Genomic DNA, 144,179 nt, shown 5'->3' with positions numbered 1-144,179 from the left:
TTAGCAGTATTTGGAGAAACGCAAATTTCCGCTATATTGACCAATCAAATTTGCCGTTCACGCTTTCAACCTTGGAAAATATCGAGGTCCAGACAAAAAATATATAGATCGTGCTCGGAAACGCAAACCAAGAGTTGAAAAGACCCTTCCATGCCCTTTTCTCAAGACAGTGTGGGGTAAGGTGTTTTATGAATTATCTTTAGAAATGGTTTGGAAGGGAATGAGGAATAAATAGAAAGAGCAGTTGAAGAAGAAGGTGAGCAGAGATCATGGATGGACATGGAGAGAAGAAGGTGAGCATAGATCACAGATGGGCATGGAGAGAAGAATCAATAAGACCAAGTGGAACACGAGCAAATTAGCAGAACAGAATATTTAAGGATGTTTGAGACTTCGAGTGTATCAATGAACACAGTAGATCTCAACAATTTAGAAGTGAATAGTTTTAAGTTGATGAGGATGGGAAAGTATAAAGAAAAGGACAGAAAGGAATGAACTAAACAAGATAAACTCAAATGAGGATCAATGAGGATTTAAGGAGCCTTTTAAAGTTTGTGTCCAATTAATAACACAAATGAACTTTATAATGACCCTCCTCCCTAAATTAACCCAAAATTGTTCATTTATAGATCAGAAATGGGGAAGGAAATCGCGTGAGGAAAATAATCTAGTTCACGAGGACAACTGAGTAACCTGAATCAGTTACATCTTGTTCACCCCGTGTGTCCTTCTCTCACACTCATTCTCTCCCTCACCCTCATTCTTTACCAAACCCTCATTTTTTCCACTAACCCTCATTCTTTCCTTAACCCTCATTCTTTCCCTAACCCTCATTCTTTCCCGAACCCTCATTCTTTCCCGAACCACATTCTTTCCCTCATCCTCATTCTTTCCCTCATCCTCATTTCTCAAAGTCTCCCTTTATTTTGTCTCATTTTATTATTTAGTAAATATATTTAAATATTTAAAACACGATTGGGTCAAAAACATCAGGATGTGCTGATAATATGTCGGACACCAATGCAGTCTCACCTTTTTATCAGGTCCTTGGAACCCTGAAAAGGATGAAAACAAGGAATGAGATCAATATATTTGAATGAATGAATGATTGTTTTTATTTATTAAATACTAGAGAGTTCACAGAACATGACACCCCACGCAGTGTTCAATTACGATCTTCAATTTTAATAAAATAATGATTTTAAAGCTCGTCATTAAAAATATCCAGGTGTTAGTGTTACTGAAGCAATCTTGTACATCACCATGTACACTGAAATAAGACGACGTTGAGTCACAGTTTTGGAGATGGAGGCTTCGCATGCACGGGGTAACAAAGAAAGACGTTTTCAATTTGGTAAGGAAAAGATAAATTTGATTTTAATTTTGAAATAGTACGACACTTCCCTTTGGTGAAAACACCTGATAAGGTAAATCTGTAACCCAAACAGTATTCACATGAATAACATTGAATCGTTCAGGAACAAAGAATGTGAAGAGGTTGTTTGACCATAATTCATGCTAACGTTCTCCAGGTGGTTACATACAGGTAACTTTGACTACCTGGATAAATCAAAACATTCACGAATGATCCAGCACATGATGAAAGCCATGATGTCATGGTACCTGGAGGTCACTGTGAGCATCACTTGGATAAAATCCTTGAATGGAATGATAGAAACCCTCAACAGTGACCAGGTAGTCATGCTGTATCACTGCTTTGGAGACCATGACATGAACTCACTCTCATCCCAACCTTCATTGTGACAAAACCTAAATCTCACTTCATGATGACAAACACACCTGGAAATGCATTCACTCACCTTTCTAGTCCATTTCATTCATCATTTTTGAACCATTGCATGGTAAACTGCACCTTTACCATCAATCGTGACATGTAACAAGGTCTCAACTCAAGGATTATATTTGAATAATGACAAACTCTCCCCAAACAGTATATTTTAAACATTAAAACTTTTGTAATACGTTTATGATAAACCACACCTGTAGAAAAGAAATGGCCTCCAGATCATGGAATGCTGCGTCCATTGTGGATTTTCCTTGACGTAGATCCTCCATCTGCTGCTCCAGTTTCTCCCTCTGCTTTCCAAGAAGAGAAAGCTTCTCCATTTTCCTCTTGTTGATTTCACTCTTCATCAGATCCACAGATTCATTCACAAATTGGCACACCAACATTCGCTTCTCCTCCAACCTGTCCTCAGCATTTCCGCTGGAGTTCTGGGAGGAATCATTGTTTGATTATTCAAAAATCAATAAGAAACTTTCAGAGAAAATGTAGAAATTAACAAAAGGTATAATGGATTATGGCTGATAGGATCAGATCACTTGTACCAGGAGTGAGTTTTGAAGGTAAAATGAAGTGGGCACTCTTATCTGAAAATATTTTTGAGTGCAGGAATCCAATAGGAAATTTCAACATCCAATAAGTCCGAATTAACATTTCAGGGTTGCAATTTATTTATTTTCAAAATTGATGCACATGGAGGATAAAAGTGAAACTAGAAAATATAATCCAAAGCAAATGTGTTGATGGATATGCCTCTGTCCATGTTAGATGTAAACCCGCTGTTACGTTTCATCTCAAAGGTTGAATAAACAAGACCGAAAGTCTATCAGTGGCATAGCCAGGCTTATTTGATACTTTAGTTGAAGAGGATAGTATGACCTCGGTGGGGATACCAGTTTCCAAATAATGTAGGTATTTTATTTTTTTTTGCATTGAGACACTGCTTTGTTTATTTTATGTTTCGAGTTACAATGAACCAACCATACATCGCTTTGACCATAATGACGAACTCTTCCTATATAAACATGCGGTTCCAAAGTAACTTGGCAGCGTGTGAAAAGCGACTGAGAAACAGGTGAAGCGGCCGCTTCCATGTTAGATTCGGCGCGCACTCTTCACACATAAACGTGCGACTGAGAAAGACGTGTAGCGGCCACTTCCGTTTTGCCATCAGAGGCACGGATTCGAACCTTTAACAGATTCAAACATTTACGGATTCGAACCTTTAACCGATTCACGACACCATCAGAGGATCGGTCACTGCAAAACCAAGTAGACCTCAGAGGCAGAACCCAGCAGCGAACCGTACAATGCAGGGAGCTCAAGGTGTCTGGAGACATGATGAATTCATATTGAAGCATTGGAACTCCAACATTTGCTAAATTTAAATATGAATTAAAATAAACTAAAAACAAAACTGCAAAATGTTTCAATGATATGTTCGGCCTGAACGAAATTGGAGTCAAAATGTGTGAGGAGTTAGCCACGTACCACCGTAATGACATCAGACGTAATCACTTCACCTTTTCATGTGACCAGATCCTCAGCTCTGATTATACGTTTGAGGGGACGTACATACATACATACGGACGGGCAAACACTGATCTATACGGCTTTGCTCTATGGGCTACGCCATAAAAATTAAAAGTCACAGAACGTAGAGAAAGAGAGGAAGACAGAGAAAGAAAAGGGTAACATTTGATGTTTGTAACTCGACTCGTGGTCTGTAAAATGAGACTTTCACCTGTTGAACCCAAAAATACCATCAGTTTATCTTTTGAATTTCAATCCGTACTTGTGCCAAGTTTGATTAAAACCCCTTCAGTGGTTCTCCAGTTATCGTTGGAGAAAAAAAAGAAAAAAAACATTGATAACTGACGCACACACGGAAGGAAGAAAGGACAGCAGGAAGGACATCATCATACATCCCTTCACAAAACAACGATGACTTATTGGTGATTCCCACCTCTGTTTGCCCTTCCTCTTCCTGAACATGCCGTAGTTGGGATGCAATGGTCTCCATTGACTGTGACACATGAGGATACTTTGCAGCCAAAACACCCTGCACAGAATAAAGAAACAACAGAAGTGAAGAATCATGAACCGGTGGTGGATTAAAAAGGAACATCCTGCACAAAATTATATAAATACTAGCAGAGGGAACCACACCTTGTGTGGAAGGAACTTAGAAGATACAAGATGATTTGTAATACGGGCTAACACGGGGTGGTGCTATACGATACACATTTACATCTAGAGAATTGGGGTCTTCCCCCCCACCCTGAAACCCCTAACCTGTAGGTTTGAAAATGTTTTCTTGCATCTCCATTTGCCAAGAGGATTTGTATGCAATATTATGGGGTTACTACTGGTTGGGCCGATTCTTTTGGTGGACAAACAGACAGAAAATACAACTATATATAGAGATGGAATATACATTTGTGATAAGGAGCACAGTTAATGTGATGGGAATTTCATTAAAATTTTGAAATCATCTCTTCTCTTTAACTCTAGAGCTGTATGAGAAAAAGTCCCAGGATGACATTAATCACAAAAACTGTTTCTCAGCTGTCTTGACGGTAGATGGCTGGGGAGGGTGCCGTGGGGGGCTGACGGTTATTTGCCCATGCCCCATTCTGCAGATGGAATTTGAAAAATACGGTATATTAAAATTATATGAAAGAGAGAAGTTGGATCAGCGACATTACCTCGTGTTCAACAGAAGCAAAACCCCCTTTTCAGCCTCTTACAGGGGACAGATCCGGATGAGGAGCACAATCCCATGAGACCTTACTGTCGCGTTCCCGGGGTGAGCACCCCTGGGGACGGATAGCCAATTGAGCTTTTACTCCAAGGCGTTCAATCTAATGGCGGTGTGAATACGCGCGGGGGATGAGGGCAGCGATGGGTAACGAAGCTCTTACCTTCATGGGTCCCACTGGATGTCTTTGAACCTGTGATAATCAACTCAAACCCGACACGGAATTATAATGCAAAAATACTGGCTTTATTGAAAGAAATGTCGGTAACAAAAGAATGCACGGCAAAACTAAAATTCTAATTCAGGGACCCTCCATACGGACTCGTATACAAACAAGGGGAATGATAAAATAACAAGAGAAAAATGACCACAGTGTGGTCACCAGCTGCGACGTGTGGAATCATGAGGATATCTGTTGCAATATTGCGCGCATGCACATTGTGTATCATGTATGCGCATGCGCTGTTCAAAAAGGTACCCCAACATCAACAACAACAACAACAACAACAACAACATCAACACGGTCCTCTCATGGAGCTGCTCGTCACAGCTAAAAATAATTCATGTTTCTGCCAGCACTCAGCTCTGGTCTCGACGAGCACTTTGGGAGCTTGGTGGTCATTGAAGCTTGAAGGCACCCCATGGAAAGCGCACAAGATGGCGGTGGCACCGCACCCTTAGTAGCCACCGGCGTGAGGCAAGCAGATAACACGACCTCCTTCGGCTCGCTCGCGGCCCCTTCCGCCTCTGAAGAACAACAGCTGCGAAAAACGCCTCCCTTTCACTTGCAAAGCTCCCAAAAGGCACCCAAAAATCTTTCACCGATCTCCTCACAGGCGACCACACAGGTAAAACGTGACCGCCTATGACCAAAGCCAGGACCAAGAGAGGGATAAATGTCTGGGCCCCGTTCTTTTGTTCTCAAGGTTCTGATGTCATCGCATGACATCGCTGCCTGCTCCCATCAGCGAGTCCCTCTCATCACTCGACAATACCAGACCGATCACTGCTCTTCAGGGTGTGGCCTCACGGACCTGCCTGCTTGATGTTGTGATGTGGCCGCTGACAGCGCCAGCGGTATTGTTTAATGTCCTGTTCTGGTTGGCTTTTATTTACTGTTTATATTAAGTGTAGCATATGTTTTAGTGTGTCATAAGGAACAAGGGGAAAAGCACAGAGGCCATTTACATACAGGGAATTTACCATTAATCCCTAACTAATTAACATAACCACACCCCTCATCATGGGAACAAAGATAAACTCTTACATGACATATGGTCTAATGGCTCCCTACTTATGGTACATCGGGTTTCTTCTTCTTCATTGCGACATACGGACCATGGTAATCTATACAATTCTACCTGGCCCTATGGTATTTCATTGCCCTGTGGTATGGCATTGCCAGATAACCCTATAAACATAACATTACTTTCCAGGGCCTACTTACTGGAACCTTTCCAGTGGATACATTTAATACTCCGGATTGGCGGTTTAACCACAGGACAGGCTTATCTGAGATTCTAGCAACAGGCCCTGATGAGGTGTACCAAATTTGGTCCATAATCGTTGAGGTAGTTGTGGAGATGTTTTCGTGAAAATGATGGATTTGGGAGGGGCCCATGGCCCCCTTTCCAGGTGACATTTCCCATAAGGAGCACAACCTATGGTTAAGGGTATGGTCCCGATGCCTCTTGGCAAGTTTGGTCGGGATCTGTCTCATGGTTTCTGAGATGATGATTTTAAAATAAAATACCAATATTTAAGGCAGAACCTTTTTACCTCCTCTAAAGGGGCACTCACACAGATGGTGAGCACAATGGGTGGGACCTTGCTGGCCTGATAAATCGTTACAAATTAGATCCAGAATTGGTCGGGTAGTTTGTGAGGAGATATTTTCGTCAAATGTTGATGGACGTACATATATACACACGGACGGACGACTGGGCACCTGGACACATTCTATGAGCTTATTTCACGGAAATAACCAAAATAGTATAGATATAACACATGCAATAAGTATTTTTTCACTGATTTACTCACCTTCAGTTCAGTATGAGGAATCTCCAAAGCAACAACGTCGTGGTCCCGATGTTGTCCACCTGTGCACGTGACGCACATCAAGCTCCCATCATCCTTACAATAGAGTTGCATTGGCTTTCTGTGCTCAATGCATCTTAGTTCCTCAATCTTCACTCCAGGATCCACCAGTTTGTGCCCTTTCTGTTGATGAGGCTTCAGGTGTTTCTCACAGCAGAGGATCTCACAAGGTACACACCTCTTGGCTGCCTCTCCATAACAAAGCTCACAGTAAATCTCACTGCCCCCCGATTTCATTCCTTCCTTAACATTCACATCACCATGTTCTGTAACTCGGACCTCCAATCCAAACTTTCCCTTTTTCAACTTCACATTTTCTACCAAGTTGGCAATGATCACATTCTTCTTGAGCTTTGGTTTTTGTGGAAAAACCTCACGGCAATTTGGACAAACACAACCTGTCTCTTCTTCCCTGTTTTCCCAGGATTTCTCGATACACACACGACAAAACGAGTGGCCACATGGCAAAGCAACGGGCTCCTTGTAGAGTTCAAAGCACACTGGGCATGTGAGTTCATTCAAAATAACTCCAATATCAGAAGAAGAAGAAGAAGAAGAAGAAGAAGCCATTTCCTTGGGGTGAGAGAAGAGTGTGAAGCAGGGTTGAATTGAAACCTGCAAATGGAGATTGAAAATTAGAAATATTTAAGTAATGGAAGAGCAAGTATATATATATGTAAATAATTAGTGTAGCATGCTGAAATTACAATGCTCTCATTCCAATATGGAATGTGTTGACAAATTTCTTCTGTCACCGCTAATCTTCCCCAGAGAGTCTTATTTATTGAACTGCAATATTTATTGCAAATAATTTGTCAGATGTAATCGATAACTTTGTATTTACTGTGATCCTGTGTGTTGTGTTGAATGGGTGAATCCATCATTTGATGGGATTTTCCTTGCGTATTCACATAAAAAACAATCCCCGAGTCTTAACATTCGGAATAATCATTCAGGGTATTAAATGAAATGACAAACTGGATAAGAAGATTATCAGAAGGTGCACTCAATAATCACAAACAGGTAACACAACAGAGTGCCAGGTGTCTCATGACAATGTACGAGTGTCGACAAATACATAAACAGAGATTATAATGAGATTTCATGAGTGAAACATCTGATCCATCACTCAATGGGAGTTTTCGTAAAACAAAGTTCGAAAGGTTCACCTCGTATCATCACTTCCGGTTCCAGTCTCTAAGCTGTGGATGTGCGACTTTCACCTCTACCAACTTCCTCAAAGATAAGTTTCCCGGTCGTTTTTGTTGTTTGTTTTGGTGTATAACTAGCATAACTAGTATAACTAGTCCCACTCCTCCCTCCGGGTCTGCAAAACAGGTGTTCACCACCATCTCTTATCTTCCCCCATCCGAAACCTTGATCTTTTCTACCCCCGTTAACCTACCTCAAACCCACCTCCTTCAAATTCCGTGTTTTTTTTTCTCCAAAATCCCTTGTAGTGTCCATCTTGTTTATCCCATGTACGTTTACCGGATTCGAACCATTAACCGATTCAAACGTTTACCGGATTCGAACCTTTAACCAATTCAAACGTGTACGGGATTCTAACCTTTAACAGATTCAAACATTTACGGATTCGAACCATTAACCGATTCAAACGTTTACGGATTCGAACCTTTAACAGATTCAAACATTTACGGATTCGAACCTTTAACCGATTCAAACGTTTACCGGATTAGAACCTTTAACCGATTCAAACGTTTACCGGATTAGAACCTTTAACAGATTCAAACCTTCAACAGATTCGAACCGTTCACGGTTAACTGATTCAAACGTTTAACGGATTCAAACCTTTAACCTCGCACCCAGTCCTCCCTCTCTCTTCCACAAATCTCCCGATATCCCTGTTTTCCACTGTTGTTGTACTTCCCTCTCACCCCCTCTCACTCCCTTTATTATATGTTCCATATGTTAGCTCTTACATGAGCCTCGACTTGGTATAAAATAAAATCATCCGTGTCCCACACCCAGCGTCTCCACCATGTTTCGTCCGTGTCCCACACCAGCGTCTCCACCAAGTTTCGTCCGTGTCCCACACCCAACGTCTCCACCATGTTTCGTCCGTGTCCGTCCACAACTCTTTCAGATATCCTGTTCACAAATAGATGAACAGACATGAAAACAAAACCTCCATCGATCTGACGGTGGTGAAACGAATGAACCTGCATCTCTGTCTGCCTCTCACTCCCTAAAACTGACGTCATCCTGCCGAACCACACGGATCTTCCCGATCGCACTCTCCACACTCCTTCATTACCAGAGTGAACCAAACACGATCATTGTACAACCTTTCTCATTAATAACTTGATAACTCCTTAACCCGGGTACGAGTACGGACATGTTACCTCTCCTGCTGATGAAGATTTTGAATCGCGTAAAAACTTCCGCGAACTGAGGTCATAGGTGGTGGAGCCTCGTTCAGTGACGTCATGAACAACGTGATGACGCAGCCTCGTAGAATGAACGTGTGTACGCCCGCACATTCGAGTCTCCCAGCAGGTCACGTGATTATTTTAATAACATAAGCTGGATTTTTCACCTTGTTTTTCACCGTCAGTTTATTTTCTTGTGAATGAATAACCGAATGAGGGAACATTCCGCGGGGGTTTAAACCCTTTCATGTGATGATAACGTTTATTTTAAACCCGTTTTTTTTTTTTTTTTTTTTTTTTTTGTGTTCTGAATCGAGGCTCGTGAAAGAGCTAACGTTTATTTCACAAACAAATCAACCACACAAACAAAATATACAAAAAGAGGGAGCGGAAGACAAGATGGGGAGAGAAGGGGAAGCACACAACCACAACATTTGAGAGCAGGGAGAAGTGTGGGAGGGAGAGGGCTTGGGGGCAGGAGGCGTGAGGCGTGGGAAGGGGGGGGGGGGGGGGGGAGAGGTATAAAACACAAGGGGACCGAAATTAGCGGGGGTAGAAAAGATCAAGGTTTTGGATGGGGGAGGATAAGAGATGGTGGTGAACAGCTGTTTTAAAGACCTGGAGGGTGGAGTGGGATTGAAGAGAGTGGGGGAGTTTGTTCCAGAGGCGGGAGAAAAGGGGAATGAAGGAGTGAAGGTGAGCAGAAAGTCTTGATTTTGGCAGTTTAACCATAAGAGGGTTGCAGGCAGATCTTGTGCGACCTGTAGGAATATTTGGGGGACAGAGCCCAGAGAGGGCTGGGGGGGCAAGGCCAGAGGGGAGTCGGTAGAAGACAGAAAGACCACCAACCTGCCTGCGGTGAGTGAGTGAAAGGCCCTTGGAGTTAGCTTCATCGCAGGAGATTCCAATGATTCTGAACGCTTTGGTTTCAACAGCGTGAAGACGGGCTAGGTGTGAGGCAGGAGCACCAGACCAGAGGGGAGAGCAGTATTCCATAGAGCTGCGGACGAAAGCCTTGTATGTGGTGAGGAGCTCAGGTGTGCCAAGGAAGGACTTCGCACGACGGAGGATGCCCAGTCGGTGACTGGCTTTGGAGGCCAGATTTGAAATGTGGTTTTCCCAGGAAAGATCATGGCAAATAGTGAGACCCAAAAGCTTGAGTGACAGAACTTCTTGGAGAGGATTATTCAGAAAGTGGATGGGGGGGTTTCCAGTCGGTCTTTTCGGAGAGACATCATAAGAGTGTGAGATTTATCAGGATTGAAAGACATGTTCCATTTGTTTGCCCAGTCTGTGATTTTGTCCAGGTCTGCAGAGAGTGAGGAGGCTGCAGACTGCCAATCTGAGGGATGAGGAATGGAGCGACAGAGAGTAGAGTCGTCAGCAAAGAGATAGAGAGGATTTTCAAGAGAGTCAGAGAGATCATTGATGAAGACCAGAAAAAGCACAGGGCCCAGAACACTACCTTGGGGAACTCCAGCCTGAACAGGAAGAGGAGATGAGAGAAACCCATTCAGGGCCACACGTTGACTACGACCAGAGAGGAAGTCCGCGAGCCATGCGTGGAGATTTCCATGGATACCAAAGGAGGAGAGTTTGGTGAGCAGAGCAGGGTGCCAGACCGTATCGAAGGCACGTGAAATGTCAAGGGAGACAGCTCTAATTTCCTGTTTGGCGTTGAGGACCTCCATCCATTGTTGAGAAAGCAGAAGCAGCATGTCCAGAGTAGAGTGACCAGGTCTGAAACCAAATTGATGATCAGAGATCAAGCCATTGGAGAAGAGGAAAGATTTCATATCTGAAGCAATGATGGATTCCATGACTTTGCTGATAATTGGGAGAAGGCTGATTGGTCTGTAGTTGCTGGGATCGGTTTTTGCACCTTTTTTGTGCAAAGCGGTGATGTTGGCTGATTTCCAAGCAGATGGCAGATGACCTTGAGCAAAAGAGAGGGTGAAGAGAACAGAGAGAGGGAGTGAAAGAGCGGAGGAACAGGATTTTGGACCCGTGGGCTGATGCCATCAGGACCAGTTGCAGAATCAGAGTCGAGGGTTGACAGAAACTTTTCCACCTTGTCAGGAGGAAAGGACACAGAGTCCAGGAGCAGCTGGGTACGACTGGGTACGGTGGGTACAGAGAGGGATGGGTTCGGGACACAGGATTTAGAGGCAAACACAGAGTTGAGGCATTCAGCTTTTTCACGTGCGGAGTGAGCCGTTAAGCCGTTTGAGGTGAGGGAGGGGATGGAGGGGGAACAAACACCAGAAACAGATTTGACCAGACGCCACCAGGATTTGGAAGAGGGAGACAGATAAGAGAGTTCGGTCTTGAGAACGGTGAGATATTGTTTTCTGGCTCTCCTGAGGGTGGACACACACTTGTTTCGGGCTTTGTGAAAGGAAATGAGATTTCCTTCCGTTGGATTTGCTTTCCACGAGACGAAAGCAAGTTGTTCAGGGCAACAGCCTCGCCACAAGATTCCGTGTACCATGGACGGGAGGAAGGGTATGACAACTGAAGACGAGATGGGATAAATCTGTGCATGAGAGAGAGCAATTTACCTTGAAAGAATTCCCAGGATGAGTTGATGTCAGAGGCGGTAGAGATGGGAGACCAGTCCAGATGATTGATGGCTGCTTGAAGACCGTGCCAGTTGGCCTGAGTGAAATGCCAGACTCGTCGACGCTGAGGAGGCTCTCTGAGAATGGTCAGAGAGATGTCCACTTTGACAAGCACATGATCAGATGAGCCGATTGGAGCAGAAGAAGAGCAGCAGACATTTTCAGGGAAGTTTGTCATAACCAAATCCAGAAGAGAAGATGCTCCGTTGACTGAGATCTGGGTCGGGAAATTGACAGATTGTGTCAGTCCCAGTGAGTCGCAGAAGTCCTTTGCTGAAGAGCCATGGCTGGTGAGAGAGGTACCCACACCCAGCCAACTGGCATGGTGACAATTGAAATCACCACATATGAGGAAGAGAGAGTTGGGATGGGTAGATAGTAGTTGGTCCATATTATCAGACAGCGAGATGTAGATGGAGTCATCGCTGTTTGGTGGACGGTACAACACACATATGAACAAAAGGTGGGAGCGAAGGGGAAGCCGTAGCCAAAGGTATTCCTGGGGGTGGGGTGGAGAGAGGGCAGTGGAGGGCGAATGAGGAAGAGAGTTTTTTATAAAGATAGCAACCCCACCTCCAGGACGAGGCTCAGGTCGATCATATCGGAGGAGGGAGTAACCTGGGAGAGATACCAAGGCATCAGAGACATCATGAAGGAGGAAAGTTTCTGTTAAGCAGATCACATCTGGTTTGTCAGAAGCAACCTGTATGGAGAGATCAGTCAAGTTTGAGCGGAGGCCCTGGATGTTTGAGGTCCATACCGTTAATGGAGAGGAAGGGGGAACATCGGATACAGAACATGGGTGGGGGGGAGGGGTAGGGTATGATGTGGCAGAGGAGGAAGAGGTAGGGAGAGCTGTTGAAGGTGTGTCAGAGATTTCAGAGATTTCAGAATAGCTTGGAGAAAGGGAAGAATGGGGCGGACAAAAGGTTTGATGAAGATTGGGTGAGTTTGGTTTGATGAAGACGTTATCTCTGATTATCCCGTTCAATAAACAAACTCGTTCTCATCTCGGTATCATTTATCAAAACAAACATCATTCCCGAATTGCGATCCACGGATTTCTCTTATCGATGTTCGAGGAGGAGGAGGAGGAGGAGGAGGAGGTGGAGGAGGAGGGGGAGGACGTGGAGGAGGAGGAGGGGGAGGTGGGGGGAGGAGGAGCGAGGAGGGGGAGGAGGGGCGAGGAGGGGGGAGGAGGGGCGAGGAGGAGGGGAGGAGGAGGGGAGGAGGTGGGAGGAGGAGCGAGGAGGGGCGAGGAGGGGGAGAGGAGGAGCGAGGAGGGGAGGGGGAGGAGGAGCGAGGAGGGGGAGGGGGACGGGGGAGGAGGGGAGGAGGTGGGGAGGGGAGGAGGAGGAGAGGGGGAGGAGAGGAGGAGAGGAGGAGGGGAGGGGGGAGGAGGAGGAGAGGGGAGGGGAGGAGGGGGAGGGGAGGAGGAGGACGTGGGAGGGGAGGAGGAGGACGTGGGAGGGGAAGGAGGAGGACGTGGGGGGAAGAAGAGGAGGAGGAGGAGGAGGAGGGGTAGGAGGAAGACGGAAGACGAGAAGGAGGGGGAAAAAGGAGGCGGAGGATGACGACCGCACTCGGCGCGCAGTGGATGTGGCGCCAAATTACACCCTCAAAAAACCGTTTTCACGCTCCATTTGTTTGTATTGTTTATAAATTATAATACAACGAACTCGTGAGATCAGGAAAAGCAACTTTCAGAAACACATTTTGCAGTTTAAACTCCGTGCTTCGTGTAAATGTGTCAGGTCGATGATTACAAACTCCTTTACATCCGAATTCACTTTTCTCCGAATTCCTATTTCCATCACCTCGCACAGATGTCCGTGAGATAACACCATTTACCCTTTACCCGTTACCCTTTACCCGTTACCCTTTACATTTTACCCGTTACCCGTTACCCTTTACCCGTTACCCTATACCCTTTACCCTTTACCCCTTACCATTTACCCTTTACCCGTTACCCTTTACCCGTTACCCTATACCCTTTACCCTTTACCCCTTACCATTAACCCTTTACCCGTTACCCTTTACCCCTTTACCCTTTACCCTTTACCCGTTACCCTTCACCCTTTACCCTTTGCCCGTTACCCCTTACCCGTTACCCGTTACCCCTTACCCGTTACCCTTTACCCTTTACCCATTACCCTTTATCCTTTACCCTTCACCCGATTCAAAGTTAGGTTTGTACCATTACAAATATGGGGAGTGTTGTGGATATCTTTGTGGAAAGGGTGGATGCGAATGCGAATGTGCAAATAGGGTAAATTATGGACTATGGTAATCCGATAATGGTTCGAATCGTGTCATGGACTGAATCGGGTAAACGTTTGTATCAGTTAAAGGTTCGAATCCGGTAAACGTTTGAATCAGTTAATGGTTCGAATCCGGTAAACATTTTAATTTTTTTAATTGGTTCGAATCCGGTAAACGTTTGAATCGGTCAATGGTTCGAATCCGGTAAACATTTGAATTGGTTAATGGTTCGAATCCGGTAAACATTTGAATTGGTTAATGGTTCGAATCCGGTAAACGTTTGAATCGGTCAATGGTTCGAACCTGGTAAACGTTTGAATCGGTCAATGGTTCGAATCCGGTAAACGTTTGAATCAGTTAATGGTTCGAATCCGGTAAACATTTGAATTGGTTAATGGTTCGAATCCGGTAAACATTTGAATTGGTTAATGGTTCGAATCCGGTAAACGATTGAATTGGTTAATGGTTCGAATCCGGTAAACATTTGAATTGGTTAATGGTTCGAATCCGGTAAACGTTTGAATTGGTTAATGGTTCGAATCCGGTAAACATTTGAATTGGTTAAAGGTTCGAATCTGGTAAACGTTTGAATCGGTTAATGGTTCGAATCCGGTAAACGTTTGAATCAGTTAATGGTTCGAATCCGGTAAACGTTTTAATCGGTTAGTCTATTCGAATCTGAACCTGATTGTATGTTCTTCCACAACAGGTAGGGTGACATCAATGCGCGTACCGTCCCTCGGATTCGCGTTAAACGGGAATCCCGTCTGCCGACCTGAATCGGTGGACGTCAAAGATCCCACGGTTTCCTTTTGAAGAGTAGGCGAACTATCGCCGGCATCCTGAACAAATTACAAATTCCTGACCGAACTTGCACCTAGTTCCTAACCGAATTCCTAACCGAGTGCAGGGGGTGCCCAGCAGAGCCTCCGTTAGGCGCCCGCGGAGCCGGCAGCCACAGGGGGTCACCCACAAAAAGGGGCCATCCACAAAGAGGAGCCACCCACAAAGAGGAGCCACCCACAAAGAGGAGCCACCCACAAAGAGGGGCCACCCACAAAGAGGGGCTTCCCCCAAAGAGACCCTCCCACAAAGAGGGGCCTCCCACAAAGAGGGGCCTCCCACAAAGAGGTGCCTCCCACAAAGAGGAGCCACCCACAAAGAGGAGCCACCCACATGGAGACCCCACCCACAAAGAGGGGCCACCCACAAAGAGGAGCCTTCCACAATGAGGGGCCTCCCACAAAGATGCGCCACCCACAAAGAGACGCCTCCCACAAAGAGGGGCCTCCGAAAAAGCGGGGCCTCCCACAAAGAGAGGCCTCCCACAAAGAGGGGCCTCCCACAAAGAGGTGCCACCCACAAAGAGGGGCCTCCCACAAAGAGGGGCCTCCCACAAAGAGGTGCCACCAACAAAGAGGTGCCACCCACAAAGAGGTGCCAACCACAAAGAGGGGCCTCCCACAAAGAGGAGCCACCCACAAAGAGGAGCCACCCACAAAGAGACCCCACCCACAAAGAGGGGCCACACACAAAGAGACCCCACCCACAAAGAGGGGCCACACACAAAGAGGAGTCACCCACAAAGTTGGGCCTCCCACAAATAGGGGGCTCCCACAGAGAGGCACCACCCACAAAGAGGGGCCACCCACAAAGAGGGGCCACCCACAAAGAGGAGCCTCCCACAAAGAAGTGCCACCCACAAAGAGGAGCCACCCACAAAGAGGGGCTACCCACAAAAAGGAGCCTTCCACAAAGAGGAGCCACCCACAAAGAAGAGCCACCCACAAAGAGACCCCACCCACAAAGAGGAGCCACCCACAAAGTTGGGCTTCCCACAAATAGGGGGCTCCCACAGAGAGGGGCCACCCACAAAGAGGGGCCACCGACAAAGAGGGGCCTCCCACAAAGAAGCACCACCCACAAAAAGGAGCTACCCACAAAGATGGGCTACCCACAAAGAGAAGCCACCCACAAGGAGGGGCACCCACAAAGAGGCGCCACCCACGATGATAATCCACCCACATAAGGAATCCACCCACAAAGAGGATCCTCCCACAAAGAGGCTGTGATGCATGAGGCAGGTGTGCGCATGCGCGATACATGGGACCAGGAAAATGGAGCTGAGGGCAATGCTAACTAGAACGCCACCCAGTAGAGCGCATACTCCCGCCGTGGGTGGCCGCTTCTGAGCCCTATCTTCCAATGGTAAAAAAATCCTTCAAAAAATTCCTGGATCCGGAATAATATCCTGAGCTTCACCAAAAACTAATCAATTCTTCATTATCCCAAGTGCAATCATCCCACCAACTTTCATCCAAATCCGTTCAGAACATTTCCAGATATCTTGTTCACAAATACACGAACACACAAACACACGAACACACATACGCACACACACACACACACACACACACACACACACACACACACACACACACACGGACACGGCTTGACGAATAACTCCCTAGCGGGAGTAAAAAAGCGGATATAAAGTAGAGTGCCTTCATTGGTCTGATTGTTCGTGCTTCCAGACATCACAAGTGGCGACGAGGTGAAGACCGCTCGTGTCTCGATGGCATCTAACGGCATGCTCCATGAATACTCCAATGGGGAGGATTGGGCGGATTTTGTGAAGAGGCTGGACCAGTACTTTGTGGCCAACAACATGGCGGCCGCTGGTGATGCCGTCCGTCGTCGTTCTGTGTTGTTGACTGTGTGTGGGCAGAAGGTCAAGGTGTACGGACTCATCAAAAACCTGCTGTCACCACGGCGACCAACCGACCTTTCCTATGAGGAACTCTATGAGCTTGTAAAGCTGCACTTCAAGCCGAAAGCTGGTCTCATCATATCAAGGTGCAAGTTTTACACACACACTCGATGGGAGGATCAGGACATTCCCGGCTTTGTTGCTGATCTGCGCCGTTTAACAGAGCCATGTCCATTTGGTGCTGTACTTGATGAGATGCTCCGAGATTTCTTTGTGATTGGGGTAAACCACGATGTCATCTTGCGAAAACTTATTGCTCAAGAAGACAACCTTGACCTGGGAAGAGCTGTGAAGATTGCACAGGCGTGTGTGACAACTGCTGAAAACCTGCAGGAGATCTCATCAAAAGGGCATTAAGATTAAATAAATTTAATAAATAAGATTGCTCCATCCTCGTATAAGGCTGTGCCGAGACCAGTTGTGTTTTCAAAACATTGCCTCCTTGGTAGAGAGAGGCCCGAAGAACATGTGTTGACATTGTGGTGTGAATCATGTGGCTCACCAGTGCCGTTTCAAACGGTACACATGCAAAGGATTTGGCAAGATTGGACATCGTCAAAAGAGGTGTCTCCAGTCCAGCAGTGGGGATGGTACTGCCACCGCCCATCATGTGGATGATGGCAAGAATGTCGCTGGTGCTGAGTCATTGCTGCATGATGGGAAGTATGAGTTGCATACGATTTTTGGTGGCTCCACACCAATAACGGTTGATCTTCAACTAAAAGGCAAGCAGGTGTCAATGGAAGTGGACACAGGGTCGAGTTAGTCGATTATGAGCAAGAAAACATTTGACAAGCTGAGGGGCTGTGAGGCCGTGAAGCCTAAATTGACTCAGGTGAGGGCCAAACTTCGGACTTAAACAAAGGAAATTGTTCCGGTGCTTGGCAGCACAGCTGTCAGTGTGTCTTATGATGGTGTACTTTATGAACTGGCCATGTGGGTTGTGCCTGGCAATGGCCCTACATTGTTCGGGCGGAACTGGCTTAAGAGCATAAAGTTGAACTCGCATGTGATCAAAGAGCTGTGTACAGTGGAGGCTCCTGGTTGTGCTCAAGTGCTGGATAAATTTCCATCTCTTTTTGAGCCAGGAATTGGTTCCTTCATGGGGATGAAAGTTAAAATTCATCTGAATCCGGAAGTGCAGCCCATCTATTGTAAAGGTCGGTCTGTTCCCTACTTGATGAGAGAAAAGACCGAGTGTGAACTTGAGAGACTCCAGAATGAGGGGGTCATCTCTGCTGTTGAGTTAAATGAATGGGAAAGTCCAATTGTTCCTGTGTTGAAAAGTGGTGGAGCAGTGAGGATCTGCGGGGACGACATGGTGACCATAAATCGCCACTCCATACAGGATCAGTATCCACTGTCCAAAAGGGATGACCTGTTTTTGATATTAGCTAGTGGGAAGTCATTCACCAAGTTGGATCTAACACCTGCCAACATGACACAAGAGCTGGATGAGGAGTCAAGGAAACTCACGTGCATCACCACTCACAAAGGGCTGTTCATCTACAATTGCTGTCCTTTTGGAATCCGTTCAGTAGTAGCCATCTTTCAAAGAAACATAGAAAGTCTATTGAAATCTGTGCCAAAAACTGCCATGTTCCAGGACGACATCCTGATCACGGGCTGCAACACTACAGAACACCTCAGTAACCTGGAGGAAGTTCTGTGTCATTTGGACAAAGTAGGGCTCAGACTGAAATGTGAGAAATGCATGTTTATGTCGCCCGAAGTGGTGTTCCAAGGCAGAAGAGTCACTGCCACTGTAATCATGCCATGTGATTCCAAAGTTGAAGCAATCAAGAATGCGCCCATATCAGAAAATGTGTCACAATTACGTTCCTTCTTGGGTTTGCTAAACCATTTTGGCAGTTTGTTGCCACAGGTGAGCACAGGAACCCTTGCATCAGCTACTTCGGAAAGGAAAAATTTGGGTTTGGGGCAAATCTCAGGATGATCCCTTCAAGGAAGCTAAAGGTCTATTGTGTTCTGACAAGTTGCTTGTTCTTTATGATCCATGTAAGTGTCTTGCATTGTCGTGTGATGCCAGTGCCTCTGGGGTTGGCTGTGTATTGCAACAAGCCAATGAGTCGGGCAAGTTACAGCCTGTTGCCTTCCCTTCCAGAACCTTGACGAAAGCCGAACAAGCCTATGGTATGATTGATAAAGAGGCTTTAGGCTGTGTGTTTGGGGTAACGAATATGCATCAGTGTCTATTTGGTCGTAAGTTTGAGCTTGAAACTGACCACAAACCGCTCACTTTCTTGTTTTCAGAGAACAAAGGCATCAACACCAATGCGTCATCACGTGTTTAGCGGTGGGCCTTGATGTTGTCTGCTTATAATTATACTATTCGTTACAGGCCTGGCACTGGGAATTGTGCTGATGCACTGAGTCGACTGCCGGTGCCTGTTGCTGATCACAACAAGACTCCTCAACCCGCTGACCTTGTATTGGCTATGAATGCATTTGAGAGTGACAGCTCTCCGGTCACTGCTGCTCAAGTTAGGTTGTGGTCTAACAGAGATCCTGTGTTGTCTGTAGTCAAGCGTTGCATTATGACTGGCGATTGATCCGGCATACCAGACTCGGGGTACAAACCATATTCACGTCGTAGAGATGAGCTACCTGTCCAATCAGATTGCCTAGTTTGGGGCAGACCTGTCATCATGCCAAAACAGGGGAGAGAGAGGTTGGTCTCTGAACTACATAGTACCCATCCTTGTATTATGATGAAAGCTATTGAAAGGTTTCATGTTGGGTGGTCTGGTATTGATTCTGAACTTGAATCTTGTGTTCGTCGTTGTGATACCTGTACACAGCTCAGTAAGTCGTCAGCGAAATCGCCGCTGAGCCTGTGGTTGTGGCCTTCCAAACCTTGTCCAGGATTCATGTTGACTTTGCAGGTCCGTTCTTAGAGAAAATGTTCCTTGTTGTCATTGATGCATTTTCCAAGTGGATTGAATGCTCTATCATGTCTACCAGCACTTCTGCTGCTACCATTGAAAATTTACGTGTCAAGTTCACTACTCACGGTCTACCAGATGTGTTGGTAAGCGATAATGGTTCGTGTTTCACATGCCAGGAATGTCAGGAATTCATGAGGTAGAATGGCATCAGACATGTCCGTTCTGCTCCGTTCAAACCCGCTTCTAATGGCCAGGCAGGGCGTGCTGTACAGATCATTAAGGAAAGATTAAGGCATTTTACTCAAGGTTCACTTCAAACGCGTTTGTGACGCATGTTGCTAGGGTATAGATCACGACCACATACCATAACTGGAGTGCCCCCAGCAGCATTACTTATGAAGTGAGACCTCAAAACTGCACTCTCTCTTGTTTATCCTGACGTCGGTGAAACTGTTGCTAGCAAGCATCAGTTAGAAGTTATATCATGACCGCATGGCTGTGTTGCGAGACTTTGCAGTAAAGGATCCAGTTTATGTGTTCAACAATGGCCATGGAGCGAAATGGCTGCCAGGTGTAGATCTTAACAGGGAAGGCACCCGTGTTTTTTGTGTCGAGCTGAAGGATGGGCGTCTGGTTAGGAAACATATGGACCAAATCAAGCGGCGTTATATTGAGTTGGAGGATAATGCAAATCCTGCGGTTCATCCAGTTATTGTTCTGTTGTTCGAAAGAGCAACTGTTGTTCCCGAGCGTGCAACTGAAGCTGTCACAGTGATGCGTCGCCGCCCGACGTTCCTGTACCTGTGCCTGCCGACATTCCAGTACATTTGTCCATGTCACATAGATCTGTGCCTGCAACAACTCCTTTGCGTAGGTCGTCCCGCACATCTAGACATCCAGACCGGTTGGATTTGTAATTTAGGGGGGGGAGATATTGTGATGTATGTGAGTCCGGTGTGCGCATGCGCGACATCGGGGACCAGTAACGTGGAGCTGAATGCAATGCTAATAGAGCGGATATAGAGTTGATTGCCTTCATTGTTCTGATTGTTCGCGCTTCCAGACATCACAACGTTGCAAGTCATTTGCATATCAGAACATGAGTTTATAAAATGTTTATTTTTTGTCTACAAGCTTGTGATTGTTTCATCTGTTGATCCTGTAGTGCTGGGCCTATTAGAAAATTTGACTTCAACTGATTTAAAAAACGTTTTTAAAAATGGCCAATGATGATTATGAAGTGGTAAATAATGACTTCATTGTGCACGTCTCGATATGAAGTGGATTCACAAATCTAAATATAACTGGATCATTGGTTTGCTGAAAACGCTGAAGTCATCCACTGCCATGTTGGTAGTCACCACAACATGAAAAAGCCAGATAAAAATGAAAACTCACGCTTTATTTAAAAACATGCTCTTGGTCGTCACCACAACATGAAAAGCCCGATAAAAATTAAAACTCACACTTTATTGAAAAACATACTCTTGGTAGTCACCACAACATGAAAACCCTATAAAAATTAAAACTCATACTTTATTTTAAAACATGCTCTTGGTAGTCACCACAACATGAAAAGCCCGATAAAAATTAAAACTCACACTTTATTTTAAAACATGCTCTTGGTAGTCACCACAACATGAAAAGCCCGATAAAAATTAAAACTCATACTTTATTTTAAAACATGCTCTTGGTAGTCACCACAACATGAAAACCCTATAAAAATTAAAACTCATACTTTATTTTAAAACATGCTCTTGGTAGTCACCACAACATGAAAAGCCCGATAAAAATTAAAACTCACACTTTATTGAAAAACATACTCTTGGTAGTCACCGCAACATGAAAACCCTATAAAAATTAAAACTCGTACTTTATTTTAAAACATGCTCTTGGTAGTCACCACAACATGAAAAAGCCAGATAAAAATGAAAACTCACACTTTAAAAAAAAAACATGCACTTGGTCGTCACCACACCATGAAAAGCCTTATAAATATTAAAACTCAAACTTTATCTAAAAACTAGCTCTTTGTAGTCATCACACCATGAAAACCCTATCAAAATTAAAACTCACACTTTATTTAAAAACATGCTTGCGGTAGTCACCACACCATAAAAAGCCCTATAAAAATAAAAACTCACACTTTATTTAAAAACATGCTCAAGGTCGTCACCACAACATGAAAAGCCCAAGATAAATAAAAACTCACACTTTATTTTAAAACCTGCTGTTCTGTGATTTTTTTCCACGTTGCTAATTTATGCAAGATGGGGAGAGATGGGGAAGGACACAAACACAACATTTGAGAGCAGGGACATCGGGAATGTGTGAGAGGGAGAGGACTTGGGGGGGACGGCGTGGGAAGGGGTGGGGGGGGGGGGGCGGGAGAAGTATATACACAAGGACACCAAGCACTTTCAGGAAGGAAGTTGTTATTTCAAAAAAAGGGGAATTGGGGTGAAATTAGCAGGGGTAGAAAAGATTAAGGTTTTGGATGGGGGAAGACAATAAATGGTGGTGAACAGCACTTTTAAAGACCTGGAGGGAGGAGTGGGATTGAAGAGAGTGAGTGAGTTTGTTCCAGAGGCGGGAGAAAAGAGTTGGATTGAGTTGGAGTGAGAATTGGAAGGAGTGAAGGTGAGCAGAGAGTCTTGATTTTGGCAGTTTAACAATAAGAGGGTTGCAGGCAGACCTTGTGCGACCTGCAGGAATATTTGGGGGACAGAGCCCAGAGAGAGCTGGAGGACCAAGGCCGGAGAGGAGTCGGTAGAAGAGAGAAAGACCACCAACCTGCCTGCGGTGAGTAACTGAAAGGCCCTTGGAGGTAACTTCATCGTGGGAGATTCCAATGATTCTGAAGGCTTTGGTTTCAACAGCGTGAAGGCGAATTAGGTGTGAGGCAGGTTCACCAGCCCAGAGGGGAGAGCAGTATTCCATTGAGCTGCGGATGAAAGCCTTGTATGTGGTGAGGAGCTCAGGTGTCCCAATGAAGGACTTCACACGATGGAGGATGCCCAGTCGGCGACTGGCTTTGGAGGCCAGATTTGAAATGTGGTTTTCCCAGGAAAGATCATGGCAGATAGTGAGACCCAAAAGCTTGAGTGCCAGAACGTCTTGGCGAGGATTATTCAGAAAGTGGATGGGAGGGTTGTCCAGTCGGTCTTTTCGGAGAGACATCGTAAGAGTGTGAGATTTGTCAGGATTGAAAGACATGTTCCTCTTGTTTGCCCTGTCTTTGATTTTGTCCAGGTCTACAGAGAGTGAGGAGGCTGAAGACTGCCGATCTGAGGGATGAGGAATGGAGCGGCAGAGAGTGGAGTCATCAGCAAAGAGATCGAGAGGATTTTGAAGAGAGTCGGGGAAATCAATGATGATGACCAGAAAAAGCACAGGGCCCAGAACACTGCCTTGAGGAACTCCAGCCTGAACAGGAAGAGGAGATGAGAGAAACCCATTCAGGGCCACACGTTGACTACGACTAGAGAGGATGTGCGCCAGCCATGCGTGGAGATTTCCATGGATACAAAAGGAGGAGGGTTTGGTGAGCAGAGCTGGGTGTCAGACCGTATCGAAGGCACGTGATATGTCAAGGGAGACAGCCCTAATGACCAGTTTGGCATTCAGGACCTCCATCCATTGTTTAGACAGCAGAAGCAGCATGTCCAAAGTAGAGTGACCTGGTCTGAAACCAATTTGATGATCAGAGATCAAGCCATTGGAGAAGAGGAAAGATTTCATATCCAAAGCAATGATGGATTCCTTGACTTTGCTGATATAATTGGTAGAAGGCTGCTGGTCTGTAGTTGCGAGGATCTGTTTTTGCACCTTTTTTGTGTAAAGCGGTGATGTTGGCTGATTTCCCAGCAGATGGCAGATGGCAGATGACCTTGAGCAAAAAAGAGGGTGAAGAGAACAGAGAGAGGAAGGGAAAGAGCGGAAGAAAAGGATTTTAGGACCCGTGGGCTGATGCCGTCGGGTCCAGTTGCAGAATGAGAGTCGAAGGTTGACAGAAACTTTTCCACCTTGTCAGGAGGAAAGGACACAGAGTCCAGGAGCAGCTGGGCATGACTGGGTACGGTGGGTATAGAGAGGGATGGGTTTGGGACACAAGATTTAGAGGCAAACACAGAGTTGAGGCATTCAGCTTTTTCACATGTGGAGTCAGCTGTGTAGCCGTTTGAGGGGTTAATGGAGGGGATGGAGGAGGAACAAACACCAGAAACAGATTTGACCAGACGCCACCAGAATTTGGAAGAGGGAGACAGATAAGAGAGTTCGTTCTTCAGAACGGAGAGATATTGTTTCCTGTCTCTCCTGAGGGTGGACACACACTTGTTTCGGGCTTTGTGAAAGGAAATGAGATATCCTTCCGTTGGATTTGCTTTCCAGGAGACAAAGGCAAGTTGTTCCTGGGCAACAGCCTCACCACAATATTCCGTGTAGCATGGACGGGAGGAAGAGTATGACAACTGAAGACGAGATGGGATAAATCCGTGCATGAAAGAGAGCAATTTACTTTGGAAGAATTCCCAGGATGAGTTGATGTCAGAGGCGGTGGAGATGGGAGACCAGTCCAGATGATTGATGGCTTCTTGAAGACCGTGCCAGTTGGCCTGAGTGAAATGCCAGACTTGTCGACGCTGAGGGGGCTCCCTGAGAATGGTCAGAGAGATGTCCACTTTAACAAGCACATGATCATATGAGCCGATTGGAGCAGAAGAAGAGCAGCAGACATTTTCAGGGAAGTTAGTCATAACCAAGTCCAGAAGATAAGATGCTCCGTTGACTGAGATCCGGGTCGGGAAATTGACAGATTGTGTCAGTCCCATTGAGTCGCAGAAGTCCTTTGCTGAGGAGCCATGGCTGGTGAGAGAAGGACCCACACCCAACCAACTGGCATGGTGACAATTGAAATCACCACATATGAAGAAGAGAGAGTTGGGATGAGTAGATAGAAGTTGGTCCATATTATCAGATAGTGAGATGTAGATGGAGTCATCACTGTTTGGTGGACGGTACAACACACATATGAACAAGAGTTGGGTGCCAAGGGGAAGCCATAGCCAGAGGTATTCCTGGGGGTGTGGTGGAGAGAGGGCAGTGCAGGGCAAGTGCAGGGCGAGTGCAGGTTGTAAAAAGTTGACCTCAAGGTGACCATTGACCTAAAAAATCAACAGGCTTCTCAGTTGTGACTGCCTCTACAACTTGGTAACGTTTCATGACGATCAGGTTGGAATTGTAACTTGTGGGCAATTCAAAAACAGAAACAAGAAATCTGTCGTGCATGGAACGATACTTGGGAAATCCCTGAAATAAGTTGTTGGCCTTTGGCTAATGTTGACCTTTTGGCCTATGTTGACATAAAAAATAGGTGGCTGAATTCATTCTCCTGGTATGCAAATCTTCTTTAAATTTCAAGTGAATCAGATAAAAATTGAGGATTTTTAGAAATCTGCTAGTATTGTTGACCTTTGGCCTATTCTGACCTTTTGACCTCAAAATCAATGTGTTTGTTTTTCCTCAGGCCCAACTCTATGATTTGGTGAGGTTTTGTAAAGATCAGTGGTTTGTGCCCAGGATTTGTGCCCAAGGCCCCAAAAAATGTTAATCCACCTCTGCCTGACTGACCACACACTGACTGACTGACTCACTCACATATACACTCACTCACTGTGAATCACTCACTCACCCACTGACTGTGACAACTCACTCACACAACAACTCATACACACTGACTCACTGACTGACTTCATCACATACTCTCTGACTGTCTCACTTACAGTCACGTGAAAAAGTAAGTACACCCCATGTAAAGTTTTGACTTTTTCAACATATTTCAACACACAGCTATTTGATCTTCATTTCCACAATATTGATAGATAAAGGTGATATAATATAACAACTATCATGAAACATTTACATTTTGTAGTCCATTGTATAATTTAAATAAACATCGATGCAAATTTCGCATGTGGAAAAAGTAAGTACACCCCTACATTTATCACTTCATCAAATACCTAAAATTAGAATCAGGTGCACCAGCTCAGGTGCAAATGATGAGAACATCGTCAGAGAGGATCTTGGAGGAACCTGTCTTATTTAAACCTCAGACATTTAGTTTGGTTTGCTCTTTGTTGTTGAAGTGTGCGGCATCACCATGCCTCGATCAAAAGAGCTCTCTGATGCCTTCAGAAACAAGGTTATAGATGCCTACGAGTCGGGGAAGGGATTTAAAAAGATCTCCAAACAATTTGAAATCAATCATTCGACTGTCCGGAAGATCATCTACAAGTTGAGAAGATTCCAAACAACTGCCAACTTGTTCAGGCCAGGCCGACCCAGCAAGTTCAGCCCGAGATCAGACTGCAAGATGCTGAAAGAAGTCTCGAAGAACCCCAGAATGTCATCAGGTAGCTCTTGCCACTGTTGATGTCAAAGTGCACGAGTCTACCATCAGAAAGAAGCTGCACAAATTTGATCTACATGGGAGGTGTGCCAGGAGGAAACCTTTAGTGTCCAGAAAGAACATCAGGGCAAGACTAAAGTTTGCAAATGAACACCTCGGCAAAGACCAGCACTTCTGGAACATTGTGCTCTGGACAGGTGAGTCAAAGGTAGAGCTATTTGGCCACAGTACCAGAAGACATGTTTGGCGAAAACCAAAGATAGCATTTGACCACAAGAACCTGATACCAACTGTAAAGCATGGTGGTGGAAATATTATGGTTTGGGGCAGCTTTGCTGCATCAGGGCCTGGGCAGCTCATCATCAAATAATCCACTCTGAATTCTTCATTGTACCAGAGGGTGCTTGAGGATAATGTGAGGCCATCTGTCGGAAAGTTAAAGCTCAACCGAAAGTGGACCTTGCAACAGGACAATGCCCCTAAACATACCAGTAAATCCACCAAGGAATGGCTGAAAAGAAAGAAATGGAGGGTTCTGGAATGGCCAAGTCAAAGCCCGGATCTAAATCCCATCAAGATGTTGTGGGAGGATTTGAAACGAGCTGTGCATGCAAGAAACCCCTCAAACATCGCACAGCTGAAAGAATTCTGCATGGAGGAGTGGGCAAAAATTTCTCCCAGTCGATGTCAGAGACTGGTAGACAGTTATAAGAAACGCCGACTTGAGGTTGTTTCTGCCAAAGGGGGCAATACCACCTATTAGAGCCAAGGGTGTACGTATTTACTTTTTCCACATGCGAAATTTGCATTTATGTTTATTTAAATTATAATGGACAGCAAAATGTAAATGTTTCATGATAGTTGTTATATTATATTAAAGCGCGGCGTTACGCGCGCTGCTTGCGAGCAAGGAGGAAGCGGACACGCGGCAACTTATAAGCGTCTTTATTTCAGGAGCTCACTGTAACACTAGCCCGCTCCGGGCTGCGCGTCCCGTGTATATCCTCAGGCCACGCCTACCCCTTGGGCGTGTCCGCCGCCCACTTGGTGCGCGGAATGATGTCACCATGCCAGTGGGCTTTCGTGTCCACCACACGCGCCCCCCCAGAATTCCCGCGCACCTGGAGGGCCAGTTTGCGGGGCAAACGGATGACCCGGCCGAAGCGCCCCTGGCGATCGGTGGTGCCCGGGGTGCAGAGATGCCAGGTGGGATGCCCCCGGGATGGGTGCAGGACCAGGGGGCGGCGTGGCGGTGGGGCTGGGCGGTGCCGGGGGTCCGCCCGCAGGGGGGCAGCCCCGACGCGGAGGTCGGGCCACTGGCGGTGGGTGGTCCACGTCGAGGTGGGCCGGCTTGAGGCGGTCTACAGAAACGCGGTCAGGAGTACCACCGATGTCCAGGGTGAAGTGCTTCGCCCCGGTCTCCAGCACGTGGAAAGGCCCGTCGTACGGGGGCCGCAGTGGTGTCCGGTGGGCATCGTGGCGGACGAAGACGTACTCCGCCGTGCGAAGCTCCGGGGCGACGTGCGTCGGTGGGTGCCCGTGGCATGCCGTTGGCACCGGGGCGAACCTCTGGGCGGTCTCTTGCAGAGTGGAGCGCTGCTGTGCCGCGGACCATGGTGCCGTGAAGTCGGGGAGGGACTCGCCCGGCACCCGCAGCGGTTGCCCGAAGATCAACTCCGCCGAGGATGCGCACAGGTCCTCCTTGGGTGCCGTCCGGAGGCCCAGCAGGACCCAGGGGAGCCTGTCGACCCAGCCGCCGTCGCGGAGGGTGGCCCGGAGCGCGGCCTACAATGAGCGGTGAAATAGCTCACACAGGCCGTTAGCCTGGGGGTGGTAGAACATGGTTCGGTGCAGCCAGACCCCGAGCCCCTGCGCGACCGCCCCCCAGAGCTCCGAGGTGAACTGGGGGCCGCGGTCGGATGAGATGTCTGAGGGGGCGCCGAACCGGGCGACCCAGCTGGCGATGAAAGCCTGCGCGACGTCCGCTGCCGTCGTCGACGCCAAGGGCACGGCCTCCGGCCACCGGGTGGTGCGGTCCACCATGGTGAGGACGTGGGTGAAACCCCGCGAAGGGCGCAGAGGTCCCACCAGGTCCACGTGGACGTGGTCAAACTGGCGTTCCGGCACCGTGAACGGGGCCAACGGGGCCAACGGGGCCTGGGTGTGCCGGTGCACCTTGGCACGCTGGCACGCGAGGCATGTCCTGGCCCAGCCGCGGACGGCCTTCCGGAGGCCATGCCAGACGAACTTGTCGGCGATCAACCTTTGGGAGGCCCTCGCGCCCGGGTGGGACAGGCCGTGGATGGTGTCAAACACCTGGCGCTGCCAGCCCGCGGGCACGATGGGGCGAGGCTGCCCGAGGGAGACGTCACACAAGTTTGTCATAACCAAGTCCAGAAGATAAGATGCTCCGTTGACTGAGATCCGGGTCGGGAAATTGACAGATTGTGTCAGTCCCATTGAGTCGCAGAAGTCCTTTGCTGAGGAGCCATGGCTGGTGAGAGAAGGACCCACACCCAACCAACTGGCATGGTGACAATTGAAATCACCACATATGAGGAAGAGAGAGTTGGGATGAGTAGATAGAAGTTGGTCCATATTATCAGATAGTGAGATGTAGATGGAGTCATCACTGTTTGGTGGACGGTACAACACACATATGAACAAGAGTTGGGTGCCAAGGGGAAGCCATAGCCAGAGGTATTCCTGGGGGTGAGGTGGAGAGAGGGCAGTGCAGGGCGAGTGCAGGGCGAGTGCAGGTTGTAAAAAGTTGACCTCAAGGTGACCATTGACCTAAAAAATCAACAGGCTTCTCAGTTGTGACTGCCTCTACAACTTGGTAACGTTTCATGACGATCAGGTTGGAATTGTAACTTGTGGGCAATTCAAAAACAGAAACAAGAAATCTGTCGTGCATGGAACGATACTTGGGAAATCCCTGAAATAAGTTGTTGGCCTTTGGCTAATGTTGACCTTTTGGCCTATATTGACATAAAAAATAGGTGGCTGAATTCATTCTCCTGGTATGCAAATCTTCTTTAAATTTCAAGTGAATCAGATAAAAATTGAGGATTTTTAGAAATCTGCTAATATTGTTGACCTTTGGCCTATCCTGACCTTTTGACCTCAAAATCAATGTGTTTGTTTTTCCTCAGGCCCAACTCTATGATTTGGTGAGGTTTTGTAAAGATCAGTGGTTTGTGCCCAGGATTTGTGCCCAAGGCCCCAAAAAATGTTAATCCACCTCTGCCTGACTGACCACACATATACACTCACTCACTGTGAATCACTCACTCACCCACTGACTGTGACAACTCACTCACACAACAACTCATACTCACTGACTCACTGACTGACTTCATCACATACTCTCTGACTGTCTCACTTACAGTCACGTGAAAAAGTAAGTACACCCCATGTAAAGTTTTGACTTTTTCAACATATTTCAACATACAGCTATTTGATCTTCATTTCCACAATATTGATAGATAAAGGTGATATAATATAACAACTATCATGAAACATTTACATTTTGTAGTCCATTGTATAATTTAAATAAACATAGATGCAAAATTTCGCATGTGGAAAAAGTAAGTACACCCCTACATTTATCACTTCATCAAATACCTAAAATTAGAATCAGGTGCACCAGCTCAGGTGCAAATGATGAGAACATCGTCAGAGAGGATCTTGGAGGAACCTGTCTTATTTAAACCTCAGACATTTAGTTTGGTTTGCTCTTTGTTGTTGAAGTGTGCGGCATCACCATGCCTAGATCAAAAGAGCTCTCTGATGCCTTCAGAAACAAGGTTATAGATGCCTACGAGTCTGGGAAGGGATTTAAAAAGATCTCCAAACAATTTGAAATCAATCATTCGACTGTCCGGAAGATCATCTACAAGTTGAGAAGATTCCAAACAACTGCCAACTTGTTCAGGCCAGGCCGACCCAGCAAGTTCAGCCCGAGATCAGACTGCAAGATGCTGAAAGAAGTCTCGAAGAACCCCAGAATGTCATCAGGTAGCTCTTGCCACTGTTGATGTCAAACTGCACGAGTCTACCATCAGAAAGAAGCTGCACAAATTTGATCTACATGGGAGGTGTGCCAGGAGGAAACCTTTGCTGTCCAGAAAGAACATCAGGGCAAGACTAAAGTTTGCAAATGAACACCTCGGCAAAGACCAGCACTTCTGGAACAATGTGCTCTGGACAGGTGAGTCAAAGGTAGAGCTATTTGGCCACAGTACCAGAAGACATGTTTGGCGAAAACCAAAGATAGCATTTGACCACGAGAACCTGATACCAACTGTAAAGCATGGTGGTGGAAATATTATGGTTTGGGGCAGCTTTGCTTCATCAGGGCCTGGGCAGCTCATCATCATATAATCCACTCTGAATTCTTCATTGTACCAGAGGGTGCTTGATGATAATGTGAGGCCATCTGTCGGAAAGTTAAAGCTCAACCGAAAGTGGACCTTGCAACAGGACAATGACCCTAAACATACCAGTAAATCCACCAAGGAATGGCTGAAAAGAAAGAAATGGAGGGTTCTGGAATGGCCAAGTCAAAGCCCGGATCTAAATCCCATCGAGATGTTGTGGGAGGATTTGAAACGAGCTGTGCATGCAAGAAACCCCTCAAACATCGCACAGCTGAAAGAATTCTGCATGGAGGAGTGGGCAAAAATTTCTCCCAGTCGATGTCAGAGATTGGTAGACAGTTATAAGAAACGCCGACTTAAGGTTGTTTCTGCCAAAGGGGGCAATACCACCTATTAGAGCCAAGGGTGTACGTATTTACTTTTTCCACATGCGAAATTTGCATTTATGTTTATTTAAATTATAATGGACTGCAAAATGTAAATGTTTCATGATAGTTGTTGTTTGTTTTTTTTTTTTTTTTTTTTTTTTTTTTTTGTATACAAGGTCGAGGCTCGTGAAAGAGCGAACATTAATCACACAGAAAGACAAACCGACACATAAAACATATAACATAGGGAGCGGTAGACAAGATGGGGAGAGAGGGGGAAGGACACAAACACAACATTTGAGAGCAGGGACCGAGAGACATGGAGACATCGAGAGATCTGAGAGAGGGCGAGGGCTTTGGGGGGGGGGGGGGCGTGGGATGGGGGCGGTGGGAGAGGTATAAAACATATGGACACTGCCAGGACTTCCAGGAAAGAAGTTGGAATTTCAAACAAGGTGGATCTGGGGTGAATTAGCGGGGGTAGAAAAGATCAAGGTTTTGGATGGGGGAAGATAAGAGATGGTGGTGAACAGCTGTTTTAAAGACCTGGAGGGAGGAGTGGGATTGAAGGGAGTGAGGGAGTTTGTTCCAGAGGCGGGAGAAAAGAGGAATGAAAGAGTGAAGGTGAGCAGAGAGCCGAGATTTCGGCAGTTTAACCATCAGAGGGTTGCTGGCAGATCTTGTGCGACCTGTAGGAATATTTGGGGGACAGAGCACAGAGAGAGCTGGGGGTGCAAGGCCGGAGAGGAGTCGGTAGAAGACAGAAAGACCACCTACCTGCCTGCGGTGAGTGAGTGAAAGGCCCTCAGAGATAGCTTCATCGCGGGAGATTCCAATAATTCTGAAAGCTTTGGTTTCAACAGCGTGAAGCCGAGCTAGGTGTGAGGCAGGAGCACCGGCCCATAGGGGAGAACAGTATTCCATTGAGCTGCGGATGAAAGCCTTGTATGTGGTGAGGAGCTCAGGTGTGCCGAGGAAGGACTTCGCACGACGGAGGATGCCCAGTCGGCGACTGGCTTTGGAGGCCAGCTTGGAAATGTGGTTTTCCCAAGAAAGATCATGGCAGATAGTGAGACCCAAAATCTTGAGCGACAGAACTTCTTGGAGAGGATTGTTGAGAAAGTAGATGGGAGGGTTGTCCAGTCGATCTTTTCGGAGAGACATAGTAAGAGTGTGAGATTTGTCAGGATTGAAAGACATGTTCCACTTGTTTGACCAGTCTGTGATTTTGTCCAGGTCTTCAGAGAGTGAGGAGGCAGCAGACTGCCGATCTGAGGGAAGAGGAATGGAGCGGCAGAGAGTGGAGTCATCAGCAAAGAGATAGAGAGGATTTTCGAGAGAGTCAGAGAGATCATTGATGAAGACCAGAAAAAGCACGGGGCCCAGAACACTGCCTTGGGGAACTCCAGCCTGAACAGGAAGAGGAGATGAGAGAAACCCATTCAGGGCCACACGTTGACGACGACTAGAGAGGAAGTCCGCCAGCCATGCGTGGAGATTTCCATGGATACCAAAGGAGGAGAGTTTGGTGAGCAGAGCGGGGTGCCAGACCGTGTCGAAGGCACGTGATATGTCGAGGGAGACAGCTCTAATTTCCTGTTTGGCATTGAGGACCTCCATCCATTGTTGAGACAGCAGAAGCAGCATGTCCAGAGTAGAGTGACCTGGTCTGAAACCAAATTGATGATCAGAGATCAAGCCATTGGAGAAGAGGAAAGATTTCATATCCGAAGCAATGATGGATTCCATGACTTTGCTGATAATTGGGAGAAGGCTGATTGGTCTGTAGTTGCTAGGATCTGTTTTTGCACCTTTTTTGTGCAAAGCGGTGATGTTGGCTGATTTCCAAGCAGATGGCAGTTGACCTTGAGCAAAAGAGAGGGTGAAGAGAACAGAGAGAGGGTGAGATAGAGCAGCAGAGCAGGATTTTAGGACCCGTGGGCTGATGCCGTCGGGTCCACTTGCAGAATCAGAGTCGAGGGTTGACAGAAACTTTTCCACCTTGTCAGGAGGAAAGGACACGGAGTCCAGGAGCAGCAGGGTACGACTGGGTATGGTGGGTACAGAGAGGGATGGGTTTGGGACACAAGATTTAGAGGCAAACACAGAGTTGAGGCATTCAGCTTTTTCACGTGCGGAGTCAGCTGTGTAGCCGTTTGAGGTAAGGGAGGGGATGGAGGGGGAACAAACACCAGAAACGGATTTGACCAGACGCCACCAGGATTTGGAAGAGGGAGACAGATAAGAGAGTTCGGTCTTGAGAACGGAGAGATATTGTTTCCTGGCTCTCCTGAGGGTGGACACACACTTGTTTCGGGCTTTGTGAAAGGAAATGAGATTTCCTTCCGTTGGATTTGCTTTCCAGGAGACGAAGGCAAGTTGTTTCTGGGCAACAGCCTCACCACAAGATTCCGTGTACCATGGACGGGAGGAAGGGTATGACAACTGAAGACGAGATGGGATAAATCTGTGCATGAGAGAGAGCAATTTACTTTGGAAGAATTCCCAGGATGAGTTGATGTCAGAGGTGGTAGAGATGGGAGACCAGTCCAGATGATTGATGGCTGCTTGAAGACCGTGCCAGTTGGCCTGAGTGAAATGCCAGACTCGTCGACGCTGAGCAGGCTCCCTGAGGATGGTCAGAGAGATGTCCACTTTAACAAGGACATGATCAGATGATCCGATCGGAGCAGAAGAAGAGCAGCAGACATTTTCAGGGAAGTTAGTCATAACCAAGTCCAGAAGAGAAGATGTTCCGTTGACTGAGATCCGGGTCGGGAAATTGACAGATTGTGTCAGTCCCAGTGAGTCGCAGAAGTCCTTTGCTGAGGAGCCATGGCTGGTGAGAGAGGTACCCACACCCAGCCAACTGGCATGATGACAGTTGAAATCACCACATATGAGGAAGAGAGAGTTGGGATGAGTAGATAGAAGTTGGTCCATATCATCAGACAGCGAGATGTAGATGGAGTCATCACTGTTTGGTGGACGGTACAACACACATATGAACAAGAGGTGGGAGCGAAGGGGAAGCCGTAGCCAGAGGTATTCCTGGGGGTGAGGTGGAGAGAGTGCAGTGCAGGGCGAGTGAGGAAGAGAGTTTTTGATAAAGATAGCAACCCCGCCTCCAGGACGAGGCTCAGGTCTATCATACCGGAGGAGGGAGTAGCCCGGGAGAGATACTATGGAATCAGAGACATCATAAAGGAGGAAAGTTTCTGTTAAGCAGATCACGTCTGGTTTGACAGAAGCAACCTGTATGGAGAGATCAGTTAAGTTTGAACGAAGGCCCCGGATGTTTGAGGTCCATACCGTTAATGAAGAGGAAGGGGGAGCATCAGATACAGAACAGGGGGGAGGAGGGGTAGGGTAAGATGTGGAAGAGGTGGAAGAGGTAGGGAGAGCTGTTGAAGGTGTGTCAGAGATTTCAGAATAGCTCGGAGAAAGGGAAGGATGGGGCGGACAAAAGGTTTGATGGTGATTGGGTGAGCCACAATGAGGTGTTATTTGAGGAGGGGGAAGAGCGAGGCAGAAGGTTGGGGGAGATGGAGGTGAGAGTTTGAAGGGGGAAGAAGCGGGGAGGACGCTTTGAGGAGGGGGAGTGAGAGGGGGCAAATTGAGAAGCAATGAGGGTGGGGAGATTTGAAGGGGAGGGGTGAGGGGGAAGTTTGGGAGGGAAGGGGCAAGGGGAGGGATTTGAAAGGGATGGGATATGGGGGAGATTTGGAGGGGAGGGGTGAGGCAGGAGTCTAGGAGGGGAGGGGCGAAGGGGCGTCTTGGCGGGGAGGGGTGAGGGGGTCGTTTAGGAGGGAGGGGGCAAGGGGGGAGATTTGAAAGGGATGGGTGATGGGGAAGATTTGGAGGGGAGGGGTGATGGGGAAGATTTGGAGGGGAGGGGTTATGGGGAAGATTTGGAGGGGAGGGGTGAGATTGGATTTTTGAAAGTGTACGATTTATGGGAAACGAACATTTATTGCAAAATGAGTTGCTTGTGACCTTCGAGTTAAAAATACGTTTAAGGACGCTGGATGGAGGATGGAGTGCAGGAGAGTTTAGGGAATGTAGAAAAAAGGCACTATAGGAGATGGATATTTTTTTTGGGATGAATTGATTTGGTGAGCAAGTCGAAAGCAGCCTTTTAAAGAAGAAGAAGAAAAAGGTGTTATAAAATATGACGGAATACATAACTTGAGGGGAAAGTGTAAACATTGAAGGTTAATGAGTGAAAACTATCTGGGGAAATGGGGGAGAAACACGTGGTCGAAGAACGAACGAACGAATAAGAATGAATAAACGAATGATAACAGAGAAGGAAAATGTTTTTTTTTTTTTTTTTTTTTTGTTTTTTTTTTTTTTTTTTTTTTTTTTTTTTTTTTTTTCTTTTTTTTTTTTGAGTTGAGATTTACACAAGGAAGTAGGCTATGGGTGAAAAGTCTGGGAATACAGAGAACGAAAGTTATTGGATCACAAAAGACGGACCGCTGAGAGAAAAACAAAGCCTCAAGGTTGTACAGTGCACACTGTACAAGGCCTCAAGACACGACACGGCAAACAGACGATCAATTTATGAAAGATAAACACCGAGAAACAACCAAAGTTGCACACAATAACTTCACACACCGAAAGATAAATACAGTTTCGACAAAATACAATTGTGAACAGACTTAACTTCGAAAAACGTGGAGACCGTGTGGAGCTTCGAAAATCCCTGCCGCCGTCTCCAAGATCTCGCGAGATCTCCCAATATTATATTAAATTATATTAAATTATATTTAATATTATATTAAAGCGTGGCGTTACGCGCGCTGCTTGCGAGCAAGGAGGAAGCGGACATGCGGCAACTTATAAGCGTCTTTATTTCAGGAGCTCACTGTAACACTAGCCAGCTCCGGGCTGCGCGTCCCGTGTATATCCTCAGGCCACGCCTACCCCTTGGGCGTGTCCGCCGCCCACTTGGTGCGCGGAATGATGTCACCATGCCAGTGGGCTTTCGTGTCCACCACACGCGCCCCCCCAGAATTCCCGCGCACCTGGAGGGCCAGTTTGCGGGGCAAACGGATGACCCGACCGAAGCGCCCCCTGGCGATCGGCGGCGCCCGGGGTGCAGAGATGCCAGGTGGGATGCCCCTGGCTGCCCCCGGGATGGGTGCAGGACCAGGGGGCGGCGTGGCGGCGGGGCTGGGCGGTGCCGGGGGTCCGCCCGCAGGGGGGCAGCCCCGACGCGGAGGTCGGGCCACTGGCGGTGGGTGGTCCACGTCGAGGTGGGCCAGCTTGAGGCGGTCTAGAGAAACACGGTCAGGAGTACCACCGATGTCCAGGGTGAAGTGCTTCGCCCCGGTCTCCAGCACGTGGAAAGGCCCGTCGTACGGGGGCCGCAGTGGTGTCCGGTGGGCATCGTGGCGGATGAAGACGGACTCCGCCGTGCGAAGCTCCGGGGCGACGTGCATCGGTGGGTGCCCGTGGCATGCGGTTGGCACCGGGGCGAACCTCTGGGCGGTCTCTTGCAGAGCGGAGCGCTGCTGTGCCGCGGACCATGGTGCCGTGGAGTCACGGAGGGACTCGCCCGGCACCCGCAGCGGTTGCCCGAAGACCAACTCCGCTGCGGATGCGCACAGGTCCTCCTTGGGTGCCGTCCGGAGGCCCAGCAGGACCCAGGGGAGCCTGTCGACCCAGCCGCCGTCGCGGAGGGTGGCCCGGAGCGCGGCCTACAATGAGCGGTGAAATAGCTCACACAGGCCATTAGCCTGGGGGTGGTAGAACATGGTTCGGTGCAGCCGGACCTCGAGCCCCTGCGCGACCGCCCCCCAGAGCTCCGAGGTGAACTGGGGACCGCGGTCGGATGAGATGTCTGAGGGGGCGCCGAACCGGGCGACCCAGCTGGCGATGAAAGCCTGCGCGACGTCCGCTGCCATCGTCGACGCCAAGGGCACGGCCTCCGGCCACCGGGTGGTGCGGTCCACCATGGTGAGGACGTGGGTGAAACCCCGCGAGGAGGGCAGAGGTCCCACCAGGTCCACGTGGACATGGTCAAACTGGCGTTCCGGCACCGTGAACAGGGCCAACGGGGCCAACGGGGCCTGGGTGTGCCGGTGCACCTTGGCGCGCTGGCACGCGAGGCACGTCCTGGCCCAGCCGCGGACGGCCTTCCGGAGGCCATGCCAGACGAACTTGTCGGCGATCAACCTTTGGGAGGCCCTCGCGCCCGGGTGGGACAGGCCGTGGATGGTGTCAAACACCTGGCGCTGCCAGCCCGCGGGCACGATGGGGCGAGGCTGCCCGAGGGAGACGTCACACAAGAGGGCCGCACCCACGCCGTCAAACGGCACCTCGGCGACGCGGAAGCCTGTGACAGCGGTCCGCGAGGCCTGGACGTCGGGGTCAGCGGCCTGGTCCGCTGCCATCCAGGCATCGTCGATGCCGAGGTGGACTGTGTGGGCGACGGCCCGGGAAAGGCAATCCACCACCGGGTTGTCCTTCCCCGCGACGTGCCGGATGTCCGACGTGTACTCGGACATGGCCGAGAGGTGACGCTGCTGCCGGGCCGACCATGGCTCGGTGACCTTGCCCATCGCGAAGATCAGCGGCTTGTGGTCGACGAAGGCCGTGAACGCACGGCCCTCGAGCAGATGGCGGAAGTGCCTGATTGCCAAGTGAAGCCCGAGCAACTCGCGGTCGAAGGTACTGTAACGGCGTTCGGGCGGGCGAAGCTGACGGCTAAAGAAGGCCAGCGGTTGCCAAGCTCCACGCATCCATTGCTCGTGCACCGCGCCCACCGCATAGTCCGAGGCGTCGGTGGTGAGGGCGATCGGTGCATCGGGCGCCGGGTGCGCGAGCATGGTGGCGTTAGCCAAGAGGAGCTTCGCACCCATGAACGCCGTGTCCATCTTCTCTGTCCAGGTAACGTCGCCTTTGCCCGGCTTACCTCGGAGAGCTTCGTGCAGGGGGCGCAGGAGCTGGGTGATACGGGGCAGGAACCGATGGTAAAAGTTCACCATGCCCAGGAACTCCTGCAGCCCTCTGATCGTGCGGGGGCGCGGAAACCCAGCACTGCCTCCACCTTGGCCGGCAGGGGGACGGCTCCGTGCCTGGTGACACGGTGCCCCAGAAAATCGATTACGGCGACGCTGAACCGGCACTTTGCGGGGTTCACAATCAGGCCATGCTGGCCCAGGCGTTCGAAGAGCATGCGGAGGTGGCATCGGTGCTCTTCGCGGGACGCGCTGGCGACGAGGATATCGTCCAGGTAGACGTAGACAAAATCCAAGTCGCGCAGGACGCTGTCCATCAGTCGCTGGAATGCCTGAGCCGCATTCTTCAGACCGAAGGGCATCCGCAGGAACTCGAAGAGTCCGAATGGCGTGATGACCGCCGTCTTCGGGACGTCCTCCAGCCTGACGGGGACCTGATGGTAGCCGTGTATGAGGTCCACCTTCGAGAAGAAGGACATGCCCGCCAAACGGGTGGAAAAGTCCTGAATGTGGGGGACGGGGTAGCATCATTGAGACGGCGATAGTCCCCGCACGGTCGCCATCCCTCGCCGGGCTTCGGCACGATGTGCAGCGACGATGCCCAAGCACTCTCCGAGCGCCGAACGATGCCGAGTCGCTCCAGGGTAGCGAAAGCCGCTTTTGCCACCGCCAGCTTCGTCGGCTCGAGGCGGCATGCCCGGGCATAGACCGGTGGCCCGATGGTGGGGATGTGATGGGCCACCCCATGCTTGACGGCCCCCGCCGAGAAGGTGGGCCGCGTGAGGGCCGGGAAGCCGGCGAGGAGCCGGGTGAATTCGTCCGCTGCCGGAAGCGTACAGACCAATGTGGCCGGAACCGAACCGTTCGGCAAGCCGCTTGGCAAGCCGCTCGGCGAGCCGCTCGTTGAGCTGCTCGACGAGCTGGGCAGCGCACAAGCGAGCGAGGTGAACGTCTCGGCCTGGACAAGACGTCTGCGCTTTACGTCGACCAGGAGCCCATTAGCGCACAGGAAGTCCGCGCCAAGCAGTGCCATGGGCATGTCGGCGGTGACGAATGTCCATCGGAAAACCTGCCCCCCGAACCGCAGAGAGAGGCAGCGTTTTCCGTACGTACAGATGGGCATCCCGTTCGCGGCAAGCAGCGCGGGGCCCCCGCCCGCGGCGTGCTTGTCTGACATACCGGCGGGAACGACACTCACCTGCGCTCCCGTGTCGCACAGGTAACGGCGCCCGGATAAGGTGTCGGTTATGAACAGCAGGCTGCTCGAACGGCCGGCGCTCATCGCCACTATTGAGCGCCGGCCCGGGCGTTTCCTGACCTGTTGAAGGAGCATGGCGGATGACACTGCCGAGCCTCATGGCCAAACTTGGCGTGGAACCAGCACCAGGTGGTGGAGCTGGAGGAGTGCGGCTGGCTCCGCCAGGCCGGTGGAGTCGGTGGGTTTCCCCGCGGTGGCGGTTTTCGCCGCGGCGGTGGGCCGGGCGTGGCGGCGGTCACGAGGTGCGTATCAGCATGCTGCGTATGCTGTGTAAGCTGATGCTGTGGATCAGCATCATCAGCAGGATTAGCATCATCAGCAGCATCAGCCTCGAGGTCCGTGACAGCCGCACCGACACTCGCCCGCGTGTCCGAAGCCGCGAAGTACCTGTCCGCCTCGGCTGCCAATGCTCGAGATTTCGTTAGCACGGTCACACTCTTACTATGTCTCTCCGAAAAGATCGACTGGACAACCCTCCCATCTACTTTCTCAACAATCCTCTCCAAGAAGTTCTGTCGCTCAAGCTTTTGGGTCTCACCATCTGCCATGATCTTTCTTGGGAAAACCATATTTTCAAGCTGGCCTCCAAAGCCAGTCGCCGACTGGGCATCCTCCGTCGTGCGAAGTCCTTCCTAGGCACACCTGAGCTCCTCACCACATACAAGGCTTTCATCCGCAGCTCAATGGAATACTGTTCTCCCCTATGGGCTGGTGCTCCTGCCTCACACCTGGCTCGGCTTCACGCTGTTGAATCCAAAGCTTTCAGAATCATTGGAATCTCCCGCGATGAAGCTATCTCTGAGGGCCTTTCACTCACTCACCGCAGGCAGGTAGGTGGTCTTTCTGTCTTCTACCGACTCCTCTCCGGCCTTGCTCCCCCAGCTCTCTCTGTGCTCTGTCCCCCAAATATTCCTACAGGTCGCACAAGATCTGCCAGCCACCCTCTGATGGTTAAACTGCCGAAATCTCGGCTCTCTGCTCACCTTCACTCTTTCATTCCTCTTTTCTCCCGCCTCTGGAACAAACTCCCACACTCACTTCAATCACACTCCTCCCTCCAGGTCTTCAAAACAGCTGTTCACCACCATCTCTTATCTTCCCCCATCCAAAACCTTGATCTTTTCTACCCCCACTAATTCACCCCAGATCCACCTTGTTTGAAATTCCAACTTCTTTCCTGGAAGTCTTGGCAGTGTCCATATGTTTTATACCTCTCCCACCCCCCCCCTTCCCATGCCTCCCCCCAAAGCCCTCTCCCTCCCACAGTTCTCTCGATGTCTCCATGTCTCTCGGTCCCTGCTCTCAAATGTTGTGTTTGTGTCCTTCCCCCTCTCTCCCCATCTTGTCTACCGCTCCCGATGTTATTTGTTTTGTGTGTCTGTTTGTCTTTCTGTGTGATTAATGTTCGCTCTTTCACGAGCCTCGATCTTGTATCCAAAAAAAAAAAAAAAAACAAAAAAAAAAAACCCGTCCCGGCCAACGCGAGGCGAACCTGCGCTGGAAGTTGGCGATGGAAAAGCGCCCGGGATAGAGAACAGGGAGCTTCGTCGCCCAACAATGACAGCATATGGTCCATTCGGACCGACGGGCGCGTGTTGCCGAGCTCGGGGAGATCCAGGAGGCGGTCGGCCCGTGCGTCGTCCGTGAGGCCGAACGTGGCTAGGCCTGGGCCAAACCAGACCGAACCAGACTTCGGCCTGGGCCTCCCAAAATTCGGGAAGCTTAATCGACATTGCGTCGTTGGCCATGGCAATGGCGTCATGTGTGGAAGGATCGCTCCGGCAGATCCAACATCGAGGGCCACCAGTAAAGCGCAGCGTTACGCACACTGCTTGCGAGCAAGGAGGAAGCGGACACGCGGCAACTTATAAGCGTCTTTATTTCAGGAGCTCACTGTAACACTAGCCCGCTCCGGGCTGCGCGCCCCATGTATATCCTCAGGCCACGCCTACCCCTCGGGCGTGGCCGCCGCCCACTTGGTGCGCGGAATGATGTCACCACGCCAGTGGGCTTTCGTGTCCGCCACAATATCACCTTTATCTATTAATATTGTTGAAATGAAGATCAAATAGCTGTACGTTGAAATATGTTGAAAGAGTCAAAACTTTACATGGAGTGTACTTACTTTTTCTTGTGACTGTACACCCACTCACTCACTCACATGCACACTCATTGACTCACACTGACTCACTCAACTCAATGACTGACTCAAACAATGCACTCACTGTCTGCCTCACTGACTCGCTCACTGACTCACAGTCACTGACTTCTCAATGACTGACTCACTGATTCACTCTGAATGTCTCTTACACCCACTCACTCACTGACTCACTCCATTCACACTGACTGACACACACACGCACGCATGCACGCACGCACGTACGCACACACACACACACACACACACACACACACACACACACACACACACACACACACACACACACACATACACTTACTGACGGATGGACAGTGGACACAGCTCGATCGATAAGTTTACTGGACTAAGGTCCAGGTGAGCTAAAAACGAGCTTGTTACCTGGTAAAAAGGAAGACAAGTTTTAGGAATCCTTTTTAACATCACACGAATGTCGGTACACGTGGTCATCATGGGGAGTGATACATTTATTTTATATCAATAAATTATAAAAAAACGGGGAATATCAATTAAATATTTTAATTATAAAAGGAGAAAATATCAATTCATTATCTCATAATTTCTACCTCAAATTCAGTGTTACGTCACATAATGTCGGATATGATTTTACATTGAACATTTCACAGGGAAGCACAAGATTATTAGATTCGATGAAACTTGTGTTGTAATGCAAATATACAATGTATTATACAAATGTACAATGTACAATGCAAGTATGCACGTCACGGTCGTTGTTACGGATGTTAACTTGTTACATTACGCATACACCGCCTGGTGGGTGATTATGGCATGCATGGTAATACGGTGGGGGATGTACTTCCGGCGTCACTTCCGGGCCGGGCTTGCCGTGGACAATGGCTTGCTTGAACTAACATCGGCTCCGTGTCCGTGGCCTTTTCCGTGCATCGGCGCCTTTTCCACAAGCGGCTGAAACAGTGATCGGGTCGGAACTTCTGAGGAAAAGGTTTGTTCGGAGTTTCTCATTTTATTATATTAATACTGAGAAAGATATTCTGTAAAACGATCATTTGATGTGATTCTTCATAATATTAATGGAGAGATAGGACGAACATTATGATTATACATAGCACGATATGACAAAGAGATGTGGATGGATTATGACGAAACGAGGGGATGAGATGGGTAGCGGAGAAGAAGAAGAAGCTGATTAGTATTAGGTTGAGGTCCGAATTCAGATCCGGTCTATCAGTGGATACAAAACGTTACCTGTTTATCCTGTTGGAGGTTTGTGCGATACCGAGTGTCGTTATACTTCGTTACCTGTGAAACTAATCCTGTTGTTGGCTTCATCTTTAATGTGGCTGCTTTAAGATGTTAGGGTCACGCCGTTAAAATAACACCAGGTAGGTTGAGTCAGCTCGTCCTCCTTTTGAAGTCGGCAAAATGAGCACCAGGCTCCCGGAAACAGGGGGCACTGCATCAGCGGCGCGCCAAACTGGAAGTGGGTTGTTTTTGAGGCAACATGTCTTCGGTCACGTGACAAATCATCAATTTTCAACATTCACTTAATGTGTATTTATATTTATATTCTTGGGCAAAATGCCAGGGGTATAGAAAAGGCCCCTCTATATGGTACGTGCCATGTGACAAACCATAGAAAAGGCCCCTCTATATGGTACGTGCCATGTGACAAACCATAGAAAAGAAGGGACATTCAAAAAAAAATTCGTGTACATGCTGGACTACCCTCGTGTTATTAGGAGGAACCAAGTAATGCTCTCGTCTAGAGTCTAGGCTAGGTTACGAAGTTCACATAAAGGGGAGCCCTACATCTGGCAAATAAAATACATTCATGTATCACGTCACTTCTTCAAGCAGCTGCATGAATCAAATTGGCATTTTCCCCAAGAATGAATGCGAGCAGAACGGACAGCCCGACAAGCCCTCACCACATTGGACTAAATACAAAATAAAAAACAAACCTCTTTTTCTTAAAATACACAGTTTTGTCAAAAAAGGGTGACTTTTTATTAGAAAGGGGATTCTGGTGTGTGTGTGTGTGTGTGTGTGTGTGTGTGTGTGTGTGTGTGTGTGTGTGTGTGTGTGTGTGTGTGTGTGTGTGTGTGTGTGTGTGTGTATGTTTGTGTGTGTATCTATGTTTGTGTGTGTATCTATGTTTGTGTGTGTATATATCCATGTGTGCGTGTATGTATCTATGTTTGTGTGTGTGTGTGTGTGTGTGTGTGTGTGTGTGTGTGTGTGTGTGTGTGTGTGTGTGTGTGTGTGTGTGTGTGTGTGTGTGTGTGTTTAAATTGGCGTATTATTTATTTATCATTGAAAAAGGAACATATTTCATTTATCACTCATTTTGGGAACTCAAATGGTGAGTGTCGTTCAAATTTGATGTGATGGTCGATAACATCTGGTGATGATGTCACGGCCGACACATTTTTGCAGGGCTTTGGTACCTCAAAATTTGGCCCAACACAACTGTGTACATTACTCATAATGATGCTGAAAATCAGGTTGAAGAATTAATACGTTTTAAATACGAACAAATTGCATTTTGTTTATCGTTCAAGACTTCATTCAAGATGATATAAAAGATTTGAAAAATAAAGAAGAAAAAAATTATTCAACACAGATGGGACTGAAACCCACAATCCCCATCTTGAAAGTCTGATGCCTCATCCATTAGACCAATAAAGGGGTGCCAATTTGATTCATACAGCTGCATGAAGAAGTAAATCTATTTTATTTGTCAGATTTGATAATCTGCCGCTTCCGGTCTTGCTGGCGAGGTTTCGTTTATTCGCAGCTGTCTATGCTCTCCATCGAAATTGAAGTTAAGTAATTGTTCCCATTTGTATTTTCGTTATAACTGTATTTATTTTATGGTGTTGTACGTATCGTGTGTCCCGAGGAAGATTTTCGGTGCAAATCTTTCATACCTGTATAGAAAATCGTGTTAATTCGTGTCGTGTCTTTTGAGGCCTTGTACAGTGTCCAACCTTGAGGCTTTGTTTTCCTCTCAGTGGTCCGTCGTTTGTGCTCTAATAACTTTCGTTCTCTGCTTTTCTCAGTCTTTTCACCCCATAGCCTACTTCCTTGTTTCAAATCTCAACTCCGCCAAAAAAAAAAAAACCCCAAAAAATTTCCTTCTCTGTTCTTATTCGTTGTTCTCATTCCTTTATTTGTTCTTATTCGTTCGTTCGTTCTTCGACCATGTGTTTCTCCCCCATTTCCCCAGATAGTTTTCACTGTTAAACTTTAAAATGCTTACACTTTCCCCTCAAGTTCTGTATTCCGTCGTATATTATCACACCTTTTTCTGCTTCTTCTTCAAAAGATTGCTTTCGACGTGCTCACCAAATCTATTCATCCCCCCAAAAAATTCCATCTCTTTCAGTGCCTCTTTTCTACATTCCCTAAACTCTCCTGCACTCCATCCTCCCTCCAGCGTCAAACGTATTTTTGACTCAAAGGTTACAAGAAACTCATTTTGCAATAAATGTTCGTTTCCCATTAATCGTATGCTTTCTAAAATCCAATCTCACCCCTCCCCTCCAAATCTTCCCCATAACCCCTCCCATCCAAATCTTCCCCATCACCCCTCCCCTCCAAATCTTTCCCCTTGCCACTCCCCTCCAAATCTCCCCCATATCCCATCCCTTTCAAATCCCTCCCCTTGTCCCTTCCCTCCTAAACTCCCCCCTCGCCCCTCCCCTTCAAATCTCCCCATCCTCATTTCTTCTCAATTTCCCCCCTCTCACTCCTCCTCAAAGCGTCCTCCCCGCTTCTTCCCCCTTCCAACTCTCACCTCCATCTCCCCCAACCTTCTGCCTCGCTCTTCCCCCTCCTCAAATAACACCTCATTGTGCCTCACCCAATCACCATCAAACCTTTTGTCCGCCCCATCCTTCCCTTTCTCCGAGCTATTCTGAAATCTGACACACTTTCAACAGCTCTCCCTACCTCTTCCACCTCTTCCACATCATACCCTACCCCTCCTCCCCCCTGTTCTGTATCCGATGCTCCCCCTTCCTCTTCATTAACGGCATGGACCTCAAACATTCGGGGCCTTCGTTCAAACTCAACTGATCTCTCCATACAGGTTGCTTCTGACAAACCAGACGTGATCTGCTCAACAGAAACTTACCTCCTTCATGATGTCTCTGATTCTTTAGTATCTCTCCCGGGTTACTCCCTCCTCTGGTATGATAGACATGAGCCTCGTCCTGGAGGTGGGGTTGCCATCTTTATCAAAAACTCTCTTCCTCACTCACCCTGCACTGCACTCTCTCCACCTCACCCCCAGGAATACCTCTGGCTACGGCTTCCCTTTCGCTCCCACCTCTTGTTCACATGTGTGTTGTACCGTCCACCAAACAGTGATGACTCCATCTACATCTCGCTGTCTGATAATATGGACCAACTTCTGTCGACTCATCCCAACTCTCTCTTCCTCATATGTGGTGATTTCAATTGTCACCATGCCAGTTGGCTGGGTGTGGGTACCTCTCTCACCAGCCATGGCTCCTCAGCAAAGGACTTCTGCGACTCACTGGGACCGACACAATCTGTCAATTTCCCGACCCGGATCTCAGTCAACGGAGCATCTTCTCTTCTGGACTTGGTTATGACTAAGTTCCCTGAAAATGTCTGCTGCTCTTCTTCTGCTCCAATCGGCTCATCTGATCATGTGCTTGTTAAAGTGGACATCTCTCTGACCATTCTCGGGGAGCCTGCTCAGCGTCGACGAGTCTGGCATTTCACTCAGGCCAACTGGCACGGTCTTCAAGCAGCCATCAATCATCTGGACTGGTCTCCCATCTCTACCACCTCTGACATCAACTCATCCAGGGAATTCTTCCAAAGTAAATTGCTCTCTCTCATGCACAGATTTATCCCATCTCATCTTCAGTTGTCATACCCTTCCTCCAGTCCATGGTACACGGAATCTTGTGGTGAGGCTGTTGCCCAGAAACAACTTGCCTTCGTCTCCTGGAAAGCAAATCCAATGGAAGGAAATCTCATTTCCTTTCACAAAGCCCGAAACAAGTGTGTGTCCACCCTCAGGAGAGCCAGGAAACAATATCTCTCCATTCTCAAGACCGAACTCTCTTATCTGTCTCCCCCTTCCAAATCCTGGTGGCGTCAGGTCAAATCTGTTTCTGGTGTTTGTTCCCCTTCCACCCCCTCCCTTACCTCAAATGGCTACACAGCTGACTCCGCACTTGAAAAAGCTGAGTGCCTCAACTCTGTGTTTGCCTCCAAATCTTGTGTCCCAAACCCATCCCTCTCTGTACCCACCGTACCCAGTCGTACCCAGCTGCTCCTGGACTCAGTGTGCTTTCCTCCTGACAAGGTGGAAAAGTTTCTTTCAACCCTCGACTCTGATTCTGCAACTCGACCTGACGGCATCAGCCCACGGGTCCTAAAATCATGTTCTTCCGCTCTTTCACTCCCTCTCTCTGTTCTCTTCACCCTCTCTTTTGCTCAAGGTCAACTGCCATCTGCTTGAAAATCAGCCAACATCACCACTTTGCACAAAAAAGGTGCAAAAACAGATCCTAGCAACTACAGACCAATCAGCCTTCTCCCAATTATCAGCAAAGTCATGGAATCCATCATTGCTTCGGATATGAAATCTTTCCTCTTCTCCAATGGCTTGATCTCTGATCATCAATTTGGTTTCAGACCACGTCACTCTACTCTGGACATGCTGATTCTGCTGTCTCAACAATGGATGGAGGTCCTCAATGCCAAACAGGAAATTAGAGCTGTCTCCCTCGACATATCATGTGCCTTCGATACACTCTGGCACCCCGCTCTGCTCACCAAACTCTCCTCCTATGGTATCCATGGAAATCTCCATGCATGGCTTGCGGACTTCCTCTCTGGTCGTAGTCAACGTGTGGCCCTGAATGGATTTCTCTCATCTCCCCTTCCTGTCCTGGCTGGAGTTCCCCAAGGTAGTGTTCTGGGCCCTGTGCTATTTCTGGTCTTCATCAATGATCTCTCCGACTCTCTGGAAAATCCTCTCTATCCCTTTGCTGATGACTCCACTGTCTGCCGCTCCATTCCTCATCCCTCAGATCAGCAGTCTGCAGCCTCCTCACTCTCTGCAGACCTGGACAAAATCACAGACTGGTCAAACAAGTGGAACATGTCTTTCAATCCTGACAAATCTCACACTCTTACTATGTCTCTCCGAAAAGACCGACTGGAAAACCCTCCCATCTACTTTCTCAACAATCCTCTCCAAGAAGTTCTGTCGCTCAAGCTTTTGGGTCTCTCTATCTGCCATGATCTCTCTTGGGAAAACCACATTTCCAAGCTGGCCTCCAAAGACAGTCGCCGGCTGGGCATCCTCTGCCGTGCGAAGTCCATCCTTGGCACACCTGAGATTCCTCACCACATACAAGGCTTTCATCTGCAGCTCAATGGAATACTGTTACCCCATCTGGTCCTGTGCTCCTGCCTCACAGCTAGCTTGGCTTCACACTGTTGAAACCAAAGCTTTCAGAATCATTGGAATCTCCTGCGATTAACCCAACTCTGATGGCCTTTCACTCACTCACCGCAGGCAGGTTGGTGGTCTTTCTGTCTTCTACCGACTCCTCTCCAGCCTTGCTCCCCCAGCTCTCTCTGTGCTCTGTGCCCCTAATATTCACCACAGGTCACACAAGATCTGCCAGCAACCCTCTTATGGTTAAACTGCCAAAATCTAGGCTCTCTGCTCACCTTCACTCTTTCATTCCCCTTTTCTCCTGCCTCTGGAACAAACTCCCCCACTCCCTTCAATCCTACTCCTCCCTCCAGAACAGCTGTTCACCACCAACTCTTATCTTCCCCCATCCAAAACCTTGATCATTTCTACCCCCGCTAATTCACCCCAAATACACTTATTTAAAATTCCAACTTCTTTCCTGGAAGTCCTTGCAGTGTTCATGTTTTATACTTCTCCTACCTCCCCCCAAGCCCTCTCCCTCCTACATTTCTCTCGATGTCCCTGCACTCAAATGTTCTGTTTGTGTCCTTCCCCCTCTCTCCCCATCTCGTCTACCGCTCCCCTTATTTCGTGTTGAAATGTGTCGGTATCACTTTTTGTGTGATTAATGTTAGCTCTTTCACGAGCCTCGATCTTGTGTACAAAAAAAACTTTAAAAATAAGGTGGATATTTGTTTATGAAGCCCCTCCCAGACTGGGTGTAGCCACTCCCATGGACAGACGTTTCACAGACAGACAGAATATTATGTAACTGGCGGGGTCACCCGTGGGAATCCCACGGGCATGGATGTGTGTGACATTTCGACATATTGAGTTAGATGCCTTTGCAGCTTGAGCTGTATCCAAAATAAATAATTGTGCAAATTGTGCTTGTTCATGTACATGTGATGGATGTAATGGACCACAGCGATGGTAAATTTGACCGTGGATTTTGAAACAGTACGTTCCATTTCCTGGAGGAGATGAGATCTGAGCACCCATTGATGCAAAAACTAATGCCGAATTGTAATTCCGGATATTGTCTCGGAAGTTGCGACATTTTCCATCGTCACCCTGATAAGGTTGTTGCAGTCGAGCAGGTACGGCAAATAGTGGAGGCAATTAAACTTTTCCCTTGGAACAACACAGTGTAAATCCATCCCCTTGTCCTGTTGATTCATTTGTGAAATGGTGTGCAGAACAGTACACACATGGTGACGTCATTGGACCGCAATTATGCTCTTGAACAATATTATCGGATACTTCGGCCGGATTCATTATGGCTGTGGTTGTATATGTTTGCTGAGCACTCCAACGTCTTTGTTGCTCAGCATGCCGTGCGAGTCTGTGTTGACGTTCATCGACGGTCTCGTTCTCACATCTCATCGTTGTTGCAGCAGCATCCTGTGCGAGTCTGTGTCCATGTTCCTCGACTGTCTGAATCTCCCTCCTCATCGTTGTTGCAGCAGCATCCTGTGCGAGTCTGTGTTCACGTTCCTCGACTGTCTCGTTCTCCCTCCTCATCGTTGTTGCAGCAGCATCCTGTGCGAGTCTGTGTTCATGTTCATCGACTGTCACGTTCTCCCTCCTCATCGTTGTTGCAGCAGCATCCTGTGCGAGTCTGTGTTCATGTTCCTCGACTGTCTCGTTCTCCCTCCTCATCATTGTTACAGCAGCATCCTGTGCGAGTCTGTGTTCACGTTCCTCAACTGTCTCGTTCTCCTGTCTCATTCGTTTTCTTGCTGCAACCTGTTCAAGTCTGCATTGACGTTCGACGACGGACTCGTTCGCCCTTCTCATTCGTTTTCTTCCTGCATCCTATTCAAGTCTGCGTTCTTCATCGACTGCGTCATTCATTTTGGAAATGGAAGTTTCCACGCAACGCATGAATTGTCACGATCGACGATCGTCAAGAGGAAGTGTCTCGTCATCATCAAATGACAAATAAATTACATTGTGAAAATTAAAGATTTCAAATAAACATATTTAAAGTTTATGCGCAAATAACTAATAAATAAAAAAACGAAGAAATATCTCTCGGTAATTTCCTGAACCATATTTTACTTCCGGCTGATAATGTTGAATGAAATAAAAACGAAGAAATATATGTCGTTTTGTGACGACTGTCATCAAAAGTAAAAGTAATATATCTTAACGGAAAAGAAAAAGCGAATTTTAAATATATCTCGACTGTTATTTTAGGCGGTGTATTTTCGTTTATCATCATGGCACGATTTTAAAAAATATATCTCTGCATTTTCCTCTCCAATACCTCCTCACACTTTACACACACACACCGGCCCATGTTTACACACACACACACACACACACACACACACACACACACACACACACACACACACACACACACACACACACATATATGCACATTATACACATATATACATCTCCACACACACACACACACACACACACACACACACACACACACACACACACACACACACACACACGTCCCATTGTCCCGCATGTATATATCCCACATCCCACATGTATATACATGTTTAAAGTGTACGTGCCCTTCCCACCTCCCCCGCCCGGCAACGCTGGGTACTTCTGCTGGTAACTAATAAAATAAAAACGAAGAAATATCTCTCGGTAATTTCATGAAACTCGGTGGAATTGGATGAAATTCGCTCGGTGAATTCACTCGGTTTATTCGGTTCGGCTCGGTTCACTCGGTTTAAAGAAAAAGCGATAATGTCGACATGTTGCCATCTGTGTCATGTTGGGCGGTGTATGATACATATTGGGCGGTTGTTGGCGGTTGGGCGGTGATATGGTGTATTTTAAAAAATATATCTCTGCATTTTCCCGCGTTGCTGACACCGAGTCTAAAACCATCAATAAAAATGAAATCAGATGGTGAGTTAGATTGGAGATAAAGGCGTGAGAGAGACTCAAGAAGGCCTTGAAGTTACAGGCGTTTGAGATTTCATTTCGTTCTATAAACGGAAACTTTCATCGGATTTTCTTCCCGTTTTTTTTCAACCGAGTCTAAAACCATGTTAGCGACTGCGAAAAATGAAATGATATATCGAATTAGAATTGAAATAAACCTGTGTGAGAGATAAAGACAGCACGGGCTTAACTAAACAGGCCTCAAAGCTATTCGAGAAGGAGGAGTGGGTGGAGCTACTCTGCAAACCGAGTAAGCCACACCCCCGGACAGACGTCCAAAAGACAGACAGACAGACAGACAGAATCACCTACGCCTATTATAATATAGATTCAATTTAATTTGAAGGTTTAAAGGTGTAAATGCAAAATTATTCCAGTATTTACCACCATTTTATCCAGCGGCTATTGCACCACCTTATCATTCTAACATGTTACAAGAAGGGGAATTATTCGGAAAAACGCCAGGGGTATAGAAAAGGCCCCTTTATATGGTATGTCCCATGTGGTAAACTATAGAAAAGAAGGGACATTCCAAAAAATTTGATATACATACTGGACAACCATTGTGTTCTTAGGAGGAACCAAGTATTGCTCCAGAAAAGTTCATATGAAGGGGTACCCTACATCTTTTTTTTTTCTTTCTTTTTGTATACAGAGTCGAGGCTCGTGAAAGAGCTAACATTTATCAAAGAAACAAATCAAACAAACAAGCAAACAAAGTATATAAAAAGGGGAGTGGTCAACAAGATAGGGAGAGAAGGGGAGGAAGCACACAAACACAACATTTGAGAGCAGGGACATCGGGAGATGTGTGGGAGGGAGAGGGCCTGGGGGGAGGCAGGATAGGTATAAAACGCAAGGACACCAAGGACTTCCAGGAAAGAAGACAAAAGTCACCTCAAAAAAGTGGATTTGGGGTGAAATTAGCGGGGGAAGAAAAGATCAAGGTTTTGGATTGGGGAAGATAAGAGATGGTGATGAACAGCCATTTTAAAGACCTGGAGGGAGGAGTGGGATTGAAGAGAGTGAGGGAGTTTGTTCTAGAGGCGGGAGAAAAGAGGAATGAAGGAGTGAAGGTGAGCAGAGAGTCTTGATTTTGGCAGTTTAACCATAAGAGGGTTGCAGGCAGATCTTGTGCGACCTGTAGGAATATTTGGGGGACAGAGCCCAGAGAGAGCTGGGGGAGCAAGGCCGGAGAGGAGTTGGTAGAAGATGGAAAGACCACAAACCTGCCTGCGGTGAGTAAGTGAAAGGCCCTCGGAGATAGCGTCATCGTGGGAGATTCCAATGATTCTGAACGCTTTGGTTTCAACAGCGTGAAGACAAGCTAGGTGTGAGGCAGGAGCACCAGCCCAGAGGGGAGAGCAGTATTCCATTGAGCTGCGGATGAAAGCCTTGTATGTGGTGAGGAGCTCAGGTGTGCCAAGGAAGGACTTCGCACGATGGAGGATGCCCAGTCGGCGAATGGCTTTGGAGGCCAGCTTGGAAATGTGGTTTTCCCAGGAAAGATCATGGCAGATAGTGAGACCCAAAAGCTTGAGTGACAGAACTTCTTGGAGAGGATTATTCAGAAAGTAGATGGGAGGGTTGTCCAGTCGGTCTTTTCGGAGAGACATCGTAAGAGTGTGAGATTTGTCAGGATTGAAAGACATGTTCCACTTGTTTGCCCAGTCTGTGATTTTGTCCAGGTCTGCAGAGAGTGAGGAGGCTGCAGACTGCCGATCTGAGGGATGAGGAATGGAGCGGCAGAGAGTGGAGTCATCAGCAAAGAGATAGAGAGGATTTTCAAGAGAGTTAGAGAGATCATTGATGAAGACCAGAAAAAGCACAGGGCCCAGAACACTGCCTTGGGGAACTCCAGCCTGCACAGGAAGAGGAGATGAGAGAAACCCATTCAGGGCCACACGTTGACTACGACTAGAGAGGAAGTCCGCCAGCCATGCATGGAGATTTCCATGGATATCAAAGGAGGAGAGTTCCAATGCAGACACCATGTTCCACTGCAGACACCATGTTCCACGAGAGGTCGTTGCTTCTGAAGACGTCGTCCACAAGCTTCTTCACGTCAACTGCCTCCGTCGTTGTTGTGAGAGGCTTACAGAACAGAAAGTCTTCCTTGATCTCGTCTCATTTGACATAACGCACAAATAAGATGAGCTGGCTCAAATTCGAAACGTCCGTGGTCTCGTCGAGTTGAAGGCTGAATTTTGTCGGGCTCCCAGCTAAACCTGCAACTACCTGGGCGAGGATTGCGTCGCTCATGTCGTCGATTCTGCATTTGATGGTGTCATTTGAGAGTGGAACGAGAGACGACTTGTTTTCAGCAGCTTTTCCCAGCATGATGTTGGCCATCTTCAACGCGGCCGGTTTGATGAGTGTCTTGCCAACGGTGTGCGGTTTGTCCTGCTTTGCGATCAGGTACGCAAATTCATACGATGCGGTGAGGATCGGTTTGTCAATTGGAACGAAGCCGAGAGTGGGCAAGGTAGCACTTGTGTCGAATCGGACTCTCCAATTTGAATTCATCCAGCATTGCGTCTTTGTACTGCCCCTCGCCATGCAGTTTTTTGAAGTGTTCCCATAGTTTTGCTGGTGCGACGTTGGAGTTGCTCAACTTGACATTGCAAAGCATGCATTGAGGATGCTGACTTCCGTCCCATTCCATCAAACACGTGAACCTGTACCGCACGTAATCCTCCGACCACTTCCTTTTTTTGCTCGACATACTGCCAAAAAAAAAAGAAGTAACAAACTGATCTTAATGAAGTTTGGGCAAATACTTATATGACAAAAATTATAAAAGGAACATGCTTAAATATAATCAGTACCCCTCTGAAAACTGAGAAATTTTAACAAAGAAAACATAACTTATCTATCTATAATTCCAGTAATCTCTGTCTGTCTGTACGTTTGTTTGTCTGTGACCGCTGTTTCTCGACAACCACGGGTCCGATATACTTTTAACTTGCCAGGTATATTGCTGGGGACCCGAGGATGTGCCTTTTCAAGGTTTCATATTAATCGGACAATTACTTACCGAGCTATGTCCAAAAAACGATTCAACCAATCAGAGAGCAGCGAACGATCGCGTGTGCCGAACGTGGCGGGCACACTCTGCCTCGGATGGCACATTTGAGAGCGTATTCATTTATTTCACGTTTGCAAACTATGTTGGCGTTAAACTATGTTTTACAACTAATAAAAACGAATTTGCGATTCATTCGCTTTCCTGCGCGTTTGTGCACGCGATGGCGATTTCTTTACCAAACTCCGGAAGCCGTTCGCTTTGGACCAAACCATTGCATGTAAATAGAGGGGGGGGATTGTCACCACTCGCAAGCCGTTCGCTTTGGACCAAACCATTTCATGTAAATAGAGGGGGGGGATATAATTTTAGATATAGATATAGTACGGGCATGCCCTAGTAGTTACAATGACGGGATTTATTATCTACTCAGCTCTGTCACCTCAAATCCCATTATAATATTACATAGAAAACTGTGAATTGTTAGTTTTGAATTGGACCAAAGGAGTTATATCACCTCCACCTAATTTTCTGAGTAATTCAATCATATTTTATAATGACCATCCACTTTTGACTTTAATATAACTCGGAACCCACCCTGCATATCCACAAACATTTCCAAATTACTTTTCAATTAATCAGTAACTCCAAAATAAGGCATGACCAATGACGCACGGCACACGGCAAGCTAATCAAGGCTATTCACTGGAATTTCCGAACACCTGCAATGTCCAAAATCCTGCAAGTAAGTAAGCAAGTAAGCACCATCAACAGAATAATTAGCAAGTTGCTCATTGATTCAACTTACTACAGTCAGAGTACAACAACAACAACAACATGCATTTTAAGGCCATTTTCCCTGCAAGAGCGAGGGTTAGCCTTGCGGTCCCCATGACAATCTTCTCCATTTTGCCCTATTTTCTGCATCTCTCCTTGTTAACCCCCTTGCCCGCATTTCTTCTTCCACCATCTTTAGCCAAGTCTTTCTCGGTCTTCCCCGTCCTCTACTTCCTTCTACATTTACTTCCATCACTCTTCTCAACCAGTCACTTTCATCCTTCCTCAACACATGACCAAACCATCTCAACCTGTTCCTCTTCACAGCATCAATCACAGGCTCTATTCCCATCATCCTTCACAATTCATCATTTGTCTTCCTCTCTCTCAACGATACTCTGCACATCCATCGAACCATTCGCATTTCCACCCTTTCCAGCCTTCGTTGCTGCTCTATGTTCATTACCCATGTCTCGCTCCCATAAATCACAACACTTCTCACACGTGCAGCATACACCTTTCTCTTCAGCTTCAGCGACACTCTCCTCCTCATCGGCACGCCACTCAGTTCCCGAAACGTCTTCCATGCACATCTCACTCGAGCAACCGTTGCCGAGTCTGATCCCCCTCTCCATTCAGCACGTCTCCGAGGTAGCAAAATGTTTTCACACCTTCCAGCTTCACGCCGTCTCCATGATCCAACTCAACATTTCCTCCATCTGCAGCTCCCTCTGTGCACACCTTACATTTGAATGTAGCTGCCACACTGGTAAATGACCCTCTCAGACCACTACATTTTTGATGTTTATGACAATCTTCTCCACTCAGCGCACATTGTACATTGAATGGAGTTCACTCCGACACCCTTCCTGCACACAGCACACGGCCACTTCCCAGTTCTTTCCACCTCACCACATGCTTTACCACTTGCCATCACCTTCGTCTTTCCGATATTCACCTTCAGACCTTTTGTCTCCATACATTCCTTCCACTTGTTCATCTTTTCCTTCAGTCCATCCATACTTTCCGCAATCAACACCAGATCATCTACATACAACAACTCCCACGGTAAACCCTCCTTTACGTTCTGAGCCAGCACCTCCATCACAGCTACAAATAGTAGTGGACTTAGTACCGACCCCTGATGCACTCCCACCTTCACCTCAAACTCACCACTGTTCCCGTCCTTCGTCCTTACAGCTGTGCGCGCTCTTTTGTACATTGCCATCACTACTCTGATCAACCATTCCTCCACTCCTAACTTCCTCAATGCCCATGTCAATACTTTGCGTGGAACCCTGTCGAATGCTTTCTCCAGATCAACAAACCCAAAAAACAACTTCTTCCTCTTATCCATGTACTTCTCCTGCAACTGCCTCACAATGAAAAGCGCATCTGTCATTCCTCTTCCTGGCATAAATCCAAACTGCATTTCGTCGATCTTCACTTTCTTCCTTATCCTCCTCTCCAACACCCTTTCCAATACCTTCATTCCATGCTCCAATAACTTTATCGCTCAGTATGAGCCACACTCCAGAGGCACCTTTCCCCTTGTATAGAGGGACGAGGGTACTCAGTTCCCAAATCCACTGGAATGCGGCCTTCTTTCACCACCAGATTACAGATCTTTGTCATTCTATTCACACCCCAACTTCCTGCTGCCTTCAACATATCTCCCACAACTCCCGTCGGCCCTCCCGCTTTTCCACTCTTCATTGCTTTTATCGCTTCCTCAACTTCCTTCTCAGTTATCTTCTCTGCCGGTCCTAAACCTGGGTTACTCTCTATGTTGTCATCCCATTCATTCTCTGTATTCAACAGCATTTCCATATATCTTTTCCATCTTCCTTTAATTCCATCTGGGTCGACAACGATTTGTCCCACTTCATCTTTCAAGCAACTCACCCCCATCACATACACCTCTCTTTCGCTATGTGCTTTGCAATCCTGAATACTGCTTTCTGACCCTCTTCCGAATCCAAGCGTTCTCCGAACATTTTCCTACATGCCTCCTGCGCCTTTGCTACCTCTTTCTTTGCAGCCTTCCTGGCTGCCTTATAACTTTCATGCTCTGCTGTTTCTGCTCCCGTACCCTTCGCCTTCTGCCACTCCTTGTACTTCTTCCTCTTCTCGTCAATCCTCTTTCCAACTTCAACATCCCACCACCATGTTTCCGAGTGCCTCGGTGGTCCTTTTGTCCATCCACATACCTCACCAACGGCTCCCAACAGACTAGCTTTCATTGACATCCAACCACTTTCAAGCTCAACCACATCATCCTCTACCCTACTCAGCCTCTCTTTTAATGCCTCCCTTGCTGTCACCTCTTTCAACCTCCACACCTTCATTCTCGGTTGGTACTTCACCCGCCGAGCTCTCCTCGCACCTTTCACCCTTATGTCGCAGACAACCAATTGGTGCTGTGAAACAGCCTCCTCCCCCGGGATCACCTTTGTGTCCCGGAGGTGCCCCCTATCTCGCCTACGCACCATCAGGTAGTCAACGGTTGTCGTTGACCCACCTGACGTGTATGTAACAAGCTTATTATCCTCTTTCTGGAACTGAGTATTACAAATCAACAAACCAGCTCCATCAGCAAACTCCAAAATCCTTTCACCTTCTCCATTTCTCACACCATATCCGTAACCCCCATGAACTCCCTCAAAACCATCCACACTCCTTCCCACATGTCCATTTAGGTCTCCTCCCACCACAACAACTTCCTCATCTTTCACGTTTTCCATCAGCTTCTCTATCGCACACCAGAACTTGTCCTTCTCTTCATCGCTTCGACCAACCAGCGGAGCATATCCCGAGATGACGTTCACCAAGAGCTTTCCAATCATCATTTTCACCATCATCAACCTATCACTCACTCTAGTCACAGTCACCACACTGTCTACAAACTCTTCAGAAAACAGGACACCAACACCATTCACGCCCTCCGGGCACCCTTGCCACACAAACTTGTATTTCTGTCCCTGCCTCTACCCTTCACTATTCTGACACCACTTCCCTTCCATGTCGTCTCTTGCACACAACATATGTCCACTCTTCTTCTGACCAATATTTCCACCACTTCTCCTGATCTCCCTGTCATTGTCCCTACATTCCATGTCCCAAACCTCAGAAACCGATCTCCACTTCGGGCTGCACCCTGCCCATGTGTACTTGTAATTGTCATGGTTCTCTTTTTGAGGCAATGTTTTTATGGCCGGATGCCCTTCCTGACCCCAAAACCCTCTTCGTCGTCTCTTACGACATGCAGGGATACGGTGTACCTATTCTGACCAGGGTACACACTGGGAAACGTTTAAAACATGGAAATTCTGGGGGGGGGGGCGGCGTCAGCATCACGGCTGCGGTTTAAACATATTCCAACAATATCCAAACAGAACCATGAAAACCATGAAAAACAATCCGGGAAAAGTCTCCAAGCGAGAACGTGGATTTGAGAAAGAAGGGGCAGAGGCGGAAGAAAAACGAGATACAGGGGGTGGGGCACAAGCCGAGACGAGGAGGAGAGCGAACAAGCACGTGTCTGGGAGGAGAGAAAGAATCAATATAGAATTCTTTGTCTAGGGAGGTGAGGTGTGGGGGGGGGGGGGGGGGGGGGAGAAAACAAAATAAAAGAAACAAGCAATACAGCGAAGGAAATAACCCAAACCGACAAAACACCGACGGGGGGAGGGAAGCCCCAAGTCACCAGGCCACGCACGAGGTGCGACCCAGAAAACGATTAATTACACACAAGTTTGGACGAACCACAAACCAACACGTTTTGGGGCCTGGCACCGTGGCTGGAACCGGCCACGGTGGCCCAGGATCTTGCTGGCGGGCCTTGGTAAGGTTGCACCTATGCCAAACATGTGGACCACCCTTAGTTGGCCCCTGTGGCCCAAAATAAAAATGGACACGGTTTTGTGCTTTTTATTAGTCCAAATAGGCCGCATGAAGACAGAAACCATCAGGAAGAACATCGGCCCAGCAGAGAAGAGGATGACCACCAGCATTGTGTTTATTACAAACTGTGATGACTGTGCACTGGTTGGTGCTTTTGGTGCTTTTGGTGCTTTTGGGTGATTGGTGCTTTGGTAATTGGTACTGGTGCATCGATGCAATGCGTGCTGTCTCCTCCCTCCCAACAGGAATTTCTTCTTTTTGTTTCCCTAAAAAGAAAAATCACAGGTCCTGGGTTGCGTTTGTAAATAAGGAATAACGTCATTGTAAATAATGCTCCCCACCATAAATGTATAGTTTGAAAACCATTCCGCAATTCGTTTAGTGTGGGCGTAAATCTGTTAGATAGGGTGCAATGCAGCAGGGGGACATACTTATTTGTGTTTTAAAATTGTCGCACTCAGGATCAGGTTAATTGTAGAGGGTTACTACACCTGCATGTCACATTAAAGGTAAAATGTTCAGGCCGGGACGTCCCGTAAGGAAGGAGGGTGCAGTGTAATGGATTTGAGAATTGTGGTTGTTTTGTTGTGTAAATATCACCCTCCGTAGTGTAAAGAAAGGTCAGAGGTCGTCCTTAGTTAGGCCATCGCAACACGTAGCCAATCATAAGTTCCCTCGGTAGTTATGTCCTTAATATATGTCAGTATAAGGCTCTGTTTCCCATTAGTTGACACTCCATTGCACCGAATTAAATAAGATAGGTCCCATCTTCAAAGTGCCAGGTTTGGACGGTTTTCTGCAATTGACTCGATTAGCCACTTTGCTGCAATTGACTCCATTAGCCACTTTGCTGCAATCGCCTCCATTACGCACGTGGTTAAACTCGGAGAAGAAAGGTGTGTCTCCGCCCTCGTCATCGGAGGGAGGAGAGAGTCAGCCCCGCTCAACCAACCAAGAATGAGGGGTTTGGCTTGGAGAGGGTGTGGAGAGAAACATTGAGGAGCTTCGCGAAGGTTCAAGGGTGGGGCATATATAACCCGCGGTGGCACGGCCCCCCGGGGAGAGACAGAGAGAGGCAGAGAGAGATCGAGGGAGATCGGAGAGAGGACCGAAGTGATTTGGAGAGTGCGCGACGCAGCGGTGCGCAGGAGGAGCTTTGGCTGCGCAGCTTTGGAGCCACGGCGGTTTGCATGATCGCAGCTTGGGTTTTGACGGCGGCTGTTCGCTTCCAGCCCGACCGTGCCCCTGTTCCCACTGAACCTTCCTCTCCCTCCAAGCCATCCACCTCCTGCCATCCGTTCCTGCCTTCATCCCCCGTGTAAGTGTGATCGTTCGTCTGTCTTTCATGTTGTCTTGGGGTATTAATTAAGCTTGTATAGGTAAGCTAGTAGTTGCACTGTGTCGCCTTGCTTCTTTCTGTCGTTATTTTCTTATCTTTCCATTCTCCTTGATTATTTTGGTCCTGTAAATAGTTCGCAATAAATCATATTTGTTCTTCCTACTTCTTCTTCTTCTTCACATTCGGTCGCTTTAGAGGTTTCCATATTGAGGGTCCGTGGCACGATTCGGCCCACGAATATAAATCGGGTCAGTCTTGGTCAACGGCTCACGGTGCAGTTCGCTTCGCTCGGCGCAAACAATCTATTACGCTGCGGCCGTGAACGGGAAGTATTTCCTCGCGTGTCGGGAGGCGCTGGTATTTAGGTCATAGGACGGTTGGGCCTACTACCCTACTCAGCGCCGACCTGGCATGGCGTCATACCCCCGGGACCACGTCGGTCAGTCATCGACGAGGGGGTTAATCTCCCCTTGGTAAGGGGAGGAGGCCGACGTTGGGGTGCGTAACAAATTGGTGTCAGGTGCGGGATTCGGACCTGAAGCGCGCTCAGCGTGCTCAAAAATTCGAGCGGCCAAAATTTAATTTTAACATCCTAAATTTGAAATCGCGCCATGGATAATCAAGGCAACGGAATGCCGGTTGGGGAGTTAGAAGGGGGGGTGGAGTCGACCCAGGACCTCGGGGAAATGTATATGGGGGAGAGGGAAGATGGTAATGTGGTTGCGGGGGGATCAGGCACACAAAATGGCACCCTCGCGCACGTGGCTGGAGAGGCGCAAAATGGCGGCTCGCACATCGTTGGGGCAGCCGCGGCCGCAGCACCGGTGAATTTGAACCTCTTCATGGTGCAAATGGAGGCCCTCATGCTAAAGATGGGTGAGCGATTAGAAAGTAAAATAGACACCCAAAAGGAAGAAACGAGGGCTCAGGGTGAGCAATTGAGGGGCCAAATGAGAGACGGGTTAAGTAATATGGGAAATAAATTTGAGGGTTTAGACAATAAATTTGAGGGGTTAGACAATGGGATAAAAGGGGTGAAGAATGGGTTAACGGGGCTAGAAGACAAGATGGAAGGCAAATTGAGGGAAATAGGGGGGCAATCCGCCCGGGAAATTAAACAAATGGGCAGATGGGCAGAAATGGGCAGAAACAAATGGGAGAGCAAATAGAGGAGGTGAAAATCGGGATAGAAACTAAATTGGATGCTCAAAGAGATGAATTGGAACAGATGAGGGTAGCATCTGTCAAAGAGATGGGAGAAATGGGGGAGGAGATAAGACGAGGTGTGGGCGACGATGTCTCGGGGGTACGCAAGGAGGTAAAGTGAGGTGAGGAGCGTATGCAGAAAGAGGTGAGAAAGGGGACGGCAAAGTTACAAGGGAGCATAGAGGCGTTGACGCAGGGAGTAGAACAGCTGACAGAGGGACAAAGAGAGTTGAAGGAACAAGTGGAAAAGAACACCGCGGTAATCGGGGGGTTAAAGGCGACTCAGAAGGAGATAAAGGAGGAACTTATAGTGACAAAGAGGGAATGTCAGAAGGTACGTGACGGGTTGACAAAGCGGTTGGACGAGGTGACAGAGGCAATGGAGACAAAGGACCGGGAAGTAAGAACGCACATAGAGACGACCAAGGTAGCCTTAGAGGATGAAATTGAGGAGACGCACTGGGAGATAAAAGAGGTGAAGCAAAAGTTAGAGGATGTGGAAGAAGGGGTCAGTGAATTAAGAAGAGACTGAGGGAAACTAAGAAAGAGATTAAGGAGGAAGTGATGGAATTGGGGCAAGGTCTGTACTCAAATCATGATGCTGTGCTGACTATCCAAATAAAGAGTTTGCAGGTGGCGGAGGAGGAGCGAAGACGAGGTGCGGAGGTGAGTGGCAATATTCTCGGAAATGTATATGGTGTGAGGGGAGATTCAGTCGGCTTGGGGGTTGGTGTGGACCCGGGTGTTCGTGAGAGGCCACTGGTAAGGTGTGCGACAGGTACAGAGTGTGAAGGAGGAGGTGTGCGAGGATGTCCGACTGTGGGGTGTGTGAGGAAAAAGTGCGCGCCGAGGAGTGAGTGTGCTGTCAAGAGCGAGTTGGTCGTAGCGCAAGTGCGGGGGGGCACATGGAATCGCGTGATGTGGAGTGTTACAGGGGATGTGACGAGAGAGTGCACACCTGTGGTGAGTGTTACGGGGGACGTGGCGGGAGAGTGTGCACAGGAGGATGCGCGAGAAAGGTGTGTAACGGACGGATGCATGGCTAAAGAGTGCACTGTCGAGAGTAAGGGTGAATGCGCGACCGAGTGTTGTGGTGAGAGTAGCGAGAGTGACACGGAGCACGAGTTGGTTATGGCAGGTGAGAGAGAATGTACACCTGGAATGGTCGAGCACATGTGGGAATGCACACTGGAGTTGGTCGTGCAGCACGTGATTGGGTGTGCGAAGGAGAGCACACCCGTGGTTGTCACAGAGGATGTGACCGAGGAGGGTGCGCAAAGAGGTGTGTTGATAAGGTGTGTGAACGACGAGTGTGTGCCAAGGTGTGTGGTGGTCAGGTGTGTGACGAGTCAATGAGTGCACCTGGGGGGGTGTGTAAGAGAAGGTGCAATGACGGAGAGAATGGAGACAGCTGGATGTGTGAGCAAGGAACGGAACGCGAGGTGTGAGCATGCAAGTGAAGCATCGACACTAAACGGGATAGCGGTTAGATCGATGTTTAGCCGAAGCAAGCCCTCGGTTCGTGCCAGGCTTTGCGTGCCGCGGGAACCAGCGGGGATCCTAACCACGGCGGTTTTGAAAGAACCGCCATACGCGATCCGCGCCGGGCCTCGCTCTGAACGGTCGCGTCCATGCTCCGCTAGGCGGAGCGGGCCGCCCGGTTGGAAGGGTCGGCACGGCGACCCTTTGTGGTTGAGGCGTTCCGGCAGGGCGAGATCGGGCCATCGGGTGGGAGACCGGACGGTTCCGTGCCCCGATGGTGCGTGGAATCTCCGGCGGAGTAAGCCCCCTTCCCTGCACCACATGCCGGACGGACCCAACCGCCAGCAACAAACCACCGCAATCATTGCACGGCTTTATGAAGCCGAGCTTTGGAAACGAACTGGCGCACCGAGAGGATCTAGTGAGTAGACGTGTGAGGGTGGTAGCAGTAGCAAATGTGGGAAGCAAAATTTTTGATTTATGGAATTTGGATGAGCAAAATTTGCAGTGGTAGATGCCCCATGTGGAGGGATGGCAAATCCACCATCCCTCACCAAGGGGGCACATGAGCAATAGCTATGGGGTTTTTGGCAGTGTAAGCCCACCGAGGGAGGGCTAGGATAAAATGATAGGGATCTAGAGAAGATGACCATAGGTAACGATAGATTTAAGTCGAAACATTGGACAGGTAGTGGGGACGCAGGTAGATTAGTGTGGGTGATAATGACGAGGGAGCGCAATAATGTAAGGGGCGACGGGGAAGCGCGAGTTTTTAGCAGGGCACCAGGTAGGTCAGATGATGCCGTGTGAGTGTAAAAGTGTATTGAGCAGTGTATGGGTGAGTGATGGTGATGTGTGTTGTGTTGAGCAAATGGTCCTGGAGGAAGAAGGGTGCAGGTGGCACCAGGTGTCATTGCACAGGGGTGCAAAGACAGGTGTATGGCGAATGGTTGTGTGGAATACATGGAGTATGGAATATATGGGGTATGGAATGGATGGTGTGGAAGGAGTATGGCGGAAACTATGGAGTGGAGTGGATGGTGCGGAGGTGTGAATGGGGCAAAAGTGGACCCCTATCGCGAATACCTGGGGAGGGTAGTTTCAGAGTTAGGTAGAGGGAGTAGGTAAATTGTGGTTGGATATTGGGGTGCGGGGAGATCTCAATCCTAACTATCCTTCTAAATGACATTAACACACTTTACTCTACCCGGGGTCTTTCCCTGCCAATCCATTGGCAATCTTACACCATGGGTTCTAAAAACCAATTCCCATTGACCAAACTGTGGTGCTTCATCAATTTGGGGTCTCACTCCCCCAAGTTTTCACTACTGTGTCTTCGCACAATTTCGGAGCTGGGTTGTGTGGCTCTACCAACAGGTCTACCGACCTGCGCACCTCCGCCACCGAAGTCGCCACCCGAGCTTACCATGCTCCTTACCACTACCCTAAATCGGGGAAGGCCCCTCCTGGCTCTCTCACCTCTCTGATGCCCTCTCTGGCATTGGGCTACCTGTGTCCTTCTCCTGGATCCTCGGGCCCCGCTGAACAATACTCTGACTGGCTCCCAGAGCCTACCTGCGGCCTCACCTGGCCGACAAACTACCAGTGGCGGAGTGCCCGAATAACCATACATACCAATTAAGCCTACACGCCCAGCCATTTCCACAGACTCGTGCACCCATTTAAGCACTTCCTTGCCACTACCTGCACCACAGATGCCAATATTAGGGTGCATCAAACGCCCTTAGGTTCTTGGATTTTAATGTCTATTCTCTCAAATGTTACACTTGTTGGTAGAAGTATGTATGCAAAAAATAAATGAAATCAGAGGTGGTCCTGGGTGGCCACCGGCCACTTTTATATATTTAGGGCCATTTTCGGGGCCGCACTATGTAAAAATGTTTGATTTTGTTATTTTACACCCAAACCTAGTCATGTTTGGTATCAAATTGAAGGTCTTGATGAGAGGAATACAAATATAACAATTTTATGCAAAAAACGATGGTTTGATAATTAGTTTGTATTTTTACATGAATGAAATCGGAGGTCTAATCGTGGGTCCCATACTAGTAGTCTAATAATATCCTTTATTTTCTTTCAGATGGCAGATAAGAAGACCAGATTAGCAAGTGCCATTTTTGGTCTTGGCAATGCTTTTACAGAAGCAGATGGTACATTGACAGGAGTCCGCCTCCCAACTTGCCGGCAGGTTCTTCGATGCGTGATGTGGTACATCCAGAAAGAAATATGTGAAGGCAAACAAACTCAGCCACTGAAATGGAAATCTGCCAGCATCGTCCTTATCCAGCTGAAAAAATTCTACACTAAAGCAAATATTCCTATGCTTTCAGACCATCAATGCTGCAAACTAATACTTGACCTTCTTAATGACAATAACAAATTGCGTCAAATACCTGTTTCTCGCCGAGAATCTCCAAGCACTTTGGCTAAGTTGCAAACCATGAATGAACGTCTTGATAAGACCTTTGGTGTATGGACAAAAGATGCAATGACAAACATTAAGAATGAGGAAGATAGAGTATTTTTAGAGTCAATGAAATCTGACAGAGTAGCCTCATTTGGTGGTGTTGACAAGAAGAAAGTTGATAAAGATCATAGAAAAGAAAAACGCCTCTTCGCGGAAGCTTCAAGACGAGAACGTCATGAATCATCCAGTGTACAAGAGATGACAATTAGTTCTGTATGCTCTGATGATAGTGACTCTGCAGATAGCTTGGAAGAAACTGAAGAAGAGGCGATTCCAGAGTTTCAAAGGAAGCGTAGTCACCACAGATCAACATATGCAGGTACATCTGCCTTTATTCCTCATGATATTCTGAAAAGACATTCAGTTGTGTCTGTTGCTACTCGACTAAACATAACTCCTGTTCAACAGGTTGCGCTCACCAAAGCTGTAATTCAAGAGGCAGGAGGTGATCCACGTCGTGTGGCCAAGTCGTACTCAACTGCTGATAAGGCTCGACGATCAATAACAAGTGCTATCGCCAAAGATATTCAAGAAAATTGGATCGCCCCAACAGCTGCAACACTTCACTGGGATGGCAAGCAGATACCAATGCTCACAAACAAGAATGTCAAGGAAGAAAGATTGCCAGTGTTGGTTGGGAATGCCACTGATGTAAAGCTACTGGGGGTGGCTAGATATCCTCCTGGAAGTGATAGGTCATCAGGTGACATCATTGCCGAGCACACTTACACGTATCTACATTCATGGAAGTGCAAACAATCAGTTGTCAACTTATGTTTTGACACAACAGCATCAAACACTGGACACGTTACAGCTGCCTGTGTTACCATTCAATCAAAACTGGACCGTGCTCTTCTGTGGTGTGCATGTCGCCATCATGTTGGAGAGGTAATCCTGGATCATGTGTTTGACGTTCTCAAAATTGAGGCATCAAAGTCTCCAGAAGTATCTTTGTTCCAAAAATTCCAGAAGAATTGGGAACACATATCGCATGCAAAGAATGAAAGTTTAACCAAAATTGACATTTCCATGTACAATGACTATGCACAACAGCTGCTTTTATCCTGCAAAAACAAGGTTTTAAGCACAATCCGCACAAGCGCTTCATACTGTAGGGAAGACTACAAGGAAATGGCACAACTCTGCCAGGTAGTCCTCGATGATGATGTCACAAAACAAGGAACACTCCACAGACCAGGGGCCATGCATAAAGCAAGGTGGATGTCAAAGATTCTTTATTCCATCAAAATATGCCTACTTGAAGAGCAAATTTCTCTACTACCTCGAGGAACTGTAACAACACAACATCAACAGAAAAAACTGAAGGAGTTTGTTGTTTTTGTTGTTTATATTTATTGTGATTGGTGGCTCATATGTCAGTCTGCTTCAAATGCCCCATGGTTTGATTTGTGCTTTTACAAGACTCTGCTCAACTATAAAGCTGTCAACTCAACCATTTCAGTCAGCGCTGTGAAAGCCTTTGATAGACATTTGTGGTATTTAACCCCAGAACTGGTTGTTTTGGCACTGTTCAGCAATGCAATTCCTCAAAAGGATCGTCGTGCCCTTGCAGATGTGTTACTGGCCATACAACCAGATGAAATGCCAAGCACTCCAAAACACCGCTACGGTTCTGGATATGGCAAACCGTCATTTCCAAAAATTACAGAAGCGACAACCCTGGCTGATCTTGTGAACGAGGACTCGTGGTTTACAGTAAACCTTCTTCACCTAGATATGACCTTCCTAACAGAGGATGTTGACACTTGGCAGAACAATGAGCACTTCAAGGCAGCCAAGTCCATTGTGGATGGGCTTAATGTTGTGAATGACCCTGCGGAGAGAGCAGTAAAGCTTGCAACTGATTTTGTCTCAACTGCAAGAAGAGAAGACCACTTCCAAAATCTTCTTCAAGTGGTTGAATGTGACCGCAAAGCGAGGCCAAATTTGCGGAAACGAGCAAAGTTGGAGTAGTGACATTGGCGTTGTGCTTAATACATTTTCAAACTTTTAATCAATGAAAGTACAATACTACAACACTGTACTACAACTTTGTAATATGAAGAACGATTTTGGTTAATTTTACATTGACATGTAAGGTTGTTTTAACTGTTTGATATTAGGCATTTAGTAAAAGTAGGACTTTACTTTTGTATATAGGTATAGGTATAATGGTTAATTTTACATTATCTTGTAGTTAATTTTACATTATCTTGTAAAGTAGTTTAGCTGTGGCCCTAAATGGCCCTAAATATATAAAAGTGGCCGGTGGCCACCCAGGACCACCTCTGATTTCATCTATTTTTTGCATACATACTTCTACCAACAAGTGTAACATTTGAGGGAATAGACATTAAAATACAACAACTTTTTGAAAATCATGGGGCGTTTGATGCACCCTACCCCGCACCATCTGCATCCACTCACCTGAGGTGACGCTACTCCACACCATGCCATGTTGTGATTATTTTTGTTGTGCAAATGTTTGGATTGTGAGACGCATCATGACGTGGGTGTGACATTGTGCTTGATGCTCCATCTCTCCCTCCTTATGAGGAATTGATGAGAAATTTGGATTGATGGCAAATTTGTGTAGAGGGCTTGTGAAGACGAATTTGGTATCGGGGAAATATGGGGGAGTCGAGACGGTAGCGACGAATTTGTAAATGTGGAGGATTCTGTAAATATGGGTTAAGGGCAAGGGTAGTGTAGGTCACATGTGGGGGGGGGGGGGCGTACGGTAGGGACGAGCTTTCTCACTTCGCTCTCCGTACGCACCTCATTCTGCATTGCCTTGTTTTGAAGTGTACCCTTGTGACCTTACCCCTCGCTCACCTGTCCTTTGTTCCCCTGTCTCCCACCCGTGGACTGTGCTCTCTGGGCACTGGGAGGAGCGTGCGGGGAGGTTGCATTGTGTGCCAGAATTCCTGCAACCAGCATGCATTGCATTGATGCACCACTTATGGACCGCCGTTCTGCGGCCAAGTACCTCTTTATGGACCCCACGTTTTGGGGCCTGGCACCGTGGCTGGAACCGGCCACGGTGGCCCAGGATCTTGCTGGCGGGCCTTGGTAAGGTTGCACCTATGCCAAACAAGTGGACCACCCTTAGTTGGCCCCTGTGGCCCGAAATAAAAATGGACACGGTTTTGTGCTTTTTATTAGTCCAAATAGGCCGCATGAAGACAGAAACCATCAGGAAGAACATCGGCCCAGCAGAGAAGAGGAAGACCACCAGCATTGTGTTTATTACAAACTGTGATGACTGTGCACTGGTTGGTGCTTTTGGTGCTTTTGGTGCTTTTGGGTGATTGGTGCTTTGGTAATTGGTACTGGTGCATCGATGCAATGCGTGCTGTCTCCTCCCTCCCAACAGGAATTTCTTCTTTTTGTTTCCCTAAAAAGAAAAATCACAGGTCCTGGGTTGCGTTTGTAAATAAGGAATAACGTCATTGTAAATAATGCTCCCCACCATAAATGTATAGTTTGAAAACCATTCCGCAATTCGTTTAGTGTGGGCGTAAATCTGTTAGATAGGGTGCAATGCAGCAGGGGGACATACTTATTTGTGTTTTAAAATTGTCGCACTCAGGGTCAGGTTAATTGTAGAGGGTTACTACACCTGCATGTCACATTAAAGGTAAAATGTTCAGGCCGGGACGTCCCGTAAGGAAGGAGGGTGCAGTGTAATGGATTTGAGAATTGTGGTTGTTTTGTTGTGTAAATATCACCTCCGTAGTGTAAAGAAAGGTCAGAGGTCGTCCTTAGTTAGGCCATCGCAACACGTAGCCAATCATAAGTTCCCTCGGTAGTTATGTCCTTAATATATGTCAGTATAAGGCTCTGTTTCCCATTAGTTGACACTCCATTGCACCGAATTAAATAAGATAGGTCCCATCTTCAAAGTGCCAGGTTTGGACGGTTTTCTGCAATTGACTCCATTAGCCACTTTGCTGCAATTGACTCCATTAGCCACTTTGCTGCAATCGCCTCCATTACGCACGTGGTTAAACTCGGAGAAGAAAGGCGTGTCTCCGCCCTCGTCATCGGAGGGAGGAGAGAGTCAGCCCCGCTCAACCAACCAAGAATGAGGAGTTTGGCTTGGAGAGGGTGTGGAGAGAAACATTGAGGAGCTTCGCGAAGGTTCAAGGGTGGGGCATATATAACCCGTGGTGGCACGGCCCCCCGGGGAGAGACAGAGAGAGGCAGAGAGAGATCGAGGGAGATCGGAGAGAGGACCGAAGTGATTTGGAGAGTGCGCGATGCAGCGGTGCGCAGGAGGAGCTTTGGCTGCGCAGCTTTGGAGCCACGGCGGTTTGCATGATCGCAGCTTGGGTTTTGACGGCGGCTGTTCGCTTCCAGCCCGACCGTGCCCCTGTTCCCACTGAACCTTCCTCTCCCTCCAAGCCATCCACCTCCTGCCATCCGTTCCTGCCTTCATCCCCCGTGTAAGTGTGATCGTTCGTCTGTCTTTCATGTTGTCTTGGGGTATTAATTAAGCTTGTATAGGTAAGCTAGTAGTTGCACTGTGTCGCCTTGCTTCTTTCTGTCGTTATTTTCTTATCTTTCCATTCTCCTTGGTTATTTTGGTCCTGTAAATAGTTCACAATAAATCATATTTGTTCTTCCTACTTCTTCTTCTTCTTCACATTCGGTCGCTTTAGAGGTTTCCATATTGAGGGTCCGTGGCACGATTCGGCCCACGAATATAAATCGGGTCAGTCTTGGTAAACGGCTCACGGTGCAGTTCGCTTCGCTCGGCGCAAACAATCTATTACGCTGCGGCCGTGAGCGGGGAGTATTTCCTCCCATGTTGGGAGGCGCTGGTATTTAGGTCATAAGACGGTTGGGCCTACTACCATACCCAGCGCCGACCGGGCGTGGCATCATACCCCCGGGACCACGTCGGTCAGTCATCGACGAGGGGGTTAATCTCCCCTTGGTAAGGGGAGGAGGCCGACGTTGGGGTCCGTAACAATATATATCGCCATGTTTAAACGAAACACAAGTTTTTTTTACTATATAAATACAATGTTTCAAAACACAAAAGACAAATTTCAATCAATCTCTACTTCAGTGAAAGATATAGAAAAATATGTCAAAGATGTTAAATTGAACAAAGATAAATATGGAAATTTTTGGATTAAACCCATAATGGAGAATAACATGAGTTCCTGTATTTCATTTAAAGGACAAGCTATGTTAATTAATAACTCCATTAAAGTAAATCTAACAAAAGTTTCTCCTCTACTCCTAGCAATTTATTCAAAGCTTGAAAAAGTGATTGACTGTGATACTTTGAAAAAGAATGATAAGACCATCAACAATACTCGTGGAGAAATTTGTATTTACTTTAATAATCCAAAGGATGTGGATCTAAGTAAAATGAATGATGTAAACATCTCTGGTGAAATGTCATTTCGTTCTATGATAGTTAGAGATTATTTAAAGATAACTTTTGATATTAAAAATGTAGAGATTGAATCCGTTATTGAAAGAAAGTACTGTATATAGATATTGATGGGAATATTTTTACTGCTAATTAAATATGAATCATTTGATGACAACTACTTTTGGTGATACTAATAGATTGTACTTAGATGATGGTGATGATAGTATTTCATTGAACTCGAACGATAGTTATGATACTAATAGTTTATGCTCAAATGATTCATATGAGAGTAGCTTTATTGACGACTGATTGTTCAGAGGATACCTCAGAAGATGAATCTGACTAATGAATTACGATTTATATGAAAAAGTGTTTTAGTTTAAGCAAAGATATATATATATATATAAACAGACTGTTTAAAATGAGGAAAAAACTGTTCTGTCTGAATTGTAATATTTATTATTTTAATCGAAGAGATCACTTTGCCTCATATAAACATTCAATTAACTCTTCCGAAGAGCTTCCAAAATCTTGCTTAACTGAATGTATACACTGTAATAAATTCATCCAGTCAACTGGAATGAAAAAACAAACGAGGCTTTTGATGTCTGGGCGAATCAGAATGTCGCAGCATGCATTCTTTGTTCGTCTCAGGTGATCATGGTCCTTGGTGGAGCTGCCGTATCCATCAAAGACCACAGTGATCCTGAGGCAATGGCTCCCCATGGACTTCACAAACTGGAGGTAGCTCTCAGCGATGTCCTTCCAGGTGAGCTTAGCCTCCCATCTGACGTTGTGCAGGAGCCACCCACCATCAATCACCAGGCTCGTGCAGGGGTGTTGTTCAACGGGTTCCACAAATGCTTTCAGGACCCTTGCTAGGGCAGCCTTGTCTGGCTTTCGCAACTTCTGGTCTTTATCAAATAGAGACATCGGTGTTGGCGTCAACTCAAATTGCAGGGTTTGTTTGGTCTTGACTTCATGCTCACTGATGATGATGAGGCAGTTGAAGAGCTTGAGTGAGTCAATAACCAGCTTCTTCCCATTGACTTTGGGTCCACTTCTGAAGCTCTCTAATGATTTCACCTTGTGCTTAGTTTCCATTGTATCCAAAAAAGTTTTTCCATCCATCTTGGCCTGCATGGCTCTGCCAACCTCCTCTGCCTGATCAGCATTGACTGGGTCCTCGGGAGTGCTCCTGAACCCCGTGGAGAAGGATACCACACTTCCATGCCCATGCCCATGATTGCCCCGATGGACCCCAGGAAGCTTTTCAGGAGGTGAAACCTGCCTAATCTTGTGATGATGGGCAACTCAGACTGGAGGACTATCTGAGTTGCTTTCAATCATATTGGCAGGTCGAACGTGATGACAGCAGGAGACTGACTGCTGTGTAGGCACTCCATTAGAGTAGTGTAGATTGTGCTGTAGTTGTTCGGGTCACCCTCGATGATTGGAAGAAACTCAATGAGGGACTTCTCCTTGCATTCAGGTAGGTGTATTGACTTCATGAAACCATTCCAGTTGTGATGTTCAAACGCGGGGTTGTGATTCTTGATAGCCCATCCTGCCGCCCAAGCGATGTCCCCTGGTAGCAAAGCTGGAGGGTCTTGGCGGAGATCTGCTACCGGAACAAACTGAAAGTCTACCAATCCTACTTTCTTTTTTGGCACAAAGGACAGAATTTTCACCTCTGCTGCTTTGAGAGTTGCTGCTTTCTCCTCAAAGGTTATCTTTCTTCTTGGGATAAATGCGAGAAGCTCATTTTGTCTTGTCGCCGGAGCCGGACAAGTTGCCTTGATCATGCCCATAGCATGGAATGCTGTGTTCCCATTCAGTGACACAATGTTCAGGTCTATATTATCACCAACAAATTGATGAACTGTCTTTTCCTCTGGAACAAAGAATGCAGAGGTTTGAGGATCCTCATCCATCTCATCATCACTACTCTCCTCTTCTGGAGATAGGATTGCATCGATTTCTGCTTCCTCAATCTCCATGGCTCCTGCTTCATCTTTGTCTGTGATCATGGTATCCCAATCCATGCTACCAAGTCCATGTTTCACACTCAAGTAACAATGCTTATAGCGATGGAGCTCAGCATACGACTCGGAGTATCCTAAGTGATGACAACGTTCAATCAACCACTTAGAAACTTGTTGTCAAGCTGAATCGTGAGTCCGAGTTGAGAGGGCATCACTGCTGACCGAGGGCGGTAGGCTTTCAACAGGTTCTGGCCCCAGACTGCCACCTTTTCATCAGTTTTTATGATCAGCTTCAGTAACTGCTGGAGGCTGTTGGGAATCAGAGCGAGCTGGCTCTCTGTATTGGTCATGCTGTCCACTGAAGGGTATTGCTTACGGGTAAGCGGAACTCTCGCCAAGTCTCCACAGATTAGGTTGATGGCAGTTGTAATCGTGAGCTCTTTGAATTCAGCATCGCCAACAGTGTGCAAGGGGGTGGTGACCTGTTGACGGTAGTCTCGAAGAATTGCATTTGTCGTGTCTTTCAGGCACACAATGTCCGCTCTTTTCTCTTCCGACGTGAAGCAGAGAGACTCATTGTACTCTTGCTGAAGCTTTGTTTTCAGATATCGCCGGCCATATGCCAGACTTTTTTCCTCGGTTGGGTCAAGCTCTACCATCTTCATGTGGATCTCTGCGAGAGTTGTCACACCGTGTTCCACTTCTTCATCCATCCATTTGCACAAGTTCTCAAACAGCAATTGTTTCTCTTCATCAAGAGGCCGTCCGACCTGAGGAAATAATATTTAATTTTTAATTGAAATGATTGACTTTAAAAAAAAAACTATTTTGCCCCAAGAATATTATCCATGGAGTCATGGACTTCTAGTCTAATTAAAAAATCAGTCAGAGATCCAAAGGGATCATTCATTTATTCGATAGTCAATACCTTAGAGTTTTCAACTGGGTGCTCGAACAGGGTCCTGCACCAAAGGTGATACAGTGCCTCTTCTGCTACCAAATCTACAAATCCCAGACAGGCGACCGGCGACCTAATTTCCCCAGGCATCTCCTCGGCTCACTGCTGTCTCCATGAAGCTCCTTTTCAGTCGGTTCATGTAGCGATTGTCAGGTGCACGATACAACTTCCGGGCTCTGTCTGGAAGATAGTTATGTTTTAAAATAGTCACATATCTAGGATTAGGTTCATGATTAGATGATTCGACTTCGAGTAGTACAGTAAGGAGCAAGAAAAATAAAAAAGAAATATGAATTCTCAAGACATTCATTTTAACTTCTGCATGACCCTGCTTTTGACAGGCTGACAGGCAACTTACCAGGGTATCTGGCCAATGCTCCAACGTTGATGCCTTCGTTACAGAGTATACAAACATCACGGTAGACAAGGTGTACTGATGGGGTTTTGGACTTGGAGCTGCCGGCACTTGAAGTACTTGACTCAGAGAATACCCGTCGTCTTTTCATCCTGCCTGACCTTCGGTCCTCCTCGTCTTGTCCTAGGGAATGGATTGTGTAGAAAGGTAGTTTTGGTTAGTTTTTCTTCATTTGCAACATCACAACTTATAACAGATTGGGATCGAAATATCTGCAAGTGGCTACTTCTTCTGAATGATAATCTAAAAACTTACGATTAGCAGTTGCAGTTGCAGTGGATATACTTTTCACACGATTGTATAACTCGGTTCTACAATCCAAATGATATCTCAACTTGGGGTCATCTCCGTTTTTCCAGTCCTCATTTAGTCTCCTGATCAGCGCCGCATCGTCCACGCACTCAGAATATGATAACATCTGTGAGTGGCCTTTTTGGGTGACTTTTGACAGCTTCTGCATCTCAGTCCCAGGATCATCACAGATGAAACACCTCAAACCATGGCCAGGTGCAGCTATTACATCCCCTTCCATACTGAATCAATTGAGAGGTCTCAGTAGACACCTATTATTGAAGCAAGATAATAATTATTACATTTCTGGCCAAGCTATGACTTTATCCACAATTTTCACATTTTCGCGGCCATGTTGGACATCATTTTGGCCACCATCTTGGATATAAAGCAAGATAATAATACAAATATGCTTAGCAAGAGTTCACAATTGTCCTAGAACAATATTTTTGTGGTTACTTCCCCATATTAAATATTAAATTTCTGGCCAAACTCTGACTTTATCCACAATTTTTCCATTTTGGACACCATTTTGAATTTTGACTTTTCCCCAAGGATTTGGGAAGGAATAAATTGAGAGGTGTTTGTAGACACCTACATGAACACATTGGTGAAGAAAGCTATTGGTAAGCAATTTTTTCACAGATTTTTCAAAAAAATTATAAAATGCCCTAACTAATATGCAGATTTTGAAAGCATTTTAGAAAAAATTGATACTGCTTCTCCAGATCCAAAAGAATCATACACAAATAAATATCAAAATCATACTTCTTGTGGTTTTTGTTATTATATCAAATCATCTGTTGGGTGATGAATATAACAAGGTAGAGATGTATAGAGGTTCAAATGCTCCAGAGGAGTTTGTCCGATGACTAGAAAAAGACTGTGTTCGGTTATCCAAGATAATGAGAGAAACCAATAAACCAATGTCCTTGACGAGTAAAGAGAAAAGGGAATTTAGGAAAAACAATGTCTGTCATATTTGTAAGAAGAAAATTGGTAAAGAACTAAAGGTTAGAGACCATTGTCATCTCACTGGTAAATATAGAGGTTCGGCTCATCAAAGTTGTAATATTAATTATAAACTCCCTTCTTTCATTCCTGTCTTTCTTCATAACAACGCTAATTATGACACTCATCTATTTATTAATGAACTTTCAAAGACATCTGGACACATTTCAGCAATTCCTAACACAGATCAGAAATATATTTCATTCACAAAAACAATCTTTGTATCTTCGGATCAGGATGACATTAATAGGCGGTATGATATAAATAATATTAGATTTCTTGATACATTTAAATTTATGAATAGTTCCTTGGCTGACTTGGTTGAAAATCTAAAAGAGTTTCCATGTCTTTCCAAATATTACCCAGACTCTAGCCTATTGGCACAAAAGGGAATTTATCCCGATGACTATATGGACTCATTTGAGAGATTCAATGAAACACAACTTCCTTCAAAAGAAAATTTCTATAACATTCTTAATAATTCAAATATTTCAGATTCTGATTACCAACACGCACAAAATGTCTGGGATCATTATGGAATTAAGAATATGGGTGAGTATCACGAGTTGCATCTCAAAACTGATGTTCTTCTTCTAGCTGAAGTGTTTGAGGCTTTCAGAATAATCTGTCATTCAGGATATGGATTGGATCCTGCTCACTATTACACTGTTCCTGGATTGGCTTGGAGTGCAATGTTAAAAATGACAAGCCAAGAGTTGGATTTGATAACTGATGTTGATATGTTGTTGATGATTGAGAAAGCAAAAAGAGGTGGAATTTCACAGGTATGTTCGAGCAGATATGCAAAAGCAAATAACAAATATCTTCCAAATTATGATTCAACGAAAGAGAGTTCTTACTTGATGTACCATGACGCGAACAACTTGTATGGGTGGGCAATGTCTCAAGCACTTCCATATGGAAAACTTAGATGGGTAAAGGAAAAAGACTACAAAAAGGTTTTACAAGATGTATGTATGACTACACAAAAAGAATTGGATGATTCAAAGGTTTGGTTATTATTTTGAAGTTGACTTGAAATATCCGAAGGAACTCCATGATCTTCATAAAGATCTTCCATTCGCATGTGAAAAGGAAATTCCAAAGAAAGAGTGGTTAAGTGATTATCAACAATCATTTCATATAAAGGGTAAATCAACAGAAAAACTTCTTACTGCACTATACGATAAGAAAAATTATGTACTTCATCAAATAAATTTGAGACAATGTCTATCAAAGGGTCTTCATGTTGAAAAGATACATAGGATTCTCAAGTTTAATCAGAGTCATTGGTTGAAAGAGTACATTGATTTTAACACACAACGAAGGATTAAATCAAAGAATGATTTTGAGAAGAACTTTTATAAGCTTATGAACAACAGTGTATTTGGAAAAACGATGGAGAATGTTAGAAAGAGACAAAACGTTCATCTAACTACTACATGGAAACAAGCATCAAAATTAATCAACAAACCAAACCTCGAGAGAAGAAGTTTTTTCAGAAAACTTTAGTGCGATACATTTGATGAAAGAAAGCGTAGTGATGGATAAACCTATTTACATTGGTACCTCAATACTTGATTTATCAAAGTCCTTGATGTATGATTGACGAGAATTGAACCATGTTCCACACCTTGAGTTTAAGAGATAACAAGATTTAATGATGAACCAATATCACAGCGCTGTGGAGGGCGTAAGAGTCATACCATTCACAATTGAACAGCATGGGCACATACGCTCCTAGAAAATTGGCAACCAAGAGTTTCTTTATATACACAAAATTATACAAAAAATCTCCGCTGAAAAATGAGCACGGACAAAGGAAAAAACTGGCTCGACATCTCCCCCCGAGAACCTATCTTCTTTGGCATGAGCAAAGGGCAAGATGCGGGAGGGAGAAAGAGCACCGTGACATTCTCAAAACTTATCTTCCATGTTGGTTTTTGGTCAAGGACAGACAGACGCGTTTTCACGAGGGGGTCTAACGGAGCTAGCAGTTTCACTATCTTTCTACATTTTTTGGCACAGTTGGACAATAAAACATAGTTCAAAACAAGAGGGAACATAGTAAGCTTAATCCTTTTCACAAAGCAACCACTATTAAATACAAACCACAATTACATGAGGCACAACCAATGGCATGATCTCGACATTATTACCTTTACACCAATCTTAAGAAAAGATATAAAGATGATGATATAACTCTACTTTACATGGATACAGATAGTTTTATTGTAAAAATCTTAACAGATGATGTTTATTCAGACATGAAAGAGGACATTGATACCTATGACACTAGTGATTACAATGATAAGAGTGAGTTGTACTCTTCTAAAAATACATAGGTGATTGGAAAGTTTAAGGATGAATTAGGAGGAAATGTTATGAGTGAATTTGTGGGATTGAGGTCAAAGGCTTATGCTTATAAATACATTGTGAATAACGTTGAAATTACTGAGAAGAAGTTAAAAGGTATAAAGAAAAATGTAATAAAAGAAACAATAAACTTTAAGAATTATTATAACTGTTTAACAACAAAGAAAGAAGAGTTTAGAAAGATTAATGGAATAAGAAGTTATAAACATCAATTATATTCTGAAGAGATAAATAAGAAAGCATTGGGGGCTTTTGATGAAAAGAGGTTTATTTTAGAAAATGGAATTGATAGTCTTCCTTATGGTTATAAGAATATACTAAACAGTTATAATTGAAAGGACATGAATATAAGAAGGATTTCCTAATCAGAATTTCCTAATTCCTAATTATCCTAATTTAGGAATCCTAATTTAGGAATCAAATTTCCTAAATAGCCTAAAAATCAGAAAATGGTTGAATATTTAAGAAAATTTAAAGAAAATTAACATGTAAGTCAATGGGGGAAAGAGGGTGAGTGTCCCAGCACCAACATTTACTCCCTACTGACGTCACATTATGTCGGATATGATTTTACATTGATCATTTCACAGGGAATCACATGATTATTGGATTCGATGAAACTTGTGTTATAATGCAAATGTACAATGTATTATACAAATGTACAATGTACAATGCAAGTACACACGTCACGGACGTTGTTACGGATGTTAACTTGTTACATTACACATACACCGCCTCGTGGGTGATTTTGGCAGGCATGGTAATACGGTGGGTTGTACTTCCGGGGTCACTTCCGGGCGGCACGTGGACCATGTCTTGCATGAACTAACATTGGCTTCGTGTCCTTTTCCACAAGCGGCTGAAACAGTGATCGGTTCGGATCTTCTGAAGAAAAGGTTTGTTCAGAGTTTCTCATTTTATTATTAATACTGAGAAAGATATTCTGTAAAACGATCATTTGAAGTGATTCTTCACAATATTAATAGCGAGATCGGGCGAACATTGTGATTATACATAGCACGATATGACAAAGAGATGTGGATGGATTATGACGAAGCTTGGGGGATGAGATGGGGAGGTGAGAAGAAGGAAAAGAAGAAAAAGAAGCGGATTCGATTTAGGTTTTGGTCCGAATCCAGATCCGGTCTATCAGTGGATACAAAACGTTTCCTGTTTATCCTGGTGGAGGTTTGTGCGATACCGAGTGATGTTCTACTTCCTTACTTGTGAAACGAATCCTGGTGTTGGCTTCATGTTTAATGTGGCTGCTTTAGTTTAAGATGTTAGGGTCACGTCGTTAAAATAACACCAGGTGGGTTGACTCAGCGCGTTGTCCTTTTGAAGTCGGAAAAATGAGTACCGGCATCCCGGAAACAGGGGGCACTGCATCAGCGGCGCGCGAAACTGGAAGTGTTTTTTTTTTTTTGAGGGGAATAGGTCTTGGGTCTTGGTGACATAAATCATCAATTTTCAACATAGTATGGCAGATAGGTGTAGGAATTGTGCCTTTGATGATATAAGCATGGCATTTGGCAAACAGTCTGAGTATGTCCTGAGAAAGATATTTGGCGATAGGGCCATTGCAGATTTGTCCTTTTTTTGAAAAATGGCCGCCATTGTTGTCACAGGACAAATCTGCGATGGCCCTATAGCCAAATATCTTGCTTAGGGCATACTCTAACTGTGTGCCAACTCTCGTGCTTGTATCATCAAAGGCACAATTCTCCCAAATATTTCACATATCTGCCGTACTAAAAATTGGGCGCCATTTTTATTGGACACATCTGTGATGACTCTAGTAGTCAGAATATTTAACTGTGTACCAAATGCCATGCTTGTATGATTCAAACAACAGTTTATACAAATTAATATACCATATACCACATACCATAATATACCATATAAATGGTGGCCATTTTAAAAACATTGTTGTCACAGGACAAATATATGATAACTCTATATTTAAGGGTCTTTAATTATGTGCCAAATGTCAAGCTTGTATGGCCACAACAACAGTTTATTCACAGTAATGTACCAAATATATGTAAAATTACAAACAATGTAGGCCATTTTGAAAAATGGCCGCCATTTTGTCACAGGACAAATCTGCGATGGCCCTATTGCCCAATATCTTCCTGAGGGCATTCTCTTAACTGTGTGCCAACTCTCTTGCTTGTATCATCAAAGTCACAATTCTCCCAAATATTTCACCTATCTGCCGTACTAACAGATTCACTTGATGTATGTATATGTGTATGTATGTGTATATATATTTATTCTTGGGGAAAATGGCAGTGGCATAGAAAGGGCCCTTTTATATTGTATGTGCCATGTGGCAAACTAAAGACCGATCCGATAAGGTAGATCGGGCCCCTTCGCCGGTAGGCGGCGCTCTTGCGTCCGCCATTACTGGGAGGTGTCCCAATCCAAACTTAACTCCACGTAGCTGAGCCAGCACAACTATAATCGCGATCATACATGAAAAGTGTCCGTGATAATCATTCTGAAGTGTTTCTCTATACGTGTGGAGCGGTCGTGGACACCTGGCACCTGAAGGCACACGATACAAACCCCGTTTTCGGTGATATCGCCGGGCAACGAAGGCGCACGGCCATGCTGCGCTGAAGGCACCTGGCACCTGGGGGTACCCGGTTTCCACTTCCACCTGCACCAAACCTATTTTTGTTAGCAACCGCGTACGCTATGCTATGCCATGCTGAGCCCCCTTCTGCCTTAGCCCCGAGTTTCTCGACCACTACGATAACGACTCCTCTGACCGACCCGACTAGGTGCCCGTCCCTTCATCGACTCCTCCATATGGCCAGGTCTTGGCGGCCGTACCACAGCCACCCCACATGGATTCTTCCCTCAGAGACCACTTCCGCCCGGGCCGGCCACCTCTGGCAACTACGGCTAGGCCCTGAGTGGCCGCTGCCGAGCCCCAAGTTCCTTGATCACTAGGGTCGTGACTCATCTGGCAGACCCGACTGGGCCTCCGTCCTTTTGCGCTGGCCGCCTCACCGGCTCCTTATCGCTTCATCACCTCTTCCATATGGCCAGGTCATGGCGGATGTGTCACTGCCGCCCCGCATGGATTCTTCCCTCAGTCCACCTCCGCGCGGGCCGCCACACCGGCTCCTCACCGGTCGCATAGCTCGGTGGACCGGTCGTATCATCCACAATTCCATCTTCTCCGATGAATCTAACAAACAAATATATTTTGTATCGATATTCTTTCGGCAAAGTGAACTGAGACCGGTAACTGCATGTAATCTGAACGCTGGAGAGCAAGCCGAATGAAGCGGACGCCCCCCAGCTATGGCGGCATCTATAGAGGGCGCCCGTCCATTGAACCCTCCATCGGATCGGGCTATAGAAAAGGCCTCTTCATATTGTATGTGCCATGTGGCAAACTATTGAAAAGGCCCATTTGTATGATATGTGCCATGTTGCAAACTATTGAAAAGGCCACTTTATATGGCATGTGGCAAATTATTGAAAAGGCTCCTTTATATTGTAGGCCCCTATATACATATCACGTGCCTTCGATACAGTCTGGCACCCCGCTCTGCTCACCAAACTCTCCTCCTTTGGTAATCATGGAAATCTCCACGCATGGCTGGTAGACTTCCTCTCTTGTCGTAGTCAACGTGTGGCCCTGGATGGGTTTCTCTAATCTCCTCTTCCTGTTCAGGCTGGAGTTCCCCAAGGCAGTGTTCTGGGCGCTGTGCTTTTTCTGGTCTTCATCAATGATCTCTCTGACTCTCTTGAAAATCCTCTCTATCTCTTTGCTGATGACTCCACTCTCTGCCGCTCCATTCCTCATCCCTCAGATTGGTAGTCTGCAGCCTCCTCATTTTCTGCAGACCTGGACAAAATCACAGACTGGGCAAACAAGTGGAACATGTCTTTCAATCCTGACAAATCTCACATTATTACGATGTCTCTCCGAAAAGACCGACTGGACAACCCTCCCATCCACTTTCTGAATAATCCTCTCCAAGAAGTTCTGTCACTCAAGCTTTTGGGTCTCACTATCTGCGATGATCTTTCCTGGAAAAACCACATTTCAAATCTGGCTTCCAAAGCCAGTCGCCAACTGGGCATCCTCCGTCGTGCAAAGTCCTTCATTGGCACACCTGAGCTCCTCACCACATACAAGGCTTTCATCCGCAGCTCAATGGAATACTGCCCTCCCCTCTGGGCTGGTGCTCCTGCCTCACACCTAGCTCGTCTTTACACTGTTGAAACCAAAGCGTTCAGAATCATTGGAATCTCCCACGATGAAACTATCTCCGAGGGCCTTTCACTTACTCACGGCAGGCAGGTTGGTGGTCTTTCCGTCTTCTACCAACTCCTCTCCGGCCTTGCCCCCCCAGCTCTCTCTGGGCTCTGTCCCCCAAATATTCCTACAGGTTGCACATGATCTGCCTGCAACCCTCTTATGGTTAAACTGCCAAAATCAAAACTCTCTGCTCACCTTCACTCCTTCATTCCTCTTTTCTCCCACCTCTGGAACAAACTCCCTCACTCTCTTCAATCTCACTCCTCCCTCCAGGTCTTTAAAACAGCTGTTCGCCACCATCTCTTATTTTCCCCCATCCAAAACCTTGATCTTTTCTACCCCCTCTAATTTCAGCCCAAATCCACTTTTTTGAAATTCCTACTTCTTTCCTGGAAGTCCTTGGTGTCCTTGTGTTTTATACTTCTCCCACCCCCCCCTTCCCATGCCTCCTCCCCCCAAGCCCTCTCCCTCCCACACCTCTCCCGATGTCCCTGCTCTCAAATGTTGTGTTTGTGTGCTTCCCCTTCTCGCACCATCTTGTCTGTTGCTCACCTTTTTATATATTTTGTTTGTCTGTTTGTTTTGTTTGTGTGATAATTGCTAGCTCTTTCACGAGCCTCGATTCTGTATCCAAAAATCAAAACAAAATATGTGCCATGTGGCAAGCTATAGAAAAGGCCCCTTTATATTGTCTGTGCCATGTGGCAAACTATTGAAAAGGCCCCTTTGTATGGTATGTGCCATGTGGCAAACTATAGAAAAGGCCCCTTTGTATGATATGTGCCATGTGGCAAACTATAGAAAAGGCCTCTTTGTATGGTATGTGCCATGTGGCAAACTATTGAAAAGGCCCCTTTGTATGACATGTGCCATGTGACAAACTATAGAAAAGGCCCCTTTGTATGATATGTGCCATGTGGCAAACTATAGAAAAGGCCCCTTTATATGGTATATGGCATGTGGCAAACTACAGGAAAGGCTCCTTTATATAGTACTAGGGCATGCCCGTACTATATATATATCTAAAATTATATCCCCCCCCTCTATTTACATGAAATGGTTTGGTCCATTCGCAAAGCCAAAGCGAACGGCTTGCGAGTACGGTGACAATCCCCCCCCTCTATTTACATGAAATGGTTTGGTCCAAAGCGAACGGCTTGCGGAGTTTGGTAAAGAAATCGCCATAGCTCGGTAACTACTTCTCCGATTAATATGAAACCTTGAAAAGGCACATCCTCAGGTCGTGCCCGTACGTGGGTGCCCGTTCCTTGGTGCGGCCCAGCCGATCACCCATTCCGACCCCAAATTCCTCATCGACGATAACTAAACAATATATTATATGAATCGCACCGTACATACCTCCTTCTAGATCTTGTTCTTGTCTTGATATACTCACTCAGGCTCACTCTATCACGACTGAGTCCTCCCAGCTCCTCCAAATGGCGCCCGCTACGCCTCGAATTCACATCGGCCACGCCTACGCAACAACGTGTTCTGTGATTGGCTGGCCTACCCCGCAACCTGTTCTGTGATTAGTTTGGTAAATAAATCGCCATAACTCGGTAACTACTTCTCCGATTAATATGAAACCTTGAAAAGGCACATCCTCGGGTCCCCAGCAATATACCTGGCAAGTTTCAAGTATATCGGACCGGTAGTTGTTGAGAAACAGCGGTCACAGACAAACACACAGACACACAGACACACACACACACACACACACACACAGAGATTACTGGAATTATAGATAGATGTGGCAAACTACAGAAAAGGCTCCTCCATATGGTATGTGGCAAACTCGAGAAAAGGCCCCTTTATATGGTATGTGCCACGTGGTAATCTGTAGAAAAGAAGGGACATTCTTGGGAAGAATGCCAATTTCATTCACACAGCTGCATGAAGAAGTAAATGTGTTTTATTTGCTAGATGTAGGGTGCCCCTTCATATGAACATTCCTAGAATGTTATTTGGTGCCTCCTCAGAACACAAGGGTAGTCCAGCATGCACACACGTTTTTGAATGTCCATTATTTTTTATTGTTTGGCATTTTCTCCAAGCTATGGAATGTCCCTTCTTTCCATAATTTGTCACATGCCACACACCACATTATTGCGATTTTGCCATGAAGGCAAACCCCCTATAGTCAATTGCACGACAACATGTAGCCTGCAGTAGTTAGTTATTTCTTATTGAATGTAAAGATTAGACCCCTTTCCATTGTGTTGATAATCCACACCAATATCCGTTGAAGGTAGGCAGGATTTCAAACCTTTGTGTGGTTAAAGGAAGCCATTTAGATGTGCAAGGAGACATGGCCAAAAGAACAGGCCATGTGACCAACAAACACCACATCACCAACAAGCAACCAATGGGCTGTTAAACCTCCCCTGAATGAAAGAGGGAAGGAGGACTGAAACCTTCATTGAGGGAGGAGGGATCGAAGGCCAGCACGTGACCAACCTCAGCCAATGGGAGGCTGTGGAACTTTCTGGAAGCTTTCAGGGGTGATAAAACCCCCGCCCATCGCATTTTCCAGCCTCTTGCTTTTGGGCTCCGCCGACAACACAGCTCTTGCCTCTTGCCCGTTTTTGCTTTGCCGAGGACACTGCTCTTCCTTTCTGCTTCACGGATACTCTTGCTTTTTGCGTCGAGGCCCGACACACATCGATCTTCGCCGATCTCTTGCACCATCCGGCTGACTTGCAAGCGTTGGCTTCTTCCGCGACTCACCTGAGATGAAGCTCGTCTGCCTGCGTTGAAGTTCTTCAGACTTTACCTCATCCAGACTGCACGTCCGGATCGAGGATCAAACTGCGCACTCCACACCACGTGGCCACCTTTGAGGCAATCCCAGCACGTACATAGGTACGCCATTAAACGGTGTGTCTTTCCCTGTGTGAGTGTGTGAGAGTGTGAAGGTGCCTAGTCGGGTTTATTATTAGGTAAGAATTGATAAGCTGCATCTTCATCTGTTTCTCTGTGCCTTCAAAATAAAAGGCTGTATATTTCGTTCTTACTTTCAAACCTGTTCGGGTACGTCTTTTCTCCATTGGCCTTGCATCATCCGAGACCGAGTTTGGCTTGAATCAGGTCCGTAAATCACGTCGGGTAATGCTGCTTTCCACACCATGCAAATCTGCTTGGCACGCAATTGAATAAGGTGTGTGAAAGCGAGGGTTCGATGCCCGGTTTCTTCGGCCACGTGTCTTGAAGGTATTTGGGATTATTTGACCAGCAAACTCTTCGGCGCATGGCTGGGTGGTTGGCGATCGGAATTGCTTAGCAATCCGTCGACCACGAGCTTAGTCGTGGTCGGCAGCCTCAGTGGAACCGGAGATCGAGGGGGAATGGGGCATAAACCCCCCTTTGTACATCGATGAACCCGGGATCCACAACAATATAATGGGGCCTTTTCTATACCCCTGGCGTTTTTCCGTTCCCGTTCTTGTAACATGTTAGAATGATAAGGTAGTGCAATAGCCACTGGATAAAATGGTGGTAAAACCTGGAACTCTTTTTTACTATACACCTTTAAACCTATTTAAACCTTCATTGAAATTGAATTATATGCTTGAATATTGTATATCACAAATAGCCTTCATAATACTTTCAAGAACCATTAAATATATCGATACTTAGCATGAGAGGGCCTCACATGTAAGAGGTACAGGATTTGGGTGAAGAAGACCTTGAAAATATGGCAATATATACAGATTTTTTTTTTTTTTTTTTTTGTATACTGAATCGAGGCTCGTGAAAGAGCTAACATTTACTTCACAAGCAAATCAACCAGACAAACAAAATATATAAAAAGAGGGAGCGGAAGACAAGTTGGGGAGAGAAGGGGAAGCACACAAACACAACATTTGAGAGCAGGGAGATGTGTGGAAGGGAGAGGGCTTGGGGGGAGGAGGCGTGGGAAGGGGGGGGGGGGTGGAGGGAGAAGTATAAAACACAAGGACACCAAGGACTTCCAGGACAGAAGTTGGTATTTCAAAAAAGTGGAATTGGGGTGGAATTAGTGGGGGTAGAAAAGATCAAGGTTTTGGATGGGGGAAGATAAGAGATGGTGGTGAACAGCTGTTTTAAAAACCTGGAGGGTGGAGTGGGATTGAAGAGAGTGAGGGAGTTTGTTCCAGACGTGGGAGAAAAGAGGAATGAAGGAGTGAAGGTGAGCAGAGAGTCTTGATTTTGGCAGTTTAACCATAAGAGGGTTGCAGGCAGATCTGGTGCAACCTGTAGGAATATTTGTGGGACAGAGCCCAGAGAGAGCTGGGGGGGCAAGGCCAGAGAGGAGTTGGTAGAAGACGGAAAGACCACCAACCTGCCTGCGGTGAGTGAGTGAGAGGCCCTTGGAGTTAGCTTCATCGCGGGAGATTCCAATGATTCTGAATGCTTTGGTTTCAACAGCGTGAAGACGAGCTAGGTGTGAGGCAGGAGCACCAACCCAGAGGGGAGAGCAGTATTCCATTGAGCTGCGAATGAAAGCCTTGTATGTGGTGAGCAGCTCAGGTGTGCCAAGGAAGGACTTCGCACGACGGAGGATGCCCAGTCGGCGACTGGCTTTGGAGGCCAGATTTGAAATGTGGTTTTCCCAGGAAAGATCATGACAGATAGTGAGACCCAAAAGGTTGAGTGACAGAACTTCTTGGAGAGGATTATTCAGAAAGTGGATGGGAGGGTTGTCCAGTCGGTCTTTTCGGAGAGACATCATAAGAGTGTGAGATTTGTCAGGATTGAAAGACATGTTCCACTTGTTTGCCCAGTCTGTGATTTTGTCCAGGTCTGCAGAGAGTGAGGAGGCTGCAGACTGCCGATCTGAGGGATGAAGAATGGAGCGACCGAGAGTTGAGTCAACAGCAAAGAGATAGAGAGGATTTTCAAGAGAGTCAGAGAGATCATTGATGAAGACCAGAAAAAGCACAGGGCCCAGAGCACTGCCTTGGGGAACTCCAGCCTGAACAGGAAGAGGAGATGAGAGAACCCATTCAGGGCCACACGTTGACTACGACTAGAGAGGAAGTCCGCCAGCCATGTGTGGAGATTTCCATGGATACCAAAAGAGGAGAGTTTGGTGAGCAGAGCGAGGGTGCCAGACCGTATCGAAGGCACGTGATATGTCAAGGGAGACTGCTCTAATTTCCTGTTTGGCATTGAGGACCTCCATCCATTGTTGAGAAAGCAGAAGCAGCATGTCCAGAGTGGAGTGCCCAGGTCTGAAACCAAATTGATGATCAGAGATCAAGCCATTGGAGAAGAGGAAAGATTTCATATCTGAAGCAATGATGGATTCCATGACTTTGCTGATAATTGGGAGAAGGCTGATTGGTCTGTAGTTGCTGGGATCTGTTTTTGCACGTTTTTGTGCAAAGCGGTGATGTTGGCAGATAATGAAGGGTATTGACAAAATAAGTGCAGAATAATTCTTCAGCAGAGACATTGACAGGGACAGTGGCTGTCACCTCGAAAGAAAAGAAGAGTTAATATGGTAGTATGGTAAGGATTTTTCACCCAGAGAGTTGTTGATGCATGAGATGGTCTCCGAGAAAGACATTGGCAACAGAACTAATAGATAAGTTTAAATTAGGATTATATAGATACCTGGAAGCTTTCGAGATAGAAGAGTATTTGGATATTGGCAAGACGTTTGTGACTTGAGTATGGATTGGGAGATTGTGTGCATCTGTGTGAAGTGAAGTGAAGTGTCCTTTGTCCTTTGTGTGTGTCTGGGAAGTCTTGTCAAGGGGTGGTGTGTGGTTGATGTTGTGTGTTTGTCATTCAAGAACCGCCATCGCACAAACCTCCCCCCCAAACCCCCACCACCACAACACAATAACATGCATTTTAAGGCCATTTTCCCTGCAAGATTGGGGGTTAAACTTGCAGTCCCCATGACGATCTTCTCCATTTTGCCCTATTTTCTGCATCTCTCCTTGTTAACCCCCTTGCCTGCATTTCTTCTTCCACCATCTTTCGCCAAGTCTTTCTCGGTCTTCCCCGTCATCTACTTCCTTCTACATTCATTTCCATCACTCTTCTCAGCCAGTCACTTTCATCCTTCCTCAACACATGACCAAACCATCTCAACCTGTTTCTCTTCACAGCATCAATCACAGGCTCTATTCCCATCATCGTTCGCAATTCATCATTTGTCTTCCTCTCTCTCAACGACACCCTGCACATCCACCGAACCATTCGCAATTCCACCCTTTCCAGCCTTCGTTGCTGCTGTACATTCATGACCCATGTCTTACTCCCATAAATCATAACACTTCTCACACATGCAGTATACACCTTTCCCTTCAGCTCAACGACACTCCCCTTCTCATCAGCACGCCACTCGGTTCCCGAAACCTCTTCCATGCACATCTCACTCTAGCAACCGTTGCCGAGTCTGATCCACCTTCTCCATTCAGCATGTCTCCGAAGTAGCAAAATGTTTTCACACCTTCCAGCTTCACGCCGTCTCCAGGATCCAACTCAACATTTCCTCCATCTGCAGCTCCCTCTGTGCACACCTTACATTTGAATGTAGCTGCCACACTGTTTAATGACCCTCTCAGACCACTACATTTTTGATGAACCCACTCAGCGCACATTGTACATTGACTGGAGTTCACTCCGACACCATTCCTGCACACAGCACATCGCCACTTCACAGTTCTTTCTACCTCACGACATGCTTTACCACTTGCCATCACCTTCGTCTTTCCTATATTCACCTTCAGACCTTTTGTCTCCATACATTCCTTCCACTTGTTCATCTTTTCCTTCAGTCCATCCATAATTTCCGCAATCAACACCAGATCATCTGCATACAACAACTCCCACAGTAAACCCTCCATTACGGTCTGAACCAGCACCTCCACCACAGCTACAAATAGTAGTGGACTTAGTACCGACCCCTGGTGCACTCCCACCTTCACCTCAAACTCACCACTGTTCCCATCTTTCGTCCTTACAGCTGTGCGTGCTCTTTTGTACATTGCCATCACAACTCTGATCAACCATTCCTCCACTTCCAACTTCCTCAATGCCCATGTCAATACTTCGCGTGGAACCCTATCGAATGCTTTGTCGCAATCAACAAACCCAAGAAACATCTTCTTCCTCTTCTCCATGTACTTCTCCTGCAACTGCCTCACAATAAAGAGCACGTCTGTCGTTCCTCTTCCTGGCATAAATCCAAACTGCATTTCGTCGATCTTCACCTTCTTCCTTATCCTCCTCTCCAACACCCTTTCCAATACCTTCATTCCATGCTCCAATAACTTTATCGCTCGGTACGAGCCACACTCCAGAGGGTCACCTTTCACTTTGTATAGAGGGACGAGGGTTCTCAGTTCCCAAGCCACTGGAATGCGAGCTTCTTTCACCACCAGATTACAGATCTCTGCCATTCTCTTCACACCCCAACTTCTTGCTGCCTTCAACATATCTCCCACAACTCCCGTCGGCCCTCCCGCTTTTCTACTCTTCATTGCTTTTATCGCTTCCTCAACTTCCTTCTCAGTTATCTTCTCTGCCGGTCCTAAAACTGGGTTACTCTCTATGTTGCCATCCCATTCAATCTCTGTATTCAACAGCATTTCCGTATATCTTTTCCATCTTCCTTTAATTCCATCTGGGTCCACAACGATTTGTCCCACTTCATCCTTCAAGTAACTCACCCACAACACATCACACCTCTCTTTCACTATCTGCTTTGCAATCCTGAATACAGCTCTCTGACTCTCTACCGAATCCAAGCGTTCTCCGAACATTTTCCTCCATGTCTCCTGCGCCTTTACGACCTCTTTCTTTGCAGCCTTCTTGGCTGCCTTATAACTTTCATGCTCTGCTTTTTCTGCTCCCGTACCCTTCGCCTTCTGCCACTCCTTGAACTTCTTCCTCTTCTCGTCAATCCTCTTTCCAACTTCATCATCCCACCACCATTTTTCCGAGTGCCTCGGTGGTCCTTTTGTCCATCCACATACCTCACAAACGGCTCCCAAAAGACTATCTTTCATTGACATCGAACCATGTTCCAGCTCAACCACATCATCCTCCACCTGACTCAGCCTCTCTTTTAATGCCTCCCTTACTGTCACCTCTTTCAACCTCCACACCTTCTTTCTCGGTTGGTACTTCACCCGCCGAACTCACCTCGCACCTTTCACCCTTATGTCGCAGACAACCAAGTGGTGCTGTGAAACAGCCTCCTCCCACGGGATCACCTTTGTGTCCCGGAGGTACCCCCTATCTCGCCTACGCACCATCAGGTAGTCAACAGTTGTCGTCGACCCACCTGATGTGTATGTAACAAGCTTATTATCCCCTTTCTGGAACTGAGTTTTACAAATCAACAAATCAGCTCCATCAGCAAACTCCAAAATCCTTTCACCATCTCCATTTCTCACACCATATCCGTAACTCCCATGAACTCCCTCAAAACCATCCATACTCCTTCCCACATGTCCATTTCGGTCTCCTCCTACCACAACAACTTCCTCATCTTTCACGTTTTCCATCAGCTTCTCTATCGCACACCAGAACTTGTCCTTCTCTTCATCGCTCCGACCAACCTGTGGAGCATATTCCGAGATGACGTTCACCAAGAGCTTTCCAATCATCATTTTCACCATCATCAACCTATCACTCACTCTAGTCACACTCACCACACTGTCTACAAACTCCTCAGAAAACAGGACACCAACACCATTCATGCCATCCGGGCACCCTTGCCACACAGACTTGTATTTCTCTCCCTGCCTACCCTTCACCATTCTCACACCACTTCCCTTCCATCTTGTCTCTTGCACACAACATATGTCCACTCTTCTTCTGATCAATACTTCCACCACTTCTCCTGATCTCCCTGTCATTGTCCCAACATTCCATGTCCCAAACCTCAGAAACCGATCTCCACTTCGGGCTGCACCCTGCCCAAATGTAGTTGTTATTGTCCTGGTTCTCTTTTTGAGGCAAGGTTTTTATGGCCGGATGCCCTTCCTGATGCCAACCCTCTTAGTCGCCTCTTACGACATGCAGGGATACGCAGGGTCCCGACACGCAGGGATACGGTGCACCTATTCTAACCAGGGTACACACCGTACACACCAGTTCAAGTCAATTCATGTAAAAGCACAAGGATGGCCGAGTCGTCCTCCCAAATACATTACACATACAAGCTCCTCCACAAGCTTGAGATCACCATTGATAACAAAGAAAAGGTTCGTTTACACTGCACGTTAAGTAGCTAAGATGGCCAGGCGTACAGAATGTAAACGCAACACTTTCGAAGGTGAGATCCTCAGTGAGCAGAAGCACTCGGAGCCCTCAAGCACGTCGTGCAAACGAGCCTAAGGAAGCAGGAAAGGAGGCCTCAAGCACGTCATGCAAACGATCCTCAGGAAGCAGGAAAGGAGGCCTCAAGCACGTCGTGCAAACGAGCCTCAGGAAGCAGGAAAGGAGGCCTCAAGCACGTCGTGCAAACGAGCCTCAGGAAGCAGGAAAGGAGGCGTCAAGCACGTCATGCAAACGAGCCTCAGGAAGCCTTGAAAAAAGCCCACCACCCACACTAGAAAATACACAAAAATTTGCTTTATTTTCTTAAAATAATTAAAATAAATGTAAATGTATTTCTCCATTTTTATTTGACGCGCTTGGGATATCCCTGGTCGTGCCACATCGTCTCATCCACATTCCTCCCCTCATTCCCCAAATGAAATTGCATCGTTTTGGTGGATAAACTTGGTCTGGTGTTGATGTTGCGCAGCATAATGGGCCGAATGGTCTCCTCAAGTTTACTCTGGGTTTATTTTTGTCTCTGTATATAAAAACTCACATTCATTAGATCATGATTGACAAGAAAACTTACAAAATGGGACACAGCGGTTAACAAACTGTATGCAATGCAAAAGCCCGCATTTATTGGATAATAATTGATTGGATTGTCAATGGAAATAACTCACAAAAATTCGAAACAGAGTAAGGAAAATAACATGTATAACTTTTCATTTGTTAACACAGGCATTGTATCTTTGGCAGGTCATCGGTGAAATGGAGAGCTTCTTGGAATGGCTCAAGTCCCGAAGCCTGAGAGCAGAAACAGCCCAAGCAGTGATTGATAAGCTTGGAATTGAGAATCAGAAGGTTATTCGAGCTTGTACTGAGTCGGATGCATTACGGACCGAGCTCCTCGCTCTCGCCAAAGAAAAATTACAATTTGCAATGTATGCTGACTTCTGTAAACTTATGAATTCTTTTTCGAAGCCGCAAGATGTCCAGATTGCAGGTTCTTCTCTGTTGGGAAGTATTTTCATCAACTTGGAGAATGTTATTCGGGAACTTTCCAGTTTCTGTGAAAAGATTTTCAGATCCCAAAATGTGCACCGGTGCAACATTTCTGATTTCTCTGGAATCGGGTTCAGTGATGTCTGCAGCCTCCGCTCTCAGGATGAAGCATCAAGAATCACGTCTGGTATGTGACTTTTTTAATACAACAGCATGTTAACAAATATCTTGATCTTCTCCCATTGTTTTTTTTTTGTCTACTTTTAACTTGCGTAAGCCCTTTTGGTGCAGTTTGATATTGTCTCATATTAATGAATTTTTTTATGTAGGGTACAAGGTACATTTCAGCTCACCTGAAACATATTTCTGGGGAGCTTATGGGATGGGTCGTCGTTAGTTCGTCTATAAACACTGGCAGCTTCTTCTCCGAAACTGCTGATGGGATTGTGACCAAACTTGGCTAAAATTATATTTTGTGTGTTTGAATTCAAGTTTGTACATGGCATTAAAAAGTAGGAGTTTAAGTGGGTGTGCGGGAGGGAGAGGGAGAGGGGTCAGGGCTGGGGAGTAGGCATGATATCCTAAAATGGTTATTTGCTCTATTATCTGAAACTGCCCTGACAATTTTGATGAAACTTGACCACAACCTTCATCACCCATGATGTACCAAATTTCTTCACAGCATTTTAAAAATCGCAGTATTTTTCCCCTATTTTTTTTGTGTGGGGGGGGGGGGGGGATTGTATTAATTACCTCTGTGTTCCTTGTTTAACGGTGCATTTAAGTTATCTGCATGCAGGAAATAGTTTACCTCTTCAGCCATGGAAGGCTTATCCTTGTTATCCCACGTTTTTTGAAAAAGTATGAAGACACTTCATCGTAGTCAGCAATCGGCTCTGTCCATCCCTCTGTCTGTCCGTCATGTTGTCTCCTGAACGGTTGTGTAAAAATTCACAAACTTGGTTGTTATGATCACCACATGGCAACAAGGTGCAAGAGCAGTATCATTTTGACCCCGCCCCCTGGGTACATTACCAAAAATGGAATAGGAAAATGTAGAATAGCAAAAAATGTAATTAGAGGCACATTAAAAAAAAATAATTAATGTAACCTTGTATATGCAATCATCATTGGGGAACGCCTTGATCTTTTCTACCCCTGTTAAGTCACCCCAAATCCACCTTTTCCAAATTCTGACTTCTTTCATGAAAGTCCAAGTCGTGTCCATTTGTTTTATACCTCCCGCAAATCCCCCCCACTCCCTCCACTCGCCTCGCCAAGCCCTCTCTCTTCCACAGATCTCCCGATGTCCCTGCTCTGCTGTTGCTTGTGTGCTTCCCTCTCTCTCCCCCTCTTGTCTCCTGCTCCCTTTATTATATGTTTTATGTGTCTCTGTTTATGTTTTTGTGTCTTGTGTGTTAGCTCTGACACGGGCATCGCCTTTGCATACAAAAAAATAAATAAAATATTCTCCACCCTCTTGGAAATTCTGATCATGTCGCCATCGAAGTTCAGGTTTCTTATTCTTCACCATCAACTGTTGTTCATCATGTCCATTGAACTGTCTTTCAATATAGCAAGGCTGACTGGGATGGCTTGCGTTCTTTTCTTGCCGATGTTCACTGGAACTCAATCCTTTGTCACAACCCATATGAAGCTGCCAAGGAAGTTACTGAGTGGATCCGTGTTTGTATGGACCGCTTTCTACCTTCTTGGACCTACCAAGTGAAACAACACTCTCAGCCCTGGTTCACTCCAGCTTGTTCTGCTGCTCTCGTCCATCGCAATCACTTTTTCAAACAGTATCACTGTATTGCCTTGAGTGAGGCACATCGTTTGTATCACGTTGCGAGCAAACACTGCAGACGAGTAATGGAGAATGCTAAGCGACAGTATACAGAATGTGTTTGAAATTCATTCTCAAATAAACAGCTCGGTTCTCAAGATTTTTGGAGAATTGCTAATAGCATTCTCAACCGTAATCGACCATCGATTCCTGTCCTCTTCAATTGCCCTGAAGTCCTCACTTCTCCTCTTGATAAAGTCAACCTCTTTGCTGAGCATTTTGCTGCAAACTCCACACTTGAAGACCACAGACAAACATTGCCTGTTTGTCCTTCCTGTCTTGACACCAGGCTTTCCACTATCATCAGCACACCCATGAAAGTTGCTAAGATTATTCAAAGGCCTGACATTTGAAAATCTACTGCACCAGATAGAATCCCTACAATTGCTTTGAAGATGTGTTCACTTGAACTGTCTTCTGTTCCCGCAAAACTGCATTGCTTGTGTATGTTAAAGTCTGCGTTTCCACTTAGCTGGAAGCAGGCTTCTGCACTCCCTGTCTTTAAAGGTTCCAGTGAATAATCAGATTCTTCTAATTATCGGCCTGTTAGCCTTCGACCCATTATCAGCAAAGTCTTTGAATCCTTGATGGAACAACTCATGACTCATCTGGAAACCCACAACCTCCAAACTGATGTTCACTATGGCTTTAGACAGTCATGGTCTGCTGGTGATGTTCTATCCCAAATCACTGGACATGTGAATGGGGCTTTAGATCATAGTGGAGAAGCCAGAGTTGTTGCTCTCGATATCTCAAAGGCTAAAATCACATGGCATTTCTGGAAAATTGCTTGATGCAATCACTGACGTCCTTGCAAATCATCAAACATCTGTGGTACATGAGGGACAGTAATCCCCTGTCCGTAATACGAATGTGAGTCCTCAGGTGTCTCTCTGTGTTGGGTCCAACATTGTTCATGTTATATATCAATGATCTGCCTGATTGTATTATTTCTCAATTAAGCATTTATGGCTTTAGGCAGATGACTCAGCACTGTATACTACCCACTCAGGAACCTTTTTTCCTCCTACCCTTGACCAGTGGCATCAAGAGCCAGCAAGGGCCCCGAGGCAAATAACCTCGGGGCCCCCACCCCCACTCTTATTCTCTTTTATAATTTTTTAAAGGAACTTTCTTGAATGAAAAAGAAAAAACTTTTTAAAAACAAATGGTCACTTTTATTTTGCCGTTTGATCGAAAATATCGGAGATAGCGTGACATTTGGACCGATCGAGTCAATTTGCACCCTCGACTATTGAACACTATTTGTCCCTCAGATTGGTAAAAAAAACAACTTGAGAAGACAATTAATTTTTGGACAAAGAGGATACAAACGCATTTCTTTGTAATGCACATTTCTGGTTAATAACCATTTTCTGTTAAGTTTGAAACTGTACTATCAACAGTGGCAAATGTTGTTTTGTTTCTGGCAAGAAAAAGCAAAATTAGTTTCTGAGTTTTAATGTAACGATGAGGAAATGCGGATGAGCCGGTGAGGTGTTTGGTTTCACTGTAATGTTTAAAAAAAAATTACAGGAGAAGCTCGGGCCCCGAGGCAGTGCCCTCCCCTCGACGCCTCTTCCCCTGACCATATGAGTACCACTCTCAATCAGGACTGAGAGAGTTAGATGAACTGGGGCAAAGACTGGTTTGTTACTCTCAACCAAAAATGACCCACTTATTATCTGTTTATAGTTCAAGATCACCTTGTTTTCTGACGCTGTCTATGGATTCTTCATTTTTGCAGGACCTCCCTGTTATCTGTCTGCTTGGATTGGATATCAGCTCAAACCTCAGCTGTGAAAAGTACATCTCTGGTAGAGCTAAAAGCACATCGCATCACCTTCGCTGCTTGTTTTGTGCTCGGCGTTACCTTTCTCAAGCTGCTATGCTCCATCTATACAAGGCCACTGCACATCCTGTCATGGAGTATCATTGCCATATTTGGGCTGGTGAGCTGGCCTGTCACTTTTCTCTTGATAGAATCTAGCAGTGTGTTGCCATTCTGGTGGGACAGGAGTTGCATCATCCCTGGAACCTCTCTCAATCTGCCACTCTGTTGCTACAGATATTCCCATGGAATGTGTTCTGAGGGTCCATCATGTTGTTCCACCGGAACATTCTTTCAGTTGCTCAACACATCTGGCAGTTTCCTCCCATCCTTACACTATGTCTGTCCCAAGGAGTAAGACCATAAGGCATTCTGGATGGAGGTACTCCATGCCAAACAGGAAATTAGAGCTATCTTCCTTGACATAACACATGCCTTCGATACGGTCTGGCACCCCGCTCTGCTCACCAAACTTGCCTCCTATGGTATCCATGGAAATCTCCATGCATGGCTTGTGGACTTCCTCTCTGGTCATAGTCAACATGTGTCCCTGAATGGGTTTCTCTCATATCCCCTTCCTTTTCAGGCTGGAGTTCCCCAAGGCAGTGTTCTGGGCCCTGTGCTTTTTCTTGTCTTCATCAATGATCTCTCTGACTCTCTTGAAAATCCTCTCTACCTCTTTGCTGATGACTTCACTGTCTGCCGCTCCATTCCTCATCCCACAGATCAGCAATCTGCAGCCTCCTCACTCTCTGCAGACCTGGACAAAATCACAGACTGGTCAAACAGGTGGAGCATGTCTTTCAATCCTGACAAATCTCACGCTCTTACTATGTCTCTCCAAAAAGATCGACTGGCAACCCTCCCATCTACTTTCTGAACAATCCTCTCCAAGAAGTTCTGTCACTCAAGCTTTTGTGTCTCACTATCTGCCATGATCTTTCCTGGAAAAACCACATTTCAAATCTGGCCTCCAAAGCCAGTCGCCGACTGGGCATCCTCCGTCATGCGAAGTCCTTCCTTGGCACATCTGAGCTCCTCACCACATACAAGGCTTTCATCCGCCACTCAATGGAATACTGTCCTCCCCTCTGGGCTGGTGCTCCTGCCTCACACCTAGCTCGTCTTCACGCTGTTGAAACCAAAGCTTTCAGAATCAGTGGAATCTCCCATGATGAAGCTAACTCCAAGGGCCTTTCACTTTCAACGCAGGCAGGTTGTTCGTCTTTCTGTCTTCCACCGACTCCTCTCCGGCCTTGCTCCCCCAGCTCTCTCTGGGCTTTGTCCCCCAAATATTCCTACAGGTCGCACAAGATCTGCCTGCAACCCTCTTATGGTTAAACTGCCAAAATCAAGACACTCTGCTCACCTTCACTCCTTCATTCCTTTTTCTTCTGCCTCTGGAACAAACTCCCTCGCTCTCTTCAATCCCACTCCTCCCTCCAGGTCTTTGAAACATCTGTTCACCACCATGTCTTATCTTCCCCCATCCAAAACCTTGATCTTTTCTACCCCTGCTAATTTCACCCCATATCCACTTTATTGAAATACCAACTTCTGTCGTGGAAGTCCTTGCAGTGTCTTTGTGTTGTATACTTCTCCCGCTCCCCCCCCCCTTTCTGCGCTTCCTGCCCCCAAGCCCTCTCCCTCACACAGATCTCTCGATGTCCCTGCTCTCAAATGTTGTGTTTGTGTGCTTCCCCTTCTATCCCCATCTTGTCTACCACTTCCCTTATTTTATATTTTGTGTGTCTGTTTGATTTTTTTGTGTGATAAATGTTTGGTCTTTCACGAGCCTCGATCCTGTATACATAAAAGGAAAAAATCTTTTTCTTTTTCCCCACAAGGCATGACTGGAACAGCTTCCCTGCATCCTGCTCTCCCCTCTATATCAAGCTACCTCGATTCAAGAGGAATGTCAATAGACTCCTTCTTTCTGTCTAATGTCGAATATCTGTACTTTTCCTTGTGTAGGCCCCACCTCGAGTAGCCTGAACGTCTTTTTTGCAGGCGATATGTTTAAAAAAATATATGTGGATGTGCATTGAGAGTACGTACCCCAATTGGCAAAGCCAAACTATTTGGCACCAAAAGGAAACACGTTTGTGAAAGAGCGAAAACCCTGCTTCTGTAACAATTGATGTCAGGAGTGAGAAACGAATCTGGGGCGCTATCAGTGGTGCCCCAACAATTGTAAGGAGTGTAGGGTGAAATTGTACTTCAAATAATTATTCAGCTATGTCAAGCCAAGGTGAGCAGGACCTGGTGGGCTAACTTGAGGAGGATATGGAGGAGATAATGGCCCAGGAAGCTGCATATCAATGTAACATTGTGGGAGAAGGACCAGGAGGGGCTGCAGTGAAGGTGCCGACAGTGATCGAGGACCCAACCCTCTCCTCCTCCCTCTAAACTCCCCCCCTCATCAGCTCCTGGAAAAGGCAGTGCTAATGGCATGAAATAGTGGGTCGCCCCAGTCCGGCAGTGACCACATGATGTTGTTGATTAGTCAACTAATGGCACAAATGAAGATGAAAATGGAGGAGGGACAAGGTGGCTGGCATAAGGCATGATATGCATCTGGGGCAGGCATAGCTAAAGGCTGATGTGATGGCTATGGGCAATGAGATAGCCGCAACGCTCGGGACAGTATGTGGAAAGGTAAGTGAGCATGTGGATGGTGTCTGGAACGAGATGGGGGCAGGTGAGGCTAGAATGATGGAGGAGATAAATGGGATAAAAGAAGAGGTGAATGGACTTAAACAGGGAAAGAAGGACTTGCTGAGGGGAAAAAAGAACTGAACGAGTAAATCAGAAGAAATACAAGATCTCAGGGTAGCTCAGAAGGGCAAGAAAGAAATAATGTAAAATGGGCCATGATGACCTAACACAGAAGATAGAAGAAATGGGATGAACGACAGAGACAAAAGAACGAAAATGAATTAAAGAATGGAAGACACTACAGTAATCTTAGAAGAATAACCTGAGGGGGAAAAGTGGGAAATAATAAAGATAAGTGATTTTTAAACATAGGGGAAATACACCTGGTGCTCACCTGGCAGAATAAACAGTAAACTGCACTGACTCAAAGTATTTTAAACCAATTTCAATGGTTGCAAGAATTCAGGGCAACATGTTGAATCATACTAACATAATCATAAGACTTTGAACAACAAACTAAAGAAATACCTATTTTGGGGGGAAACTCCCCCCTCTCCTCACCCCATATACCTCCTCAGACCCCAATTTTTCTAATGCCTTGAACAAACATTGGTACATCACGGGTGTTGAAGGTTGTGGGGAAGTTTCATCTAAATAGTTTGTGTAGTTTCAGAGGAAAAAGCAAATTCCTATTTTAGGGGGTCAAACCTGGATCCTCTTTGACCCCATTAAACCCTCTCAAACCCAATCTATTAATTTTAAAAAAAATATTTTTTCATTTTATTGTGCCATGTACAAACGTTATTCACAACATAACAAATATAATTTGTGCCAAGTTTGGTCACAATCCCTTCAGCAGTTTCGGAGAAGTTGCAAGTGTTTACGGACGGACTGACGGACTGACAACGCGCCATCGCATTTGCTCCCATGAACTTCGTTCCAGGTGAGTTAAAAATGAAATGAAATAGCCAAAGTCCTTGGTGTCCTTGTGTTTTATACTTCTCCCACCCACTCCCCCCCCCCTTCCCACGCCCCCTCCCCCCCCCCCCCTTCCCACGCCTCCTCCCCCCCCCCCTTCCCACGCCTCCTCCCCCCCAAGCCCTCTCCCTCCCACACATCTCCCTGCTCTCAAATGTTGTGTTTGTGTGCTTCCCCTTCTCTCCCCATCTTGTCTTCCGCTCCCTCTTTTTATATGTTTTGTTTGTCTGGTTGATTTGTTTGTGAAGTAAATGTTAGCTCTTTCACGAGCCTCGATTCAGTATACAAAAAAAAAAAAAAAAGCAAAGAAGAATGATAAGAGACAAGCGAGAGGGCAAAGAATGTTAAGGAGGAGATCAGAGAAAGTATCGAAACAACGTGTATAGATTGGGATAACACATGGCAGGTGCAGATGGAGGGGATATGAGCGATCAAAACGGACCATGACGAGGTGAGGCTGTGTGAGCTGGAGTGAATTAATGGTGTGAAAGGGTGTGTGCTGAACTTTGGTGGAGTAAAAAACCAGGGGTTCATTGGAGTGCCGAACATCAGTGTAACAGAGTGTGTGCCACGAGCGTGCAGATTGGAGTACATGAGCAAGCGAGAGTTCGGGTCATGCACCGACTCAGACGGGGGAACCGTTATCTTGTCTAAGGGGAGGGGTGAGGTTGCTCAGCGGGAAATATTTTAAATGTTGGATTTCTGGTCCTGTGCGAGGGAGATTAAAAAGAACAGGTTTGTAATCCGTACAGGTCCAAGGGAGGTCACATTTCAAGGCACTGCTGTCACTGTGTGTTAACGGTCTGTTCCGGCAAAACGCCCATATGTGGATGATTGAAAAAAAATTCCCAAGGAATGGTGTGCGGTTGAGTGTGCGCGGCACAAATGGCAAATTCAGCTGTGGGACCTCTGCGGGAAGCTCACATGTAAAGTAGCGTGTACACTGTCATAGAGTGAGATTGACTGTGGAGTGAATTGTGTGAATCTATGGTGTGCGAGAGATCGTGAGATGGCCGATGTGTGTAAGTTGTGTGCGCTGGTCCGTGAGGTGATGTGGGGATGTACCGGATGTACCAGGTTGTGTGAGTGGATGTGGTGAAGGTTTCGGGGTGGGGCGTATGTGTGTGACGTCTGTGGGGGTTCTGCAGCATGAGGAGTTGATGTGGAGAACACGTCTGGGTTCCCTGTAAGAAATCCGCCGAATGTCAGTGCGAACATTTAAATTAAATGGCAGGTTATGGATGTGCCCTTGATCTTTCACACAGAGGGGCAATTACATAGGATCGAATATTTAGTGCGGAAGCGGCTTAAAATCGAGAACGCAATAGCAATCGCTGCTGTTTGAATGTGTTGGGCACTTGAGGAGAAGCTGCCTACCTGTTCATGCCATGGTAGGATCGCCTGTCGAAATCAATTGTGTTGGCAGGTTTGACGGTCTCAATCGGTGTCAGTAGTTGCTTAACATCTTGTGGGGCCGCGAAGCTATCCACGGCTTGGCGACCTGCAGGTCCAGAGGTCGGGGAGAGTCCGAGAAGTTCCACTCGTGAAGCACCCCAAACCGCAAACCCAAACCCAAAACCCCGAGTCTGCAACAATATTTTCACTCTGTCTGCTGCTTGGGAGTTAAACAAAACTGAAAATCATTCCAAACAGGAAAAATACTGTTTATAATGACATCATAAAGGAAACAAAATAGGCACAAATAACTAATGTAACGTGTTGGATAAAGTGATGTAATCGACAGTGTGAAATGCCAGTAAATTCCAGAATTTTTATAAACTGAATTTAACAATCTTTATTTTATGTAAATTGATTTAAATACTTGAACACTGTTGAACAAAAATTGCCTTCTTGTTACTTCCAATAATCTATAGTTTAGCAGGACTTGGACATGTTAAATAGGGTGGTGTACAAGGGTGATGTAGAAGACTGCTTCAATAGCGCTTAACATCTGGAAGTTTTCTTTTTAACAATATTTATCTTCATTATGAGCTCACCTGAAACGAAGTCCCGGGGGGCTTAAGTGGTGGCGCGTCGTCAATCCATCCGTCACTCCATAAACACTTTCAATTTCTTCTCCGAAACAGCTGATGGGATTGTGACCAAACTTGGCACCAATGATATTTTTTAAATTGTGACTAAAGTTTGTTCACGGCATTGAAAAAAAAAAGTCGGTGTCGAAGGGTCTACCAGGGATCAAAGTGGGTCCAGGTTTGACCCCCCAACATCGATATATGCTTTCTTCACTGAAACTACACACACACAATTTCAATGAAACATTACCACAACCTTTACCACCTGTGCTGTACCAAAGTTTGTTCACGGCATTTAAAAAAATAATAGGATTCTAAGGTAGTTTAAGGGGGGGGGGGGGAAGTTGCCCCCAAGAATAGTATTTTTTGGTTGTTTGTATAAAGTCTTCAGATTACGTGAGTATGATTGTACATGCTGCCCTGTCTTCAAGCATCCATTGAAATAAGTTAAAAATGCCATGATACGGTTGAAAATACCTTTTGTCAGTGTAGTGTACTGCTTTATTCTACCAGATGAGTGCCCAGGGGTATTGCCCCGATGTTTATATTTTTACTGAAGTGTACATTCCATGACGTAACATGTTCTATGAACTCTTAAGATGGTTCTCAAATCCATTTCCCTGCAAACGACTGACGCTGATTTGTACGCAGGTGATGTCCATGCTGAACATGTGAAAGGCAGACAACACAACAACGATTCATCTGTCACAGAAATTTCAAAATGTCAAATGTCATCACGACATCTAGACACAGTTCCTATAAAATACAAGTGCATGCCTGGGCCTCACAACACCAAGATGAAAATTAAATTAAACAAACACAAAAAGGTTTTCAAAAGACGAATACATCATCAGTGTAATGTGTGCAGAATGGATTTTGCTTCAACGAGTAACATCAAAATACACATGAGAATACACACTGGAAAAGGCTCCCACAAGTGCTCTGTCTGTGATAAAGGTTTCCTGAGAAAAGGAAGTTTGAAATCGCATATGAGGATCCATACAGGAGGTCGACCTTACAAATGCTCGATATGTGACAAAGGTTTCTCTCGAAACAGCAATTTGAAATCACATATGAGGATCCATACAGGAGAGCAACCTCACAAATGCTCGATATGTGATAAAGGTTTCTCTGAAAAAGGCCATGTGAAAAGCCATATGATGATCCATACAGGACAGAGACCTTACAAATGCTCGATATGTGATAAAGGTTTCTCTCGAAAAGGCGTTTTGAAATCACATATGAGGATCCATACAGGAGAGCAACCTCACCAATGCTCGATTTGTGAAAAAGGTTTCTCTCAAAAAGGCAATTTGAAATCACATATGAGGATCCATTCAGGAGAGCAACCTCACAAATGCTCGATATGTGATAAAGGTTTCTCTCATAGCTTCAATTTGAAATCACATATGAGGATCCATACAGGAGAGCGACCTTACAAATGCTCGATATGTGATAAAGGTTTCTCTCATAACATCAGGTTGAAATCACATATGATGAAGCATACAGGAGAGCGACCACACAAATGCTCGATATGTGACAAAGGTTTCCCTCATAGTGACAATTTGAAATCACATATGAGGATCCATTCAGGAGAGCAACCTCACAAATGCTCGATATGTGATAAAGGTTTCTCTCATAGCTTCAATTTGAAATCACATATGAGGATCCATACAGGAGAGCGACCTTACAAATGCTCGATATGTGATAAAGGTTTCTCTCATAACATCAGGTTGAAATCACATATGATGAAGCATACAGGAGAGCGACCTCACAAATGCTCGATATGTGACAAAGGTTTCTCTCATAGCTTCAATTTGAAATCACATATGAGGCTCCATACAGGGGAGCAACCTTACAAATGCTCGATTTGTGATAAATGTTTCTCTCATAGCGGCAATTTGAAATCACATATGAGGATCCATACAGGAGAGCGACCTTACAAATGCTCGATATGTGACAAAGCCTTCTCACATATCATCAGTTTGAAAACACATATGAGGATCCATATTGGAGAACTGAAATCTGAAATACCAGGATATGAAAAATGAAGGGAAGAGAATTTCGAAATTGAAGAAACCTGAAATTATATCAATGAAAGTTCGAGCAACAGGAAATCCGGATGATCAAGAAAACCCTAACAGTACTTAAAAAGCATTCCGGGGAATATCACGACAAACAAACGACAGGTGGAGGCTGTCAGAGGTTTCGTGAGGATTCTAAAACGAGCCCTTGGAACAAAGTTATGAGAATGAATTTTCACGAACTGGTTCATGAATAATGATTTACTGAAAAATGAGGTTGAAATTTTGAGTTCTGGGAGAACTTTCCTCTTTATTTTGGATTATTGCTTGTTTGTTCTCTTTTTTGATTGTGACTAGTATTTATGAATTTTGTTTTCCATCTGATTTAGTTGTTTTTCTAGTCCCTTTTTGGTTTTGCTCAGATTTCATCTTTCCATGGCAGGTTGAACATAATTTTTTACTCGATCTTTTCTGTAGTCCATGTTTAATTGCCATGTGTGACAAGGGGAGAACACCGTTGATGTAAAATTTTTGTCAAAAGAAGACTCCTGCCTATGTTTTTCATGAAACTTGAATTTGTGAAGGTTTTCTCAATAAAGAGAGATCCTAAAAGCACAAATGCATTGTCTGTGTTATTGTGAATACTAGCGTGGCTCAGCACATCCATGCTCCACAGCACTTTTCTCAACCACATGTCGTTTCAGAGGGATAGGCATCTTTGCCCATTTCGGTGTCTTTTGGGTCTTCAGGGACTTCTGGGTCTTTAAGGGTATTTTGGGTCTTTTTGGGGGTCTTCAGGGGCTTTTGGGTCTTTTGGGTGTTTTGGATCCTCTGGGCCTTTAAGGGTATTTTGGGTCTTCAGGGTCTTTTTGGTCTTCATGGTCTTTAAGGGGAGAGTTTTCCAGACAGCTAAACCCCGCTCCAGCAGGGAAAATGGCCTTAAAATGCCTGTTGTTGTTGTTGTTGTTGTTGTTGTTGTTGTTGTGTGTGTGTGGTCTTCAAGGTGTTTTTGGTCTTTGGGGTGTTTGGGGTCTTTTGGGTCTTCAATGTCTTTTAGGTATTTGGGGTCATTGGTGTCTTCAGGGGCTTTTGGGTCTGAAGAGTCTTTTGGTTCCTCTAGATCTTTAAGGGTATTTGGGGTGTTCAGGGTGTTTTGGGCCTTTGGGGTATTTTGGGTCTTCAGGGTGTTTTGGATCCTCTGGGCATTTTCTGTTCTTGGGTTGTTGTTGTTTTTTGGTTTTTTTTTCATATACAACATCGAGGCTATCGCATCAAACACATACCAGCACATAAAACACAAAAAACATAAACGGACACGTAAAACAATAAAGGGAGGGGGAGACAAGATGGGAAGAGGGGGGGAAGCACACAAGCACAACAGTAGCGAACAGGGACATCAGGAGATCTGTTAGAAGGGAGAAGGCTGGGGGAGGGAAGGGGTACATGGTACAAAACAAATTGACACAACAAGGAATTTCAGGAATGAAGTTGGGGATTGAAAGATGTGGATTTGCGGTGAATTTAACGGGATGGAAAAGATCAAGGTTTTGGATGGGTGAAGATAAGAGATGGTGATGAACAGCTGTTTTAAAGACCTTGGGGGCGGAGGTGGATTGAAGAGAGTGAGGGAGTTTGTTCCAGTGGTGAGAAAAAAGAGGAATGAAAGAGTGAAGGTGAGCAGAGAGTATTGATTTTGGCAGTTAACCAGAAAAGGGTTGCTGGCAGTTCTTGTGCATCCTGCAGGAATATTTGGGGGATAGAGCACAGACAGAGCAGGGGGAGCTAGGCTAGAGAGGAGTCGATAGAAGACAGAAAGACCACCAACCTGCCTGTGGTGAGAGAGTGAAAGGCCCTCAGAATCAGCTTCATCGCGGGAGATCCCAATGATTCTGAAAGCTTTGGTTTCTACACCATGAAGCTGAGCTTAGGTGTGAGGCAGGAGCACCAGCTTAGAGGGGAGAGCATTACTCCATCAAGCAGCGGATTAGCACTTTGTATTGTGCTGAGAATCTCAGTATTGCCAAAAACGGACTTCGCATGATGGAGGATGCCCAGTCGGCGACTGCCTTTGGAGGCCAGCTTGGAAATGTGGTTTTGCCAGGAAAGATCATGGCAGATAGTGAGACCCAAAAGCTCGAGTGAGGATTGTTCAGAAAGTAGATGGGAGGGTTTTCCAGATGGTCTTTTCGGAGAGACGAGGTGAGAGTGTGAGATTTGTCAGGATTGAAAGACATGTTCCACTTGTTTGACCAGTTGGTGATTTTGTCCAGGTCTGCAGAGAGTGAAGAGGCTGCTGTCTGCCGATCTGAGGGTTGAGATATGGAGCGGCATGTGTTTCAATCCAGACAAATCTCACACTCACCTTGTCTCTCTGAAAAGACCGTCTGGAAAACCCTCACATCCAGTTTCTCAACTACCCTCTTTGAAGAAGTTCTGTCACTCAAGCTTTTTGGTCTGACTATCTGCCGTGATCTTTCCTGTGAAAGCCACATGTCAAAGCTGGCTTCCAAAGCCAGTCGCTAACTGGGCATCCTCCATCGTGCAAAGTCCTTCTTTGGCACTGCTAAACTGCTTACCCCCCTACCGTCATGGCCAAAACTATTGTCACCCTTGACTTTTTTCAAATAACTCACAATTTTCTCAAAAAATAAGGTCTCCTTATTTTGAATCTTCATGGTCTCCACAATTCTTTATTTCACTTTTAATATTACAGAACCTTTGTTTTTGATTCAGAACTTAATATATCGCTTTAAATCAGATCATAAAAAGAAATGGCATTGACAAAATTATTGACACCATAGGTTTAATATTTGGTTTCACATCCTTTGGACTAAATAATTGCATTCAAGCACTTCCTATAGCCATGCATGAGCTTCCTACACCTCCACTTGCAGCATGGCCCACTCTTCTTGTGCAAACTGCTCCAGTTCTCCCAGATTTGAAGGGTGCCTTCTCCCAACTGCTGTTTTCATATCTCCCCACAGGTGTTCAATAGGATTTAGATCTGGACTCATTGCTGGCCACTTCAGAACAGTCCAACGTTTTGTCTTGGACCATTCCTGGGTGCTTTTTGAAGTGTGTTTGCAGTCATTGTCCTGTTGCAAGACCCATGACCTTTGATCGAGACCCAGCTTTCTGACACTGGGTTGAATGTTGCGCTCCAAAATGCCTTGGTAATCTCCTGATTTAATGATGCCATGCACACATTCAAGGTACCCAGTGCCAGAGGCAGCACAGCAACCCCAGAACATCACTGAACCTCCTCCATGTTTGACTGTAGGGAAGGTGTTATTTTCTTTGAAGGCTTCATTTTGTTTTGTGTAAACATAGAGAGGATGTGCTTTGTAAAAGAGCTCTAATTTGGACTCACCTGTCCACAGGATAATCTCCCTTCAGGATTTTGGCTTGTTCATTGTTTTTTGGCAAACTCCAGTGGGGCTTTCTTATGTCTCCCTCTCAGCAGTGGGGTCCTCCATAGAACCCCCTTTCATTGAGTTGACGACGTATAGTGCGAGTTGAAACTGTCGTACCTTGTGTCTGAAGTTCAGCTTGAATCTGTTTGGCAGTTGATGGAGGTGCATTCTCCCCCATTCGAACAATCCTTTACTGCAATATTCGATCAGGTTTTCTCTTTTGGCTCCAGTGCTATGGGCCATAAACTTCCTGATAACATTGCGTACAATGGACACAGGAACATCAAGGTCTCTGGAGATGGACTTGTAGCCTTGAGATTGTCCATGCTTGGCTACAATCTTGTCTGACCTCCTCAGACAATTCTCTGGTTTTCTTTCTTTTCTCCATGCTCATTGCGGTACACACAATGACACATAACAGCAAAATGACTCCTGTTCTCTATTCCAACTGGTTGAATGAGTGATTTTTATGTTGCAGGCACGTGCAACTCACCACAGGTGAGTTCAATTCCAAAGTAAAGGAGAATTATCTGCTTGTAATCTAGTTATTTCTCACAACCTCTAAAAGGTGCCAATAATATTGTCCAGGCCATTTTCAAATCAAATCAAATCAAAATGGTTGATTGAAAGCATGTCTTGCAGTGAATGACTGAATTACACATGCATACATATTCATAATTTGCAATCAAAGATTGTTTACAAGATAAAAAATATGTTAAATCAAAAAAATTCAAATAGTGGGGCTTTCCTTTTTCTTTTTTTTCACAAAAAGAATGTAAGATTAAAAAACAAACATGGCATATTTCAAACAGAGGAAAATTATATATTTTTAAAATCTGAGAATTGTGACGAAGTATTACAAACTATTAAGAATACCAATTGAAAATGTCAATGCGCTTGTTTGAAATATTTTTGTTCTGCATTTGTACTGTGAGTACTTTGTGTTTTCCTGAGATTAAAAGGTGTATCTCTCATAGCAGGTAACCACTTTGTACGCAAATTATGGGTTTCAATAGCGAGTGCAAATTTTTTACACAACTTATATCGTCGTTCCTCCAGGGTTTGTAATTTACATGTTTCCAAAGCAAGATGGTAACATGTGTAACGTTATCCTAGCATTATTTTACACACTCTTTTTTAACCCGTTCTAAATTGTTCACCTGTGCTTTAGTTAAGGCTGCATTGAAAAGAGGTACACAATACTCCAACACTGTTCTTATGTAGCCAATATAAATTGTCACAAGGTTACAGAAGGGTAAATTATACGATTTAACATTACGTAAAATGTCCAACTTTCGATTACATTTTTTCAGCATTTCTCTGACATGAGCATCCCATTTCAGGTTTCTCTGTGTTGCACACAAAGCACTTTGATTGATAGCACACTGGGTAACTGAGTGTTTTTTTGGGTTTGTTTTTTTGTTTTTTTGTATGCAAGATCGAGGCTCGTGTAAGAGCTAACATTAATCACGAAAAAACAAATGGACGCATAAAACATATAACAAAGGGAACGGGAGAGAAGATGGGGAGAGGAAGCACACAAGTATAACATTTGAGAGCAGGGATATCGGGAGATCTGTGGGAGGGTGAGGGCTTGGGGAGAGGAGGCGTGGGAAGGGTGGTGGCAGTGGGAAAGATGGGCCTTGACCTGTGGGAGTATTTGGGGGCAGAGCACAGACAGAGCTGGGGAAACTCGGCCGGAGAGGAGTCAGTAGAAGACAGAAAGACCAACAACCTGCCTGTGGTGAGTGAGTGAGAGGCCCTTGAAGTTATCTTCATCGCGGGAGATTCCAATGATTCTGAAAGCTTTGCTTTCAACAGCGTGAAGCGAAGCTTGGTGTGAGGCAGGAGCACCAGCCGTATTCCATTGAGGGGGGAGCAGTTGAGCTGCAGATGAAAGCATTGAGCTGCAGATGAAAGCCTTGCATGTGGTGAGGAGCTCAGGTGTGCCAAGGAAGGACTTCGCACGACAAAAGATGCCCAGTCGGCGATTGGCTTTGGAGGCCAGCTTGGAAATGTAGTTTCCCCAGGAAAGAGCATGGCAGATAGTGAGACCCAAGATGTTGAGTGCCAGAACTTCTGGGGGAGGATTGTTGAGAAAGAAGAGGGGATGGTTGTCCGGTCGGTCTTTTCGGATAGACATTGTGAGAGTGTGAGATTTGTCAGGATTGAAAGAAATGTTCACTTGTTTGACCAAAGTGTGATTTTATCCAGGTCTGCAGAGAGTGAGGAGGCTGAAGACTGCCGATCTGAGGGATGAGAGATGGAATGGCTTAGGGTGGAGTTATCAGCAAATCTTCCATCGAGTCGTAGAGATTATTGATGTAGACCAGCAAAAGCACAGGGCCCCTGCCTTGGGGAACTCCAGCCTGAACAGGAAGGGGAGATGAGAAAAATCCATTCAGGGCCACATGTTGACAACGACCAGAGGGGAAGTCCGCAAGCCATGCGTGGAGATTTCCATGGATATCATAGGAGGAGAGTTTGTTGAGCATACCGGGGTGCCAGACAGTATCGAAGGCACGTGATATATCAAGGGAGACAGCTCTAATTTGCTGATTGACATTGAAGACCTCGATTTATTGTTGAGACAGCAGAAGCAGCATGTCCAGAGTAGAGTGACCTGGTCTGAAACCAAATTGATGATCAGAGATCAAGCCATTGGAGCAGAGGAAAGATTTGATATCCGAAGCAATGATGCATTCCATAACCTTGCTGCTAATTGGGAGCAGGCTGATTGGTCTGTTGTTTCAAGGATCTGTTTTTGCACATTTTTTGTGCAAAGTGGGAATGTTGGCTGATAGTCGCTGGGCCGATTCCCATCGCCTAAAGGCTCGGCCTAGATTTTGTTGTCGCATGCTGAGATATACACATACTCGCACGAGAAATGATGCCATTGTAGCGGCTACCGCTGGGTTTTCACAATCGCCTTGCACCTATCAAGGACGCGGAGCGATCACCAATGCCGGGCTCGTCCAGGACGCCCGGGCAGGCCCGCGCTCAACTTGCCAGGCCTCGGTCGGTACGCTGGGCCACGCCCCCTCTCGCCTTTCCTGGGCAAACGCTCCGGGATAATATGTATATATATTGCTGCCCGATAAACGGGCTTTTCAGAGTGCCTGAGTGTTTGGTTTGAATAAAGCAACTCGGGTGAATTCCAGCTTTTTGTCGCGTCCATTCTTCCGATCGACGTGGGAGCCCCAGCTCCTTCATTGGTGACCTACCAACATGGACACGGCAGTCGCCCTTAAACTGCCTACCTTCTGGGAGGCTCACGCGGCGGTTTGGTTCGCACAGGTGGATTCCCTGTTCGCCCTGCGAGGCATCACAGCCGACGACACCCGCTTCCACCATGTGGTAGCAGCGCTCGGTTCGGCCACCGCGGCCCGTGCCCTGAGCCTCCTCGAGAGCCCGCCAGCCGCTGACAAATACTGGGCGATTAAGAAGCTTCTCCTCGACGCTTTCGCCCTCCCATCGGCGGAACGCGCACAGCGCCTGCTCGACCTGCCCGAGCTCGGCGACACGCGCCCTTCCGAGTGAATGGACTACATGCTTTCACTGCTCGGCAAGCACTCTCCGGCATTCCTGTTCCGGGAGCTGTTCCTCCGTCAGCTGCGTAACCCGGTACGCCTCGCCCTGGCAAGCACGACGATCACAGATCCCCGAGCCCTTGCCAGAGAAGCCGACAAGATCTCCGCCGCAGGCCAGCGCATCGCAGCGGCGACATGGGACTCACCACCGTCCGACGCAACACCCATGGCGCCCGAGCACCCGGCACGGTCGACGACCGAACTGCCGACGCAATTGGCGGCCGCTACACCGAGCCGACCACCTCCAGAACGACGACCGGGGCCTCCACCTGACCAAGCGTGGTGTTACTATCATGCCAGGTTCGGACAGAAGGCCCGGACATGCCGACCCCCGTGCACCTTCGGCAGGCCGGGAAACGGCCGGGCCGGCGTTCATTACCAGCCATGAGCGCCGGCCACACGGGCAACTTACTGTTCATCACGGATAAAGCATCCGGACGGCGCTTCCTGTGCAACACCGGCGCCCAACTGAGCGTCATACCCGCCTCTGACCAGGACAGGCCGGCCGCGGGTTGCGGCCCCTCCTTGTTTGCGGCCAACGGATCGACCATCCGCACCTTCGTCCCGCGCAACATCACCCTCTGCTTCGGCGGCCAATGCTTTGCTTGGACGTTTGTAACCGCAAACGTGCCCATGGCTCTGCTAGGCGCCGACTTCCTCTGCACACACGGACGGCTGGTGGACGTCCAACGGCGTCGTTTAATCAACGCCGAAACCTTCAGCTCCCTGGTATGCACATTGAGCAGCTCCGCGCCGACCGAGCTGGCATGCGCCGTCCCGGCGGCGAACGAGTTTGCTCGCCTGCTCATGGAGTTCCCGGCCCTCACGCAGCCGACGTTTTCGGCCGTCGCAGTACGGCATGGGATCAAGCACCACAGACCAACCACGGGCCCGCCGGTCTACGCCAGGGCCTGCCGCCTCGACCCAGCCAAGCTCGCCGTGGCGAAGGCCGAATTCGACGGGTTGGAGCACCTCGGCATCGTGCAGCGCTCCGATAGCGCGTGGGCCTCGCCACTGCACATCGTGCCAAAGCCGGGGGGTGGATGGCGCCTGTGTGGCGACTACCGCCGTCTCAATGACGCTACCACCCCCGACAGGTACCCGATCCCGCATATCCAAGACTTCTCCGCCCGTCTGGCGGGACGGGTCATTTTTTCGAAAATTGATCTCATACGGGGATATCACCAGGTACCTGTCAGGGCGGCCGACGTCCCTAAAACGGCAGTCATCATGCCCTTCGGCTTATTCGAATTCTTGCGGATGCCGTTTGGTCTCAAGAACGCGGCTCAGGCGTTCCAGCGCTTGATGGACGGCATGCTGCGTGACCTGCCGTTCCTTTTCGTTTACCTGGACGACATCCTCGTCGCCAGCACGTCCCGGGCCGAGCACCTCCTCCACCTCCGAACACTGTTCGGGCGCCTCAGCGAGCATGGCCTCATCGTCAACCCGGCCAAATGCCACTTCGGCACGACGGCCGTTGATTTTTTGGGCCACCACATCACCAAGAACGGGGCCGTGCCGCTGCCAACCAAGGTCGAGGCCATCACCATGTTCCCGCGTCCCCGCACCATAAAAGCCCTGCAGGAATTCCTGGGAATGGTGAATTTTTATCACCGCTTCATGCCCCGCGCTGCTCAACTCATGCGGCCCCTCTACGAAGCCCTCCGGGGCAAGCCGGCCAAGCACGACATCGCCTGGTCCGCAGCAATGGATGCGGCCTTCCAAAGCTCAAAGCGGGCCCTCGCCGATGCAACACTGCTCGCTCACCCGGTGCTCAACGCTCCCATCGCCCTCACCACGGATGCCTCCGACTACGCGGTGGGCGCTGTACATGAGCAATGGGTGAACGGGGTTTGGCAGCCACTTGCTTTTTTCAGCCGGCAGCTCCGGCCGAACGAGCTCAAATACAGCACATTTGACCGGGAGCTCCTCGGTCTACACCTGGCCGTCCGCCATTTCCGCCACCTCCTGGAGGGCCGACCTTTCACGGCGTTCGTCGACCACAAGCCGTTGGTTTACGCCATGGCCAAGGTCACGGAGCCGTGGTCGGCCCACCAACAGCGCCACCTCTCCGCCGTGTCGGAGTTTACCATGGACATCCGGCACGTCGCCCGGCAAAAACAACGCCGTGGCCGACTGTCTTTCCCGGGCCAGCGCGAACGCGGTCCACCTGGGCGTGGACTTTGCGCTTATGGCGGCAGACCAGACCACCGACACCACGGTGCAAACCCTCCGGGCAGCGGACACGGGCCTCCGCCTGGCCGACATCCCCTTCGCGGACACTGTCCTGCTCTGCGACGTCTCCCAAGGCCAGCCTCGCCCCATCGTGCCCGTCACCTGGCAACGCCGCATCTTCGCCTCCCTCCACGGCCTTTCCCACCCGGGCCGGAAAGCTTCCCAGAAGCTGCTGTCGGCGCGATTCGTCTGGCACGGCCTTCATCGGGACGTCCGCGATTGGACCAGCACCTGCACGGCTTGCCAACGGGCCAAGGTCCACCGACACACCCAGGCCCCGCTGGCACCTTTCACCATGCCCGAACGACGTTTCGACCACGTCAACGTGGATCTGGTGGGCCCTCTCCCCCCGTCACGGGGGTTCACACACCTGCTCACCATGGTGGACAGGAACACCAGGTGGCCGGAGGCCGTTCCCCTCGTCTCCACCACCACCGCCGACGTGGCGCAGGCTTTCATCGCCACCTGGGTCGCCCGCTTCGGCGCACCGGCGGACATCTCGTCAGACCGCGGACCACAGTTCACCTCCGAGCTGTGGGGTGCGGTCGCCCGCAACCTGGGGGTCAAGCTCCACCGTACTACGGCCTACCACCCCCAAGCAAACGGGTTGTGTGTGCGATTCCACCGCTCCATGAAGGCCGCGCTCATGGCCGGCCTTCAAGACGGCGGTTGGGCCGACCGGCTGCCGTGGGTCCTTTTGGGCCTCCGCACGGCCCCCAAGGAGGACCTCCAGGCATCCACCGCCGAGCTTGTCTATGGCCAGGCGCTACGCGTCCCGGGCGAATTCGTGCCCGACGCTACCAGTCCCTGGTCCGCAGCTCACCAGCGCTCGGACCTCCAGGAGGCCGCCCGACGGTTTGCCCCCATGCCAACATCCCACCACGGTGACCCCCAGTCCTACGTCCCCCCCAGCACTTCGCACAGCGGAGTATGTTTTTGTGCGTCACGACGCACATCGGGGGCCACTCTGGCCGCCGTACGACGGGCCCTTCCGGGTGCTGCGACGGGACGACAAGTCGTTCGTCATCGACATCGGCGGCAGGTCGGACCGGATTGCGGTGGACCGCCTCAAGCCGGTGCACGTGGACGTCGACCACCCACCATGGGTGGCCCTTCCGCAGCGGCGAGGCCGCCCCCCGTCCACGGTGCCCCCCACTCGACCGCCCACCACCACACCGGACCCCCTCCCACGACCCGCCAGGGGTCGCTTCGGCCGGGTCATCAGGACCCCCCTCAAATTGACCCTGCCGGTGCAAGTCGATTCTGGGGGGACGTGTGTAGCGGCTACCGCTGGGTTTTCACAATCGCCTTGCACCTATCAGGGACGCGGAGCGATCACCATGCCGGGCTCGTCCAGGACGCCCGGGCAGGCCCGCGCTCAACTTGCCAGGCCTCGGTCGGGACGCTGGGCCACGCCCCCTCTCGCCTTTCCTGGGAAAACGCTCCGGGATAATATGTATATATATTGCTGCCCGATAAACGGGCTTTTCAGAGTGCCTGAGTGTTTGGTTTGATTAAAGCAACTCGGATGAATTCCAGCTTTTTGTCGCGTCCATTCTTCCGATCGACGTGGGAGCCCCAGCTCCTTCACCATATGCATTTTCTCGCACGAACAACTCCGAAAACTCATATTTAACCACAAATTAGACTTACGAGCTTATTTGCAAGTCATCCATTCAAAGTAGACCGGTTTGTTTACAATGGCGTAGTAATCGCGTCTCCGCTCGTGCCAAGCTAGATGGTCGAAAAACGGCAACTGTTGGTAATAATTTTAACTCTAATTTAGATAAACATTTATATTATTTTATCATGTTGTAAAAAGAGGCAACTTTCGGGTCATGATTACATAAATTTATTATGAAACGAAAGAAATTATTTAGGGACTATTTTGTTTCGCATTTCCGCGGTGTCTTCCGTTGTACTTTCGTGCTAAGCCAGTGTTTTGAATGCAATCGATAGCCCTAGGCTCTTTATCCGGGAAAAACAAAATACTGAAGCAATTTCGGATTTATTTAGCTGATTTAAAAGGAAGATATATCCAACAATAATAATGGGATTAATGTATTTTTCAAGTTTAGCTCGCATTCAGTGGGCTTTGTTTACTTCGAGACACTTGTGCTGAGATGCGTTTTTCCCAGACCTGGTCTAGACACAATGGTAGAGACACACGTGAGTGCGAGAAATCTGGAATAACGTGCCATGTATCTGATCATCTCCAGTCTCTTATATGCAAAATTAACACTAACGTAGCATATTATGTTGATTCCACAGAAATAACGTCGGAATTGGTATCGTCATGTCTGAAAACATACAAAACGAGACTTCATACATATCTGTATCCTATATAGATTAGAATATATGAGAATTAAGACACTCTTGGCATAATCGGTGGCAGCCATCTTGGATTTATCAGTTTGGCCCAACCGAACAAGGTTGAACAGTCTGTGGTCTCTGTATCTGTAATCAGCATGTTAGAATAAGTTAGAAACCCACTTCAAGTGATTGTAAAGATGTATACACATGCGAAGTACAATGTTCTAATGGAAAGTTGTTAGTTTCGATTCAAGAGGGGGTGACACGGTTGAAACGTAATTTTGAGGCAGAATGGACACTTTCTCAGAGGGTTTCCCAAGTTAAAATGTTTTCTTATACACATAAGTACAAAATAAAACACAGAAACCTAATATCGAAGAGGTGCAGACGAATTTTGTTTTTTTAAGGGATCAGCCCACGGACTATGATTTCCAAGCTGATGGCAGATGACTGAGCAAAAGAGAGGGTGAAGAGAACATCGAGAGGGTGTGAAAGAGTGGCAGAGCAGGATTTTAGGACACATGGGCTGATGCCGTCTGGTGCGGTTGCTGAATCAGAGTCGAGGATTGACAGAAACTTCTCCACCTTGTCAGGAGAGAAGGACACAGAGTCCAGAAGCAGCTCGGTACGATTGGGTACGGTGGGTACAGAGAGAGACGAGTTTGGGACACAAGATTTTGAGGCAAACACAGAGTTGATGCATTCAGCTTTTTCATGTGCAGAGTCAGCTGTGTAGCCATTTGAGGTAAGGGAGAGGATGGAGGGGAACAAACACCAGAAACAGATTTGACAAGACGCCACTAGAATTTGGAAGAGGGAGACAGGTTTGAGAGTTCAGTCTTGAGGCAACAACACCAACAACAACAGGCATTTTAAGGCCATTTTCCCTGTCAGAGCGACGGTTAGCCTTGTGGGCCCCATGACAATCTTTTCTATTTTGCCCTATTTTCTACATCTCCCCCTTGTTAACCCCCTTGCTCGCATTTCTTCTTCTATTAACTTTAGCCAAGTCTTTCTCGGGCTTCCCCGTCCTCTACTTCCTTCTACATTCATTTCCATCACTCTTCTCAACCAGTCAATTTCATCATTCCTCAACACATGACCAAACCATCTCAACCTGTTTCTCTCCACAGCATCCATCACAGGCTCTATTCCCATCATCTTTTGCAATTCATCATTTGTCTTCCTCTTTCTCTCAATGATACTCCACACATCCACCGAACCATTCGCATTTCCACCCTTTCCAGCCTTTGTTGCTGCTCTACATTAATTACCCATGTCTCGCTCCCATAAATCATAACACTTCTCACACATGCAGCATACACCTTTCCCTTCAGCTTCGACGACACTCCCCTCCTCGTCAGCATGTGGTCTTATCTCGTCGTCAATCTTGAGAGTCGAGAGATATTGTTTCCTGGCTCTCCTGAGGGTGGACACACACTTGTTCCGGGCTTTGTGAAAGGAATTGAGATTGCTTTCCTTTGGATTTGCCTTCCAGGAGGCAAAAGTAAGTTGTTTCAGGCCAACTGTCTCATCACAAGATTCCGTGTACCATGGACGGGAGGAAGGGTATGACAACTGAAGACTCGATGAGATAAATCTGTGCATGAGAGAGAGAGCAATTTAATTTGGAAGAATTCCCAGGATGAGTTGATGTCAGAGGCAGTGGAGATGGGAGACCAGTCCAGATGATTGAGGGTTGCTTGAAGCCCATGCCAGTTGGCCTGAGTGAAATGACAGAATAGTCGACGCTGAGGAGGCTCTCTGAGAATGGCCAGAGAGATGTCCACTTTAACAAGCATATGGTCAGGTGAACCGATTGGAGCAGAAGAAGAGCAGCAGATATTTGCAGGGAAGTTTGTCATAACCAAGTCCAGAAGAGAGTATGTTCCGTTGACTGAGATCCGGGTCGAGAAAATGACAGATTGTGTCAGTCCCAGTTGGTTGCAGAAGTCCTTTGCTGAGGTGCCATGGCTGGTGAGAGCGGTACCCACACCCAGCCAGCTGGCAGGATGACAGTTGAAGTCACCACATATGAGGAAGAGAGAGTTGGGATGAGTGGATATAAGTTGGTCCATGTTGTCAGACAGCGAAATGTAAATGGAGTCATCACTGTTTGATGGATGGTACATTGGTACAACACACATATGAAGAAAAGGTGGGAGCGAAGGGGAAGCCATAGCTCGAGGGACTCCTGGGGTTGAGGTTGAGAGAGGGCAGTGCAAGGAGATTGAGGAAGAAATTTGTGAAGAAAAGTGTGTTATTGTAATTTACTGTGGAAAGAAAAGTGTTATTTATAAAGAGTGTTCGGTGTTGCACTCGCTGCTTTGTGAAGGAAACTGTCACCGTGTAACATTTTAACTCATTCAGTTTCATGTTATCAGATGTCCAATTCTGAAAAGAAAGTGAGGATTTCTGCATCTGTGACTGTTGAGTCTCTTTACAACTTTCACAAGGGTAAGATCATCCAGATATTTAAAATACGGGACGGGACTTTTCCTCATTTTGGACCGAAATCATTTATCATTACAAAAACCATTTTGGTTATGGAGAGGCATTGCGTCAGTAGCAGACGCGCCCACAGAGAAATGATGCAACCAGCAGCCGAGTGGCTGCACACGAACCTCCCACCACCATGCATGCAGTCTTTGTTTTAAGATAGACTTTATTTGGGAAGTTATCAATGGTTTATCCGCAGGCCCGGATCGATGCTTTGGGGCTGCAGGCCCGGATCAATGCTCTGTGTCCGCAGGCCCGGACCAGAGATCACAATGATGAGACAAAACAGAACAAAGAACCAAGAAGCCAAATGAGACAAACCGATGCTACGTTCCTGAGCTGGTCTCGTCCGCCACGTGCAGGCGCCGCCATTCCCATTACCCTTGTGATTGAGGGAGACTAATGGCAGTGGTAACCTGTATTAATGAGAAGGTAGACGAGGTACAAGCGGAAACTCTGAGAAGGTGATGAGCAGCGAATGACGTCATGTTTATAAGCACAACGTGAATCTCACAGCCGAGGAGGAGAAAAACGTTACGTCTTTACTAATTGAATTGGAGACGAACTTCAATCCAGGGAGAAATATGATTTTTGAACGACACGTGTTCGGCAGGTATAAGGAAGAAGAAGAAGAATCAATTGATAATCTTGTTTCACGTCAAAGAGAGAAAGCAGCATCTTGTGAATATAGATTATTGAAAGAGGAGCTGAAGAGAGACAAAATCGTTCTCGTCGTAAGGCAGGTGTAAGGAAGAAGAAGAGGAAGAATCAATTGATAATCTTGTTTCACGTCAAAGAGAGAAAGCAGCATCTTGTGAATATAGATTATTGAAAGAGGAGCTGAAGAGAGACAAAATCGTTCTCGTCGTCGTGAGAGTACATGGCGTCACCTCCTGGGGTAACGTGATTTACCTGTCGACGTGGCGATTGAGACAATGAGACATGTCAAGTGGAGGAGCTCACGCACATGCGGATCAGAACAATGGAGCACGTGGACGGACAACCGTGACATATGTAAATACTGTGGTAATGCAAACACACGAGGAAGAAAACACTGTCCGACCTATGGTAAAACATGCAGATCATGTGGCAGAGCTAATCACTTTACCATGGTATGCTTTAAGGAAGATGTATTGTACAAACTACAAAGGCACGGGCATTCACACTTGTAGATGCACGCGACACCTTTCTGCAATGCAAGGTAGATGCGGAGAGCAGTTACATGACAACATTCTGGATCCCCTGGGGCAGGTAACGGCGGCTCAAACTGCCTTGTGGAGTCTCCGTAGCACCAGAGGTGTACCAACGCAAGCAGCATGAGCTAATGGTGGAGTAGAGCTGATTGTAGAAGACATCCTCATGGGTGGCTGCAGAGACACAGATGATGAGGCAGACCGTGACCATGATGCAAAGTTACTGGTGTTGATGGACCGCTGCAGACAGGTTAAACTTAGACTTGGTCTGAAGAAGCTACAGTTCAAAGTGACAAAGGTCCGTTTCCATGGATACATAATGTCTTCAAATGACCTGAAAGCTGATCCTGAAAAGGTGAGGGACAACCTGGAAATGTCGCACCCAACAGACGTAAGGGTGGTCCATCATTTCATCAGCTTTGTGACCTCCCTTGCCAAATTCATGCCACGCCTCTCTGAGGTTTGTGACCCGTTGAGGAGACTGCTGGACAAGGATACGATATGGCATTGCTACCGAAACACGATGCTGCTGTGGAGGAAATAATGTGCTTGGTCACCACTGTGCCTGTATTGATGTACTATGACATCTCAAAGCCAGTCACCATACAAAGTGACCCAAGGCAAAATGGGCTTGGGTGCTGTCTCATGCAAGAGGGACAACCAGGTGCATTTGCATCAAGGGCACTAACGCTGATGCAGAAAAACTATATACAGATCGAAAAAGAATGTCTGATCATTGTGTTTGCCTATCACCGCTTCCACCACTACCTGTATGTCGAGGAAGTGATCACGGCAGAGACTGATCACAAGCCGCTCATTGCCATTTTCAGCAAGCCCCTCCTAAGCGCACGAAAGCGACTCCAGAGCATGCTTCTCATATTACAAAACAACAGCCTCAGGGTTGTGTACAAGCCTGGGCCTACAATGTACATGAGCGACATGCTCAGCAGGGCAACAACAGCGGTCAGGACTCAAAGTGCGGAACATGAGCGACACTTAGTTTGTAGCATGCAGCAGGAGCAGTTTGATGTGGAGCATATCATTCAGGCAGATTACCTGAACGTCACTGATTGACGCCTGCTTCAGATCAGACAACACACAGACAGAAACTAAAACTTGCAAGCACTAAAAGTTGTTGTCTTGCCAGGATGGCCTGACCAGAGAGAGAGGAGACATCTCTTGCTGCTCGAGATTACTGGCGATACAGAGACCAAATCGGTGTGCAGAATGGCGTGCTGATCAAAGGTCATAGAGTTGTCATACTGAAGTCACTAACACCCAGAGATGCTGATGTTGGAACCCATCTGTGGATCGGTCCCATCGGCCGATGGGTCTGACCCGTTTGCGGATACGCAGATGGGTCGCCCGACCCATCTGTGGATGCACGAGAAATGACAATGCAGACCCATCGTCGTCCGATGGGTCTGCGCCATCTGCGGATGTGTTGTTCACCTTGAAGGAATGTGTATGCATCAATGGTGGATGAGTATGTTTATTTGAACCTAAAAATAAGCAATTGATGTCATAAATGTTTATAAAGCAGTCCGTGACATGTGGTTTGTCGATAACCATTTGACATCAATTGCTTATTTTTAGGTTCAAATAAACATACTCATCCACCATTGATGCATACACTTTCCTTCAAGGTGAACAACACATCCGCAGATGGCGCAGACCCATCGGCCGATGGTTCTGCATTGTCATTTCTCGTGCATCCACAGATGGGTCGGGCGACCCATTTGCGGATCCGCAAACGGGTCAGACCCATCGGCCGATGGGACCGATCCACAGATGGGTTCCAACACTGACACGAATCCACTCCAGCCACATTGGAGGGGAAACAGCTACAGACAAGCTCGTGATACTCTCTACTGGCCAAACTTGCAAACAAAGATGAAAGACTTTGTCAGTAAATGTTCCATGTGCAATGAATATGCACATGAGCAGCAGAAGGAGACTATGATGTCGCACGAGTTGCCCACACGGCCCTGGCAAATTATCAGCATGGACTTATTCAAGAACACTGGCAAAGATTTCCTCCTGATGGTCGATCACTACACTCACCTCTGGGAAATTGAGCTTCTCCCAGATTTGTCTGCCAAGACAACATCCGGTGATGCAAGGCGCAGTTTTCACGTCACGGTCAACCAGACCGTGCGATCTCTGACAATGGGCCTCAATTTACAGGTGAGCAATTCAGACTCTTTACCACAGAATGGGAATTTGAGCATCTCACCTCCTCTCCATGACACCCAAAAGCCAACGGGAAAGCCGAGTCTGTCATCAAATTCGTAAAGAGCCTGTGGAAGAAAGCTACGTGTGATGGCAATGACTCCTGGAAGGCCATACTCCAGTGGAGGAACACACCGTGGAGAACAAGGATGGCAGCCCAGTGCAGCGCTTGATGTGTAGAAGGTTGAAGACGCCTTTACCTAAGATTTATGGCATGATATTTCAAAAGATTGGGGACAGCGTATGACAAAATTTGGTGGATGAGTTTGTTGGTTGACAACAAGCAGATTCGGTTTTGGTTCAGGTCCGAATCCAGATGCTGCCTATCAGTGGGATCCAAAACGGAAACACTTCATGTCGATGAGGTATGTTCTACCGAGTGCTGTTCTTTCCTTCTTCCGATGATTTCAAACAAATTTTAAACCTGATGTTCTGAGCAAAGGCCCAACAAACGGATTTGAACTTCTCTGAACAGCTGTGGTTTGCTTGGAACAAAAGTGAAGAGCACATTTTTCCTCCCACAATCAAACTGTAATGGTATATTTTGTACGTACCACAATCTGCTCCCTTCCTGGTGCATGATCTTGACACTCATCAATCGGATCTTGAACCCTTTATAGTGGGGCAACTTAGCATAACAATTGTGCATTTTGTGAGGAAAGCACCAAATTTGGCACACTAGTAGACTATCATATTATGAAACGATCTGGATATTGGGCCATCTCAGATTCAGAGATTTGATTTTTGCAAGATTTCGATTCGATTGGGATCGAAGAGAACACCTTCTTCGTCTTCTGTACAGTGAAGTTGCCAGCCCTGAATTATCTGGCTACATCTGTGTGCTTCATTGGGAGTGCAACCATGTCCCTCAGGTGAACAGGGACCCACCTGGCATAGTGTGTGTGGTCTAAGGCATGGAACCATGGGACCAGTTCCGTCAGGGCATCAAGGTGCATCGTGAATGAAGCCTGCCGCAGAGAACGCACGTGGACCAGTACCAACATCTCTAGTTCCAGCACAGTTGCCCAGTACTGAAAGTTGGGAATGTTTTCTCTCTGGTGACACCAGTCTTCGAACTCAGGCAGGTCTTCTGCATCATCAGCATATGTCATACAGTGGCGTTCATACGCACGGTGTTGCAGGATGTGCAGTGCCGCTGCAGTGATTTGATGAGCTCTTCTTGTGCGGGTGACGTGGGAAGCTCGCAGGAAGGAGTCGGCCGTCCCTGGCGTTGCAATCTCAGCTTGCAAATCTGCAAAATCTGCAAATCTTGCAAAAAATAAATCTCTGAATCTGAGATGGCCCAATATCCAGGTCTTTTCATAATATGATAGTGTGGCGGACACGATGGCTCGCATGGTGCGGTGACATCATTCCGTGCACCAAGAGGGTGTCGGCCACGCCCGAGGGGTAGGCATGGCCTCGGGATATACACGGGGCGCGCAGCCCCGAGCACGTCAGTGCTATAGTTGAGCTTTGGAATAAAGACTCTTTTTGGTTACCCACGTTGTTGCTTATCTTCTTGGCAAACAAGTCGTGCGCATAGCACCGCACTTCACTGGTGACCTCGACGCTGGTTCAGCCGCCGCTGACCAACAGAACACGCCATGTCAAACAACGCGGTGAAGCTCCCTGAGTTTTGGGAAGCTCGGCCGAGGTATGGTTCATGCAGGCCGAGGCACAGTTCCAACTTCGAGGCGTAACGGCGGATGAGACGCGTTATTACCACGCCATCGACGCCCTCGGGCCTGGCACAGCCGCCCGAGTCATGTCCGTCCTGCGGAACCCACCGGCCAACCACAGGTACGAGGCGCTCAAGCATCTCCTCATCGCCACGTTCGGCCTCACGGAGTGCGAATGGGCCGACCGCCTCCTGGACCTTCCCGAACTCGGCGACATGCAACCATCGGTCCGGATGGACTACATGATGTCGCTGCTGGGTGACAAAGCCCCGGATTTTTTATTCCGGGCACTCTTTCTACGCCAGCTACCGGCACAGGTGTGCCTCGCGTTGGCCGGTTCCAAAATAAAGGAACCCCGCGCTCTGGCCGTCGAGGCCGACAAGTTTTTCGCGGCTTGTGACATGTGGGCGAGAGTCGGTGCGGCCGTCGCGGATCCCGAGGCTGATGCTGCTGCACACCTCGTGGATCCCGAGGCTGATGCCGATGCACACCTCGTGGTCGCCGCCACGCCCCGCCCACCACCACCACGAAAGCCGCGGCCTCCGCCTCCGCCACAGACCTGGTGCCATTTCCACGCCAGGTTTGGCCACAAGGCTAGGAATTGTTGCCCGCCGTGCTCGTTTGGCAAGTCGGCAAACGCCCGGACCGGCGCTCGGTAGCGGCTTTGAGCGTCAGCCTTTCTGGCAGCCTCCTTTTTGTCATGGACACCTTGTCCGGGCATCGCTTCCTTTGCGACACAGGCGCACAGGTGAGCATTATCCCCGCCTCCACGTCCGACAAGCGAACCGCGGGCTGGGGCCCCACGTTGCTTGCAGCCAACGGTACACCCATACGCACATTCGGGAAGCGCTGCCTCTCCCTGCGGTTCGGAGGGCAACGCTTTCAATGGACATTCGTAACCGCCAGCATGCCCATGGCATTGCTCGGTGCGGACTTCCTATGTGCAAACGGGTTGTTGGTGGACGTAAAGCATAGACGCCTCATCCAGGCCGAAACGTTCAGCTCGCTTGCTTGCGCGCTGAGCAGTTCATTGGGCCGCTCCCTGAGCAGCTCACCGAGTGGCTCGCCAAGCGGCTTGCTGAGCGGTTCAGTCCCGGCGAGGTTGGTCTGTACGCTTCCGGCAGCGGACAAGTTCACCCGCCTCCTCGCCAGCTTCCCAGCCCTCACGCGGCCCACCTTCTCGGCGGTGGCCATCAAGCATGGGGTGGAACATCGCATCCCCACCGTCGGGCCACCGGTCTACGCCCGGGCATGCTGCCTCGAGCCGACGAAGCTCGCGGTGGCGAAGGCGAAGTTCACTACGCTGGAGCGGCTGGGCATCGTACTGCGCTCCAAGAGCGCTTGGGCGTCCCCACTGCACATCATGCCGAAGCCCGGCAGGGGATGGCGGCCGTGCGGAGACTACTGCCACCTCAACAATGCCACCACCCCCGACCACTAGCCGGTCCCTCACATTCAGGCCTTTTCCGCCCGGTTGGCGAAAATGTCCTTCTTTTCTAAGGTGGACCTCATCCGCGGATAACACCAGGTCCCCGTCAGGCCGGAGGACATACCGAAGACGGCCGTCTTTACACCATTCGGCCCCTTCGAGTTTCTTCGGATGCCCTTCGGGTTGAAGAATGCGGCTCAGGCATTCCAACGGTTGATGGACAGCGTTTTGCGTGACTTGGATTGCGTTTACGTCTACCTGGACGACATCCTCGTCGCAAGCGCGTCCCGCGACGAGCACCTCCACCACCTCCGCACGCTCTTCGAATGCATGGGCCAGCATGGCCTAATCGTAAACCCCGCCAAGTGCCGGTTCGGCATCGCCAAAATTGACGTTTTGGGGCACCGCGTCACCAGGCACGGGGCCACCCCCTTACCGGCAAAGGTGGAGGCAGTCAAGGGGTTTCCGAAACCCCTGCACGATCAGGGGGCTCCAGGAGTTCCTGGGCATGGTGAACTTTTACCACCGTTTCCTGCCCCGCGTCGCCCAGCTCCTGCGCCCCCTGCACAAGGCCCTCCGGGGGAAGCCGGGCAAAGGTGACGTCATTTGGACTGAGCAGATGGACGCGGCGTTCGCGGGCGCGAAGCTCGCCTTGGCAAACGCCACCATGCTCGCGCACCCGGCGTTCGATGCACCGATCGCCCTCACCACCTACGCGTCGGACTATGCGGTGGGTGCGATGCACGAGCAATGGGTGTGTGGCGCTTGGCAACCGCTGGCGTTTTTCAGCCGGCAGCTTCGCCCGCACGAACGCCGGTACAGCACCTTCGACCGCGAGTTGCTTGGGCTCCACCTGGTGGTCCGGCACTTCCGCCATCTGCTCGAGGGCCGTTCCTTCATGGCCTTCGTCGACCACAAGCCCCTGGTCTTCGCGATGGCCAAGGTCGCCGAGCCATGGTCGGCCCGGCATGAGCGTCACCTCTCGGCCGTGTCCGAGTACACGACGGATATCCGGCACGTCGCGGGAAAGGACAACCCGGTGGCGGATTGCCTTTCCCGGTCTGTCGCCCACGCAGTCCACCTCGGGATCGACTATGCCCAGATGGCAGCAGACCAGACCGCTGACCCAGATGTCCAGGCCTTGCGGACCGCCGTCACGGGCCTCCGCGTCACCAAGGTGCCATTCGACTGCGCGGGCACGGCCCTCTTGTGCGACGTCTCCCTCGGGCGGCCTCGCCCCATCGTGCCCACAGGCTCCGGGTTTTTGACGCCATCCACGGCCTGTCCCACCCGGGCACGAAGGCCTCCCAGAGACTGGTCGCCGACAAGTTCGTCTGGCATGGCCTACAGAAGGCCGTCGGCGATTGGACCAGGACGTGCCTCGCGTGCCAGCGCACGAAGGTGCACCGCCACACCCAGGCCCCGTTGGCCCCGTTCACGGTGCCCGAACGTCGATTCGACCATGTTCATGTGGACTTGTTGGGACCTCTGCCCCCCTCACGGGGTTTCACCCACGTCCTCACCATGGTGGACCGCACCAGGCATGCCTTTGGCGGCGACTATGGCGGCGGACGTCGCGCAGGCATTCATCGCCACTTGGGTTGCCCGGTTCGGTGGCCCCCTCGGACATCTCATCCGACTGCGGCCCCCAGTTCACCTCGGAGGTCTGGGGGGCGGTCGCGCGGGGGCTCGACGTCCAGCTGCACCACACCATGGCCTACCACCCCCAGGCCAACGGCCTGTGCGAGCGCTTCCACCGCTCCTTGAAGTCCGCGCTCCAGGCCACCCTCCGCGACGGCGGCTGGGTCGACAGGCTCCCCTGGGTCCTGCTGGGCCTCTGGCCGATGCCCAACGACGACCTGCGCGCATCCGCGGCAGAGTTGGTCTTCGGACAACCGCTGCGGGTGCCGGGCAAGTTCCTCCCCGACTCCACGGCACCATGGTCCGCGGCGCAGCAGCGCTCCGCACTGCAGGAGACCGCCCGGAGGTTCGACCCGGTGCCGACGGCGCACCACGGGTGCCCGCCAAAGCACGTCGTCCCGGAGCTTCGCACGGCGGAGTACGTGTTCAACCGCCATGACGCCCACCGTACACCGCTGCGGCCCCCATGCGACAGGCCCTTCCACGTGCTGGAGACCGGGGCGAAACACTTCACCTTCGACATCGGCGGTATTCCTGACCGCGTTTCCGTGGACCGCCTCAAGCCGGCCCACCTCGACGTGGACCACCCCCCGCCAGTGGCTCGGCCCCCGCGTCGGGGCCACCCCCCGGCGGGCGGACCTCCGGCACCGCCCAGCCCCACCGGCATGCCCCCCCCCCCGGTCCTGCACCCATCCCAGGTCCGCCGGGGGCATCCCAGATGACATCCCGGCATCCCAGACGCCGCCAGCCGCCAGAGGGTACTTCGGCTGGTCATCCGTTTGCCCCGCAAACTGACCCTTTAGGTTCGCGGGAATTCTGGGGGGGGGGGGGCGCGTGTGGCGGACACGATGGCTCGCTGGCGCGGTGACATCATTCCGCGCACCAAGAGGGTGTCTGCCACGCCCGAGGGGTAGACGTGGCCTCGGGATATACACGGGGTGCGTAGCCCCGAGCACGTCAGTGCTATAGTTGAGCTTTGGAATAAAGACTTTTTTTGGTTACCCGCGTTGTTGCTTATCTTCTTGGCAAACAAGTCGTGCACATAGCACCGCACTTCAATACTCTACTAGTTTGCCAAATTTGGTGCTTTCCTCACAAAATGCACAATTGTTATGCTTTTTTTGGCTTTGCTGCCGGACTATGATGACTTCAGGTACGACAAGTCCTGTTTGTGTACAAATATGACAAAGTCTTACCTGCAGATGAAACACACCTGCGATCCATTACATTATGATGCTTTGCAGTGGTTCACCTCTGTGGTAACCGTTCACCTTTTACAAAGATGGTAACTTATCTGAATATCCAAACAGTATCATCTTTCTGAGTTCACTTCACCACAAATACAGGTGCTCGTTATCCATACCTGGTATAGTGAATACCACTTTACACAGGTGCGTCATTCTCAAAAAGGAATGAAGAATACTCCGCAGACCGTGGATCAAAGGTCATGATAGTCCCACAAAAAGGTAAATCTTCTATAATTTGTTCATCAGATATGTCAACAGGTTACCTTCTATCAAAGGTTACCTGCCTGAAGAAACGTGCAGAGGAGAGTGGTGACGAATCCACAACCACAGGTGCTCATCCTTAAAAGAACGTTATCTTCCACCATTCTGCTAAATCATTCCGGAATGATGTGAAGGACACCTGTGAGAAACTGAGGAGATGAAGAATCCAGAAGGTGATCCATCGCTGTTTATTCATCGCTATGTTTCTGCACCTGAATGTGCACCTGTGTCCCTCTATATTCACGTGACCTGGATGGTGACTGATGCAACTCCAGAGATGAATGAGTCAGACATAAAAGTGAAACTGAGTGAGAGAAATCGGGAAAAAGTGCTGAATATGGATCAAGGTATTTGTGCACCTGTAGCAGGTATCCCCACTGGCATTTCACACCTTAAAACAAACCAGGAGTAAAGAAGTAGTTCAAATGTTGAACCGTTTTATCAATATCATCATGTATCAAATAGCCAGAGATGTATCGCTTCCATGTCACGGACTAGTGAGGAGGACCAGGAACTAGGTGAGCTCTTGATTCCCACAAACCTGAAAGGTGGAAAATTCACTCAAAGTGCCATTGGTAACCTGGACTTCCATGAACACACACGGGAAGGTACAACAACGCGTGGCACCACCCACAACATCTACCAACATTCAGGTAACGATGATGAGGTGTTGAAAGCTTTCACATCAGGACCATGAACCAAAACACCTGGAGAGCTCCATGGGCAGGAATTCAGCACTTCCAGACTGAGGTGAGTGGTCTAACCTTGAGAGATCGACAGCAAAGTTGTTCCTTGTGCGGCCGGAAACTTGTACAAGAACCAAGAGATACGAAGGTGTATTGTGTACATCAACATGGTGCTCGTACTAAAAAGGTGTGTGTAAGGTGAAAGAGCTGGCAGGTGGGAACAGCACCTTTTTTTTTTTTTTTTTTTTTTTTTGTATACAAGATCGAGGCTCGTGAAAGAGCGAACATTAATCACACAGAAAGACAAACCGACACATAAAACATATAACGTCGGGAGCGGTAGACAAGATGGGGAGAGAGGGGGAAGGACACAAACACAACATTTGAGAGCAGGGACCGAGAGACATGGAGACATCGAGAGATCTGAGAGAGGGCTAGGGCTTTGGGGGGGGGGGGGGCATGGGAAGGGGGCGGTGGGAGAGGTATAAAACATATGGACACTGCCAGGACTTCCAGGAAAGAAGTTGGAATTTCAAACAAGGTGAATCTGGGGTGAATTAGCGGGGGTAGAAAAGATCAAGGTTTTGGATGGGGGAAGATAAGAGATGGTGGTGAACAGCTGTTTTGAAGACCTGGAGGGAGGAGTGGGATTGAAGGGAGTGAGGGAGTTTGTTCCAGAGGCGGGAGAAAAGAGGAATGAAAGAGTGAAGGTGAGCAGAGAGCCGAGATTTCGGCAGTTTAACCATCAGAGGGTTGCTGGCAGATCTTGTGCGACCTGTAGGAATATTTGGGGGACAGAGCACAGAGAGAGCTGGGGGTGCAAGGCCGGAGAGGAGTCGGTAGAAGACAGAAAGACCACCTACCTGCCTGCGGTGAGTGAGTGAAAGGCCCTCAGAGATAGCTTCATCGCGGGAGATTCCAATAATTCTGAAAGCTTTGGTTTCAACAGCGTGAAGCCGAGCTAGGTGTGAGGCAGGAGCACCGGCCCATAGGGGAGAACAGTATTCCATTGAGCTGCGGATGAAAGCCTTGTATGTGGTGAGGAGCTCAGGTGTGCCGAGGAAGGACTTCGCACGACGGAGGATGCCCAGGCGGCGACTGGCTTTGGAGGCCAGCTTGGAAATGTGGTTTTCCCAAGAAAGATCATGGCAGATAGTGAGACCCAAAATCTTGAGCGACAGAACTTCTTGGAGAGGATTGTTGAGAAAGTAGATGGGAGGGTTGTCCAGTCGATCTTTTCGGAGAGACATAGTAAGAGTGTGAGATTTGTCAGGATTGAAAGACATGTTCCACTTGTTTGACCAGTCTGTGATTTTGTCCAGGTCTTCAGAGAGTGAGGAGGCAGCAGACTGCCGATCTGAGGGAAGAGGAATGGAGCGGCAGAGAGTGGAGTCATCAGCAAAGAGATAGAGAGGATTTTCGAGAGAGTCAGAGAGATCATTGATGAAGACCAGAAAAAGCACGGGGCCCAGAACACTGCCTTGGGGAACTCCAGCCTGAACAGGAAGAGGAGATGAGAGAAACCCATTCAGGGCCACACGTTGACGACGACTAGAGAGGAAGTCCGCCAGCCATGCGTGGAGATTTCCATGGATACCAAAGGAGGAGAGTTTGGTGAGCAGAGCGGGGTGCCAGACCGTGTCGAAGGCACGTGATATGTCGAGGGAGACAGCTCTAATTTCCTGTTTGGCATTGAGGACCTCCATCCATTGTTGAGACAGCAGAAGCAGCATGTCCAGAGTAGAGTGACCTGGTCTGAAACCAAATTGATGATCAGAGATCAAGCCATTGGAGAAGAGGAAAGATTTCATATCCGAAGCAATGATGGATTCCATGACTTTGCTGATAATTGGGAGAAGGCTGATTGGTCTGTAGTTGCTAGGATCTGTTTTTGCACCTTTTTTGTGCAAAGCGGTGATGTTGGCTGATTTCCAAGCAGATGGCAGTTGACCTTGAGCAAAAGAGAGGGTGAAGAGAACAGAGAGAGGGTGAGATAGAGCAGCAGAGCAGGATTTTAGGACCCGTGGGCTGATGCCGTCGGGTCCAGTTGCAGAATCAGAGTCGAGGGTTGACAGAAACTTTTCCACCTTGTCAGGAGGAAAGGACACGGAGTCCAGGAGCAGCAGGGTACGACTGGGTATGGTGGGTACAGAGAGGGATGGGTTTGGGACACAAGATTTAGAGGCAAACACAGATTTGAGGCATTCAGCTTTTTCACGTGCGGAGTCAGTTGTGTAGCCGTTTGAGGTAAGGGAGGGGATGGAGGGGGAACAAACACCAGAAACGGATTTGACCAGACGCCACCAGGATTTGGAAGAGGGAGACAGATAAGAGAGTTCGGTCTTGAGAACGGAGAGATATTGTTTCCTGGCTCTCCTGAGGGTGGACACACACTTGTTTCGGGCTTTGTGAAAGGAAATGAGATTTCCTTCCGTTGGATTTGCTTTCCAGGAGACGAAGGCAAGTTGTTTCTGGGCAACAGCCTCACCACAAGATTCCGTGTACCATGGACGGGAGGAAGGGTATGACAACTGAAGACGAGATGGGATAAATCTGTGCATGAGAGAGAGCATTTTGAGGGATAAACCTTGAGGGATAAACATGCTGCCATACCTGATATCTGCGAGACACAGTAAACACGTGGCAGGTATCCCACAATACCTGATGGTGATGAAGAAACATCCACCACCAGATACATGTACAGAATTCCAACAGGTACATTTCACTGTGAGTGAAACTCGCCGTAAGTTCAATGATGTTTGGACCGACGAGGCTTCAGAACAGAACCAAATTTGGGGTTTAATCATGAATTCTTCTTCTTCTTTTGAATGCGGCACAAGGTGTCGGGGTGGTGTCACTGACTGAGTGCATTGGTGTGACGTAGATGACCAATGACCTGTGCAGGTTACGGTGGATTTGTTCTGTAATTTGTTCAGGATGCCGGCGACAGCTCACCTGCTCTTCACGAAGGACACCTTCGGTTCTTCAACGTTCACCAACTAATGTCGGTGAACGGGATTCCCGTTTAATGTTCATCCGAGAGACGGTACTCGCATTGATAGATCATCCTACCTGTGAAACACCGTGATGAGCCCCCTACCGCGCATTGATGGATCATCCCACCTGTGAAACACCGTGATGAGCCCCATACCGCGCATTGATGGATCATCCTACCTGTGGAACGCCGTGATGAGCCCCTTACCGAGCATTGGTGGATCATCCTTCAAGTGAAACACCGTGATGAGCCCCCTACCGCGCATTGATGGATCATCCTACCTGTGAAACACCGGGGTGAGCCCCCTATCGCGCATTGATATATCATCCTACATGTGAAACACTGGGATGAGCCCCATATCGCGCATTGATAAATCATCCTACCTGTGAAACACCATGATGAGCCCCCGATCGCGCATTGATATATCATCCTACATGTGAAACACCATGATGAGCACCATGCCGCCCATGATGGATCATCCTACCTGTGAAACACCATGATGAGCCCCCTACCGCGCAAAGATGGATCATCCTACCTGTGAAACACCATTATGAGCCGCTATCACGCATTGATGGATCATCCTACCTGTGAAACAACATGATGAGCCCCATACCGCGCATTGATGGATCATCCTACCTGTGAAACACCACAATGAGCCCCCTATCACACATTGATGGATCATCCTACCTGTGAAACATCATGATGAGCCCCCTACCGCGCATTGATGGATCATCCTACCTGTGAAACACCATGATGAGCCCCCTACCGCGCATTGATGGATCATCGTACTTGTGAAACACCATGATGAGCCACCTACCGTGCATTGATGGATCATCCTACCTGTGAAACACCATGATGAGCCACCTACCGCGCATTGATGGATCATCATACCTGTGAAACACGCTTGTTTTCAATTCCACTGCACATTGTTCCCTATTGTGACGTCACAAAGTACGTTTCGTACATGTTTTATGGCAGGTATTTCGCTCACGAGTCACGATACAAACGTAACACCTGGTAAGATTCGTCATACAGGTTGTAATATCAACATTCAATGGCGTCGACGTGTAAAATAAAAAAGAGAAGTGAATTAGTGAATGTTTAACATGAAGGTGTTTCCTGTTCTTTGTTTAAATATCCGGAGATAGCAAGAACGAAGTCCTCACTTCCAAAAGTTGTAGGGTCGAGTTTCCCCCAATTGGGGAAATTCGAGGGTGAACCCCAACCTGCCCCTCCCGGAGCCCTGAGAGCAGCACCTGTATGATCACGGTTTACCTCCCGCCAGGTGAATATGAATTGTTAATCACAGTACTTGATGTGACGCCTTCTCTGGAATTTCCATTCACTTGATGACGCCAAATGAACTTAGTGACGTCACTATACCGGTTATTAAATGATGATTTCATCGCTGTTTTTGATTGGATGGAAAAGATTTCCACCAAGATTAAAAGATTAAAAACTCCGTGGGAAACAATGAGAACCTGAAGTTTCGGGTGTGAACCCTTCATCGGACCAAAAGAGATATTAACACCGGAAAGGTCACCTGGTCATGTTTCCAACGGTGTAATTAGCGACACCTGATGAACGTTCTGTTAATTCCATCCAGGGTTCCACATTCCACCTGTGATCCGATCCAAACCCACTCTCACCCTCGCTGTGGACCTTATGCATTTGACGTCACACACCCTTAGACATAGAAGTGCCGGGTGAAGGTGCCCCCATTCACCAAGGGAAAGAAGCAACTTGAAAAAGTAGAAGTTGACTGGAGCAGAGAACTTTCTTGTGTTCGGATCCATGTTGAACGGGTAATTGGAATGGTGAAGCAAAAATATACTGCACTCCAAAATCGCATTCCCATCACACGGATAAATGATGGGACATCGCCAGAAGCGACTGCGGACAAAATCGTACAAGTTGCGTGTGCTCCCGTAAATCTTTGTCCAGGAGTAGTTCCTACGGACTGATTATCATGGAAGTGTTATTTTATGGATCAACAGTTTTGCCTTATTCGTGATACACATTGTTAAATACGCACATGAAACAAATCAAAATGACGAGTAATATGAAGTTGCAGCAGTTTTATTGTCACAGTTGTGTCAGCTTCAAAACATGTGTACACGTATCATGTGCAGCTTCAAAACATGTGTACACGTATCATGTGCAGCTTCAAAACATGTGTACACGTATCATGTGCAGCTTCAAAACATGTGTACACGTATCATGTGCAGCTTCATTTATTGTTCACAGAAAATATGTAGTGTATAAATTTATACAGAAACATTTCAAACATCACCATATCCATTGTTACTTCACCAAAAAGTCTTTATGATTCATTCACGATGTGGAATTAGTGAAAAAGATCAACATGTGCTTCTTGGATAATAAATGTTGTTTCAATTCGGGCGTTCGGGGCAGCGGCGCAGGCCAGGCAGCCATAGCTGAGCGGCGCAGGCCAGGCAGCCATAGCTGAGCGGCGCAGGCCAGGCAGCCATAGCTGAGCGATCGCAGTTCACTCACACATGAACGCGTCGTCAGGGCCTTTGTTTGCCCTCTCAGACGGCGTCGCGATTGGTTGTTTGGTGCTTCGTGACGTCAATGCATGAGGTCAATTGCAATTAAGGGAGCCGTGACGTCACGTTCTCGCCGAAAACGCGATTTCGAGCGTGAGGGGCCATATAATGTATGCATGTTGCGGGGCCGGCGCGCTATCTTGGGAAATACGGGTCTGTGAGGGTCGCCATTGGTATCGACATTCGCGCACGGTTCTCTCCCACAAAACTACGTTTAGTTTGTCCAAATCCAAACAGCCATTCCAATGAGATTAGTAGTGTTGTGTGCCGTGCCGTCCCGTCATGAATCCAATCGGCTGGATATTTATTCATTTATTGAAACGAAGATGTTCTTTGTCTAGTTCGTGTGAAGCAACCAGAAGGCCGAGAGAGCTGCGGGTGGTCTCGTTAGTTAGGCCTGGATCCTATCTCGTTTGTCATGAAGTTGTAAGTGTCTGTGATAATCTGGTGGACTGGGAGAAGAGATCGTGGGAGACCATCGGCATGGATTCAAGCGCTTCCGCGTTAGCCGTTTAGCCCATCTGCGCATGCGCGGCTTTGATACACATGCACCGTGTCATCCCGCACACGAACATTGGTCCAGGGGTGTCGTCATTTGCGCATGCGCGCTTTTTTCAGCATTCAAATGCTTCGGCAATCGCCTGTTAGACGACTTGCGCATGCGCAGTGTTGACGCGATGGAATGTTTGACGGTACGGCGAGGCGATCTCAAGAACGAAATGGCAGTCTTGAAGAACTTAATGATTTTCAAAATAAATCCTTTTTAAAATAACTTATTAAGCTTGTGTTCATTATTTACAAAAAGGCCGACCTGTCCCATTGGCTGTCTTTAATTTCTCTCTGGACGGCACCACGGCAGATCAGGAGGACCGCAAGGCATGAGGACACAAACAACACCTTTATATGTGCAATCCATGCTTTTCGAAAAAAATTAAAAAAAATAAAACCGCATCGCCGCATCAATTCTGGACCTTTGGTCTGACCAGAGACCAGCAATATATTTTTTTCGGCCAAAGCACATTTTCGACATTTGACTCTACTACGCAACATAAATGTCTCAACAAACATGTAATAAATAATTTTTATCATGTTTTAAAGCTATTTACGCTATTTCTAAAGCACTTCCGGTCATATGGATTCTCACTTTCGGTCAAGTTGGCGGCCATTTTGAAAATCGCCCAAAAACTCGATTTAACGGGAAATTTTGAGATGGCTCTATATCAGATATTTACCACAACAATCAGTTCTAACATTCCTGAAAATTTGGTGCTTTTAACAGAAAGTGAACAATTTAGGCAAAAATCTGCACATATCTGCCCCACGACAATCGGTACACGTGATCTTGTCTCCCACGAGGAATGTCTTGGGGGTTGTCGGTGGAATCTTTCGCTCATTACAATTTACCTGGACCTTGATACAGTATTCGTTAGTTTTCAAAGAACAACCGTTCGATTTGAACACCTGGAAGCACCTGCACAGGTAAGAAAAGGGGATTGGTGTGAGGGAGAGCAATGGGAATGTCATGTACTCGACCTGGATATTTACTTTCATGGCTAAAATGATCCTTCTTTACCGACGATATTGAACATGTCCGAGTTCGAATCTAGACACAGGTATAAACTGCCGTCCAGGTGTTTCACGGTGTGGGAATAATTTGTGTTCTCCTAAAATCAATTGCGAGTAATTGCGAAACACGTAAACAAAACCGAATACCTGTATCGATTATTATGAATGTTTAATTGTCCTGGAGAGATGATTTTACCTTCAAGTGAAATTACCTTCAGTGCAAGAACTCCATGTTTTTAATAACCAAAAATACCTGTTCAGAGATTGTACCAAAGAAGGCATTTTATCTCTCCTAAGGGAATGTGCTCATTGTGCGTTATGATTACCTGGACTCCGCTTCGACCATTAAACGGCCTCCAACGTGGTGTCTCCTGCTGAAAAATGGATCCACACCTGCTTTGCATTTCTCAAATCTGCTTCTCACCTGAAATATGTTTCTCTCTTTTCCAGAGTAATTAATTTTCCTTTGTTGTGAAACGTTGTTTTTTCCCAAATGTTGCTCGAGAATTCTCACCTTTGTGAAATTCCCTGCTATCTGATCCGGACTCGATCAGAACTTCACACCTGTTACACATCAATGTTCCCACCTTCTTCAAAATGAGAATATCCAGCGAGGGCTTCGGGGGTCGAGCACAAGGGTCTTCATGTGCCTTGTCGTGTTGAACTTCTCTTTGCAGGTAAAACCTGTGCTTAATTATTGATGTAGCTGGTTACCTGTGCTTAATTACTGATATAAATGGTTACCTGTGGTTTAATTACTGATGTACCTGGTTATCTGTACTTAATTATTGATATAGCTGGTTACCTGTGCTTAACTAGATGGTATTCATCGAATACTTGCCCTGCGCAGTGAACTTGGTGCGAGGCAACTCTTCTGTTTTTCTTTGATCCAATATGGCTGCCAGACCACGTGAGTGATGACGTAATAAATTTATATTCTCAAATATAATTGTTGCGTAGATAACGGTGAATAAATTTCAAACTGATCAGACTAAGCATTTACCCTGTCGAATTATGACGTCATAATTAAGGCAGCCATTACGTCATCGTTAACCACACCTATTCCCCATGCGGGGTTCTTCACAATGAGCCTCATTTCAACATTTTTCATGGAGCAGTTTTGGAGATATGCAGTTCCAACGTTTTTCGGTTTTTCCAAGATGGCACCTGTACAACGTGACCTATGACGTCATAATGATGACGCAGTCCTGTCCCCTCTGCAAACAAGTGGGGTCGTCGTGCTGATTACAGTCATTTCCTCGGTGAATGTCCTTGTGTCCCCAAACAAGATTGGTGGACATTGCTGGAGCCATGGGTCTGCACATCGGAGGAGTCGGACAAGTACGGCAGATATGTGAAATATTTGGGAGAATTGTGCCTATGATGATACAAGCACGAGAGGTGGCACACAGTTAGAGTATGCCCTGAGGAAGATATTTGGCTATAGGGCCATCGCAGATTTGTCCTGTGACAACAATGGCGGCCATTTTTCAAAAAAGGACAAATCTGCGATGGCCCGATAGCCAAATATCTTCCTCAGGACATACTCTGACTGGGTGACAAATGCCATGCTTGTATCATCAAAGGCACAATTCCTGCACCTATCTGCCATACCAGACGACGAGTCAGGAGACTTAACATGTGCCCATGTGGACAAGAGAGTTATCGACAAAAATTACCCAGAATCACCCACTACCCCAGGTGTTCAGGTTCGCCAGTCTCCGTATGTAGGCCTTCCATGGCCACCACACAACCCATGGGACAGAATAGTCCCTGAGGCTGGAGGTGAGTGTACCCCATGATGTCCTCACATACACCTGACTCAGTGATAAATTTATTTGACATTTATTTGAAGTGTTCACTGTATTTGAAATTACAATTTACCCCAAAGTGTTTGGTTTTTCATGTTATTATTTTGTGATTTATTCCTGGTTTATAATGTGGTTTTTCAGGGTTTGTTCCACCTGTGCTCTCAAGGTGTTGGTACCTGATGTCTGTGACCTCCAACATCTCAAGTGATCATGATCTTGAAGTGTTGTACTCAGCTCCAATATCAGTAGCCAGGTACTCTCACCTTCTTTCCGCAGGTATACATCGAGAACCAGCTTTCCGCAGGTAAAGAAGAGGTCACGCCAGTAGGTGTATTACACCGTCGGATGGGGGCGGGTACGGGGTTGCCGTGCAGGGGTTTGGTGTGGATCAGGTGTTGACTGAGTGCATGGCTGTGACGATGATGACCAATGACCTGTGCAGGTTAATGTGGATTTGTTCTGTAATTTGTTCAGGATGCCGGCGATAGCTCGCCTGCTCTTCACGCAGGACACCGTGGGATCTTTAACGTTGACCAACTAATATCGGGAGATGGGATTCCCGTTTAACATCCATCCGAGGGACAGTACTCGCATTGATGGATCATTCTACCTGTGAAACACCTAGATGAGAGGTTGTTAGTGGCGTCACGATACCGGTTATTAAATCGCGTTTTTATCGCTGTGTTTTGATTGGATCGAAGGGATTTCCACGAAGATTATGAGATTAAAACCTCCGTGTGAAACAATGAGAACCTGACGTTTCGGGTGTGAACCCTTCATCGGACCAAACGAGACAGTAACACGCAAAAGGTGACCTGGCCATGTTTCCAACGGTGTGATTAGCGATACCTGATGAACGTTCTGTTAATTCCATCAACGGAACCACATTGTACCTGTGATCCGATCCAAACCCACTCTCACCTTCACGATTAACGCTCGTGCTCCATTCCAGGTAAACACAAAGGGTTTCATCTACCTGGAGGGACTTTCTTTACTCAAACATCTCATTCAATCACACGTTTGAAGAAGAAGAATCCGTATTGTATGGTGAGGAGAGTGAAGAATTCGGGTTAAAGTTCATTTCACATTAAATAAGATAAACAATGAACTTATTAAATTATATAAACTTATTATAATATAAACATTAATCAGTAATCACATCGTCATGAACAGGTAAATGATTTGATTGATTTGAACCCAAAATAACCAGATCAGTTCGTGATGAAAGTTTATTTCACCAAATGTACAAAATGAACGGAACCATCATCATCCCAAACCCCAAGAGCGGGTTTAACGGGGTCCATGAAGTTCCCCCTGAACACGTGCAGGACCCGCGAGTCCCCAAAACACGTCAACTCTCCCGCCTCACAATCCAAGAAGAACCCAAACCGTTCATGATCCCCCGGGACGGACAGGTCGGTATATTGTTTGTTGTGATGTGCGGAGAATTTGTTATTATGTTTCCATAAACGCGAAGACTCGGGATTCTCTCCCAACCCGCTTTCTCCCCCTTTTCTCCCCATGGAGTTTAAACAGATTCCGATTCTACAACAACAACTCGACCTCACATCGACCTCCCAGTAATGACGACCTGAGGAGAAACGATCACAGGAAACAACTTGATCCCAACAATCAAACCGTTCAGGATGTTCTGGGTACTGATTCCAGGTCCTGGTTCAAGTCGCCGTCCTGAGATCCCCGGACATCTTGATCAATCGATGTGCAGAGTTTGGGTCCAGACTCGGGGTCCTTCCATCTGCGGATACGACACGCGGTCGCAGAGATTGTCAGACAAACGGACAAAACATAAACACATTTATCTCTTTTTATGAACTTTGGGAATCACATTTATCACAAAAACTTTTTACACCAACTAGTGAAGTACCCGTGCTACGCATAACTGGGCTGCCGCTGCGACTGGGCCTCATTTTGAATTCGCATAAACGTGATAAATACCTACAGAAAATATGGCATATTAAAAATTAACCACATACCGCATAGACACAACATGCCACTGACTTCATCATGCACACACTGACAAAATAAAGCGCTATAGGTACAAGTTTATGTGTTGTGGCTTGTGCCGATGCAGAGCGGAGCTGGGGCCAATGTCTCACTTAAGGAACACGTTTATGCTAAAATTATGTTCATGAGTCTATAGTTTGATGGTGGATTATTTGATTAATCGAAAAGAACGGAAGTCTCAAACTGATTCCAGTTATCTCACTGATGAGGTAGTCATCTGTCCCAATTTATATTAAGGCCAAGGAGCTAGGAGGCATGTAATGAAATTGGTGATCTGTTAACATTCAAATGAAGCTTTCAATAGAGCTTGCATTGCAGTCCCATCATATTCAATAAAGGACATGTAGCTGGAGAAAAAAAGCTTCACTTGAGAATCAGCAATGTTTGGCATGAAAATGTCTATATGTAAATGTAGTGATATTTCATGAGTCATCATATTCAGAACTAGGCTGATATCATATGGTAATTCACACAAGTTTATGATCTCTATTTTCTGTAATCAGATTTCCACATTGTGACTCTGATCGGTTTCATCGATGGGTGATCAACGTGAAACGAGACAAATGGACTCCAAGTGCAAGGTCCCGACAGTGCTCTACCCACTTCAAGGAAGAGTGCTTTGACAGGTCAGGACAAACTGTTCGACTGAAAGGTGATGCTGTCCCAACCATCTTTGCCTTCCCAGATCATATGAAGAAGGTATGTTTGTCACTATGTGATAATGGAAGACATTTCTTGAAACGAAAATGTATTTAAGCCCATTTTAAAGGCGTAACCAACTTGTCATTTTATGTGGAATTATTTGGGGTATGTTTTTATGTGCATTTTAGGAATCAAAATTAAATGTATCGGAAAATAATTTGTCTTCACTTGTACTGTAGTGAAAGGTAGTAAAATTCAGTTTGATAAAGTTTGTCACTTCAGGTGTATATGAAAATAAACTGTTTTTGAGGCCTTTCGGCAGCCAGATAATTGTGCACATTTGTAAATGTTTTCCATGGATGAAAATCTTTCTTCAATATTAAACGCTTTTAATTCCTCTCATTCACTTGCACATATTTGCCTTGGATGTACTTGTTGCATTTATTTATGTCAATGTTCGAAATTATGAAGTAGTTGTCGTATATGTATATTGTCATTGTTATTTGGATGACAGCGATTGATATATTAAATCTTACCAACCCTTGTAAAATAAATCTGGATTAAAATAAGTAATATCTGATGTTGATTTACCTGATTGTTTTTATCTCAATGGTATTTATGCAGTATATATATATTTTAATGAACCAGTATAACAAAGATGATATGTTTTGGTAAATTACTCTTATTGGTTTTTCTTTTTTCTTTTATAGGAAAACTGTGCCCGTAAACCACCAGCAGCCCGATATTTCAAGGCCAGTAATACGGAAAATCTCCCAAGTCAGTATGATTTGGCCAGTAATACGGATCAGGATGAATCAGCCAGCAACCAGATCATCCTCATGCCCAGTCTTCATCATCAGCCACAATTAAGGATCACCCCTATGCCGTCATGGATTCATCACGGAAGATAAAGCGTAAGCTTTATGGAGTAACTTACAAATTAGAGAAATGCAACAAGAAGCTGAAGGTTCAACAGCAGAAGTCAAGACGCCTGAAACATAAAGCCGAAGGTCTAAGTGGCATCGTCAATACCCTGAAGTGCCAGAATTTAATTTATTTTAGTTGTGCAGAAATGCTTGAATCCACATCCAGTGGAGTGCCGAAAGATGTCATGAAGTGCATTCTGAACAAAAAAAACAAGAAAGGTAATCTTGCTTATCCAGAGGAACTGAGAGCGTTTGCTATGACTCTTCAATTCTACTCATCGAGGGCACATGACTTTGTCAGACAATCGTTTGATCTCTGTTTGCCTCATCCGCGACAGATAAGAGAATGGTATGCATCCATCGATGGTGAACCAGGGTTTAACAAGCCTGCCTTTGCCGCCCTTCAAGCCCGTGTGAATGACAACACGACAAAGGGGAAAGAAACAAACTGTGCCGTAATGATGGATGAGATGGCTATCAGAAAACATGTGGAATTTGCCAACAACAAATTTGAAGGTTAATATGTTGACATTGGAAATGGAACTTGGGATGATTCCACCCCCATTGCAAAATATGCTTTTGTGTAATCATGGCTGTTTCCATCAACGACTCTTGGAAAAGAGTCGTTTTCAAAGTCGTCGAAAAGAGTCGACGAAAAGAGTCGAAAAAGTACTGGGGTACTTTTTCATCAATGACATGAGTGGAGAGGAACGTGCAAATCTTGTGCCTGAATGCTTCCATCGACTTCATACTGTTGGAGTTAGAGCAGTGTCCCTGACTTGTGACGGGCCGTCATGTCATTTTATGTAACTTTTTTGATGATATTTGTGTGGTTAACTATAACTTTTTTGATGATATTTGTGTGGTTAACTATAACTTTTTTGGGGATATTTGTGTGGTTAACTATAACTTTTTGATGATATTTGTGTGGTTAACTATAACTTTTTGGGGGATATTTGTGTGGTTTACTATAACTTTTTTGATGATATTTGTGTCGTTAACTATAACTTTTTTGATGATATTTGTGTGGTTTACAATAACTTTTTGGGGATATTTGTGTGGTTTACGATAACTTTTTTGATGATATTTGTGTGGTTAACTATCTTTTTGATGATATTTGTGTGGTTAACTATAACTTTTTGAGGATATTTGTGTGGTTTACAATAACTTTTTTGATGATATTTGTGTGGGTAACTAAAAACTTTTTTGGGGATATTTGTGTGGTTAACATAACTTTTTTGATGATATTTGTGTGGTTTACAATAACTTTTTTGATGATATTTGTGTAGTTTACAATAACTTTTTTGATGATATTTGTGTGGTTAACTATAACTTTTTTGGGGATATTTGTGTGGTTTACGATAACTTTTTTGATGATATTTGTGTCAACTATAACTTTCTTGATGATATTTGTGTCGTTTACAATAACATTTGTGTGGTTAACTATGTCTTTTTTGATGATATTTGTGTGGTTAACTATAACTTTTTTGATGATATTTGTGTGGTTTACAATAACTTTTTGGATGATATTTGTGTGGTTTACAATAACTTTTTAAATGATATTTGTGTGGTTAACTAAAATTTTTCATATTTGTGTGGTTAACTATAACTTTTTTGATGATATTTGTGTGGTTAACTATAACTTTTTTGATGATATTTGTGTGATTTACAATAACTTTTTGGATGATATTTGTGTGGTTTACAATAACTTTTTTGATGATATTTGTGTGGCTAACTATAACTTTTTTGATATTTGTGTGGTTAACTATAACTTTTTTGATGATATTTGTGTCGTTAACTATAACTTTTTTGATGATATTTGTGTGGTTTACTATAACTTTTTGATGATATTTGTGTGGTTTACTATAACTTTTTGGATGATATTTGTGTGGTTAACGATAACTTTTTTGATGATATTTGTGTGGTTAACTATAACTTTTTTGGGGATATTTGTGTGGTTTACTATAACTTTTTTGATGATATTTGTGTCGTTAACTATAACTTTTTTGATGATATTTGTGTGGTTTACTATAACTTTTTTGATGATATTTGTGTGGTTTACTATAACTTTTTTGATGATATTTGTGTGGTTTACCATAACTTTTTTGATGATATTTGTGTGGTTTACTATAACTTTTTTGGGGATATTTGTGTGGTTAACTATAACTTTTTTGATGATATTTGTGTGGTTTACTTTAACTTTTTTGATGATATTTGTGTGGTTTACTATAACGTTTTTGATGATATTTGTGTGGTTAACTATAACTTTTTTTTGGATATTTGTGTGGTTTACTATAACTTTTTGAGAGGCTGCTTTATAAGATTTATCCAGATAGTCTGACTGTAAACAAGAGTAGTAATGATTGTACTGTTGCTGTATATCTGGACATGTTAGAGTTGGACAGAATGGCTTTAGTACAAGTGTGGATCACAAAGTTGATGATTTTACTTTCCCTGTATTCTTGTACACCTTTCCAGGTAGCAATGTACCAATTAAAATGGTTTACAATGTCTTCTCATCTCAGTTATTTGGATTTGCAAGAATTTGTTCAGTGAAGGATGATTTTGTGGAACGTGCTGAGAATGTATTTTCCATCATCTTCTACTACATCTTCCACTATATAAGAGAGATGTCTGTCTGTGTGTGTGTGTGTCTGTCTGTCGCCATTTTTCTCAGAGATGGCTGAACGGATCTTCGTCAAACTTTCAGAGGTTCATCAGTGAGTGCCTGGGAGTGTTTTAGGCAAAATAAAAAAAATTTAAAAAAAAAAAAGTTCGTTTTTTTGTGATTGAAAAAAAAAACACCTCTCGATAGTGCCTAAGCCTTTTTGATTAATGACAGTTATATACAAGTACACATTCGCATAAATAAATACAAAACAATCAACTGGCATTTGAACACAAATAAATCAAACAATTCCGGAAGTGTACGACGTTGGTAGTAGGGCTTCTTCTTCTTCCAGATCTGCATCACACTTAACTCAAACGTGATGAACGGAAATTCACCAGCAGATATTCAACGAAAAGGTGATGAACCTCCTTCCTTTCCCCCACTCCCTTCCTCACCCCTCCCTCTCCTGTCTCCTCCATCCTCTCCCGCTCCCCGCCCGTCAATGCCGGGTACTCATGCTAGTGTTAAATAGAGAACATTTGGCTGATTGTTTGATCAGGTCTTGTGAGAATTTCTTTCGACTACATCGTCACCTTTTGTTTAAGTTTGGTTGGTTTTCATGTAAACAAGTTCCTATTGCATTACATTTGATATAGGTGTTAAAACATGGAGTTATGTAGGTAAAAATGATATGTATAAAATGTGTTATAAGTCAGCATTAAGGTTGGTGGTTGCTAGGATACGCAGTGCAGCGTGGTGGTTGTGGATGACAGTTTGAATGTTTGAATGGCAGTTTGAGTCGATGGTTGGACGGAGATGCTGTGTAATGGACATGTTTGTCAGGTGAAGTATTTATCGCTAAGTCTATTGTTATATAAAGTAATTTATGATTAAGTTATTAGTTTGTGTTAATATTTTAAATAAAAGTAGTAATTAGATAAGTTTGAATAAGGATATTGCATTGCTGTGTTGACTAACTGTCTGGACACAACTTTGAGGTTGTGGGTCCATTGATGTTGAGTAATCTACTGATGTGGATCTGCAGTCAGGGTTGTGGATCCGCCGTTTGGAGGTTCTGGGCTGAAAGGATCGAAATCTCGATGAAAAACGGTGTTCAGCTGATGATCTGGGCAGTTGGAAAACCAGTCATTTGCTTGTAGGTTAAACTTGAAATATAAAATAGTTTTTACAAGTGCTTACAAGTACATAATATAGCTGCGTATGTATATCTGTATAGGTGCGTTTATATATGTATGTGTATGCATGTGTTGATATAAATATATAAATATATATTATGTGTGTGTGTATGTATTGTTAATGTCCGGTTTCCTTCTTGTAACTACAGTGCAGTAACTGGTCTTTATTTTTATCATACGGAAGCTGAGAGAAAGAGTCTGATGCACAACTCGCCACCGGCCAAGATTTGTTTTGTGTACATCAAAATGGTCCTCGTACAAAAAAGGTGTGTGGAAGCTGAAAGAGCTGGCAGGTGGGAACA

The 144,179-nt window shown here is 46.8% G+C and overlaps 2 protein-coding genes across 4 annotated transcripts in view; one reads left to right on the top strand and one right to left on the bottom strand.

Moving 5' to 3' along the window:
* The window catches only part of LOC137417996 (E3 ubiquitin/ISG15 ligase TRIM25-like), a 227,682-nt gene extending 218,595 nt beyond the window's left edge, over positions 1 to 9,087 (bottom strand). The window contains exons 1-5 of the mRNA XM_078770741.1: positions 9,029 to 9,087; positions 6,606 to 7,277; positions 3,771 to 3,866; positions 2,002 to 2,235; positions 1,033 to 1,055 (exon numbers count right to left, since the gene is read on the bottom strand). Coding sequence (XP_078626867.1) covers positions 1,033 to 1,055; positions 2,002 to 2,235; positions 3,771 to 3,866; positions 6,606 to 7,232 — 980 coding nt within the window. The 5' untranslated portion in view covers positions 7,233 to 7,277; positions 9,029 to 9,087. The remainder of the gene's footprint in view (positions 1 to 1,032; positions 1,056 to 2,001; positions 2,236 to 3,770; positions 3,867 to 6,605; positions 7,278 to 9,028) is intronic.
* A 32,865-nt stretch (positions 9,088 to 41,952) lies between these two features.
* On the top strand, positions 41,953 to 103,733 carry LOC137417983 (uncharacterized). Of its 3 annotated transcripts, none has more exons than XM_078770740.1 (4): positions 41,953 to 42,124; positions 91,499 to 91,931; positions 101,742 to 102,924; positions 103,009 to 103,733. In XM_078770740.1, exons 2-4 carry the CDS (start codon positions 91,511 to 91,513, stop codon positions 103,139 to 103,141), a joined length of 1,737 nt encoding a protein of 578 aa, XP_078626866.1. In that variant the 5' UTR covers positions 41,953 to 42,124; positions 91,499 to 91,510; the 3' UTR covers positions 103,142 to 103,733. The 3 variants fall into 3 exon arrangements, with proteins under 3 accessions (XP_078626866.1, XP_078626865.1, XP_078626864.1); XM_078770739.1 differs by adding an exon at positions 77,940 to 78,080 and having other exon boundaries at positions 101,742 to 103,733; XM_078770738.1 differs by having other exon boundaries at positions 101,742 to 103,733.
* Positions 103,734 to 144,179: the final 40,446 nt, after the last annotated feature.

The sequence above is a fragment of the Myxine glutinosa genome, chromosome 1, assembly GCF_964187855.1.
Source record: "Myxine glutinosa chromosome 1, kmMyxGlut1.1, whole genome shotgun sequence".
NCBI classification, from domain to species: domain Eukaryota; kingdom Metazoa; phylum Chordata; class Myxini; order Myxiniformes; family Myxinidae; genus Myxine; species Myxine glutinosa.
Note: the sequence above shows the minus strand (reverse complement) of the source record. Positions and strands in the feature narration are given on the sequence as shown.

Bases quoted from the DNA above. Each gene is read 5' to 3' on its own strand.
- LOC137417983 (XM_078770738.1), top strand. From the start codon at position 91,511: ATGGAGAGCTTCTTGGAATGGCTCAAGTCCCGAAGCCTGAGAGCAGAA. The intron at 91,932-101,741 runs GTATGTGACTTT...ATTTGTACGCAG, and splicing joins AGCATCAAGAATCACGTCTG to GTGATGTCCATGCTGAACAT.